Genomic DNA, 144,179 nt, shown 5'->3' with positions numbered 1-144,179 from the left:
ATTGCAATTTTTAATCCATTTTTTCTGTGTTTTTAGTTCAAAAATCATTGTGTAAAATCTAAAAATATATAAAAAAACTAAAATAAACATTGTTTTAGATCTATAAAAAACGGAATATTCAGGGATTTTAATCCAGTTCTTTTATTAATCCATTTATTTAAAAAAATCTAAATATTATATCTAAAATGGTCCAGCCCACGTGAAATCAAGTTGATGTTAAAGCGGCCCGCGAACCAACCCCAGTCTGACACCCTTGCCGTAGGGTCTCGTTCTGGCGTTTCGTCAGATCCACGTGGAGCGGTTTTCCCTGCCAAGCGGACGCCTCAACTGGCGAAAACTCTTGCCAAAAGTGTCGGCGGAACAAAAGCACGACTTGCACTTTTCGCCGCACCCCGCCGTGAGTCCGCATGCCGACCTTCCTCCACCGGCAGCTTCTGGTCTCGTTTTTTTCCCCCCGAAAACAGTGGAAGGATTCTAGCTTAGCGGGTTGCTCGACCTTTCAACGATGAATGTTTCTCGGTCTTGTCGGGGCGTTGAAATGGAAAAGCAAACTTTTAGACTCTTGAAAGTGAGCCGTCGAAAGATGGAACTGTTTATGAGAGCCTTCTAGATCTACAATATAGTAGTAAAGGCATCGTATAAGAGCATAAGGATTGATCGCATTGATCGCTCTAGTCCATTACAAAGGAATATATGACCACAGTGAGGAAAACCTGTAAACTTTAAAGTGGCTGTAAACTTACTAATGGAAACTTCATCTTGTAGTGTGTGTGTTGGCTTGCATCACTGTTTTCTTTCTGTGCTCTTTTCAAACTCTTTCCACATTCTGACTGAAGACCTCTTGACGGGCCTTTTTTGAATTTTTGTAATTTGAAAATTGTGGATCAGCGTGCGGCTTATACGCGACAAATTGTAAAATTCAACAATTTTAAGGCAAATTTAAGGGTACGGCTTATACACAGAGGCGGCTAATATGCGAGAAAATAAGTGTTTAAGAGTTTAATTCCTAATGAAGTGATTTTCGATATGCGGATGATTCTTGTACACATTGCCTGTCATAAACTTGCAATATCCCATCTTGCCGAGTTAATGATTCTGCGAGAACGACACCGTTTTTAGGCCATGTGTGTTGCGTAACTTCATTGGGTATCATTTAAATGTACAGTATTTTCACGACTATAAGGCGCACCGCATTATAAGGCGCACCCTCAATGAATGAATTTTTTTTCCATATATAAAACACACTGGATTATAAGGCGCCCTGTCTATTTTGGAGAAAATTTAAGACTCAAGTGCGCCTTATAGTCGTGAAAATACGGTATTCACTTCTTTTAATGACCTCAGCGTGGTCTGGATTATACTTTCATAATTATGTCCATTTGTCAAAACGCACCCAGAAGCTTTATTTGTATTAACCCGGCATCCTTACCAGGCTTCGCTACCCATCATACCTTGCTTTCCGTTCTGTCTCGCCAGAACAGGCGTCATTTCTGTCCACCAGGGTATTCTTTTCCCACCGCTCCGTCCCGTAGGACAGGATATGGTCCGGTTACGGGGGTCGAGTGGCCGTGTAAACTCTGGCGGGATTGGAAGCGTGACTGTGATATGCTTGAAAAGCTGATTAATTTTTAATCTTGGCCTTGCAGCGCTACGGATAAAACCCGCTCCAACAATACTAATTATGTGCAGGAGCAATCGCCGTGCAGGCACCACGCATAAATCTACTTCCAGATCAACTGTGGAGTGGAGTAAGCTATCTCCCTCGTGCCGTTGCACAAATAAGTCGGCCCTAGCGTGAATACCCAGGCGTACTTTGCTCGCGGAATTCGGGTGACAGGACAAAAACGTAGACTACCACACATGCGGACCATGACCAAATGCTTTTATTGTCATTGTACAAGTATAATCATACCTGTCAACGTGTGTTTTTTACCGTATTTTATACGGTTTTTGATCATTTCAAATTGTGTTTGCTGTTAGACAACTTTTGTATGGGATGAAACTGATCTCCTTTGACCCATTTTGGCTCTAATCCGGGTCGTCTCGGTCACTGGTAGCAGACAAAAACGTCATCATCGACTGCTAATATTGTCATGCTTTAAGCACGATATGCGGACATGCATTCCGCCTTTTCACTATATAAATATAGCGCGTCAGCAAGCAATGTACCCGGACAGTCAAACTGTCAGCGTCTAACAGTGACATCTACAGAATCTTGAATTGAGTGCACCGACTGATTGGGCACCCTGTCCACTTTGGAGAAAATTATACACTTTTAAGTGCGCCCTATGTGAGTAAATATGTGGCGCGTTACATATTTAGGTTTTTTTTTTAATTGCTTAATAATGGGAATTGCAATCATTATGAAGAGGCACAATTGGCCAAGGTTGACAGGAATGAGTATACATGAATTATTCGATTATCGCGGTTAATGTAGACCAGAAATGGCCACGATAAACGGAAAACCGCGAAGTAGGTCTCCCCATTTTAAAAATAATAATAATAATTTTTAAAAAATAGAAATATATATAGTTTTTAGTTTTTTTTTTAATAGCAAGCACGGGACAGGCTTCCGCTTGCGAGTTTGAGCGTAAATTTCCACATTTTTATGAACTTACAAAAAATAATTAACCAAAAAAAATGTCCCTTGGAAAAAAAAACACGATACAGTGAAGCCGCGATAATCGAGGGATTACTGTAATGACATTTAAAGCTTCACAATAAAGTACTCAAATAATAACAACAAACAAACTGACAAATAATCAATAAATAAGAACTCAAGTTGAGTAAAAATCAATAAACAAGAACTCGAGTTGAGTATGGTGACGGCTTTTGGGAAGAAACTGCCCTTAAGTCTGTTTGTCTTGGCTGTTATGGTCCTGTAGCGCCTGCTAGATGCAAGACTGTTGTCTGCATACTCGTTGAAATCGCATCAATATGCAGCTTTGGTTTGCGCAATATGTTCATGAATGCATTTTAGTAGAATCAATCCATCGTAATGTGTCAATTTTTAGATGATTGTCTTGTCAGTGCTAGGAAAGGAAGAGCTTTTAACCCGTGATTTAGGACGCTACGCTCCGCTAAGTCACCATTTAAAAGGTGGAAAGGGAGTTTTTGTGCTTTTCGACATGCCCTCTCGCTGAGAGATAGATGCTAATAAATGAGCTATTCTGTGGGACTGTTAAGGTTGCTTGTTGAAGACACAAATTGAAATGATGTCGTTAAATTTGGCAGGTATTTTCTACGAATGTGAATGCATCGATAATTATTTTTTTAATTATGAAGAAAAAAAAATGATTATCTGTCGTCAGTTTGTCCAATTTTTTTACCGCTAATCTCTTATTTGAGGTCTTAACTTTCCGAGGCTTTACCGAGCAATTTCATCCGATAAAAATAAATAAATATCCTGACGCTTTTCAAGATTGTTGACTTTAGTTCTACAATCAAAGCGCTTCTGATGCAATCACTTTCTGTCTAATAAATAAATAAAGGGGCTCTTCTCATTCACATCCTCCTCCTCCTCATCATCATCATCATCATCATCCTCTCTTCCGACGGCGTAATCAGGACACAGCACGAAACCGCCAATTTCCGTCCCACTTCCCTTTTGTTTATCGACTGCGCGACCCAAACGATGCCTCCTGAAATTTGTAGCATGTTGAATGAACAAGACCGCCATTGCGTTTTTGTTTTTTTTCATGAGGAACCCAACGGGGAGCCCGGAGCTGATTGATTACGCCGGTGATCACTCTCGCAAGATAATGTCCTTCCTTTTAATGGCGCATTGTAGCACTGCTTGTTACCGGGACCAGATTGGGGACAGATGCTTCATCAATGTCTCCTTGCGAAATTTGGATATTTCAAAATGCTTAGCGCTTCGGTTTTTTGTGATCACTCTCACTGAGACATCACAAAGTCGTCATTATTGTAGACCAAGTCTTAAAAACAAAGACTTCAACTCCAATCTGTCAATATCTGAAGCATTCTGAGGTCCATAACTTCAACAATGTCTCCTTGCGAATACTTGACTTCTGTTTTTCATGTATTTTATACATTTTTTGATCATTTCAAATTGTGTACGCCGTATAACAACTTTTGTACAAGATTTTTTAAGTAAGTTTTTTGTGAAACCGATCTCGTTTTACCCATTTCGGCTCTAATCCGGGTCGTCTCGGTCACCGGTAGTAGACGAAAACGTCATCGTCGACTGCTAATATTGTCATGCTTTAAGGATGAAATGCACATATTTCAATTCACAATATATAAATATAGCGCGTCAGCAAGCAATGTACCCAGACAGTGAAATTGTCAGCGTCTAACAGCGACATCTACAGAATCTTGACTTTATTGCACCGACTGATTGGGCACTCCGTCCACTTTGTAGAAAAATTTAGACTTTTAAGAGCGCCCTATGTGAGTAAATATGTGCCATGTTGCATTTTTACGTTTTTTTTAAATCGCTTAATAAGGGGAATTGCAATCATTAATAAAGGGAGCAATTGGTTAAGGTTGACAGAAATAAATATACAGTAATCTTTCGATTATCGTGGTTAATGTAGACCAGATATGGCCACGATATACGAAAAATCGCAAAGTAGGGTCACCCCTATTTAAAAAATAAATAAAATAATAATTTCGTTTTAGTTTTTTTTACTTAAGTGCCTGATGTAGTTTCTGAGAAAAAATGTCCACCTCATAAGTGGACGCCAGGCCCTTATAGTCCAAAATTTAACATTGTAGTCTTGTGACAACCAAAAATGTGATGTCCACACGTGTGGACGCCAAGTCCGAGGAGGTTAAGCATGATATTCGCACGCATATTCCCCTTTCACACATCCGTCTTTTCACGATATAAATATAGCGCGTCAGCAAGCAATGTACCCAGACAGTGAAATTGCAATCATTAATAAGGGGAGAATTTGACAGGTATGAATTCTGCAGATCTTTAAAAAACTTTTTGCATTTGCGGTTTTTGTAATCGCCTTAACTGAGACATCACGAAGCCGTCTATGCACGTTCTCCGCCTTTCCGCCGCTCGAAGGGCGCCGGATTGGGCAAACTTGTCTTTGTTGTGTTTCAACAATGCATGGGCACGTGTGTAAACAGTGCTTATCCGCTTTTAATTGCCTCATCTGCCAGTATGAGCGTAAAGCAATAAAAGGGGATCATCCGCTGATTTCCCCAAGTCTGCGCCCGGGCCACCGCCAGGCGACCGTCCCCGAACGACGACGACGGCGGCGGCGGCGGCGGCGGCGGCGACTCATTCGCCATCTGCCGTCTCTTTCCGCTCGGCTCGCGAACCTCGTGGGAATTTTTAAAGACGATGGGATTAACAAAGAACTTTTGCATATCTTGCGTACTCGCTCTGGGAATTTTAAGAGGTTGTGTGGCACATTTAGTCTTTACAATCCTGATAAGCACATCTGCACCGACACCCCTTTTGCTAATTACCAGTTCAGTCATACCTTGAGATACGAGCTTCATGCATTCTGGTATTGAGCTCGTATGTGAATTTACTCGTATCTCAAATCCTTTTTTTCCCCATAGAAATGAACTAAATACAGCGGTAACTCGAGATACGAGCTTAATTTGTTGCGGGACTGAGCTCGTATGTTGATGTACTCATAACTCAAATGAATGTTTCCCATAAAAATGAACTAAAAACAAATTAATTTGTTCCAAAAACAGCAAAAACAGGATATTGGATTGGGAAAAACATTTTTATTTATTCTAATTCACCATCTCTTATCAAAGTAACAAATAACTAGTGGTTTAATAGTACTAAAATGTGTTTAATAGTACTAAAATTAGACGGATTTCACGGAGGGGAGACTTTTTGCACGACAACGCGCTCGTAACATAACAAACAAATTTAAATGAACTTGGATTACAATGCAGACGCTCAAACATAAGTTTAATCTAACCTTACACTAAACTTAATTTTAATTTTGTTTTACATTATGATACTTTTCTTCTCCCGGGTTGGCTCTATTGGCCCCGCCTCCACCCTGATTTTCAGATGCAACCTATCGAGGGTTGTTTGCTTTCGTCTTCCCTTTAAAATATTCCTGAAATGAAGCACACAAATGTCCTCACAATAGTATAACGCACGACCACTTGCCAACGAGAACTAGTATATACTCCTCTCGTATTAGCGAACAAGCTCCGCCATTCGCACTGACTAACGGGGAAAAAAAACACTGAAAAAATGCAAGGCTCCGCCCAGTGCTCGTAGAGACATTACACGAGGGAGTTGCGACGGGAAAGACAGTGGCCATGATGTTCATATGAGCAGCCTCTCGCGTCCGCTGTTTGCTCGTATATCAAACTTTGTCTCGTATCTCAAATTTCTCGTATGTTGGGACACTCGTATGTCAAGGTTTTACTGTAATTAAGAAAGAAATGGCCACCTCTTTGCCACTTTTTGCCCTAATTACATTTCCTCCTCCGTTCCACATTAAAAAACCCCGATGTAAAATGGCAGCTGAGATCTTTTATAGTTTAAGTGTAGAGATTAAACAAGGATGTGGAAATTTCCCCAACAAATATGTCCCGCTTGTGCCATTAACCTTGAGCAAGCTTATTAACTTGGCACTCCCCCACTAGTTGATATCCGCTATAAGATTTCCCAATCCGCCAATTCTCCTTCATTGAGCAATAAGCTATTCGTGACGAGCGAGTGGAACGTTGGCGAGACAGTCGTGAATAGCTTTGCTTACAAATGTCTCCACTCTGGATGTCGTCCTCGTCATCGAACCTGACGTTCCTGCCAGTTTTTCCCCAATCTTTGTCTGAAAGGAGAACGTTGAATTTGCGTAGGAAAATGCGCAATGTGATTGGATGATTGCTCGCATCTGTTTTTTGGTTAACTACCGTATTTTCTCGCATATTAGCCGCCTCCGCGTATAAGCCGTACCCTTAAAATGGCCTTAAAATGGTTGAATTTGACAATTTCTCTCGTATAAGCCGCCCCCTGATTTACAATTTTCACCTCCATATTCATGGTTTTAATAGGGAGTACAAATGTGTTACTTTGAAAGGAAAATCTTAAGAAAAATCTTTGCACGTAGTATTTCCGAGATACTGTATGAATCTAAAGTATCGTCTGCTGTTGCCTTCACGTAGACAAATTTAAAAAGGAAATCAGGTGAGCAGTACAACCAGGAAGTGTGTCCATTGCGGTCTAGTTTTCACCAAGTGTCTGGGTGCAATAATAGCATGGGATACACATTACGCATATTTTAACGATCGACAGCAAAACCTCTATGACAGAGGTCGGGAACCTTTTTGATGGAAAAAAGCCATAAACAATTCATATTTTTTAAATGTTAATCCTCGAGAGCCATGCTCCGAATTTAAAAGTCAACATGCATGTAAATGTGTGCATTTTTGAGTCACTTCACCACTTTTAAAGTACAAAAAAGTCTTTGAATTCTTTTGACAACATTGTTTCGTTGTTGCTAATCAATGAGAAAATCCATGCAGAAGATTGTAATGAAGAAAAAAAAAGATTATAAGGCGCTGGGGTAGTGTCAATGCCATAATACCAACGTAATGCTCCTATTCCTGCACTTTCTCACCAGCAGTTTCCATAGTTTACCTCACAGGTTAGTGGAGAGCCATATGCACCCATCAAAAGAGCCATATGTGGCTCCCGAGCCATAGGTTCCCTACCCCTGCTCTATGAGGACTACAGTCTTTGTCAGTGATGGAGTCCCTCCCACAGGTCTGGACTCCCTCATCCTTTGTGTGTGTCAAATACAGAAATGGCACTCGTTACTGACACTGCGCCTTTAAATGCGATGCGCCATATAGTCGTGAAAATACGGTAAATCCCTATTGCTAAATTTCGATTATTCGACTTCAACTGGAAAAAGTGGCTAAGCAGTCGCAGTCGAATCATAAGAAACCCGACCAATCTGTACCAGCGTTGCGCAGGAAAATCAGCAAGCCGCTCTGCACATTTCGTACGAAGAATAAACGCTCCATTTTTTTACAACAGCCGTCCTTGCACCGAGCGATTGGATAGTAAAAACAACGCAGCGAAGTGGCGGCTAGCTAAGGTGATCCGCTTTTAAGGGGGCGGCGGTCTCCATACACGAGATTGGTGTTCCGGGAAGAAAATTGGCGGAATTCATCAAATCCGCTGGTGTAAAACGGCAGCGGCAGCCTTGTGCGCGCAGCCCTTAAATGTGAAAATAACCCGGCCGCCCTGTGGGAGCGTGTTTTATGTGGTTGGAGGGGTTCAAGTGGGGCCCATATATTGCTTGGCGTAGAGACGTGGCAGGGTTTGTCAGCTTCCCGTAGCAGCGTGTTCCCTCGCTCTCCCGCTTTCGTGTCGCCGGAGCGTTTCTCCGACAGTAACGCTGACGCTGTAAGAGTGATTTATGCAGTCATAAGAGCGAGCGGCCCGTGCTTCATCCTGACACCTATTATTAAAATGAGACATTTGAGTGTGAAGAGGAAACAAAGCGGGGAGGGCTGATGAGAATGCAGGAACCAACCACGGCGTGGTATCTTTTCTTCAATGGTGACCTCCATTTGGGGTTCTTATTCGAGCTTGCGTTGGTTCCAGGTGGATGGATTGACCGGTAGAAAGGCTAGGTCAGGGGTCGGGAACCTTTTTGACGGAGAGAGCCATAAACAATTCATATTTTCTAATGTTATTTCTTGAGAGCCATTCTCAGAATTGAAAAGTACAATTACATGAAAATTTGTGATCTTTTTGTCCTTTCTCCACTTTTAAGTATAAAAAGTCTCCGAATTCTTTTGACAACATTTTTATGATGCTGCTAATAAATCAGTATCAATGATATCATGCATGCAGAAGTGTATTAAAAAACAAAATTATGATTAAAGTGGTGGTAGAGGTAGTGTCAACGCCACAATGATGCTCCTATTAGTATGTTCGGGACTCAGCTCTCTCACCATTGATTTTCATATTTTACCTGAGAGCCATATGCACGCATGGAAAGAGCCACATATGGCTCCCGAGCCATAGGTTCCCTACCCCTGGGCTAGGTGCTAGCTAGAGATGGCCGTTTGTTTGTTTTAGAATTTTGATGCGATTTTTTGGACTTGATGGAAATTGCTTAATTGTGTTGGGTTTTTTGACGAAGCAGACTTCAGATGCAAGCAGTGGGGCGTTAAGGGTCCTTTTTGGGGCATCCATTGGTTCTTGTCGGGTAAGATGATGGATTGGCTGTGAGGAAGAAAAATGAAGCACGAGCGCCAACCGTTTCGATGCAGTTTGGACTTGTCGGAACCACTGAATTGTTAGTTTCAATGGAATGCCAGTGTCACGATTGATTGATTTTTGTGATAAGGGACAGCACATTTTAAAGAACATATTTATTTATATTCATGTTAATGAACATATGTAAGATTGGAGCCGTTAGTTAATTTCCATCTTTAGTCCTTTGTCTAGGTACAAAATTAACAATGACACATACTACAATTTTAGACAGCGTCGTGATGGCAATTTTTTTCGTCTAAAAGCCAGGCTTTAAGATGATTGGCCAAGAGGTTCAGAGACGGGAGTTGACGTATGTTAATTGCTATTGAGTTCCAGGTATGAAGAGAGAAGGTTCTTTGGCTAATTTAGCACTCTTTTTGAAGGGAACTACACAGTCACCTCTAGAGCCAGCCCTTGTTGATGGGTTGGAATTTTTTGGTACAAAATCTTGCAGTGAAGGAGGGGCTTTGTGTTGGAAGATTTTGTAGACTAAGGCGGCATCTGCATATTTAACAGTATTGTTCCAGTTTGGGCGTTTGTGTGTTTTTTTTTAAATATCTGACAGTGCTGGTGCGTTTCAGGTGTGAACTACAAAACGTCTTGTTTCTTTTGGATTGGATTGGATTGGATAACTTTATTCATCCCGTATTCGGGAAATTTCGTTGTCACAGTAGCAAGAGGGTGAGGATGCAGACACAGAAAAAGACATTTTAGACATAGATAGATAGGTAATAAGTAAGTTAATAAATACATGAATAATATGTAAATAGATAAGCGTGTTGATATATATATATATATACACGCACGCACACACACACACACACACATACATACATACATACATACATACATACATACATACATACATACATACATACATACATACATACATACATACATACATACATACATACATACATACATACATACATACATACATAAACACACACACACATAGATGTACATGCATGTATACGGTAGGTCTTAACACTCAGCCATTTGTTTTGTTAAAGAGCCTGACAGCTGACTTTTGACCAAGTTTGGGGTCATTTTTGGACCATCCATTGGTTCCAGTCAGGTAAGCTGATGGATTGGTTGTCAGGAAGACAAACTAACCACTATCGCCACCCAATTTTTAGATTTTCGATGCTATTTGGACTTAACAGAAACACTTCAATGGAATATCAGTGTCACCTTCAAGTACGGAATAGGAAATGGGTTCGGGGTCCTTTTTGGACCATCCATTGGTTCCAGTCAAGTAAACTGATGGATAGATTGATTGTGAAGAAGACAAACTAACCACTCGTCCTGTTTTTGTTTTGTTTATAAGCCTCAAGTTCCGCTGCAATTTGGACTTGTGGGAAGAACTGAATTCCATTTTAATGAACCGTCAGTGTCCCCTTCAAGTTGGGAATAGGAAATGGGTTTGGATTCTTTTGACGAAATAGGCGGGCTTCTTCAGGTGCAAGCGGGAAGGCGGCGGCGGCGGTGGCGGCGCACAGCTGTTCTTTTCCACTCTTCTGTGCTCCATTGTTGCTCCGCCTCAGCTGGGAAACCCAACGACAGACGATAGAGAAGCCAAATTGGAATGCTTATTTCTTTTTCCGCGCCCGAGTCCCAAAAGTATTAGTCTTGTTTATTCTAGACTGCGCCACGTGAGTGGCAGCGGGCCGACGTCGGAGACGGGCGGATATTCCGAAAGCTTTCCCAGGAGCTTCCAGGCTCTCACCATGTGAATATAAAAGCCCCTCCGCCCCCCCACCACCACCACCGCCTAGCTTTTGTGCTACTTTATCTCCCGCCTCTCATTGGCCCTTATCTATACGCCGCCATTTCCCAACTGAAATGCCACCAAATATTGAAACAAATGAAGCGTAGCTAAACAAAAACATCTGCAACCTCCGGAGGGGGTCGATGCCAGGCTGGTAACGATGCTACATTATCTCGTGTGACGGGATACCACTCAGACTTTGCTCGCTCAGCTATTGCTGATTTTTCTTCCGAACGGCTTTATTGAATTAAACTGTGTCGGAATAGGGCAAATGATGTGGTTTTACAAAAAGGCCAATTCATTATTAAGATCTTTTTACGGTAATTGACTGCACTCGTTAAAACAAAAGTTACATTCCAAGGGTAAAAAAAGTATTAGCGTTTCAAGTGTTTCCCAAGATTTTTTGAGCTGCGGTACACTTTTTGCATTGAAAAAATCTCAAGGAACAACACCGGCTGAAAATCTCAAAACTATATTGCTTATATTGACTATATCAATTTGTTCTCGACAAAGTTTTATCAACAGGAATCAAATAACCCCCCAAAACAGTTCCAAAATCTTCCAAAATTGACCTAATGTCACCAAAAGTCGATGTCTACAGACCCCGAACAACCTCTGGTTCACGTAATGTAAAAATGTAATGTTTGTGATCTCAAAATTTAATGACATATTGCTTATATTAACAATATAAAGTTGTTCTCGACAGTTTCATCAACAGGAATCAAAGAAGCCCCCCAAAACAATTCCAAAATCTTCCAAAATTGACCTAATGTCACCAAAAGTCGATGTCTACGGACCCCGAACAACTTCCTGTTCGCGTAATGTAAAAATGTAACATTTTTAATCTTAAAATTTAATGACATATCGCTTATATTATCAATATAAAGTTGTTCTTGACAAAGTTTTATCAACAGGAATCAAATAAACCCCCCAAAATGATTCCAAAGTTTTTGCACCGACCTAATGTCACCAAAAGTCGATGTCTACAGACCCCAAAACAACTTCTGGTTCGCGTAATGTAAAAATTTAACCTTTTTAATCTCAAAATGTAATGATATTTACTCCCAATATTTCTTAAATCTCCTAATATGGCGTGAAAAGCAATGTTGTACTCGACTTTACTTCATCCAAAGTTGATGCCCTTGAAACCAAACAACTTTCATTTCACCTAACGTTAAAAACAACTTAAATCTTGCAACATTACGACTTTTTGACTCCCAATATTACTTCAATCTAAACAATTAACTTAACATCAACAAAAGTTGAAACCTGCGAAACAACTTCCGTTTCACATAACGTTAAAAACAAGAGAACAACTAAAATCTCGTAACATTACGACTTTTTCACTCCTACTATTACTTCAATCTAAACAATCAACTTAACGTCAACAAAAGTTAAAACCGGCGAAACAACTTCCGTTTCACGTCCCATCAAAATAAGCAACAAAATACCCTTCAATTTCAACATTTTCCGATTTGAATCCCGCAATACTACAATCTATGATGTAATGTTCATCCCATTTCAATTTTAATTTCATAGTCGTTTCATTTTAATCTCGCAACACGAAGACTTTTCTCTGGGAATATTATCATTTACGAATCCTTGTAAATTCTTACGGCACACCAGTTGGTTAGCAAACACTACACTAGCCTGTAGCACCATCGCGTTCCTGGACCATCTGTTGCCACTTCACCGAGTGGTCACGTTGGACTTTTATTTTCCTCCTCTTCCTCTTAAAAAGGAGGAAGAGCTAGCATGTAATGGCCGCTTGTAAGCGCCACACTCCCGAGGCCGAATGACCTTACATGTTAGAATTCCTCCATCTGCCCGCGTTCACTTAGCACGCCGCGGGCCGCCACTCACGCAGCAGGTGCCGGTAGACCGAAGCATGGGGGGGCTTAAGCGTAAACTGAAGATATTGGGAGTAAAGATATCTAAAGTCAACGCCAAGGTCACGCCCGTTGGGCAACAAGAACTTCGGTATGGCGTCTCTTCTACCCTTGTTTGGTTGGGAGTGACGATGACCTTGCTGGATTGGTTCCAGTTGTGGATGAGTCTGATCCACCTTGAAAATAAAAACAATTAATTAGTATTCAAAGCTGTAAAGTAATATAGGCAGTTAATTGGGTAGCGTTAAAAGCTAATGGAGTCGCTGAGGGCTTCTGGGCCAATCAGTCACTTCTATCAGTGATCCTCCACGAGTTGACGGCTGCGGCGTATCCCAAACAGTTTTAGTGTCTAGCCACGCCACGTTAAAAAAGGCTCATGACAATCCGCTCGAAATGTTGAAAAAAGGAATCGTAAAGGCCAAACTGCAGAAATAAGTCTACCAAAAGATAAACACCCTCACGAAGAGCTTGAGGTGGCGCAACATTTGCCAAAATCACACTTTACACGAGCTTTTGTTTGTAGATGAGGGATTTCCTCTCCTAAGATAAAGTTACTTTCCTGCATTTGCCTTGGCGTAGCTTTCGCTAGCTGCTGAATATCCTCGTGCAAACAGCCGGCAGATGCGGCGACTTGGCCCGGCTCTTCTAATTCCCGCGCCTGATCCTCCGCGAGCTCGCCGTGTGGCCAAATGACTTCTCATGAATAATGGCTTGGTTCCGGACCAATTGGATAAGTTGACCCCACATGCGGAATACTTTTTACGCCATTAAGCGTCTGTACTCGATCAACTCAACAGCTGCTCTATTGCCTGAGATTATGACTCCAGGAAGGCAGGAGACACATTGACGAGATAGTAAACTAAAACGGGGATGAGACCTAGCATGACTAGCAAAATCCTGCGTGTCATTGACTTTATTCAAAAGAAAGGCGAGTATACCAAAAAGCCGCCTGAACATACAACAGGAGGGAATTGCAGATGACACCAAGTTACAAACTATGTTCCTATACTGGCGACTTCAGACAAAATTATGCGTCAATCACATTTAGATTAGATTAGACTTTATTCATCCCGTACTTGGGAAATTCATTTCAACATTAGTCGAAATTCCCGTGAAAAAATATTTAAATAAAATGGAGTGCAATGCTGATTTTGGTAACAAAACTGCTTTTGGCCTATTTTTAGACTAGATGCAGTATGCTATATGTATGTATCATAGGAGATTGAACTAATATTATAGCCAAAAAGTGAAAAATTCTGAGATTAATGTTGTTATATTACATATTTTTATGTTGCGTGAAACGGAAGTTGTTTGGTTTGGTGGATTTTGACTGTTGTTAACATAAGGTCTGTGTCAACACAACTGTTTTAGCTCGAGCATGGCATTTTTGCACAACAATTTAACTTTACTCTGAACGTATCGTATATTCACCAATGTCTGTTGGTTTATTTCCTCTCCTTAAATAAATAAATAGGTCATAAATAAGTTAATAAATAAAGGTGTTGCTGAAATATACATATACACACACATGTATGTATGTATATACATATACAAATGTGACCCTATTTTGTTCAACACAAAATGTCATTCAGCAAAATGTGGTTACACGGGTTAATTGTTCCCTCTGCGAACCCACGCAGGGAATACAATAGATGTGCCTGTCACTAAAAATAGTAGCCGGCATAAACAGATAAACAAGGACACATTATGTTTTTGTCAATAATGATATTCGAACCTATTTAATAGTCCGTGTTAAATTTCCCACAGGGCAGTGTTTGGAAATGACTTTCTTAGGGTTATGGTGACAACATGGGCTTATAAAAGACAATCTCCTGCCATGTTATTAGAAAAGCCGTCCAATAAATTAATTGTCGTGCAGGACGACGCGTGAACAAAAATACAACTGAAACTTTTGCTAATGAAATGGAGGAAAATTAATGTATGTTCTCGCATACAAGCCATATTTGTAACTCAACAAATGATGACTTAATCGAGTAACGGTTTATATGCGCACAAATTAGACTTGACATGCACGAAACTGCAAGGTGACAAAGACCAAACGCCATAACGCAAGACAGTGCGGCCGATAGGGTCATTTATTTCAAAATAGAGAAAAGATGAACAGATGAAATGCTAAATAAAATTTATTTTGACGTCTATGAATATAATTATAGGAAAAATATAAACCGTATCTTGCATAAAACGTCAAAAAACTCACTTGTGCTTGCCATTGCCCACTCAGGGCGCCGCCATCTTATCTTTGGATCAAAAACTAGCCCACTACGGACACACTTCCTGGTTGTACTGCTCATATGACTTCCTTATTGAATTCGTCCACGTGAAGGCAACACCCTTTCGGAACACAGATTCATAAAGTATCTCAAAAATAGCACATGAGATGATTTTTCTTAAGATTTTCCCTTCAAAGTAACCCATTTGTACTCCCTATTAAAATGATGAATATGGAGGTGAAATTGTAAATCAGGGGGCGGCTTATATGAGAGAAATTGTAAAATTCAATTTTTTTTATGTTACGGCTTATACGCGGAGGCGGCTTATATGCGAGAAAATACAGTATATGCGGACAAAAAAATTTCACTTCCTGGTTGTACTGGTCACATGACTTCCTTTTTTGAATTTGTGTACGTGCAGACGATCCTTTGGATTCATACAGAATCTCAGAAATAGCACATGCGATGATTTTTCTTAAGATTTACCCTTCAAAGTAACACATTTGTACTCCAACCATGAATATGGTGGTGAAAATTTTGAATCAGGGGGCGTCTTATACGAGAGAAATTGTCAAATTCAACAATTTTAAGGGTGTGGCTTATATGCGAGAATATACGGTAAATGGAGAAAAATAATGATATCATGATCCCAACCCTTGATTGTCAGCCTCATGCAGTACTTAAGGCTGCTTTTGTTCGTGTTTTGATCTGAGATTATTGTCCCGTTTGGCTAGCTGGCCGGACTTAAAAGGAAAATGTAGGGGCTGACATCGGGTTTTTGGATGTCGGCTAGCTAGGAGCTGAAATGGGGCTCTCAAGGGTGGGGAGCCGAGCAACGGGATCATTTTTCTGCACAACTGTCATACGCCATAGGCTGCCTCGTTTGTCTTCTCCTTTGTTGCCCCCAGAAAAATCCCGGATTAGTCTGAAAGCAAAGCCTGAAAGAGGAGGGGGATGTGGACCGTATCGGCTAATTACGATAGAGCCTCGCTTTGCTTAAGAAGGACGACATGTTGCATTCTTAATAAATGCTGAGTGGCACAAAGCTAACGCTAATGAAGGATGCCGCCACGGCGTTGCTCGCTCCACATTGCTGAAGTGGGTGACCCACTTTATCTGCTGCTCAGGTGATTAATGCGGCATGGCTGCAAACAAAGGTCAGGGCCGGAGCACCGGTATGGAGGGAGTTGCATGTGTGTTGTCCCGGGGGGGTTGTTTCGGGGCACCGTTTGCTAAATATGCAGCTAGGTGGTAATTATTCTTGCAGCGAGATTTTGTTTTTGACAGAGCGTTTTTTATCAGATAGTGTATGCATACCTGTCAACCTCTGCCGATAACTGCCCTTATAAATGATTATGATTCCCCTTACAAACCCCCAAAAAACCTTACAAACACCGTACGACTCGTACTCGTACTTGGTGTTGACAAAGTTGATTTTCACAGACGAGCTGTTGGAAGAATGTACTTGTAAAAATAAAGGTCTGACGTACGTGTCTCCGTCCTTCTTCAGGTCGGTGGCAAAGAGCTGTCCAAGTCCAGCCATGAGGAGACGCTGGAGAGCTTCCTCCCCGCCATGGACCCCGTCGTGGTTCAAGTCATCCGGCGGACCCCCAGCGTCCGACCCCGTGGCCCAGCTCAGGAAATGCATTTGGTGGACGTGTGCACTCAAACCGACATCACCTTCGAACACATCGTGGCGCTGGCCAAGCTGCGGCCCACGACGCCCCCCGTGCCCGACGACTGCCCCTTCTTACTCAGCGACAGGTGGGTGGCTCGACGTTAGTGCGTCGTACAAATGACTTAATTGTGCTACAAGGGGAACACCCCCAAAGAATACATTGCCGTACACGTAAACAAAAATACTTTTCAAAAGCGGGACTACATTTTAAATTTTTTACCTTGAATTGACCCAGAGTTATACAGTAATCCCTCGAACATCTCAGTCTGCAGAAGGTCCCCACCTTGTGGACTTCCTGTGTATGGCTCCAGTTTTTTTAACTACCGTATTTTCATGACTATAAGGCGCACCACATTATAAGGCGCACCCTCAATGAATTACACATTTTATGTTTTTCCATATATAAGGCGCACTGGATTATAAGGCGCCCTGTCTATTTTGGAGAAAATTTAAGACTTTTATGTGCGCCTTATAGTCGTGAAAATACGGTAGGTCTACAATGTCTTGTGTGTCTTGTCTGTCTTGCTCCTGCAACCAAGAAATTTCCCGAATATGGGATGAAATAAAATTCTAATCTAATGTAGACTAAACATGGCCATGATCATTAAAACATCACAAGGTACGGTCACCCTTATTATAACTACCTTTTTTTCCTATTAGCAAGAGTGGCTTCTGCTTAAGAGTTTCAGTGTGGATTTTCTCATTTTTATGACGTTTTTAAAAAAATAATAATGATAATTAATAGCAGAAAAAATTGCAAACTGAATTCGTGATAAGTTAAGTCGCTACAAAACGAGGAAAACTATTATAATTTAGCACAACCAAATTATTCTAAATCAGCTCTCTATAGGGTTAGGGTTTGGTTTGAAAATTAAACGAGACCATTGCTATATTTGGATTTACCATATGCAAATTATTCTAAATCAGCTCTCTTTAGGGTTCGGGTCAGGTTTAAATTTTAAACAAGACATCTTATATGACCATTGCAGTCATTCATTTTTTTTTTCCAATGACTTAATGATTCAGATGACATTTTAAAGTTAAAACTGTTGTGTTCGATCTTAAAGGGCAAAATGGTGTATTGATTATTTATTTACTAGTTATTGTTATAATTTATGGATTATTCATTTGTCTGTTTCTTTGTTGTTGTTATTGTACACTTTGTGGTGAGACTTTGAATTTCATCATACTTGTATATTGACAATAAATCAATTCAATACGCGGATAAGAGCCAGCACCCCCGTTCCTCTGAGACCTGGTTGGCAGTTATGGACGCGTGGAAAGTTTACTAGGCGATTAAAGCAAATCAGGCCGTTAACAAACAAAATCGGGCAAAAGTGGGCGATGCATTTAAGGCAAGCAAGTGGCTGGCGGCCCAGATGTAATCAATGCGCCCCATAAAGTTCCCATTTTCCTCCTTGTCATCGCCACGATCAGGTGCACAATTGAATACAGCGCAGATTCGATGGAGATGACAAATGTTGTGTCACGCGTGATTATGTTCCTGGCACTTCCTGCCAGATTTACTCATGTTTGTCACAGGGAGGCATTGGGACAAATCCTCGCCCGGATTTCACATCATCTCGACTCATTTGCTGAAGTAGTCGCTCACTAAAACCCGCACGTAGCCAATGTAGCCCCAAAGTATTTATAATTCCCAAAAGGCGGGTGTTTATCAAATGAGCGGTTTCAATTCAGTTTGAATTACAACATTAAGTTGATAATTATATTGTAGGAGATTTGATTTGCAAGTGAGCATCCACTAACAAAATTGGCTGTATAGATATAGACACACATAAACAGACACAGACAGATATACATAGACTAGATAGACGTAGACATAGATAGATGTAAGCATAGATAAATGTAGACATAGATAGACAGACATAGTCAGACAGATAGACATAGCTAGACATAGATAGACATAGATTGGCATAGATTGGCATAGATAGGCATAGATAGGCATAGACTAGATAGACGTAGACAGATAGATGTAGACATACATGGACAGACACAGATAGACACAGATAGACACAGATAGACATAGACAGATATAGACAGACATAGACAGACATAGACAGACATAGACAGACAGACTAGATAGACGTAGACATAGATAGACAGGCATAGATAGACAGGCATAGATAGACATAGATAGATATAGACTAGATAGACGTAGACAAAGATAGACGTAGACATAGATAGACGTAGACATAGATAGAAGTAGACATAGATAGACAGACATAGATAGACAGACATAGATAGACAGACATAGATAGACAGACATAGATAGACAGACATAGATAGACAGACATAGACATCGATAGACAGACAGATAGACAGACATAGATAGACAGACATAGATAGACATAGATAGACATAGATAGACATAGATAGACATAGATAGACATAGATAGACATTGATAGACATAGACAGATAGACAGACATAGACATAGATAGACTTAGACATAGATAGACACAGACATAGATAGACTTAGACATAGATAGACATTCATTTTCTACATGTAGTATTCATTCATTCATTTTCTGAACCGCTTATCCTCACAAGGGTCACGGGGGTGCTGGAGCCTATCCCAGCTGACTACGGGGACCAGGTGGTTGAGGGACACCCTTAATCGGTGCTAACCAATCACAGGGCACAACGTGACAAAAGACAACCAACCATTGCTAGGGTTAGGCTATTTAGCATACAATTACCCTAGCATGCATATTTTTGGGATGTGGGAGAAAACCAGAGCACCTGGAGAAAACCCAAGCAAGCCTGGGTAGAACATGCAAACTCCACTCAGTGAGGACCCACCCGGGATCAAACCCACGACCACAGAACTGCGAGGTTGACGCACTAGCCACGTGTTACATGTAATTGGGCAATGATTTTTTTTTTGGACAAGTTGGCCATTTCATAAAAACCTTTCAGAGTCTTTCTGTGTCTCGTTTGCCATCACGCGTGTTTAAGTTTTTGATTTCTTGTGCGGTCCTCGACGTTATTGACGGAATGATAATTGGCTGCTGCCGCACACCGAGTGCGTCGGAGTGGGCGGGGCGTTGGCGGCCTGTCAGTCAAGAATGACGGGCAATTGGAGGGAATGAGTGCTTATTAGCCACCGGCGACTTTTCTTTTATGGCGGCTGCAGTCAAAGGCCAAAACGCCGTCTTTATTCGCCGTTTTGCGGGCAGCGTAAAATCCTGTCACTCGGCTTTGATGCGAGACGCAACTTATGTCCCGCCCCCTTTGTGTTTCCATCCCTCCCCCTGACAGCTGTCACTCCCTTCACACGGTGGAGCAGGATTTCTACGAAGGCACAGACTACCTCTCGCCACTTCCGGCAGATGCTGACAGGACGGAAGACTTGGAGTATGAGGTAAAAAATTACACTTTTATTCTATGCTAATTATTATGAGTAAAAATTTGCATTTCAAATGCCGGCCTGGCGGCTGAGTGGTTATTGCGTCAGCCTCACAGTGTGGGGCTCCTGGGTTCAAATTCAGGTCGGTCTATCCATCTGGAGTTGGCATGTTCTCCCTGGGCCTGCGTGGGTTTTCTCCGGGTACTCCGGTTTGCTCCCACATTCCAAAAAAATGCATGCTAGGCTAATTTAGCACTCTAAATTGCCCCTAGGTATGAGTGTGAGCGTGAATGGTTGTGTCTCCTCGTGCCTGACATCAGCTGGGATAGGCTCCGGCACCCCCGAGACCCCAGTAAGGACAAAGAGGTTCAGAAAATCAATTATGATTGACTAGTTTGCCTTTAATTGGCAATGATAGAAATGGAGCACATCATGGGAAAGTTGCATTTTTATTAGATTGGATTAGATTAGATAACTTTATTCATCCGTATTCGGGAAATTTCATTGTCACAGTAGCAAGAGGGTGAGAATACAGACACAGCAAAAGACATTTTAGACATATAGAAATAGGTCATAAATAAATAAATACATATATAAATAAATAAGCGTGTTGCTTAAATAGATATGTTATTTGAGTCGTTTTCTAGTAGAAAATATGAATAATAGAAAATAGTCATAATATGAAGAATATAGATATTGTTCAAATTTGGCTAAGATTCTCTCTAAAAATCTCAATAAATCGTCAAAATTCTGGCCTTCGTTTCATAATTCATTCAATATTACATGAATTTATTTTTATTATTTTTTAAGTACTTGGTAGTTGCATTATAAACAACGGCAATTTTAAATATGCAATTTAGGTGAATTAGATTACTGAAAATATTTTACAGTGTTAAATTAGTTTTTATTTAAACACATTTTAAAAATATGTATATTTATATTCATGCTACATTTTTATTTTTGCATTTCAAATTAAGTGTTTTATTGTCTTATGTTATTTTTTTCATTTCTAATGACTTTGTTCTCACAGCTATGTTTTTTTTAACTATATTAAAACGCGCCCATATTGATTAGATGAAACTTTATTGATACGCAATGTCGGTCTTTGAGTTAAAAAAAACAAAAAACATGAACACAATATTTAAGTTAACTTCTGTGTGTGAATACCCGCAATTTCCACTTAAATAAGTTAGAAATGACAGGACTGCTATTTTCCAAAATGCATATTAAAAAGCGTGCACACTCTTGGAGAACGTGTCTTTGACAAATGAGGCAATCCCGAAGCTTCCTGGCAAAATGGATTGCGTTTCTAATACTGTTACTTGCCAGAATATAATAAATCTAACATTGCCCCAACTATTCATAACTGTTCCCTTCCGTTGGCATTGTAATATACTATATTTGCATTTTATTTGTCCTGTGATGGACACGTTTCGAAATGCGCTGCAATGTTTACAAAGACACCGATTTTCTCAACAGCCTGTCTTTGATGTTGTTTACCGCCTGGTGGAAGTGTCCAAATACTAATTGAGTCCCCAAGCGGATCTTGTAAAAGAGACAGATTGGAGTAGCGATTGGGATTAAAAGACACAGATGATATTCCACTTTAAACGCAGCATCGTTGGGCGTCGTGTTTCCTTCCAAATTCGTCATAAATGGAAAAAAAAACGTTCTAAAAATAGAAATGCATATCATGTATTGCATTGCAAGTTACCCAAAGACTAGTTTTTGGGGTGCAAACTAGCATTAGGCTGATTTTATTTTATTTTTTTAATTATGTATTCATTTATTCATTGTTCTGAACCGCTTATTCTCAAAGGGTGGCATAGGGTGCTGGAGCCCATTCCAGCTAACTATGGGCACCAGGTGGGGAACATCCTGAATTGGTGGGCAGCTGGCGGGATGAGTGGTTAGTGCATCCGCCTCGCAGTTCTGGGATCGTGGGTTTGATCACAGTTGGGTCCTCGTGAATATGTGTGAATATGTGTGTGTACATGTGTGTATATATGTGTATATATATGTGTGTATATATCTATCTATCTATATGTATATGTATAAATGTGTATGTGTGTGTACAAGTGTGTTTATAAATGTATATATGTATATATGTGTGTATATATATATATATATATATATATATATATATATATATATATGTATATGTATGTATATATGTCTTTGCGTGGGTGCGTGGGTATATATGTGTGTATATATATATATATGTATGTATATATATGTTTATATATATGTGTATATATATATATGTATTATATATATGTATTATATATCTATATATGTGTATATATGTGTATATATATATGTATATATGTATATATATGTGTGTATATGTATATATATGTATATATATATACATATATACATATATATGTGTATATATGTGTATATATATGTATGTATATGTATATATGTGTATATATGTGTATATATGTATATATATGTAAATATGTGTGTATATGTATATATGTGTATATATATGTATGTATATGTATGTATATATGTGTATATATATATATGTGTATATATATATATATATGTGTATGTATATGTATATATATACACATATATACATATATATGTGTATATATATGTGTATATATATATATATATATATATATATATATATATATATATGTGTATATATATATATATATATATATATATATATATATATATATATATATATATACATATATATATATACATATATGTATGTATATATATGTTTTATATATTTTTGTAGTCCTTGCGGATCGCGCATTTCCCGCTGGGCCCCTCCATTGCCGCCCTCGACGTTGACAACCGCCCCTCCTTCTCTATTTGTGGTATTTGAATGGAATTGTGAACGTTGCCCCCCACTGAGCACAGCCCATTTGTGCATCCACTTGAAACAGCGTGGCACTTTAGAACAAATATTAAAGTCTCTCTCGGTTATTAACAAATCCTATTACGCTCGTCAAAGCTGGCGACGGCCAGCGACCGACCGCAGCCAAAACACTTCTTTGTCTCCGACGATAACTAAAGTGAGGATTCTGAGAAGACCTTCTTTCAAAGGACTTTAATTGAAGGAGTCAGTGGAGGAGAATTGTCGTTTAGCAACACTTTCTGGAAGAACCGTCGCCATCCAATTGACTTTTCCGACACGTCTTTGCAATTTCCGGGTTAGTGAAGTTTCTGGCTTCCTATCCTGAGGGCCAATCGTTCTTCTTAAAAGAGAACATGGCTTGCATTTTAATGCGACATTTTTCTTACCAGGCCCCGTAGGCCAAACCTACAGAAAGAAGGAGGTCATGTATTCGCGTCTGTGTGTTTATTTTAGAAGAAGGGATTATAATTTTGGAGGTCAAAGGTCACCATGGTAAGAAAAGGAATTTGGTGGCTATTTAAATCCTCACATTCAACATGATTATAATTTTGAGAGCGAGCGAATCCGGCGACGAATTGTCCGTCGACGAAACGTCCGTCGACGAAACGTCCGCTCGACGAAACGTCCGCTCGACGAAACGTCCGCTCGACGAAACGTCCGCTCGACGAAATGTCCGCTCGACGAAATGTCCGCTCGACGAAACGTCCGTCGATGAAATGTCCGTTCGACGAAATGTCCGCTCGACGAAACGTCCGTCGATGAAATGTCCGTTCGACGAAACGTCCGGGTACCCCTTGCCTACACCAGCAAAAATGGCAGTGCTTTGAATTTGGTTGCTTGGGCAGAAGACTGCGATGGGCTCCGGCACCCTCCGATAAAGAGGTTCAGAAAATGAATGAACGCCTCGCCAATTATGATCCACTACTTTGCCTTTAATTGGCGATGCTAGAAATGGAGCACAGCATGGGAAAGTGTCATTTTTATGTGTAAATTGTTATTTGAGTGGTTTTCTAATAGAAAATATGAATAATAGAAAATAGTCATAATCTGAAGAATATAGATATTGTTCAGATTTAGCCAAGAATCTCAATAAATCGTCAAAATTCTGTTCTTCGTTTCATAATTCGTTCAATATTGCATGAATTTATTTTTATTATTTTTTAAGTCTTTCCCACGTCGTCAAACTATGCGGGTTGCTTTTTATTTTAATCATTTGTTTTTCTTAGTTATTTTGAGAATATAGAAAAAGAAATATACAAAATATGCCTTCCTTAAAATACAATTATTTGGATTGACGCAATTATGTCCGATGTTACGGCCTATGTCCGATTATTATTATTATTAATTTTTGGGTGCCGTCCAATGACGCTACCTTATAATATGCTAACTCTTAAATTTACTGTATTTTCACGACTATAAGGCGCACTTAAAAGTTTTAAATTTTCTCCAAAATAGACAGGGCGCCTTATAATCCAGTGTGCTTTATATATGGAAAAAAAACATAAAATGTGTCATTCATTGAGGGTGCGCCTTATAATGCGGTGCGCCTTATAGTCGTGAAAATACGGTAATTTACACTTTCACTGCCATAATCAGCAATAGTTGTCAATCATTTTCATTGATATCGTCAGCAATGATCGTTTAACGGTAAGAATATTATCGATATCTCCCGAGTTTAAGTGGGAATATTCCAAAATCTAGATTTATTGCGCAACGCCCGTCCTTACAAATTCCTTAATAAATGATATTGCGTAAAACAAATAGCTCTCAGTCAGTCACTTATTTACTCGTGTTCAAATTGCAAAGTGATCACAGGCTGCTGTTAGTAATTAATCACTGAGTGGCAATAAACTACAGCAATAATTGATGGTTGTGGCGGTTTATTACGCTTGATGGCTTGCATGCAATCTCCGCGTTAGCAAACAACGCGGGCGCGTTTCGTCGCATTTGATGGCGAGACCTTACAAAAAGGATTTTTGGGTCAAAATGAATGAAAACGACCAAATTTGTTTTTGTTGACAAGCTTGCCACTCCATTTGTGGCTGCTTGTTCTTGCCAGAACTCCATCCAAATGTGCGTATAAGTCAAAAGTTAGTTGTCGTATCGTCAAGGGGGAGCCAGGAATGATTCCATACGCCGTGTATCGTACGTACGAGCTCGCGTTAGCATAATTCCATCTTATTTGGGATTTTGGGGGTCTATATTTGGCCCGACCCGTGGAAACACTTGATCTCCCGTGAGGTTGTGATTCCCCACGCAAGGGAACGTGTCTCATGATCAAAAGGCTGCCGACTTGCCGACGTTCGGTTTGCGGTGGCTTCAAAGTTTCTGGGATTTCTCTGTTTGAACTGGAGGATTGAAATCGAGCTATTTGATTCCATTTCTATTGCAGCAGCAAAAATACAGTCACTGAAGTAGTCCAATTCCCTCAAGACCCCACCCCTGAAGTTCTTGGCCTACCACCCGGGGGAGTCCACTTTTGTCGTTATTTATTATAGTAGTAGTCATTATTTATCACCTATTTATTTAGGTCTAAAAATGTCTTTCTGTGTCTGTATTCTCACCCTCTTGCTACTGTGACAGTGAAATTTCCCAAATACGGGATGAATAAAGTAATCTACTCTACTCTACCCCTACCCCTATCCCCCTTTGATACAGGAAGTGGAATTATGCCGACTCAGCAGCCAAGAAAAACTGGGCTTGACTCTGTGCTACAGAACGGACGAAGAAGACGACGTCGCCATCTACGTCAGCGAGGTGAGTGACTCGCACCGTGTGCGGTTGATTGGTCGCCGGTCTTTTGGTCGTATAGACCGCGACAACGGGCGACCAAAAGACCGACGACCAAAAGACCGGCGACCAAACAAGGTAAAACAAGACGGTCTACGCATGAATAAAAGCCAACAATGGCCATGAGCACTTTCACTGAGCCCACGTGTGAGTGTAGAGTTTGTATGTACATGCGCTGTCCCTTTAAGAAGCTAGAGCAGTGGTTCCCAAACTATCTTACCTGACGCCCCCTTCTTGCTTCCAGTATACCCGCACGAATGCGACGAGCTGCCGTTTTAGTTAACTTTTGTCTCCGCTTCAAACGAAGCCCAGCGGAATAGAAATCGGCGGTCGGCGCTTCCTGGCGGCGTTTGTTGGGGAAACGCGCTGAATTTCGATCAAGTGGCGGAATATCGTGTTGATCTTAAAAGCAGCGTTTTTTAATTTTTATTTTTTTATAGAAAGAAGGTCATCTGGCTGTAATTCCGATTTGGCTAAATTATTCAGTGGTTAACGAGTCATTCATCTCAAAAGTTAACACCCCTAAAAAATAAAACACAGCTCATAGCAACTCAATAATTTAGGCTACTCATATTTTATTTTATTTATTTTTTTCTCATCGGAGATTCCGAGCCATTTAGAAAAGAAATGATCAAAGTGTGTTTCTAAATTCCGCACTTTGCCGAGAGTTTTACAACGTTCACCTTTTATCTTCTTTAATGCTCGATTTTTTCGGATGGTTAAGAGCAAATAAGGTCTGCCTCGGTTATGCGCCTCGTAACTTTTAGTTTCCTTAGTTTTAAAAATGCTTTCAGTCTAAACTTGAGTTATTTGAAACATTAAAAATTATATTGGTGATGCCACCTTTTTTTCAAAACCTTTTTCCGTATTTTTTCAACCTGTAAACAATTGAATGACTTTAATTTGTGACATGACTTTTTTTTTTTAATCTAGAGACATTGTCTTAATTTTTGTGTTTTTTTTTCTTTCAGTTAACCTTAAACAATCGATCAGAATTATGGTTTTCGTGACATTAAAACCTGCCAAATCTTTTTGCATATTGTCACATTTTAATGTGAAATTTGGACCCTCACATTACATCTACTGCAGCTCTTAATCTTTCAATACTTCACTCATTAATGAATATGAATATAATGAGATTAAAATTGAACTATTACAAGGTTAAAATCAAAATACTATAACCTTAAATGATAGATTATACTATTATTGCAAGATTCAAATTGTGAAACAGTCATTTTGTTGTTGTTTTTTCTTTAACATGAACTGGAAGTTGTTTGATTTCTAGGGCATCAACTTTTGCCGACATAAAGTCTTTTTTTTAATAGTAAAAAGAGGAGATTTTTGGTCATATTTGAAGAAAAGTCATAAAATGATGCAATTAAAACATGACATGACTTATTTTTTGCATCACTTCAACCAGAAGTTGTTGAAGGTCCACAGACATCAACTTTTGGTGACATTAGTTTGAACAAATGACATTTTGGAATCATTTTATAGCTTTATGGGATTCCTGCTAATAAAACTTTGATGAGAATGACCATGGTTAATATAGTTTTAAATGAAAAGATTTTCAGATCGAGATTTTTCCAATGCAAAAAAGGTGCCGCAGCTCAAAAAAAGGTTGGGGAAAAACTGCTCTACATTGCCTTAACATTTCCATCATTTTTCTTAGGCAGCACTTTCAATTGGTTTTAAATTGCCTTTTTTTCTTAGACGCCTGATTTTATTCTGCCTATTATCTGCCCATTTAAGCTTCTGACTTTTCTCCTAAAAAATGGAACAAAAACCTGTATATACTTTTTTTTTCCTCCCGTAAAAAGCGCCCCCCTCCCACCCAATCCTTCTTGGAACAATAATCCAATTTTCTTTGTAACGCCTTAATTTGTTTAGTTTTCACCGACTATGTATCCATCTTCTACCTTCAATTGCCTTTGTTCGCTCTTAGGTCCTAGTCCCGCCCCCCAATGCCCCCCCCCCCCCCCCACCGGTCCCGTCTCGAGCCACCTCCCCGTTTAATGAGTGTTCCCCCTTACAGCAGCGTTGATGAAGATAAAGTGCCGCGTTGTCGTCGGAGACAATAAAAAAAAAACGCCATGTACACAAGCCCCGCCCCCTTTGTTGTCTTGCATTATCCTCAGTGTTGGCAAACAAGTGACACACAAAGAGCCAAAATTTTCAACAGTGAGAGTCAATAAGGAGCCTAAAACAATCTAATCTGCCAAATTATTTATGAAATATCATTTATTATTTGTTTTGAAAGGGCCCGGATGAATTGGAGTGTGTTTTATGAAAGCATCAAAATAAGTGAAACTTTAAGCCCCAGTAGATCAAAAATAGGATAAGAAGCAAATTTTGGCCGGGAGCCGCATGTGGCTCAAGAGCCACATGTTCGTCACCCCTGCGTTAGCCTCCGTTGCTACACGATATGCTAACGGTGTGGCGTCTTTTCGCAGATCTGTCCCAACAGCATTGCCGCCAAAGACGGTCGTATTCGAGAGGGGGATCGCATATTGCAGGTAAGAAAAAATAATAATTAAAAAACAACCCGATCGCACACCACCTCTGTCTCCCAGGACACATTGTGGGCGGGACAATCTGAATGGTGGGCCAGCCAATCGCACGGCATGAGGAGAAACACAATTAATCATAGCTAGGTTTAGGCCATTTAGAGTCTTCAACCAGCTAGCCTAGCTTGCATGTTTTGGGGATGTGGGAAGAAACTGGAGTACCCAGAGAAAACCCACGCAAGCCCAGGGAGAACATGCAAACTCCACAAAATGAGGACCCACCTGGGATTGAACTCTGGACCCCAGAACTGTGAGGCCGACATTCGTGGCCAGCCAATCGCAGGGCACAAGGAGACAAAGGCCAACCAATCGCAGCTCGGGTTAGGCAATTTAGAGTCTTCAACCAGCTAGCCTAGCATGCATGTTTTTGGGATGTGGGAGGAAACTGGAGTACCCAGAGAAAACCCACACTAGCCCGGGGCAAACATGCACACTCCACACGGTGAGGACCCACCTGGGATCGAACCCTCGAGCCCAGAACTGCGAGCCCTGCGCGCCAACCACTCGACCGCCCTATACTTTTATAACTTTTTAATGTATTTGCGATTGTAAAATGACTTAATTAGGGAAGCCACCGTAATTAAATGTATAATGTTCTTTACGTATATATGCATAAAACATTATAAGCCCTTTGTCCAAATATTTTGGTGTTTTTAAAACACATTACTTACAACCTTATACAACTTGTACACACTAACAATATTTAATGTTGACAATTTCCTTTAGCGCTTAGCTTCTACGTCAGTGCTAGCATTTAGCGTCTACGTCAGCGCTAGCATTTAGCGTCTACGTCAGCGCTAGCGCTTAGCATTTACATTAGCGTGACGATTCATTTTTGGTCGACGACTACTACCACTACAAACAAAACACTTTTCTGTGAACATGACATCTTTAGCATTACTATTAACAATTCCACATTGTCATTATTTAACCGCTTTTTGTTAAAAAAAACGGACTCCTCCCCAAAATGTCTTCTCGCATTTGTTTACATTGTCCGACCTAAAATGATGTCACGGTGTTGCGCGAGTGATCCGATTCACAACGGCGGCGTTGTTGGGGGTTGTTTACACGTATAGTGGCGGCGCCATTATCGGCCGTTGACGGCGCCATTAGTCTAGCGGGGGAAAAGATGGACGCTAGCTGTCAGCGGCCAGTTAATTGTAGGAACGCGGCGTCGGCCCACCGTACCGCCGTCCCATTCATAATAACCGCTGACGCATTGTTGCGCTGGCGGCTTTTTACGGCGTATGCGCTGATGTCCTTTTGCGTGTCTAACTACACACGCTACACGTGCTAATCCGGTTTGGGTGTCATCTTCAGATTAATGGCCAGGACGTGCAGGACCGCGAGGAAGCCATGGCCGCGCTGTCCAATGAAGAGTGTCGGAGCATCCTGTTGCTGGTCGCCAGGCCCGAGATGCAGGTTGGAATCAAACCTTATTTTATCTACGACGGACCAAAAAGTCACGATTCTAATTTATCGGTCTCGCTAATTGCTGTAAAATGTTAGAGAACCACTGCGTTAGCCAGTGGTTCTCCGACATTTTACTCAAAGAATACAGCGGCGCCTCCAGTGAAAATTGATTGGACGTCCAGCATTTATTGAAAATGCACTAAAACCTGAGTGTTTACTTCCAGTCCTCCCAGTTCAAATGAATTGAATTGTGGTGCGTTTAGGGCACATCATGTAAAAACGATACATAGACTCTGCTTTCAGATGTAATAAATAAAAGTTGAGTTTACACACTTGGAGAAGGTGAAAATATTGAATCAATCTTGTCTATTAGGATCCGACAGCTGTTTCTGGCCGCCATAAAAAAATTCAACTCTCTACGTTGCACGGTTTGGACAAACGTAGCGAGACAATCTTAACATACACACACTAACACACCCATAAATCACGTTTTTTTTAAGGATTTTAGATTATAATGACTTTTATAGATTTCACCATATAGTGCACAAATAACAACATCAACCAGACAAGTACATAATCAGTAAATTAGGAAACAAATAAGTAGTCCAAGTAAAATTAGCTTAGCTGAGCGGCCTTGTTTAGTGTGAAGTCCAGGATGACTTAGTTCCATGGTTTTGGAGACTTTCAGTGCCAAGTTGTTGGAGCGCAACACTTGCTGACTCTATGGACATAAACAAACACATAGATAATCAATAGATAGTCATGATAAATAGTAATAGATAAATAAGTATATAAACATATTTGCGTTAAATGGTACGAATTTGAAAAGAAACAGTGCAAATGTTTTTTTTTGTTTTTACTTTCAGAACTGTACTTGATTCAAGTGCTGTATTGAATTAAAAACTTTAGTTAAGACATTTAATTCAATCTTTCACGTAGCACTGTGAGAAGCTAACATGCTATGGGCGGGGCTCGAATCCCACAGATTGGAAAGCGCTGTTCCAGCGCAAAAAACTTTCATAGAAACACACCAATTTAGTTTTTTTCTCCCTTTTTTGCCTCCTTATCATACCAAGCCACCAGCGAAGAACCTCATGATGTCTTTTTTTAATGTAGTGCCACTATAATTGACTTCCAGCGTGACGCCATAAAAGCTAATCGCATGCTAATGCGTAGCGGTTTCAGGCCGGTGGACGGACGGAAGGACGCGAGTCGCACTGCAGCTAAGCCCACGGCCTTTTGTAAATTAAAAAAAAAACATGGCTGTCATAAATTTGACAAGTCTTTGGACATGGATGATTAAGATCCAGCGGGAAAGCTTCAGAGACGGACGCTAGCTCGTAACGTCGCCGGCTAATCCCGACGGGGCGGGCGACTGTTTGTGTTTCTGACACGGGCGCGTAAATAACAATTTCCTCGGTCCGCAGCTGGAGGAAGCTTGGCTGGATGACGAACACAGCGAGTTCCTGGAGCAGCTCAAGATGGAAATGCTGGAGGAACAGCAGCGCGAGGAGATGGAATTGGCCGCCTTCCAGGAGGAGCAGGAGAGCGAACAGGTCGGTCACGGGCGCCCGGGTGAGCGCATGGCTGCCTTTGCGCTTTTCTTTTACGGTTCGACATCAAATGTGACCTAACGTTCAAACGCCTTGCGGCGAATCATGTGACCTGATGTTAAAACGCTTCGCAGCCAATGTGACCTTGATTGACGTACGTTGGAGTTCGGCAAGTTCAAATGCACACTTGGCGGCCATAATATTAGGAACGCCAATTTAAAATCCTTATTGCGCCCCCGGTGGTTGGGTGGGTGAGTGGTTAGCGCGTCGGCCTGACGGTTTTGAGGTCCTGGGTTTGATCCTGGGTCGCTCCTCACTGTGTGGAGTTTGCATGTTCTCCCCGGGCTTGCGTGGGTTTTTTCCGGGTGCTCCGGTTTCATCCCAAATTCCAAAAACATGCAAGCTAGGCTACCTAGATCAAAGCTCTAAATTGCCCCTAGCCGTGATTGGTTGTCCTTACAAAGCGTTAGAAAAGTATAGGGTGGAAGAGTGGTTGGCGCGCAGTTTTGGGGATGAGGGTTCGATCCCGGGTCGCCCCTCACTGTGTGGAGTTTGCATGTTCTAGCGCACGTGTCAAAGTGGTGGCCTGGGGGCCAAATCTGGCCCGCCGCATCATTTTGTGAGTATAGATGTATATTAAATTTCCTGATTTCCCCCTTTTAAATAAATAATTGTCATTTTTTAATCCATTTTTTCTGTTTTTAGTTCAAAAATTATTTTGTAAAATCTAAAAAATATATATAAAGAGCTAAAATAAACATTGTTTTAGATCTATAAAAAACGGAATATTCAGGGCTTTTAATCCATTTATTAAAAAAAAAAAAAATTTATATCTAAAATGGTCCGGCCCACGTGAAATCGAGTCAACGTTAAAGCGGCCCGCGAACCACCCCGAGTCTGACACCCTTGTTCTAGCGCGTCGGCCTGACAGTTTTGTGGTCCTGGGTTCGATCCTGGGTCGACTAGCGTGGGTTTTATCCGGGTACTCCATGAAACATGAATGGCAATTGGCAGGCCACCGATTTAGGGGGCCCCCCGCCTCGTGCTGGGATAGGCTTCAGCACCCTCCGCCACCCTTGATGATAAGCGCTTCAGAAAAGGAATGAATTTTATTTACAATGTCGTCGAATAAACAAACTGATGTGCCTGCAAAACATTGACATTGAGGTGAACATAACAAAGCGCCAGAGAGTTAACAGTTTGTTTTTGTTCTCAGCGGGAAGACGACAACCAGCCAACCTGCTCCACGCTCCCCCAGCCTCCGGAACGAGGTTTTAACCCGAAGGAAGGAGTGCCAAATCCCGAGCACAACGTCCTGGCGCAGATCCAAAAACGTCTGTCGCAGTGCCTCCGCGACAAGGACGAGGACGACAACAAAGACCACCAGGACGCCGCGGCGATGGCGGCGGGCGACCGCTTCCAGCAGCTCTTGGAACTCAAGTGCCAGATCCGTAACAGCGGCGAGTACGACCTCTTCTACAGCCGCCGCAGCACCATCGAGTGCAGCGTGGGCGAGCCGGGCGGCGTCCAGCGCGAACTGCGCCTGCTCAACGAAGAGCTGCGCAGCATCGAGCTGGAGTGCCAGAACATCATGCAGGCTCACAAACTCCGTAACGGCCAGCCGTCGGCGCCCCCCCGTCGGGGTGGACCGGGCAAGGGCGAGCCCACCGACGTCAACGGGAGGCCCGAAAAGTCGGACAAGGACAGTTCCAGCGCCTACAACACGGCCGAGAGCTCCCGGAGCACGCCATTGGCCATGGATCGCTCGCCCGAACACTCCCTCCAACGGATGGTGAGCCTCACCAACCGGAGGAACCTCCGAGGCGGGCTGGCCGCCGGACCCTCGCTCACCCCCAGTCCGGTCCCGCCACTTGGTAAGAGCAGCAGCCCGGAGCCCAGCGACCGTTCCGAGTCGGACCAGATGCTCCGATCCGAGTCGGGGCGACGGGTGGCGCAGATCCCTTACTTCTCGCCCTCGCACGGGTCCCACCATCGTCCGGGCGAGCTCCCCGCCCACGCCCGCCACTACCAGAGCTACATGCAGCTAATCCAGCAGCGCTCGGCCGTGGAGTTCGCCCAAAGCCAGCTCAGCCTTCTCAGCGTCTGCAACCAAGACCCCCCGGCGCCATCGCCGTCCCCGTCCCTTCTCCTGGACCAGCCCAAGATGGAGTGGAAGGTTAAAATCCGCGGCGACGGGACTCGCTACGTGACCAAACGGCCGGTGCGAGACAAAATCCTGCGGGAGCGAGCGCTGAAGATCAAGGAGGAACGTAGCGGCGGCATGACCACGGACGACGACGCCATGAGCGAGATGAAGATGGGTCGCTACTGGAGCAAAGAGGAGAGGAAACGTCACCTCCTGCGCGCCAAGGAGCAACGCCAGCGTCGCGAGTTCATGCAGCGAAGCCGGCTGGAGAGCCTGAAGGAACATCCGCAGAGTAGCAGCGGCGGCGAAGTTAGCATCATCGAGCTGAGCCACAAGAAGATGATGAAGAAACGCAACAAGAAGATCCTGGACAACTGGATGACCATCCAAGAACTGATGACGCACGGGACCAAGGCCGCCGAGGGGGCGCAGGTACACAACGCCTTCCTGTCGGTCACCACCGTGTAAAGAAACATAAACGACTAACTCTCTACCCGTGGTGGTACGAATCCAATCGCCTCGTTCAAAGTGGCATTTTTATGAGGACAAGAGGACTATTTTTCACGCTTTGTACACCCAGATAGCATTTTGTAAAGAGTTTATCCACGGCGCCGTGGCATCGCATTTGACATTTTTTCTAGCGATCAATGACGCCGTCGCCGCCGCTGACCGCGTTGGGTATGTCGCACGCCAAACCAGATCGTTGCGATTTCAGGGGTCACCAACCGTTTCGTAGCTAAGAGGAAGTAGGAATAATATGAAGGGCTATCAATCAGCTCAATGCGCGCATCTGAAATGCCGAATTGAATGGAATTATGGAAATGTATACTTTTCGGTCATGAGTTCTTCACGGATATATGAATTAAAAAATCTAAGTTAAGAAACATATGCAGCGGTATTGGTATTAATCTGTTCGCTCTCACGACATCCCTTAAAAATTGCGTATTATTTCTCCACCGTGTTGGTGACCCCTGCAGTACACACTATTTGACAGATACCCATTGTATTTTTACAATTTTACGACCATGAAATTCAATATTTGGAGATAGTTCATTCATTTTAGGAGTTGAATTCAAAGTGAAATTTTTGTAACATGCAGATTTACTTACGATTTTTCATTTTCAACACTGCTAATTCCGTCAGGGATATCCAGACCTAGGACAGACACACAATTACACATTGATCATTTTTCACAGTTACACTAATCAAACCCGTGCTACCCGCACCCACCGCATTTTCTCGCCTACAAGCCACATTCTTATAACTGCCTCAAAATCATTGAATTCTATCAATTCTCGCGTATAAGCCGCCCACTGATTCCCAATTTTTACCTCCACATTCATGGCTTCAATAGGGAGTACAAATGTGTTACTTTGAAGGGAAAATCTTAAGAAAAATCATCGCACGTCCTATTTCTGAGATACTCTATGAATCAAAAGCAAATTATTAGGGTCATGAGAAAGCTAGTCATTCATCCAGTCATGGTTAAAAGTTTTCTAACTGAAAAACTGAAAATAACCAACAAACAGTAAATGTTAATTTGCCGACATCTACTGGTGAAAGAGTATAGCAACGTCTTGTGCGCATATAAGCCGTACGAGCCCTTGATTTTTTTGAGTTACAAATACAGCTTATATTCGAGAAAATACGGTAAGTCAGGCGAATAAACCCCTACGCCATCAGTTTCATTTTTCAATTGAACTACTACAAGTAATTGTTTCCTTAGCAAGATATCTAAATTCATGGAGAGATGCATTTGCAGACACTCAATGGACACTCCATTAGGTACAGCCCAAGAAAAAATACAACATATCCAAAAAAAAATGGCATTAATTACTATCCAAATTGAAGACTTGTCACTATATATACATTAATAATATTACAATAGTTTACATGTACTGCTTTAAGGTAAATATACATCTTTTTTGGGGGGGAAGGTTAAAAAAAGTCTAGTTTTGAAGTAAAACTAAGCAATATTATCAAACTAGTCTTGCAGGTGTGCCTAATTTAGTGTCTAATGAGTGTCCACAAACTATTGCAATAATCTTATTTTAACAGGTAAAAATCAACAGAATCCAACACACAAAAGTTGATATTGAATTTAGACATTGGTCTACTTATGTTGCATTCTTTCAATTTTTTTGTTTACTATTAGTTTTTTTCTTTGACATACCTGAAATGTATAGTTGGCCACTGAGCAGGACTCAGCTGATTGGACCTCTTATTCCCAAGTCAAATGGAAGATGTCCTTAATTTCCACATGAATTTCTTGCTGAAAACGAAAAATATTGTAAATTTCCCACACGGAATACGAACGAACGGACGGACGGATCGACTGATCCCTACGTCCGGGTTCGAGTCCGTGTGCCACGGTTTCCCGTGAACGCGTCGTCGACGAATGTGTAGCCCGTCGGGAGGGAGAAAAAAAATGTGATGGTGCTCTTTGCGAAATAAAATGACAATAAATCTTACCCTTTTTGTATTGCTTTCGAGCGGGTGCCACGGTTCGATGCTTTTTTTGATTCCATCTCGCCGAGATGACAAATGAATCCGGGCGACCTATGGCTCGGGAGCCACGTGTGGCTCGCCGCTAACCTGTCAGCTAAAATATGGAACCTGAACGCACCAATTGGAGCATCTGCCACACGGCCAAAGATACAAAAGATTAAAGTTAACATTGATTTCTCGAAGCTACATGTGTGACGAGCGAATTACCGGTGGTGCGACGATGGATCGTGGCCCGGCTCGCCGGCGTTCTCGGCGGCACGGCGGGCCGTTCAGGCGGAGGAGATTTCAATTAAAAGCTTCTTCCGCTCGGGTGGCTTAATGGTCATTTGGAGGGAGCGTCCGCTTCATCATCTCCGTGGCCTTGTCGCCGCGCAGGAACTGGCCCACGTCTTGTCCTCGCTTGAATTTTTAATGCGGGCGGCAAAGGGTCGGCTCGGTCTTTGGTTTCCACCGCCGGTGCTGAAAAGACGATCGAAAAATGTCTGCTATTTGAGTTTGCGCTGATTATTTTAAGGGAATACAGACAGAGGGTGAGTGGTTAGCACGTCGGCCTTACCCTTCTGGGGTTCTGGGTTCCATCCTGGGTCGGTCCTCACTGTGTGGAGTTGGCATGTTCCCCCAGGGTCACGTGGGTTCCCTCTGGGTACTTCAGTTTCCTCCCACAGCCTAAAAGCATGCATGCTAGGCTAGCTGGTTGAACAGTCTGAATTGCCCGTAGCTATGGTTGGTTGTTATTTTGTGGATGGTGCATTGCCCTCGCAGTTCTTGGGTCCTGGGTTCAAGCCTGGGTCGGTCGTCACTGTTTGGAGTTGGCATGTTCTCCCTGGGGTCACGTGGGCTTTCTCTGGGTACTCCAGTTTCCTACCACAATCCAAAAGCATGCATGCTAGGCTAGCTGGTTGAACAGTCTAAATTGTCCGCAGCTATGGTTGGTTGTTATTTTGTGGTTAGTCCGTTGCCCTCGCAGTTCTTGGGTCCTGGGTTCGATCCTGGGTCGGTCCTCACTGTGTGGAGTTGGCGTGTTCCCCCCGGGGTCACGTGGGTTCTCTCTGGGTACTTCAGTTTCTTCCCACAGCCTAAAAGCATGCATGCTAGGCTAGCTGGTTGAACACTCTAAATTGCCTGTAGCTATGGTTGGTTGTTTTTCTACTTGTGGTTAGTGCGTTGCCATCGCAGTTCTGGGGTCCTGGGTTCAAATTCAGGTCGGCCCACCTATGTGGAGTTTTCGTGTTCCCCCCGGGGTCACGTGGGTTTTCTCTGGGTAGTCCAGTTTTCTCCCACAACCTAAAAGCGTGCATGCTAGGCTAGCTGGTTGAACACTCTAAATTGCCTGTAGCTATGGTTGGTTGTTATTTTGTAATTAGTAGGTTGCCCTCGCTGTTCTTGGGTCGGGGGTTCGATCCTAGGTGGGTCCTCACTGTTTGGAGTTGGCATGTTCTCCACAGGGTTGTGTGGGTTTTCTCCAAGTACTCCGCTTCCCTCCCACAGCCCAAAAAACATGCATGCTAGGCTACCTGGTCAAACACTCAAAATTGCTTACCTCTAGCTATGATTGGTTGTCCTCTGTCTCCTCATGCCCTGCCATTGGCTGGCCACCAAATCAAGATGTCCCCGCCTCATGCCTGAAGTCAGCTGGGACAGGCCCCAGCACCCCCTTACGAACCTTGTGAGGATGAGCGGTTCAGAAACTGAATAAACGGAGGGACAGCCCAGAATCCAGACCTCCATCTTCCCGTTTTGGGTCATTGAGACATTTCCTCAACGGCACGGGAACCACTACCCAACCCAACTTGGCAAACATCCCCCCCACCCCCTATTTTCTCAACCCGTCTGACTTTTCCGTCAGAGGACACAAAGGTTTTGTTTACAAGTAGCGCAATCACGGGTCGCTCTGCAAAAGTACGCGTGAGCGACGCCATGTTGAAAAGGTCGATTGCCGCAGTCGTGACTCGAGCCATCGAGAAGTCACTGGAGTGCTCGGTGGCTAATTAAGTTCATCTGCGGGCCCTAACAGACCCGATCAGGTGTAATTAAAAAGCGGAAGGTGACAGCGGTGGCATTTGTCTGCGCCGTGCGCAATTTAAACAGCGGCGCTAGCACAAATGTCGACTGGATATCAGTCCTCAAACGTACAGTACCTTCAGCGTTCTGTTCTGTTTGTTCATGACCTTTCAGAATCCCTGGCTAGTACACCATCAATTTGCTGTCCTTTTATCCCAACTTCTATTTATCGAAAAGTGCGGGAAAGTCTACCCACCCGGTGCCCTTTAAAGTTTGGACAGATGACTAAAAAAAGTTCCAAATACAGTTTCTACTTTTGAGCTTCGGTCCCGAGTCCAGAGAAAGTTCCATAGTACAGCGATACCTTGAGATACAAGCTTAATGCGTTCCGGGACCGAGCACGTATGTCAATTTACTCGTATCTCAAATCAAATTTTCCCATAGATAACTAAATAGAAATGAATCCGTTCCCACCCTCTGAAAAAACCCGAAAAAAAGGATCTTACAAAGAAAAAACATGTTTTTAATCGTTCTAATTCACCACCAATGCTCACAAAGTAACATATATCTATCTAGTGGTTATGATATGCAATAAAATGTGACATTATTGTGTACAGTCTTGTATGGAGTTCTTTCCTTTGAGACAGACGGTAGCGGCTAACAGAGGAGGCGACTTGACACGTTTGGTTCGCTAGACTTTTGTGATGGTACGTAACATAAACTTTAAATTTATTCGCTTATTCTAGACACACTTAAAAATTGATGTAATTTTGTTGTGCTAAAACTGAAGTTGATGTATTCCAACGCAGTTTTCGAGTCAGAACTAGCTAACTAGCTTCACAAACGAGTGTATCCCAGTTTGTTTTTTAAAGTTATCGAAGCATGACTGGTTCTCCTTAATCCATATATTAAAAGAAGCCCCTCCCTCACGTCATGAATATCACTGCGCATCTTGAAAAGGACCATTGCATGCTCTTATGTCAAATTTGTCTCAGATCGCAGGGCACGTGTCAAAGTGGCGGCCCTGGGGCCAAATCTGGCCCACCGCATCATTTTGTGTGGCCTGGGAAAGTATATCATGAGTGCCGACTTTCTGATTTAGGATCAAATTAAAATGAAGAGTAAAGATGTTTATTAAATTTCCTGATTTTCCCCCTTTTAAACCAATTATTGTAAATTTTTAATCCATTTTTTCTGTGTTTTTAGTTCAAAAATCATTTTGTAAAATCTAAAAATATATTTAAAAAAAGCTAAAATAAACATTGTTTTAGATCTATAGGAAAACGGAATATTCAGTGCTTTTAATCCAGTTCTTTTAATCCATTTATAAAAAAAGAAATCTAAATATTATATCTAAAATGGTCCGGCCCACGTGAAATCAAGTTGACGTTAAAGCGGCCCGCGAACCAACCCGAGTCTGACACCCTTGTCTCAGGGCAAAAATTTACTCAGATTTTCCTCGTATCTCAAATTTCTCGTATATTGGGACACTCTTATATCAAGGCATTGCTACATTCTGAAGCAGCTCACTGTTTTGTACTTTTAGGTCCATTATGATGAATGCCTTCCGAGCTATTTTATGGCATCGGAGCACCTCGGGATTTGGACTTTTCTTCCAAGCGCTCTTATTTTGGAAATAATGAACCTTTTTCGGGGTCCGAGCTCCTCCGGCGCCACCCTGGAGAACAACGCTAATTTGCTCCTACGGTCTTACTACGAGCTGCACGATCCATTACATCTACTGTATTAGTCATGTCTTTAAGCAGATCGCTGCTGGAAGCCATTACGGGACGGAGAATTGTAATTATCTTGACGGTGGCGTGCAATTTTGTTTAGGCCAGCATTTAGAAGAAACATCTATTACTTCTGCCTCCTATGAACAGATAAGTCACCGACCGAGATACGCGTGTCATTTGTCAAACTAAGAACCCATTAAATTAATTGTTACTCTGATTCTGTGCCGAGTCATCGTTTTTAATACGGAAGCGGCGGCATTAGTTGGATCCCTTAAGGCTGTTTTAAAAGTTATACAGTGGTACCTCGACATACGAGTGCCCCGACACACGAGCAATTTGAGATACGAGTTAAATTTTGGGCAAATATTTACCTTAAGATACGAGACTAATTTTGATATATGAGCATACAGAGAACGCGATAGGCTGCTCATAAGAACATCATGGCCGCTGTCTTTCCCGTCGCAACTCCCTCGTGTAATGTCTCTACGAGCACTGGGTGGAGGCGGGGCCAATAGAGCCAACCTGGGAGAAGAAAGGTATCAAAATTTAAAACAAAAATAGAATAAAGTTTAGTGTAAGGTTAGATGAAACTTATTTTTGAGTGTGTCTGCATTGTAATCCAAGTTCATTTCAATTTGTTTGTTATGTTACGAGCGCGTTGCCGTGCAAAAACACGCCATCCGCTTCTTCTTCCTTTAACGCTCACTTTACTAGCTGTACTCGCTGTTTAATTGGTCCTATCTTCACTCACCCGCACAAAACACTTAAAAAGTCAAAAGTTCATTCCCAAAGTCTGCACTGTTTCTTTTACGTTCCATATTCTAGAGATGCTAATTTTTTGGTCTAAAGGCTGATTAATTATTTGCAAACTTATTGTTGCCTGCAGTTATGCCGCCATGCATGTACGCTCTGGGGGCGCTTATTATCATTTATTGGGGGGTCTTTGCGATGTCGGATGGCTCTAGGTTATATTTGAGGCATGTTTCTACACGTTACATTATTTACACTAGATAGCGTGTTTCTATTCATCTTGGATTGTCCATGAGAAGAAAAAAGAAAAACCTTGAAACCCTAGCGACGATAAGTCCAATCCCCTTAAAGCAAGCTTGTACAGTAAGTTTACGCAAGAATGCTATCCTCTCAAATTGTCTTTTATTCTACTGCTTATCTCCACTCTCACATACGTACTGTTAAATATCTATTTTTACATATAAAAGGTCCTGTAGCCACTTGCTAAATTGGATTTTGTTTAACAGGCTAAGATGAATAGCCATTTTAATATTTTCTGGAATGATGGGGAACAGAAGGAGCAGATAGTTGTCTGCGTGTGAACTATTCATATCAACGCTGACTGGCTTTTTCTTCCCGACATTTCATTTCATTTCCCGTTTCTGATGAGAATCAAATAAAGTCAATCTAGTGGGATTTTTGAGCATAATGACTTTTGGTTACAAGGTTCAGCCGTGAGGGTCTTCCGCAGATCTGAACCTGGGTTAAAAAAAATCAGGCCTCGTTAGAAGGCGACTCGGGACAGTAGAAATGTGTTTCTAACTCGGGTAGCTAAGACATCAAATGCAATTAAAGCAGCAGGACAGATGGAGACAAACAACCCTAAACAGGCAGTGACGGAGCCTCCTTCATTTTTCACAATAAGGTGTTCTTTGAAAACAATGGATTGCCAGGACAGGATTGTCACGACAGGACAGGATTGTCAAGATTGTCAGGACCGGATTGTCAGGATTGTCAGGATTGTCAGGACCGGATTATCAGGATTGTTAGGGCAGGACAGGACAGGATTGTCAGGACAGGAAAGGAAACGACAGGAAAGGACAGGATTGTCAGTGTATTGTTAGGACAGGATTGTTAAAATAAGGACAGGATTGTCAGGAGAGGATTAGCAAAACAGGATTAGGAGGAAAGGTAGTCTAAGCCTGCCATTGGTACTCTTTTATGGTGCCTAAATATATAATACCTGAATACTCTGGAATGTAACATAGCGACACAATGCTAACAGAAGTGCAATCTAGAAGCTGCGTCTCCCAATAAAATTCCCAGTTGCATACCTGTCAACCTCTGTACGACTCGTACGGTGTTTGTAAGTTTTTTGGGGGGTTTGTAAGGGGAATCATAATCATTTATAAGGGCAGTTATCGGCAGAGGTTGACAGGTATGCAGTTGGCAAAAACTGAAATGTGGGACATCATCTCTCATACCCACTAGCTACCATGAAACAAAAACGATCCAACCTGTTTTCCATGTCTTCTTCCACCAACAAACCTGAATCAAATCATGAGGATCGTTAAAGCTTCTGGACAGCTCGTTGATGACTGGATCATTGGATTCAGGTGTGCTAGAAGAGGGACAGATGGAAACCAGACTAGATGGAAACACATGGAAAAGCAACTTTGAATTAAATACATCAGCATACCTGTCAACCTCTGCCGATAACTGCCCTTATAAATGATTATGATTCCCCTTACAAACCCCCCAAAAACCTTACAAACACCGTACGAGTCGTACGGTGTTTGTAAGGTTTTTTGGGGTTTGTAAGGGGAATCATAATCATTTATAAGGGCAGTTATCGGCAGAGGTTGACAGGTATGCATCAGTCACATTTGATTTTTAAGAGTCATACCCTATACAGCGCTTGATTGACAGGCCAAGTTCTTCTTACTGTGGGTTCAAATGGGTTCACCTGCATGAAAAACACTGTCGAAGGTGATTAAATAAAGTAAATTCCAGTCGCGAGAACCCCCAGGGTTGGTCGTCACCAGCTCTTGTTTTAGAATTCAACACCGCCTACCCGCTTTTAATAGTATTCATAAAGTGGAGAATCATCTGCGCCTCAGACATTATTAAAAGCGGGAGATTGCGCCGTCAGACGGACGACAGTCCGAGTCGCGTGCAATGAAGTCGGGGCGGCCTGGTGAACGCCGCCGTAATCATTCGGAACAATTCCATAAAGCATCTCCGGGGCGCCGTGGTGAAATGGAAGGCGAGTATCAAATGGGTGCCGTGAAATCCCGCCAGGCCTCGTGGCAATAACGCAAACACGGCGAGTTATGGGCGATTATTGCGAAAAGCCGAAATGACCTTCGGTTGCGCAAAGACGGATCGTGACGTGACCGTGGATTATCCGTCTGTTGTCACTGAATATGAACACATTTTTTCCTTATTCTGACAGTTTAGCCGGTCCGGTAGAGGAGTGGTTTGTCCTCGTGGTTTCTGGGTTCGATCCCTGGTGGGTCCACACGGTGTGGTTTGTTTGTTGGTTTTCTTTGTGTACTCCAGTTTCCTCCCACATCCCAAAAACAGGCATGCTATGCTAGCGGGTTGAACACACTAAATTGCCTCACCCTATGATTGGTCGTCCGTTTGTCTTGAAAATAGATTTTTAACTTGAAAAACTGTCTTAATTAAAGTGTTCCTTTATTTTATCTAACTTGGGTGTGATTCCATGAGCAATTTTTCAAATGCAGCATGATTTGTGACTTCCATATTTTTAGGTTTCCTTCAAAATGTGCAATTACATTGACGTTATATTGATGTAGATGGCACGGCTTTTTGCACGGCAACGCGCTATTAACATAACAAACTAATTTAAATGAACTAAGTTCCATCTAACCTTACACTAAACTTAATTCTATTTTTGTAACCTATCGAGGGTTGTTTGCTTTTGTGTTCCCTTCAAAATATTCTGAAAATGATGCACACAAATGTCCAAACAATAACACACAACCACTTCCAACAAGAAGTAGTATATACTCCTCTCCTACAGTATATACAAAATATGATAAAAAGCAAAAGAACGGCATACGGCTGGAATAGCCTGGATAACATTGTTTTCCTTTAAACTATGCATTTGACTGGCTTTAATGCACTTCTTCTATTAGCATTGTCACTACGTAGCAAGCAGAAAATGACAACCTCCGCCAGCCCTTGTCATTATTTACTTGTTTTTCTTTTTTTTACCTCATTTGCCGTACCATGCGAGCGGCGTGCCCACCCTCCCCCCGGTTAACGAAAAGTCATATGATCCTGTCAGGAATCGCGATCTGAAGCCACCTCGCTGCCACACGGCCCTGCTTATCATTGCACTAATGGCTCACCTTGCGTCAACGTGTATTCGTGTGTGTGTGGCAGCTGTTTGTTTGAAGATACCTTCACAAGCTCTCCCCCACGAGGCAATACTATAAGCTGATTTTTTTTTTAACCCCCTCGTCGGGCGTCCTACTTGGCACTCCTTGAGATTCGCTGCCTCGTGCTGCAGCTTTAATGTGCCATCACAGGCTCGTGCCTAGCCGGGCCCCCCCCCGCCGTTTGATTTTTTGGTGTGGTTTTGTGTCTCTTATGTGGGGTTGTTTGTCGGGGGGAGGAGAGGAAACTAGGGCAGGAAGTCATGGGGTCGCCTTGTGTATGTACCAGATTTATTCGAGGATAATGTGCCAAATTTTGGGCTAAAAAACTGAAGCAAAATTTGGGTGCGCGTTATACACGGATTCCGGCCGTTGTGTATAATGGGACACGTAAAAACCTGGCTTTGGCCGCCAGGTGGTGGTGATCTACCTTCTTTTACAAAAGCCAGACCTTTCCAAATAGCCTTCCGCAAGTTTATAGTACAGAGGTCGGAACCTTTTTGACGAAGAGAGCCACAAACAATTCATATTTTCTAATGTTATTCCTCGTGAGCCATACTACGAATTTAAAAGTCAAAATACATACATGTAAACGAGTTCCTTTTAATTTTTTTAGTAATTTCACCACTTTTAAAGTGGAAAAAACTGAATATTTTTTAAAAGATTCTTATGCTTTTGCTAATCAATGAGAGGATGCATTCCAGAAGTCTACTGCAAAAAAATGAAGATTAAAGCAAAAAAATGAAGATTAAAGCAGTTCTAGATGTAATATCTCAGTTCTGTCACTAGCGATTTCCAGATTTTAGCTCACAGGTTAGCAAAGAGCCAGATGCACCCATCAAAACAGCCACATGTGGCTCCCGAGCCATAGGTTCCCTACCCCTGTTATAGTAGGATTAAAAAAAATCAAAAGTTGCTCCAGGGAAAGGAATCCATTTTTTTGGCGAATCAGATGACGATGAATCAGACTTTGAACATGTTTAAATATTATGATTATGAATTAGACTAAGGATTTAAAATAGTAAATTCCATTTGAGAATTGTGTTCATATTGTTAGTAGTTTGTTTTACCAGGTTTTTGTAGCATATGTTGTAAATAAATGTTTTGTCATGGCGACAAGTGTTGAGCATTTGCCAATTATCAGTACCCGTGTGAGCTGAGAAAAACTGAAAAAAATGTTTTTAGTCACAAATTATGGGTGCGCGTTATACACGGGTGCGTGTTATACACGGGTGCACGTTATACTTGAATAAATATGGTATATACGGTAAACATAAGGACGTGTAATATGTGATGAATATATTGTTTAATTTTTTGATCATAGTGTTATGAGTTCAAGGTTTGATAAATGTTCGTATTTCTACATTTTAAGACATTTTGACATTCTCGCTGAGAATGCTGGGAATAAAACTTTAAGGTATGAAGGCATATTCTTGTGCAAAATATATATTTGCATGATGAAATTGCTTTGTTAACATAATGTTGAGACCAAAGGTGCCCTTACAAAAGTATAACGTCGAGATTTTTTAAGAAAAAATAGTATTCAGGCATTTTACAAGAATGTCGCAAAAATCAATGTCAATAACATGACAAGATTTTACAATGTAATGCTATTGGAATAAAGCCATTATGTTTGAATGAGTTTGTAATTTTATGGGAATGACGCTAGCATTTTGTAAAAATATGTCAATAGTAATTGGTAAAACGTTATATTATGGCCAATTGACACTAAGAGTGGCGGCTTAAATTCTGAAAAATACTGTCATAATTAAATTTAATGACAAAATGAAAACAGATCCTTCCATGTTTAATGTCCAAATAGGGTTTACCGGAATAATTTTGATAATCATATGACTAAAATAATCCTAATAGTCCTAATGTATTTGACAAAAAGCAGAAGAGTTTGACATGACTGTTCAAATGTTATTAATATTCATGGCTTCTATTTTTACAAACGTATTTGTTGCATTTGTCAACATCATCCTGCTCCTTCCCCAATTACTATTACAAGTAGGCCAGTTACCTTGACAAGGACATTAGTCAAAGTCTATGATGACCTATTTTTATTTGGAAATGCTGTGCTTACACAATGCTTCGAAGATGAAGTAGTTTATATGTTAGTTTCTAAAAAATATATATTTAAAAAACGCGTATCCTTAACCATTTATCTCTTTGAATGCCGTACATTTTCACAAATAAATTCTGAAAGCACATTTTTAACCACTGCATTTTCAGCTTTTTCAGGTTCAGAATAAAGAAGACTAAAAAAAAAATCAAGCAAGGGTCGCGGGGGTGCTGGAGCTAACCACGGGCACCAGGCGGAAGACACCCTGAATCGGTGGGCCAATCGCAGAGCATGATGAGACGAAGGACAACCCATCATAGCTAGTGACAATTTACCCTCCAATTAGCCTAGCATGTTTTTTGGGACGTGGAATGAAACCGATGTACCCGGAGAAAACCCACGCAAGCCCGGGACAACATGCAAATTCCACATAATGAGGACCCACCTGGGATCAAACCCCGGACTCCAGAACCGTGAGGCCGAGGCGCCAACCACTCGCTCGCCGAGCTGCACTTATGCGGGTAAGTTTGAAATCAATCCCATATGTGAAAGAGTACCTTTGTTGTTTTTCCTGATTGTAGTGCTCATTAGAGGAAATAATTGGCGTCTCCAAACAAAGACGTGCACTGTGTTGTCTTGCGTTTAATTATTGAATCCATGACACGGCGCCCCACGTTCTGTGTCTGATTAAAGCTGGATACGGGAGCATGTGGAAAATGATGGGGTTAAAATGAGGGTATAGTGAGTAACAAAAGTTATTGGAAAATTGTGAAAAATATTATAACAATCTCACAGCCGCATTCCTAAATATGGATCTTAGCCTAAGCCAATCGCAGGGCACAAGGAGACAAAGGACAACCAACCATAGCTGGGGTTAGCAATTTAGCATATAATTAGCCTAGCATGCATGTTTTGGGGATGTGGGAGGAAACCGGACTACCCAAAGAAAGTTCATAATTGTTACGATCACGCTGCGTCGTCGCAGCGCGATCGGGAATATCTTAGGGGGACCCAAGCGCAGGAGACGTGGGTGAATCGAGCCAGATCACTTCAAACTACATTCTTTAATGAATAAACAAAGGTCTACAAATCCACAATGGGCTGGAACAGAACGGCAGCATGCTACGCGCACGCACAAACAAAGAGACGATCCGGCAATGGGTCTCTCACTCATTGCTCCTTAAATAATAAAGCCAGGAAGCAATCAGCAGATTGACTGCAGCTGCTTCCCTGACGGCACGTCAGGAGGGACAAAACAGGCCACCCCTGACAATAATGGATAAAGGACGAGACAATGGATTGTCCTTTCTTGAGGATCGACCTGGGATCGAACCCACGATCCCAGAAATGTGAGGCCAAAGCGCTAACCACTCGTCCGCCGCATATGAATTTATAACAGATTGTCTGATTTCCTCTTTTGTATTTGAACTAACCAACTTTTGCAATTTGGACTTAGTCAAGGGCGGCTAGGTGCCCAAGTGTATAGCGTGTCAGCCTCGCAGCTTTGGGGTCCTGGGTTCAAATCCAGGTCGGTCTACCTGTGTAGAGTTTGCATATTCCCCCTGAGCCTGCATGGGTTTTCTCCGGGTACTCTGGTTTCCATCCACATCCCAAAAACATGCATGCTAGGCTAACGGAATGCTAAATTGTTCAACGTTACGAGCGATTGGTTGTTTGTCTCCAAGTGACTAGCGCGTCAGCCCCGCAGCTTTGGGGTCTTGGGTTCAAATCCAGGTCGGTCTACCTGTGTAGAGTTTGCATATTCTCCCTGGGCCTGCGTGGGTTTTCACCGGGTACTCCGGTTTCTATCCACGTCCCAAAAAACATGCATGCTAGGCTAATGGGATGCTAAATTGTTCATCATTATGAGAGAAGCTAATGGGATACTAAATTGTTCATCGTTATGAGCGATTGGTTGTCTCCTCGTGCCCTGCGATTGGCCGGCCACCAATTCGGGGCGCCCCCAGCAGGGATAGGCTCCAGCACCCCCCTCTGCAACCCTTGTGAGGATAAAATGGTTCAGAAAATGAAAGACTTATTCAAATCTGTGCTAAGCAGGGCTAATTTTAAGAATGGCGCCCCCTATTGTGGATGGCCTCCATAACTTCTTTGAATGGACTTCAGAGGAGGTTCTCCAAATTGTGAGAATGACCCAGGGACGGCGCCGAGTGCGTTATTACGCCGCCATTACCCCATTAGCGCGTCTCCGAAATGGCGGCGAATGAAAGCGAGTTATTAAGAGTCGCGCTGAATATATCTGGCGGTGTTTTGAAAAGATCGCACGCGGCCAGATGAAAAAGCAGAGCAAATAATGAAGGCGCACAAATGGTGGGGAATAATGAACCTCTTTGATGGCTCGCCGTACGTCGGGAATGTCTGGTCTCGCCGTGCTTAGATATCATCATTTCATTCAACCTGTCTATTCATATTCACAAGGCGGCGGTATAAATAGCGACGGGACACGTGTACGAAAAGGCATTGTCGGTGGGATTTTATTATGATTTCACCAAATATGACTCCAATATCGCCACGAAATGAGACGGACGGCTGGCGCAATAACGCTCAGGGTGTGTTTACATCAGACGGAGATCATTTGGAGGACAAGGAATCCCGGGAGAAATATTGCTACTTTAAGGAAAGAATAGGCCAAGTGGAACGAGCACACATCCGTTAATCCAGTTATTTTCTCGAACTTGTTCCAGTATTACTGGAATCTTAACTGTTCTTGTGCTTAAGGGGTGGAAAAACTGGTCTTCGAGGGCCGCTTGGGTGCAAGGAAAGCGACTTTAACCAATGTGATTTTTTTTGCAGAAAACAAGAAGCACCTGACTGCAATATACTGATTGGACACCAGATTGGTGATTGGGAATGAAAACCTGCAAAGAATGCGGCCCAAAGTGGAATAGTTTGCCCACCTCTGCTCCAAAGTATGTTGAAAGTTTTTGTCATTTTGAATTCAGTTGAATTGTATTGAATGCTTCTAAAGTTCATTATACAAGAATATTGAGATTTAAAGCCTCACCACCAAGTCAAGAATGACAACAAAAAACAGACACATAAATAATCAAACAATTAAAACAATAACTAATAAATAATAAGTAGTCAACAACATAAATACATAGGGAAGTGCACAATAACAACAAAGAAATGAACAGATAATCAATAAATAAGTAGTCAACATAATAATTAGTCAACATAATAAATAAGTAGTCAACATAAATAATTAGTCAACATAATAATTAGTCAACATAATAAATAAGTAGTCAACAACATAAATACGTAGGGAAGCGCACAATAACAACAAAAAAATGAACAGATAATCAATAAATAAGTAGTCAACATAATAAATAAGAAGTCAACATAATAAATAAGAAGTCAACATAATAAATAAGAAGTCAACATAATAAATAAGAAGTCAACATAATAAATAAGTAGTCAACATAATAAATAAGTCGTCAACATAATAAATAATTAGTCAACATAAATAAGTGGTCAACATAAATAAGTGGTCAACATAATAAATAAGTAGTCAACATAATAAATTAGTCAACTTTTTTTTTTTAGTTTCTGTGTTCCTGTGTCGCTAAATCCATCATTTTGTCTTCAAATTAAGAGTTTTAACATGTTTAAACGACGTTTCTTGATTGCAATTGGACTAGCCAAAATAGGCTAGTGGAGGACGGCTTAAGTTAGAGCCTAGTGTAGTATTTGTTTTTCTCTTCTAAGGCGGTGAGTGCAATGGTTTTTAATTACTAGCTGCTCTTGTCCACTCTTTGATTTATTGCTTCCTTGTAAATGAATTTCCTTTTGTTGCTTAAGGTACTCGCCGAGGCTAATTTGGCTCTATTGTGTTTCCAATCAATGATGGCGCGGCCTCGGCGACCTCTGAAACTGTTGCATGTCAAATGAAGTGAAACTCTCTGGGGTCACCAAAGGGATCTGAGGAAGACGGCAATTAGTGTTCACAATACGGAGCAAATTGATTGGCCTTTGCACTCAAGCCTCTTGTCAATGTTTATGTTCACCAGCATTGACGATTAGGCAATCGTTTTTTTGAATTTTTTTCCAGTCGGGGGTCAAGATTTAAACCACATTTGTTTGTTATTTGTGAGGTTTTAGTCGGAATTTCGATCTACATCTGAGCTTCAATGTCCTTAACATACCTGTCAACCTCTGCCGATAACTGCCCTTATAAATGATTATGATTCCCCTTACAAACCCCCCAAAAACCTTACAAACACCGTACGAGTCGTACGACTATTAAAGGTTTTTTAATAGGGTGTCAAAATATAGTTACATTTCACTATAGACAAAGTATAAATGTGAATGTATAGCATGAGCACACAATCCAAAAACTCATTCGAGAAAGTTCGCTTTTTTTTTTTACTGGATGCAAAACTTTTGGTGACTTCCGAATCCCGCGAGAATGCAAAACGGCGAAAAGCCGCGGGGCGCCAAGGTAAAGCCATATCCGTTGGTGCGGCAGACCGATAATGAAAGCGCCAAGTCGCTCGCAGCCCGAGGCAACAAACCGCGACTCTCTGTTGTCGCCGCCACTGTAAATGAATTTTCTCCCCTCTTTTAATTGAAATCAAGCTATTCTCTAACCACGGCGAGAAAGTTCCCAGACAAAGGCCATCCGTGTACTCGTGTCGTTAATGTCCTTCTGTTGTGACACGATGACAGCTGCTCCTTGATGAAGTCATCCGGAATTTTCTTCTCATTGATGATTTCTGCTTTATGGACGGGAACCAATTTCGCTTGGAGATTGTACGTCATGTCGTACAAATTTCAATCGTAGAGGACGAGAGCGAGACTGTGACTGGAACGCAGTGGCCCTGGGCTAAGGATTAAGTCGCAAAAGCTCAATGGCAATGGCTCCTTCTGGGGAAGCAGGCTGGCACGAGGTTTTGCTACATTATTGGACTTTGCGCAGTCAAAATCCAGAATGGTGGAGGCCGCCGGCGAGCACTTTACGTGATTTCTTGATCAGTTTGCGGTACGCGGGCGGTACCGTGTAATCATCTAACGAGCCCGCTTTAAGGCGACACAATCTGGACGTAAAGGCGATTTACGATTATCAACTTGATGTGCATCTGCCGAAAATGACCGTCGGGTTCGCCAGTAAACATTCCCAATTTTACGTAGAAATAAAGAGGAAAAGACGGTCTTCTGGATTTTACTCGGAAGTAGAGCTGGGCGATAAAACGATAATTATCGTTAAATAACTTTTATCCACAAAATATTAAAAACATTCGATAAAAATTTGATCATTATAAACTGCAATTACGTGACTCAACCACCACAGAGAACGGGGCGCTGTTGCGAGATTAATGCAAGCTTCAGACCAATGCTCATAGAAGAAGAGGATGATTAGGAAACATGTTTTTAGCATGTTACCAATAGAGGCTAAAACAATGCATTGAGGCAAAAGGACAATAGCGCAGACAAAATAAGCGATTATGAGATGCAGGACAACACCGAGCCGACCCACTAAAATTATGAAATCTTCATGGCGTTTTCTTTCTTCTTTTTTTTTTTTGAAGACAGCCTGAAATATTTTTTCTTTTTACAATTTGAGCAAAAAATGATGCGAGTTATCGTGATAATTATCGATAGACTGATAAAAAATTTTGATCGTGATAAAACCTCGGCCAATCGCTCCCCTTATTGCAATTCCACTTATTAAGTGATTTTAAAAAAACTTACAAATACAACGTGGCACATAATTACTCACTTAGGGCCCACTTAAAAGTCTCAAATGGACGGGGTTCCCAATCAGTCGGTGCACTAAATTCAAGATTCTGTAGAAGTCACTGTATGATGCTGACAACCTTGACTGTCTGGGTACATTGCTTGCTGACGCGCTATATTTATATATCGTGAAAAGGGAATGCGCGTGTGCATATCATGTTTAAAGCATGACAACATTAGCAATCGACAAAGCACTGCAAGGCGTTCTGGGTCCTCTTTGTTTTGACCGCTTGGAAGAAATATTTGATGAAAATCTTCCTACAAATGGTCGCACCACGGGGTAAAAAAGTGACCTTTAATACCCCGGGAACGCATAAATAATGCTAATGACTTTGATGAGGATCCATTTGGGTCAAAGTGCCTTTGGAAGTAATGAAGGGGGCCTGAAAAATGACTTTCTAGGAACCATTTGTAGCATATTCTGCGGCCGATTGTGCATATCTACCCTCACGCTACTCGGTTACTACAAGGCGTCTGATTAATCGACCTCGCCGCCGACGAGTGCCCTCCAAAGGGGAAGCAACGCGACGGGTGAATTAATTCTCCAGATGAGGTTTTTGTAATAAGTTTCACACCAGGGCCACGTGTTTGCACTCGGCCCCAATCATTTCCCACCTTTCAGCCAAAAGTTTACGAAGCCGAGAGAGAGAGAATTGTCGTCAAATTGTCGAGTTAGCCGCATGCTAGGCTAAGCAAAAGCGTTTGCGCGTGGCGTCTCGTAGATTGTCGGGTTTGTCCAAAAGCCCATTTAGCCGCACGCTAGTCTAAGCAAAAGCGTTCTCGTAGAAGTTCTGGTTTGACCGTGAATGTTTTTCAAGGTTTACGAAGATTGCCCTTTTTGTGTGTCACCGATAAACATTAAGGCAAATCCATCATGTGTCGTCGGCTGTCGGGCTTGGGGGAGAAAAACAATTAAAAGCTCCTGGCGCAGGTCGGCCCGCGCCGATAGTCAATGAAGCAAACTGCTTTGGTGTGTGCGCGCGGGGGCGCGTGTCTGCCAGCGATAGATTCATTAGGAAATGCCAGCCGAGGAGGGATGCGTGCGGAAGACGATTAAATGACCTCCGGGTTGAGGACTCGGGGGGGCTTCGGCGGAGACGCCGGAAGAAAACTTAAGAACAACAACTGCCAAAGTTTGGCAACTTGGCGGCAATTATAAAGTCATTATAGCATCTTGGGTCAAAAGATGAAATGGAAGCGGAGAGGATAGTTCAGGTAACAAATTAGGCAAGTTGCCTACGAAAAATAGGACGGGCTTCGGGGTGTTTTGCGGTTAGGGGTGAGCTAATTGGTACTCGGACGTCTTTTCCCGGGAAAATCGCCCCCCTGGCCTGGTTTTAATGTCTGAAAAGCTCCAGTATTTGTGCTGCTAGGAAGTGGATTTTACCCTATTTTCGTGCATTGATTTATTGATTGTTTTCTATGTGTCGCAGCTGTAGCTGTAGTAGAGGTTTTATAGCCATAAAATAGTTTTTGAGGGTTGGATTGATATGTTGAAGGCGCAACCAGAAAATGCACGGACCGCCACTGGTATTTAATCACTAAATGTTGCCCGGAAGGGGATTTTACCCCATTTTAGTGCAATTTTTACCGTTTCGCCTTGACGTCCATCGCTGTCTTTTCCTGGGAAAGTCACCCCCCGGCTCGGTTGTAATGTCTGAAAAGCTCCAGTATTTGTATTTAATCATTAAATGCTGCTAGGAAGTGGATTTTACCCGTTGAAGGCGCTACGAGAAAATGCACGGACCGCCACTGCAAAATACAGTATATGACAAAGCATGTAAAAAGATAGAAAGAGTTCCAACACTAGCAAAAGTACGGCTAACCGCATTCTGTCATCACAAAAGATTAAACGGTGACAATGTGTGACATTGTCAAACGGCGAGATGATATCAACGTCCGCCCACAGGGACTTTCCGCCGGCAGTAGCGTTTTATTTGCATGTGTATATTTCAGCGGTGAGGAATTCCCTTTTATCAGCACGGCGCAGAAGGATCCGGGCCCGCCCGGCCCTGGCGGCGGTAAATTACGCCAATTGCTTTCCAGGCTGACGTTCCGGCGCAATTAAAAAATGCGGGCAAATGTAATGTTGATCAAAATGATCATGGCGCTATAAAAAGTCGGCAGTATAATATGGGCAAGGACAAAGTGGATTTAACACTTGTTTACTATTCGTCACTGTCTCGTTAGCGAGTATTTAAAAAAGCAAATGGCATTAAAAGGTCATTAAAATGCAAACGTGTGAGGGATATTTGTTAGCGGTTATATCGCACACCGCGAGTTAAAACTTACCTGAGACGTGAGTTTTAAAACCTGCGTTTTTTTGGGGATGAAATATTGAGTTAAATATCTGCTGTGTTTGGACGCAGGCGGAATCCCCACAGCTTTGTCAACAACAACAACAAGGCGACATAAACATTAGCACGCTAACGTTACAAGACCCACTGGGCCAGATTTTGCAAGTACCTAATGAACTTGGACTCATAAATATTTTTTATTCCCAAATTACCCCGTGGTGACTTGGACCTTTCTATGAATCATAAAGATAATATGCATATGTGCGAAATGATAGAAGGCAACAACAAAAAGGAAATAAGGCAATTGGCGGGGTTTCTGCACCACCTGGCTATTGTAATGAAAACAGTTTATCAGTTTAAAAATGTGTTTTTGGGGAAAACTTATTATTATTAAAAATATTGGGTATGTAATCATTATGCTGGCTAGTTTTGGACTTTTAGACAGAGGTATATTCAAGATTATTTATATTAAACGTCAGCACCACGAATATTGACGTGTGGTTGGAAAGGTACGGTGTTTACAGCTACATGGAAAAACTACTTTTTACGTACAGTGGTACCTCGACATACGAATGCCCCGACATTCGAGCAATTTGAGATATGAGTAAAATTTTGAGCACATATTTATCTTGAGATACAAGACAGATTTTGATATACGAGCATACAGCGGACGCGAGAGGCTGCTCACAAAAACATCATGGCCACTGTCTTTCCCGTCGCAACTCCCTCGTGTCATGTCTCTACGAGCACTGGGCGGAGCCTTGCATTTTTTTCAGTGTTTTTTTCCCGTTAGTCAGTGCAAATGGCGGAGCTTGTTCGCTAATACGAGAGGAGTATATACTACTTCTCGTTGGCAAGTGGTGGTGCACTATCCTATTGTGAGGACATTTGTGTGCGTCATTTTGGGAATTTTTTTGAAGGGAAGACAAAAGCAAACAACCCTCAATAAGTTGCATCTGAAAGTCAGGGTGGAGGCGGGGCCAATAGAGCCAACCCGGGAGAAGAAAGGTATCAAAATGTAAAACAAAATTTGAATTAAGTTTAGTGTAAGGTTAGATTAAATGTATTTTTGAGTGTGTCTGCATTGTAATCCAAGTTCATTTCAATTTGTTTATGTTACGAGCGCATTGCCGTGCAAAAAGTCTCTCTCTCTCCCCTCCGCAAAATCCATCTAATTTTAGCAATATTAAACACATTCTAGTTACTATTAAACCCCTAGTTATTTGTTACTTTGTTAATAGACAGCGAATTAGAACAAATAAAACATTTTTTCCAATCCAATATCCTGTTTTGGGTGTTTTTTCAGAGGGTTGGAACGAATGAATTTGTTTTTAGTTCATTTCTATGGGAAACGTTCATTTGAGTTACGAGTAAATCGACATACGAGCTCAGTCCCGGAACCAATTAAGTTCGCATCTTGAGGTAACACTGTACTTAAAAAAAAAAAAAAAAAAAATCAAATGTAATGTTCATTTTATTTTCTACAGGTTTCCATCATGTGCTTTGCAAAAATCTGGTAAACTTGGTGGAATAGTAAGTCAATACAAAACAAGGGATATCCCCCACCCATGTACCCAGACTTTGTGGACAACCTGTAGTATAATGTGACACATTCCTATATTTATAATTCATTCAAACAGTACAACTTCCATTTAAGTTCAATTTCCAGAAATTGCGTCGAGTCCAGCGTTATTTGCTTTACGTTTATTTTAAAACTCATGCAGGCATTCTAAAAAACGATTAAAACAAATGAATAGCTCATCCGAGTCAAGAAAAGGGGAGCTTTGCTGTTTATTGTATTCTAAATATGTCGATACTGTATTTTATCCCCCAGCATTTCCCAGTTAATTTTAATTCAAGGTGTGATTTAGCATTTTCATTTAATAGCTTAAGAGGGACTAGACTAAGCCATTGACGACTTTGTCTACCCGGCTCTTATTGGCTATTCCTAACTTTGCGGGCCTTTTTACGTTCACTGTCTGCTTCGGGAATGTTTTAATTTATGCCCTGGCTTTAAAAATCGTTATTGAGCAATAGAGAGGGCAAGTGGTGCAGGCAATAACATGAATAATCCATTGCTTGTTCCTGTAAGACTCAACGGGAATGAGACCTCAATCACCATTATAGTCAGGGGGACTGTAACCAGGCGCTAACGTCATCAAACACACACACACACACACAAGCACACACACACACACTTTAAAAGTCAATCGAATTTACATTGAGACAGTAATCCCTCGAATATCGCGGTTAATGTAGACCACACATGGCCGCCATAAACGAAAAACCGCCAAGTAGGATCACCCCCATTCTATTTTCGCGCCTAGACAGAAATACAAGTACAGTGGTACCTCGAGATACGAGCTTAATTGGTTCCGGGACTGAGCTCGTATGTCAATTTACTAGTAACTCAAATGAACGTTTCCCATAGAAATGAACTAAAAACTAGTTAATTAGTTCCAACCCTCTGAAAAAACAGTACACGGTCGATTGGTCGAAAGACCGTGACCAAAAGACGGCAACCAAAAGACCGGCGACCAAACGACCGCAGACGGAAAAAAACACCCAAAACGGGATATTAGATTGGAAAAACATTTTTATTTGTTCTAATTCGCCATCTATACACAAGTACAATGATTAAAAAGTGTATATTTATTAAATATTACAGCTATAAGCATGTCAAAAGACTTATGTATTAACATGTAAATATAATGTATATATTTAAAAATTTAACTACTTTAAATACGGTACTTGCAGTGAAAATAGTTTTTCTCCGCTTGATATAAATGAAGAAAAAAACAGGTACATCGGAAAAAAAATATTTTAGTCTAAGTCCTTTGTCTTCTTGTGGCCATGGGTCCATTGTCCGCGAAATTCGCGGGATTATTGTACTCACCTGACTATATATGTCGGGTAACAAAACGACTTAAAAAAATACCATTGTCGGTTCTAAACGAATCTGTATATAAATATAAGCAATGATGGCCACCACCCACTGGCCACCATTTTATTCCAGAGTGACTTTGACCTTCTTCTTCTGTCTTCTGCCATTTTCCTAGTGGCGAGTGGAAGACAGGGGGAGTGGCTTCCGCTTGCGAGTTTCAGCGTGGATTTTCACATTTTTACGAATATTTTTCCCCCAGAAATAAATCCGCCATGCAGTGAATCGACGAAAGTTGAAGCCGCAATATTCGAGGGATTACTGCACTCTGTCTACGTCCACCTTGTTAGTGTTTTAGTCACTATCATTTTGAGATTGTGATATAAACACTTCATGTAGGACGGGAATGCGTGTTTGGAATCACTTTTTACGTGTTCGGTCTTTTTAGACTTTGTCTTAGCAAAAGTTCAAGTCATCTTATGAATTTAATATTTTGTTGCTATTCTGTCCGTAAAAGGCTTTTGTGTTGTCTTCAAAAATAGAAAATAAATGCAATTTTCAACTGTGGAGATGTGGTTGTGAAAGAGCAAAACAGCCAACCAAAAAGCAACCAGAAGAAACCAACATTTTATATCAATAAAACAAACATTTTATCCAGTTGACAAAAATATATTTGTGTACAAATAGGCTCCTTTCCTCTTGTGCATTGTTATATTTACACCGTGTTCCAGCAGCCACAAAATTGTTCGAAATGGTGTCGTGGTATCGGAATGGACAAACGTGGCAGACTGTTGAGATCGATTGTGTGCCCGATGTTTAAAGTTAAAAAAAAAAAAGTAAAAATACAAAATAAAAGCCACGGTGTCATAGTCCAGGTAAGAAATCAACTCGTAATGCGATCTGGAAAGACACTTATTTTACGTAAAAATCCTACATTGGCCTACTCCGACTATTTAAGCGAGTTTATTTGTAGCCTAGCTTGTTTAATTTGACTTGCTCTCAACCACAATCTGACGGCATCCATGGAAAACCCACACAAAAACAACAATCCTTCAAGATTGAGCTTTCGCGGCAATGTCCAGAAAACATTGCAAGATTTGTACAAAAAAAATAAATGCCAGACCTCCACAGTCCACTCTACTTGGGTCTGCTGGGAACAGTGTGTAAATGTAGCTTTCAGGAGGAAAACATCATCCTTGAGAAAAATACAGTTTCAAATAAACAGCAAAAGAGTTCAATAGCAACAGACGCCATTTTAAATACCGTTAAACTAAAATACATAGTGGTATTTTATATTTCATGTTTTCCCCGCTACATTAAAGCTATTTCGTACCGCTGGACATTCTTTCATTGAACGATTACGAATCAGACGATATTTGTGCACCTTTTAAAAAATGAATTTGTAGCTTATGGATACAATCTTCCACCGGAGAAGCAGACAGAACAATGCTTATCGTTAGCATTAGTTGCTAAAAGAACTGTTAGAGATTGGTCACCCCTAAAATCTTCATAAAATGCACATTTCAAGATGTTTCATCACAAAAAGGCTGTGTTTAGCACATTCATTGTCTCACATCCAAACAAAGAAGCTTTAAAAAAGTCATTTTAGAAACAGTTGCCTTATATTTGCACTTACCTTATTTACTCGCATATAAGCCGCACCCTTAAAATTGCCTTAAAATGGTTGAATTTTACAATTTCTGTGATTTACAATTTTTACCTCCACATTTATGGTTTTAATAAGAGTACAAATGTGTTACTTTGAAGGGAAAATCTTAAGAAAAATCATTGCACGTGGTATTTCTAAGATAATTTATGAATCTGTGTTCCAAAAGGGTGTTGCCTTCCTGCACATGGACAAATTCAAAAAAGGAAGTCACGTGACCAGTACAACCAGGAAGTGTGTCCGAATATCCGCTAAAAGGTAAGATGGCGGCGCCCTGTGCGAGCAATGGCAGGCACACGTGAGTTTTTTTTCACATTTTATCCAAGATATGTTTTTTTTCTTGAATTTCATTCATAGATTTCAACATAAATCTGTTTTATCTGTTTATCTTTTTTCTATTTTGAAATAAATGACCGTATCGGCCACGTTGTCTTGCGTTGTGGCGTTTTGTGGATGTCAACTCTAATTTGTGCACATATAAGCCGTAACCTGATTCAGTCATCATTCTTTTGAGCGACAAATACGGCTTATATGCGAGAAAATACGGTAAATGCAACATTATTTTCTGTGGCATTAATGGAGTGATATGCCTTTCTTAAAAATAAAAACCTGAATGTCTTAAAAGTGCAAGTTTTGCTGCAAAACTTTCACGGCAGAGGAATAATAAACTCTGCATGGTATGTAAATAGAAGTAAAAAAACGACTTATAGTGGTGTTTTTTATGAAGCAGCAGTTGAAAACACATAAAAAATGAAGCGAGTTGTGCATGACTAGCAGCCCAATTTAGACAGTAGGAGAGTTGTAAACAGATAATAATTCAATAGGACTCAGCTTGTTTGTCATCCAACTTATTGGGCTGTGCATGCTAGATGTTCTTCAAGGAAACATTTTTTAGAAAAAAACCACTGCCATGCCTTTTAAATCGGCTTAAAAAGATGTTGCATTGGAGGAAATCCATCATTAGACTGCTTCACACTATCTTGTTTGTGTTCTTCATTTCCGTGGAGAGCCACTAAATAACTCATTACAGACTACGAGGTGGACTAAATATGGATATTGCCATATAATGATGCGGTTAGCATTTCTAGGAGGTCCGTTTCCAACTTCAGAATTTCATGCGAAAAAGCAGTGACTTGATTTGTGCAAAAAAAAAATGGAAGAAAAGAATAAAGAATCTGTTTCCCGGTCACCAACATAAAATATTTAACGTAACATTGTGTTCTCACTATTATTTTATTATGATAAACAGGGTGTAGTCGTTGTTGACGGGTTCCGCTATTGTGAGTATATTAAAAAATGTGAGTCGTATTGCGTTGTAGTGTTGAAATAGTCGTTAGGTCTTAATTACCGTAAGTATTATCAAAATACGACACCAAAATTGTGTGACTTCAAGTGCCGTATGAAGACGTATTTCAAAATGTCGGATGTCTGTACCATCATAAACGGAGGAATCCCTTATCGTTAAGACTCTTGTTCATTTTTTTTGCATTTTATTATATTTTCCGCTACACGCAATTCCATTTATTTGGTTTTGAATTTTTTTAAAAAGCCATAAAATGTCCTTTATAGTGTAGACATTCTGGAGTTTAAATATTTAGTTGTCTCTACTCCATGGGGGGGACGCCATTTTCCATATACTGTATTATTATAGTGTAGTGTTGGGGTTATTCTGGGATATTATTATATATGTGCGCATGAATCATTATGTGTGTGTGGAATATTGATCATTATATGTATATGTGAAAGATTAATCGCTCAGTATAACGTTACCAAGGCTGGCTCCGAGGACATTTAATTGTTTTTAGGACTATTGACCTGACAGATCACCAAATTCCGGGCCGAGGACTGTTGATCTGAGTTCGCAATGAAGATCTGTGAAGGACTCTTGAATTGCTTTGACTTGGATTCCGGAGCAGATGGCGATAAAATAATCAACCTCCGGGAATACTCACATATTGTTTTAAAATAGTGTCGCTTGGTACATCTGATATGCAATTGTTGATGCAGTTGTTTTTTGACCTTAATTGTGTTATTCGTTTATGCAATTGGATTGAATAGATAACCTTGTAATTGTTTTGATTCGATGTCTTAAATTGGCAGGAGAGGAATTCGGTCCTTTAGAATATTCCAGTGACGAGGACGAGCCAGGACTGATTCTCACTTGCAAGTTGATGCCGGAGATGTCCCCGATGCCTTCCTTGTATTGTTTTATATTATATTAAAGTATACCTATTAATAAACCTATCATGTAGAGTTTTAAAGAATTACCATTATGGAAAATTGTATCCTCATAAGTAAGGTTTTCTCGTGTTTGTTTTGTGTATAAAAATAGGCTTTCTATAAGTTGTATTGCAGTACGATACCATTTTTATACTAGCTAAATATTGTGAGAACAAATTCTGGGTGTGGTTAGCATATCTTTAAATTGCCGCTAGTCCGTTTTAGAACGGAGTTTGAACTTTTTCCTCCCCGTCGTCGTCCTGCGACTTTGCTAACAGACATTTAGCACTTCTGTTTTTATGAAGTCGTCGTGCGAGACCGTTATGGTTAAAAACTGTCTGTCATAAGGGAATCGCACTTCAGTAATTGTAAGACGTGTTTGCGCATCGACGTGTTTGCACGTCGACATGTTTGGGCATCGAACACGCGGACAAAATGCGTATTATTGAGCTTTTCCAAAGTGCCTCAAGTGATTTTGCAATTCCGACAAATTCCGGCATGACATTCAACATGTCATCTTTCCCGTTGAACCGATGCGATACTTTCTTTGAGCCTCTTGGTCAACAGGTGGCTTACCCGTCCACAGTAGGAGTCCGTGGTGGCCTGGAGTGAGCTTACCAGTGGCTGAAGAAGTGACGTCTCCATGTTCTCGCCAAAGCGGTACTGGAATAGAAAAGGTACAAATGACACTCTCACACTGCTTTTTTTTCTGTTGTAGTGCATCACACATGAACTGCCTTCACCCGCTGCTTCTGGTAGCCAGCGGTATTGCGGTCCGATATTCATATATAATATATATGCGTCTAAAAAAAATGGTGCGTCCTTTGTGTGTTTAAAATACAGAAATAACACTCGTTACTGACACTGCGGCTAAAAATACGATGCGCCATATAGTCGTGAAAATACGGTACCTTTTCGGCCAATTCGGACCGCATTCTACATTCCCTTCCTTCGTCCAAACCAAAGCGTCTCTCAGCGCCGACTGTAAATCGAGCGATCCGTGTTTTGTCTGAGGTGCGGCGGCAAAAAGCTACATGGCTGGCTCCCCCGAGCCCCGTTATTGTAAACAAAATAAGCGAGGTGCTAAATGAAGCAACCCTGATGAAACTTCCAGACTGTTATATAGCAAGACAAAGTGTTGCCTTGCTTTCCCTTCCTTTACGGCCCTCCTGTAAATAAGAAGCAATCGCACTTTTACGGCACCTCATTTGACTCCTGTTTGGCCGCGCATTAGCTTACTCAAAGCACACTTTCTTTATTATCTTTCATATAGCGCCACGGGCCGTAAAGCACCATTAACGGCCCGGCATCGATTTTTTATGTGGATGCCGCCGCCGGCTCGTGGTCCGCATCGCCATCAACGTGCCTCTAACTAGCATCAGCACTAAAGGTTTTATAACTCTTTTGCGGGCTGGGCCGGGGGTAATGGCGGTGCCCTTTATTGCAAGCGCCTTGGTGGGAGGGAAATCAAAGTTTCCTGCCCGAATGGCCTCCCGTAGGCTTGGAGGATCCCGTCCCCGCGGGACTGAGTGGGAACAAATTGTGAGTGGGCTCCACCGTGGGGAGCGCTAATAAAAGTGGGACGTAAAAGCAGCTTGTAGCCGGGGATGAAACCTTCGTAAGTCCAAGCAATTTTACATTTACTTTATTGGCTCCTATTGGCTGCTGATTGCATAGCGGGGTTTCGCACCTTTAGCCGCGTTTGCACAAAGTAGTTCAGTTGGAAATGTGATCATTTTCTGAACCGCTTGTTCTCGCGAGGGCCGTGGGTGGTGCTGGAGTCAAGCCCAGTTCACTACGGGCAACGGAATAATTTTTGCATCCTTGTTATTCATTTTAATACGTTAATAAATTATTTTTTTATCCTTTTCTTTCAGTTTTCTCACATCTTCCATACTAAAGTGGGACACTTTGATCATTTTTAAAGGGTTTGTTGGTCGTTTTTTTTAGAACCGTGGAACAAATTACAGAATTTACATGTAAAGTACTGCTCTACTTACGAAAAAAATCCAAGTTACGAAAAAATGATCTGGAACCAATTAATTTCGTATTTAGAGGTACGACTTTACTGCAATACAGATGAACTTCTGTATATTAAAAAAAATCATTCATTTTCTGTACCGCTTATCCTCGCGAGGGCCGTGGGTGGTGTTGGAGTCAAGCCCAGTTAACTACGGGCAACAGAATAATTTTTGCATGCTTGTTATTCATTTTAATACATTAATAAATCATTTTTTATCATTTTCTTTCAGTTTTCTCACATCTTCCATACAACAGTGGGGCACTTTGATCATTTTTAAAGGGTTTAGTTGGTTGTTGTTTTTTCTTTAGGACCGTGGAATGAATTACAGAATTTACATGTAAAGTACGGTATTACTTAATCCAAGTTACGAAAAAACGATTAGGAACCAATTAATTTCATAAGTAGAGGCACGACTGTACTGCATTACAGATTAATTTTCTGTACGGTTTATCCGCACAAGGGCCGTGGGTGGTGCTGGAGTCAAGCCCAGTTAACTACGGACACCAGAATAACATGTTTTTGCATGCTTCTTATTCATTTTAATACATTAATAAATACTTTTCTTATAATTTTCCTTCAATTTGGTCTATTTCTCAATCTTTCATACAAAAGTGGGACACTTTGATCATTTTTAAAAGGGTTAGTTGGTCGTTTTTTTTTTAGGACCGTGGAACAAATTACAGAATTTACACGTAAAGTACTGCTCTACTTACGAAAAAAAATCCAAGTTACGAAAAAACGATCTGGAACCAATTAATTTCGTATTTAGAGGTACGACAGTACTGCAATTCAGATGAACTTCTGTATATTAAAAAAATTATTCATTTTCTGTGGCCGTGGGTGGTGCTGGAGTCAAGCCCAGTTAACTACGGGCATGGGCTATGCTTGTCATTCATTTTAATACATTATTAAATAATTTCCTTTTGCTGCAATTTTGTCTAGTTCTCAATCTTTCATACAAAAGTGGGACACTGATCATTTTAAACGGGGTTAGTTGGTCGTTTTTTTTTAGGACCGTGGAACAAATTACAGAATTTACACGTAAAGTACTGATCTGCTTACAAAAAAAAATCCAAGTTACGAAAAAATGAATTTTGTAAGTAGAGGTACGACTGTACTGCAACACAGACAAACTTGTGTACATTAAAAAAAGTCTCTAACATCATTTCTTCCAAGTGGCTTTGCCCAAACCGCACTGCTCGGTTGAGAATCCATTTCGCAGTTATGACACAAGCAGCAGCAAGCAGTTGACAATCCGCGGGTTGCAGTGTCAGAGAGACGGATGGCGAGTGAAGACTGAGTGCTCCGTAATGAAGCCCGCTAGTTTACTTAATGGCCGAGAAACCGGGACAGCGCCAGTGGCTGCCGGCTTGGAGCCTGTGGCGGTAATGGATGGAGACCGGTCGGCTAATGAAGCCCCCCCTTTTTTACTCGCCTGATTGCCGCCTGCTTGTTGACGGGTGTGCACGAATCAACACGAACAGATCGAAGGGGTGGCGGGGAGGAAGCTAGCTGGCTCGCTAGGGTCTAAATGCGTCCCTCTAATGGTAGCCGACTGGAGAAAACAAAGGAGTGGGACCAAATGGGACTTTTCTGGATAAATATGCCTCAAAATTCTGAGGATAGACGTTTGAATCTTTTGTGTGTCGTTTTATATCTTCTTCCTATGCTCGTTTAGGGTTTTCTTTGGGTACTCCAGCGTTGTCTTACCTTTGGGATGCAGTGATACCTTGACATACGAGTACCCCAACATACTTTTAGCACGGCAACGCGCTCGTAACATAATATAAACCAATTGAAATGAACTTGGATGACGATGCAGACACACTCAAAAATAAGTTTAATCTAACCTTGCACTAAACTTAATTCTAATTTTGTTTTCAATTTTGATACCTTTCTTCTCCCGGGTTGGCTCTATTGGCCCCGCATCCACCCTGACTTTCAGATGCAACCTATAGAGGGTTGTTTGCTTTTGTATTCCCTTCAAAATATTCCCAAAATGATGCACACAAATGTCCTCATAATAGGATAACGCCAACGAGAAGTAGTACATACTCCTCTCGTATTAGCGATCGCTCCGCCATTCGCACTGACTAACGGAAAAAAAAACACGGGAAAAATGCAAGGCTCCGCCCAGTGCTCGTGGAGACGTTACGAGGAAAGACAGTGGACATGATGTTCTTATGAGCAGCCTCTCGCGTTCTCTGTTTGCTCGTATATCAAAATTAGTCTCGTATCTCAAGATAAATATTTGCTCAAAATTTTACTCGTGTCTCAAATTGCTCATATGTCGAGGTACCACTGTATAGTAATTAAGTTCATTTAAGTTAAATTTAAAGTTTGTTATGTTACGAGTGCATCCGTCAAGTCTCTCTCTTTCACAACGTTGTACTGAATAATGTCTCATTTTAGTATTTAAGATCATAACCACTAGATAGGGATTTTTTTTACTGTGACTAAGTGGTGAATTAGAACCAATACAAATATGTCTTTCCATCTTAATACCCTGTTTTGGGTGTTTTTTTCAGAGGGTGGGAACAAATTAATTTGCATTTAGTTCATTTCTATGGGGAAAATTTTAATTTGAGATACGAGTACCGTATTTTCACAACTATAAGGCACACTTAAGTCTTAAATTTTCTCCAAAATAGACAGGGCGCCTTATAATCCAGTGTGCTTTATATATGGAAAAAAAATTAAAATGTGTCATTCATTGAGGGTGCGCCTTATAATGCGGTGCGCCTTATAGCCGTGAAAATACGGTAAATTGACATGCGTTCTGGAACGCATTAAACACGCATTTCAAGGTATAACAGTTTGAACGTGAATGTTTTATTGTCTACGTATTTGTGCCCCGCCATTGACAGACAACCAATTGAAGGCGTACCTCGGCTCCCCAGGGGAACCTGCGACACTAATGAGGACAAATGGTGTTGAAATAGATGGTGTGTCACTTCTGAAATTGCTGTTGACAGCTCGGTTTGGGGACAGTAGATGAATTTATGGCGGAATTAGTATTTTATCCCCGCTGGCAAAAGCACGAGGGGGGCGGCTGATTTGTCAGGAGTGGATTAAGAGCGAGTAATGGAAATGTTTAACATGTTATTGATTGAGCAATAAGAAAACCAGGCACTTGAAGTGCATATTGATGAGCTGATTTCTGTTTTTCTTTGCACAAACAAGTGTGATCATCCACCCACGCAAATGCCCTTGAAAAGAAAAAGGCAAGTCGAGTACAATTACGGCTTTCGTGCTGTTCAATTATTTTGAATTTGCAACACACACTGTGAAAGAATCAAAAAAGATGTTCGCAAATTCAAAGGTTTTTGTAACCACGGGCGTTTTCAAAAGCTTTTCTCTTTTCCAGCTGTGTAATATGAGCTATTTTTTATAAATTATTATAATGTAAGCACGGTGGCCTAGTGTTTTGGAACATCTGCCTCACTGTTCTATGGTTCCAGGTTGGAATATCCACTGGTGTACGCATGGCATGGATGGAGGAGCAGCCAATCAACAGTGAGTATGTGCAAAAAAAATGCAGTAAATGTTATGACAGAAGAGATATTTTAATTCAGGTTTAGATTTTTTTTTTAAAATGCCCTTTGGGAATTACACGCTAAAATAGAGCTGGGCGATAAAATGATAATTATCAGGAAATAATTTTTGTCAATGATATTAAAAACCTTCAATAAAAAAATCATAATTTTAAACTGTAATTACAACACCCGACTGATATATATTTTTTAATCGTGATAACAATTTTTGTCATATCGACTAGCTCTACCCTCAAATATTATCAATACAAGTCCCTTACATGAAAACAGACTAAAAACTAGTATGTCTTGTTTTTTTAATCAGACTAATTAAAGAGATAGAAACACCCAGCTACTTTGTAACTGTTCTGAGTGTATCAGTGTTTTTACACTGTGCGCGCACGGGGTGAATGAAGTCACCTTGGTCACACAATAGTTGCGCTGGTAAGCCATGTATGTCATTTTCCGGGGGTTTAAACATTCAATTCTCAATGTTCAGAGAGCATACCTGTCAACTTATACGTTTTCCCGCCTAATTTCATGTTTTTTGATCATTTCAAATTGTGTACGCCGTAAAACAGCTTTTGTATGGGAAAAAATATTTTTTAAAGTATTTTTTTTGTAAAATTGATCTCGTTTGACTCATTTCGTCTCTAATCCGGTTCGCCTCGGTCACTGGTAGCAGACGAAAACGTCATTGTCGACTGCAAAATATTGTCATGCTTTAAGCATGATATGCGAATGCACTGCATAAATATAGCGTGTCAGCAAGCAATGTACCCAGACAGTCAAGCTGTCAGCATCATACAGAATCTTGAATTAAGTGCATACTGATTGGACAGCCTACTTTGGAGAAAATGTTTGACTTTTAAGTGCGCCCTATGTGAGTAAATATGTGCCACGTTTAATTTGAACGTTTTTTTAATCGCTTAATAAGGGGAATTGCAATCATTAATAAGGGGAGCAATTGGCCAAGGTTGCCAGATATGAGAGAGACATGAAGCTGATTTATACTCGTCTTGTGTTGTCTTTTGCTAGATTTAATGGCAGGTGCTTGGTACCTGCTGGATGGCCTCGTACACGGCTCGAAACGCGGGCTGCTTTTCGTTGTGGTAGACTCCCCTGCTACCGTGGAGAATGAAGACGCCATCCGTCTCCGCTGGCTGACAGTTGAGACCGTAGACGCAGTGGTCCGGACGGTAATTCCACTGACAGGGAAACACGTAGAGGCATTCTGTACGGGGTGCATGAGCCGTTTGTTTGAGTGAGACATGGCATTTTGGATGGTGACATTGATGAACACCAACCTGGGTTGTGGTGGAATATGATGTTGAGAAGGTCTTGGTCACCCCAAGTGATGTTAAGTTTATACTTTTGGAGGAGGGGCATGAGCATTTCACTCCATTCAAGCGCCACTGAAGTCATGTCATTCTAGAAGTGAAAATTCAGGTAAAGATTTTTGAAAAATATTTTTTGGCCCTGACTAACTTTATCAAACAGACAATAAATATTTCATCTGAAGTGAGGGATCAGTTGCTTGACAGCGTAGCCGTTCAGAATGAGGCAAAAGGTGACATTGTCACCAAGTGGACCGTTTTGGAATTGCAGATATTCCCCGAATCAGTTTTTAAATTGATTAAGGATAATGCAGTATGCTGTTAAATATTGAATATTGATGAGACTTACAAGTGCTGTGTACGCCTACTTCCTTTAGAACAACCTTGGAAATGATAGGATTTGTTTCAAAGCAAAAGACTGGTGGTTTAGTCAGTCTTAATACAGTAATCCCTCGAATATCGCGGTTAATGTCGACCAAACATGGCCGCGATAATTGAAAAATCGTGAAGTAGGGTCACCCCGATAAAAAAAAAAAAGAAGTTCATAAAAATGTTAAAATCCACGTTGAAACTCTTAAGCGGAAGCCAGTTTTGCTACTAGGACTCAGCACTGATGTAAAAAAAAATAATAATAATAGCAGAAAAAAAATCGTAAAGTAGTGAATTCGCTATAAGTGAAGTCGTGATAACCGAAGGATTACTGTAATACTTATTTCCCTTATGAAAAAAAGGAAAAGTGATAGAGGTGACATATGCAATCGATTTGGAATCGATTGGCACGCTGAAGTCACGAAAGACCAATCATTTGTCAGAACTTGTAACTCGGATGATTCGCTATAAACTCGTGTTACCAAATTCTTTCGGTTTAGAGTGCAGTTGAATCAAATGCACTCGAATTTCAAGGTATTTAAATTGGAAATTTGGTATTTTTCAGAAATAATTGCTTAAATAAAAATGTAAGTGACAATTTTTGGGGATTTGCGGAGTTTAGGGAGCTTGTCGGAGTCCCAGAGTTTGCGTTGCTTGTCCGAACTCTGAAAATTACGGAGAACTTGGCAGCTCTGCATTTTATAAGGAACATCTTGGCTATCTCCAGCCCATAGCATGTCTATATTTTGCATCTAATTCCTAAAATTGCAACTTTTCTTCCCAGTTGAATCACCTTAAACAAAGTTTTCCTGAGGCGTGTCATGTTCAAAAGCAGGACTCCCGAGTTGACGCCAGTGCTGCCGTAATAAGGATGGCGGGCAAAGCGGTTGTACCAGCCGATACGCGGCTCTTCGTGCTCCGGGGCCATGGCGGCCAGTTGGCTCGCGTTGAATTTCCAGAAGAAGGCCCAGAGGTCCTCAACGGGCCGCAGAAAGAGGATATCCGTGTCCACGTACAGCAACGAGTCCACCTCCTTCAGGATCAGCTAGAAAGACGACATGTGAGAATAATGTTTGGGCAAAGGATTGTTTTTTTTAAAGCAGGATGGATCAACTTACAGGTAAGAAAAGCCTTTGAGATGCGCATGGTTTGAAGAGCTTCTTCCATTCTTGTTCATTCCCACTGGGGAACGTGATTGGGTAGACGGTGAAGTTAAACTTGCTCTGGATAGACCTGGGCCAGGAGTTCAGCTTTGAAAAAAAAAAAAACAAGGGAAAAAAATGCGAAAAATGTTGGCCGCGTATACCGTATTTTCTCGCATATAGGTCGCCTCCGCGTATAAGCCGTAACATATTTTTGGGGGAATTTGACAATTTCTCTCGTACAAGCCGCCCCCCTGATTCACAATTTTCACCTCCATATTCATAATTTTAATAGGGAGTACAAATGGGTTACTTTGAAGGGAAAATCTTAAGAAAAATCATCGCATGTGCTATTTTTGAGATACTTTATGAATCTGTGTTCCGAAAGGGTGTTGCCTTCACGTGGACAAATTCAATAAGGAAGTCATGTGAGCAGTACAACCAGGAAGTGTGTCCGTAGTGGAATCGTTTGTCTTCTCCAGGTAAGATGGGGGCGCCTTGAGCGACCAATGGCAGGCACAAGTGAGTTATTTCATCTTTTATGCATGATACATTCTTGTTTTTAATTCATAGATGTCAAAAGAAATGTAGCTAAGCATTTCATCTGTTCATATTTTCTCTATTTTGAAATATATTACCGTACCGGCCGCATTGTCTTGCGTTATAGCGTTTTGTCTTTGTCACCTTGCACTTTCGTGCACGTCAAGTCTAATTTGTGCGCATATAAGCCGTACCCTCAATTCCGTCATCGTTTTTTTCCGCGACAAATACGGCCTATATGCGAGAAAATACGGTACTCCATCTTAATATAAAACCGGACCTTGTTATCTCTGTAAATATGATCTTTTTTATACAGTGAAGACCCACTGTGGCATTTGTCTGTCCTTTATCACAGGGTCACAAGACACTTACCCTATTTTGGAAGCTGCCCTGAAGCTTGTCATCGGCAAAAATATGAAACTTCAGAGGCTTATTGCTGAAAAGGACGGCAGACTTGAGCATGTTGAGCGTCTCGTCCAGTCTGGGACCGCAGGCCACCACAGCCAGGTGAATGCTTTCGTTTATCCCGTATCTAACATCCAAAAAAACATTTAATTTCAATTTAAAAGATGGTCAGATATAAGTGGACACACAAACCTGTATGGTGAGACTTGCTAGGAGTAATATCATTTTTTGGAGTTTCAACACAATCCAGCTATATCTACTCAAATACTATTGAAGGTTTTAAATTCAAAGCACTAAATGGTATTAAACTGTATTACAATAATTCAGTGTGTGATCACTTATCTCTTGCAATGTTGCTTATTAGTCATAATCTTATTTTAGTGATGCAGTCATTCGTACCTAAAGGGTGATTCCAAATAGCCGTTCAGTCCACAAACATCAGCAGGCACTCTCCAAACCACATTCCAATCAGAGACTGAAAGTGATTTACACCTGACAAAGTGGGAAAAAAAACATCTTTTTGATGCTTTTCGGCTTTTAAACTTTGGCAGATGGTTTGGGGGATTATGGTAGTTTAAATGCTCACTGTCAGTGTTAACAGGTGGCGTTGCTTTTAAAGAAGCTACACATACACGCCATTGGCTAATTATCTCACAATAAGCATGATTTAGACATGTTTATAAACACAGTAAAATTAAATATGACTTAGTGAAAATTCGACAAGCACTGTAAAAATAGTTTAATCGGGTTTTCGAAGCAAGACATTATTGTTGTCGGAGTTGGGTCGTCGTAAATGGAGCTAAATGGCTAATAATTGAATTAAATGCTTTTATTGTCATTATGCAAATATAATACAAGTCTAGTACAAGTATAATAAAGCTATTCGCGGCTAATAATGAGGCTGTAGGTGGCTAATAACAAAGCTACGTGGCTAATGTGGTGTTAGCTACCTGTTCGGTTCGCGAACTCGTCGGCCTGTCAATCCGGGGCTTTTCCTGAGAAGGTTACCCCTATCACGACTCATTCCGTTGGGCGTTTTCAGCTCGCTAAGTCCCCTACCGTGGGTGTCCCCCAGGGTGGATGCGAGATGATTGAACACGTAGATGGACGAAAAAAAGGTGAACGCCGTGCACAGGAGCAATGCACGCAGATAACATCGCATTCTGTGTTCTGTAGGCTCTCCAAAAAATGTCGATTCACCTCTTCCGCCCACATAGATACAGGATTAATCAACAAATGTTGGGATTTTTCGTAAGGCAAAGTTCGAGCAGGTACGACGCGTTAGGGCACTGTGGTTGTTCCCATCCCACGGTTGGCACACAGGCCCCGCCTACTTTTTGGCAAAGCAAATTAGTAGTTATGCTACTATATTACCATGTTAAAGATTGAGTTAACGTTGACATTTATCAACTGATCAAATATGGTCAAATCATTCACTTTGTAACCGATGGGAAAAAATGCATTTTAACAAGGGTGCTTATGTTGAATGATTGTGTTATCAGTACCATTGACAGGGCAGGACGTCCAATGCATTTTGAAAAGGAAATGGATTGGACACTGATCACCATCCCTGGCAACCAAATAGTTAATACATAATAATAATCAAAACGTTGCCTCTCCATTCGCTCTGGAATCAAAATATGACCAGATAAAATCAATACAGGATGTGTTCAATTTCAGTATTTTGCTTGACCTAAATAAATTGAGTAAAAATAATCCAATGTTGTCTCAGTAGTGGTGATGGAAAATATTGCATTAGGCCTCTAGATCAGGGATGCCCATTACATAGATCCAGTGGCGGTCCGTGCATTTTCTCGTAGCACCTTCAATGGGTAAAATCCACTTCCTAGCAGCATTTAGTGATTAAATACAAACACTGGAGCTTTTCAGATATCAGAACCAGGCCCACAATTGAAATATTATTTAGGAATATAGCCATATTTTACTCATCAAAAATCCTTTTTGCAGCAGAGCCTGCAGAACTGATTGTGAAGGCCTTGAAGCAGATTTCTGACCCTGGCAACAAATAATAGCTGAAATGTGATTGGTTAAATGCTGCAATAGAAAACACACATCTTGTCATTTCAGCACAACCCCCGTTGGTTAATATATGTGTGTATCATAGTTGAATGTTGCTTATTTCCATTTAATTTCCAAGCCTTAGATCTCGTCACTGACATAAAATCATATACAATAATCTACAATTATTTTATTTTGAAGTAGTTTCCAATATAAACTATTCCGTAAGTTAAATCATGCTCCGAGTGAAAAAGTACAATTCAATATTTCTTCCTAAAATGTAAAACAAATATTGCATCCAAAGACATGAGAACAGACAAGGCCAGAAACAAACTTATGATTGACCAATAAAAGACAGAAAAAGACATTTTTGGGGGGCACAGAAAATGTTTTCATGAACACAAAATGCCATTCAAGTGCAAATAATCTCTAGCAATAACTACAACATGAAACATACCTCACATTGTCTTCTTAATGCATGTTTTCTGCACCCGCGACAGTGTGACATCACACCGCGGCGATACGCTACTTAAAGTTCACTTGCTCAGTTTATCGTGTTGGATCTGGCTCTCGTTAGGATTCCGGAAGCATCGGCGGAGCGCTCGAACGTGGGAGGAATCCATCGCTAACAAAAAAAATGGTAGTAAACACTAACAAAACATGCATGTCAATATCTGCTGGAGAGTGCCATAGTAGAAGGAAAATGCCACGTTGGGATATCCGCCAATTAGTGGGTGTCTCCGTTGACCGACGAGACGTCCCCCCGCGGCGACGAGCACCGCGACACCCCCCGCTCGGTGTTGTCGGAGCTCGAGCCGCTTTGACTGTGCAGATCGGCGGCCGCGGCGCCGGCGGAGGTCGACGTGGGTTTGGGCTTCTCCTTAAAGTCTGTGATTATTACCGTCAGGTCACCGACTGTTACCTCCAGGTGTTGAGCGCTGCTTCGGTCCACGTTTTTTAACCTTGGTCTGCAGACAGGAAGGAGGCGGACGTCCATTCAGATTATTTTTCAATACAGTGGTACCTCGACCTACGATCTGCTCTACCTACGACATGCTCGAGGTACGATGAACGTTTCGATCGAATAATTCACCCGCGATACGATCAAAATTTCAATATGCGACCAAGCCAGGTGGCCATGACATGAGAGGCTGTTTATCATTGTAGCGCACTGTCTTTTTTTGCCTCATCTCTTTCATGTATAACGGATATCTACGAGCACTGAACGATTTATTCAGACGAGTTTCGACCAGGGAACGCACAACGCGCATGCGCGGGCCAAAAGAGGGCTTTCTGGGTAATGAAGTATACTCGTGCACACAACACCGATAGGCATTGGCACCCTTTCTCAGAATAAAATGTCATTACCCACAATCAATACGTGGGTAGGCTGTTGCATTTCCTGTTTTCCCCCTTAGCCTGTTAGCTCCCGTTGGCAGAGCGATCGCTAATTCAGGACTACTTCTCGTTGGCAAGTGGTCGTGTGTTATCCTATTGTGAGGACATCTGTGTGCATCATTTTCGGAATATTTTGAAGGGAATACAACAGCAAACAGCCCATCGATAGCGAATGTGAGGGTGGAGGCGTGGGAAACAACTAACCCGGCCAGAATGAAGGTAAAAAATAAATAGAATTCAGTTTTGTGTAAAGTTACATTAAACATACGTTTGAGTGTGTCTGTATATATTAATCCAAGTTAATTTAAATTAATTTGTTCCGTTAAGAGTGCGTAGTCGCTCGAGTTACGAAAAGCTCGACATACGATCTCAGTCCCGGAACGGATTAAGATCGTATGTCGAGGTACCACTGTACGATGCATGAATGAATTGTAAAAGTGGAATATAATATTTCCGGAATCATACCTCATCTTTTTTAGGCTTTTCTTTCTCAGCGGGAGTTCCTTGTCACTCTTCTCCGATTTTTCTTTCTTCTCCTTCCTAAGCAGCGTGGGCGGCGGTGCAAATTGTTGATTTACTTGCTGTACAACCAACTGGGAGACTGGCCGTGGTTTTCTATGAATTTTAAGAAGAAAAAAAAAAACATTCTGAACCTCCATTTCTCATGAAACTGCATCCTCAGCAGTATGTAATGTGGCAATTCGGTTACTGTATTGAATTGAAAGCTTTATTGTCACCGTACACATACTTTGTACAATTAGTGTATAGTATATGTAGCTGTGCCAATTTATGTGTTCCATTGATTTTTTTTGTGTGTTGTGTTCATACAATGTTATGAGTTATGTGTATTTTGTTCCTTTTCTTTCTATATTTCTCATAATGTAAACCGCGAACTGCAATTTTGAGTTTAGAGATGACGTCAGGACAAGAAAGGGTGGTCATGTGACCACTTGAAAGATGTGTGGAACTGTTTATTATGGTTTAAGGAGCTCCTAATTGTCCAGTCAGGAGGCACACACGGTAAGAGAAATTGTAGTCGTTGTCTATTATTATATTCCTTTGTTGTATATAGCAATGTTATGCTGGAATATTTGTATCGTTTGAGTTTGTCTCGGTGTTGTCGTTTTTTCATGCTAGGAGGAAATAAAACCAACCCCCGTCATACATTAGTCGATGCGTGGTTTAATTCTGACCCGGAGAAAAGCGTTACGGCAGCTAAAATATACATTTAAAAAAAAAATACATTCGACTTAGACTCCAGCGATCTTAATGTCGTCTTAACACTTGGCAAACGCGTTCGGTTTTTTTATTTGATTTTTTTTGGTGGAAACAAGACTTGAGGGTCTGCTTTCTTACCGAGTTGACGTCCCTTTCCTCACATCACACATGGTGCACTTGAACGCCTCAGCAGTGTTCCTGAAGGTGCAAACGCTACAGTCCCAGTAGCCATCGTCGACTGGCGGCTGCTTCGGCTGCCGTTTCGGCCTTCAAACAGCACAAAACAACAGCGGCGATCTTGTTGTGAAAATAGTGTTCGTGTCAAGTTTAAGGCAAATTGGCTCAGCTACGGTCAATCAACATAGAAGTCGCCCAAACGAGGGCTCTAAACCAGACGGCATTCGCTCATTTAGCAAGCTAGCCGCCATGAAAACACTGCAGTTAAATGAGCTCCAATTTTCCCCAAGATGAATATTCAAGCTTGCAGAGATATCTTCTTTGCGGACTTTGGTTACCTTGTAGGACTCTTCTTGTCGCCCATAGCACACAAGTTGCCGTCAATGTGGTTAAAAAGCTCAAACGTTACCATTTAAATCAAAAAATCAAAAAAAGCTATCGTGTTTTAGCCGCTGCTCAGCTGTGGTTGAAACTCCGGTACAGCACACGTGTCCTGCTTTCAACCAATCACAGTGAATCAGTGACATGGCGTCATCATGCACCGCAATGCCTTTTAAAATTATTATTTTTTGTTTAGGCTAGGAGAAATATGTTTTTCGGTACTAAGAGGAAAACATAACACATGGTAAAATCCGTAAAAAAAAACTTGGTCAAGTATACTCTATCCTCTGACGTATACTCCAGTCCCATAGGTGGCGGTATGCACCACCATTTTGGTTGCCAGCTGCCACTCATGAAGCCATCGACTGTTTAACCACAGGCAAACTTACCGTCATTATTCGCACATGCAGGGATAAAACATTATTTATGTGTAAATACACGCGCTCTCCATATCACGAAATTAGCTATTTTTTTCTCGAGGAGCGAGACAATTCCTGAGGTTATCAGTTTTTTTTCTAGCAGCTATTTGTATGTCGGAATGTATGGATTGTTTGGGCAATGTAATGATGACTGGCTAACCGATGCTAACATCGTTGAATGTTGCTTATTTCCTTTTAATTGCTAACGTTGATTCGCATGTCTTTTTAGCAGTCGAACGCCTACATGGTCATTATAATTGCGAAAAATTGCTAGGCTAGGTGTAGAAAACGGTGTTATTTAATTTTTCTCCCGAGACAAACTATATGTTTTTAAATTTAATTGCACCCAGCTGTAACATTGTGGTCACATCCCCAGCAAAAGTAAGTATTTTTTTCCTGCTATTCCCGTTTTGATAAATTCGTTTAATTCACGTGCAAGCGTTATTTCCCAACATTGGCTGTACACAACCATGACTTACAAACAAATATTAATTACAAAATCGTTTTTTTTTAGTGTCATTTCAACGAAGATGGCATTCGATGCATGCCCGTTATGAGCACTTCGAGCCAATGGATGCAAGAGAGGTAAACTGCTTTGATGATCAAATCTCAAACTTATTTAGTACTTTGTAAACTCGTCTTAGTGCTGAATTATTACATTTATATCATTACAAATGTTTTGGGTGAAATTTAACGATTTGACTTGTGCACATGCATGTTATTCTATGTTTGGGCTGGGCAATATTGCTTTAAAAACCTCCATTTTTTTCATCCAAAAATTAAAATAGCTTTTTTTCCCCACATTATAATTATCTGCTTTTTCCAGTGAACAGTGTGGCCTATATATGAACAAATGTATTTAAAAAAAAAATGGGGATGCTTCTTATAGTCCATGGCTGCCAATAGTCTGAACGTTACGGTAATTTTTTTTTTACATCGTCCACAGGAAAAAATTCAAATGATCACACAGACATCTCCTATTTCAAACCAATCATAGAATTATACGCCACTTTGTTTTTCAGGTGACGGTGCATCAGACAACGCATCGAGTGGTCAACTACGTGGAAAGGGCAGGTCCCATCCACTCTGCCGATAACTATGAACAAGGATACGACAACGACCAATGGTTTCCGGATGAGCCAATCTATCCCGGCAACGAACGTCCCAGGAACAACGATTATCCACGAGATCCGTTTTACGATGGCAATTACCCCAGAAACTCCCACCATCAGGCAAGATAAGACCGGATATCTGAAGCCAGTTAAAGTTCTATTCAATTCACAAGATATTTTCAATATGAAAACAATGCTATGAACACATGCTAACATGACATTTTCAAGATTGTGTCTTTTTTTCCCCCCTTAAGGATCCCCACTATCAACAACCACAGTATGACAGAGACGATTTGAGACACCAGATACGGACAAGGTAATTGTATTTATTTTTTTTTGCTTCTATGGCATATCATTATCAATGTTTTTATTATCTCCACATAAAGCAAACCTGTTTTGGTTCGAGATCCACATTCATGGCAATGTGATGAATGGGTATATTTTTGACGTAATAATTTATCAAAAGCAAGAATGTATTTTTTATCCTCCCATCATCCAAATAATTCAAATTCAAAAAAGTGGCTTCCTCCAATAGATTGAGTAATAAAGAAAGGAGACCGTTAGAGGGCAGCAACTTTCAACTAACTAAAGGATAGTTGTGACTTCAAAACATGGAAGAAAAAAATCATTATACTTTCATATTGTTTTTGCCACCAGACCACGTCCACTAAAATATTGGATAATAATAATATTACATGTTAATTATCTATTTGGCCCATTCTGATCTATTTCAGTGTATTAAAAAAGTCTCCTTTTTACATTGAAACAATTAAAAATACTCCATAACTACTTAGTTACACTCGATATAATTAAAAATACTCCATAACTACTTAGTTACACTCTATATAATTAAAAATAATTATTTAGCTGCCTTTTCACTTATACATATGACATTATTTAATATCAATTGATTTGGCCTACACTTTACCCATAACTGAATGTCCAGTCTGGGTTTAAAAAAGCACTTTTAGAATATAAACTTGAAAGCCTCTGCATGTAAACGCCATTGCTCGTAAATCTCCACCAGGGTCGCTAAGTCCAGCTGTTGTGAACGCAACATCATCACACGTACACTTCTCACCTCAGAGGCAGCTTGAACATGCCAGCAGTTTACGGGCCCCCCACCACCGGCAGTCTGCTTTTCTAGGACTGGTACCAGGCTAGAACGGGGGACAAAGGGCACTACTCACTCTGCTAAAGACCCCCCAGTACACCTCTTTTACGCCACACTAGAAGGAAAATAACCAGACTCCCTCTGTACTCTATATTTTGAGCCAGCATACAGATTTGAAGTGTGATTTAAAGTTGCCGTTTTAGTGTATGATACCAGCTTTATGTCAAGTCAAATGAAATATAATCATATTGCTAATCAGGCTTTCATTGCGGGACATGGGAACTATTACATGGAACATTATGTAGTACCGTATTGGCCCGAATATAAGACGACACCCTCTTTTTCATGACTCAAGTTTGAAAAAAGACTTTTTGAACACCACATTCAATTTTTATAGGCAAAATAATGACAGTACATCTGAAACAAATGATTATGACAATATATCCGAGAGAAAAAGCTGGGTATTTTGCCTCATTCAAATCAAGCAAAAACTGAATATCTGAACGTTTAAATGTGTAAACTAAAGTGCAATCACATTTGGAAATGAAAAGCCTTTGGTTTTTGAAATTTAAATTCATGGACCTAATCTAGACTCATTTCTTATCTGGTACTTGCACTGAAACTCCATTGGCTGCTAACCACTTTAGTCACTTTTTGTACCTAGCTACTTATTTATATGAGCACTTTTAAGATGACTGACACTAATTATACCGGTCGACCTCGTCCAATTACAATGGTTGCAATTCCTCTTAAGCCATAACAAACGTACAAATGCAACGCGGCACATATTTACTCGCATAGGGCGCACTTAAAAGTCTAACATTTTCCGCAAATTGGACCTGGTGTCCAATTAGTTGGTGCACCTTATTCAATATTCTGTGCCCTATATTTATATAGTAAAAATGCGGACATGTTAAGGGGGAATCCGTGCAATACTAGCAGTCGACGATGATGTTTTCTTCTGCTACCAGTGACCGAGACAATCCAGATTAGAGCCGAAATGGCTAAAACCAGATCAGTTTTACAAAAAACGTACTTAATGAAAAAAAATCCCATACAAAAGTTGTCATACGGCGTTCACAATTTGAAATGATCAAATACGGGAAAAACGTTAACAGGTATGACTTATTATTTTCATGCAAAAAACATCGTCTTATATGCGGGCCAAGACGGTAATTGATTGCAATCTATAAATTGGGATTTCAAGGCAAAAACTGCATTTTACTTTCCAATCTTTAACATGCAAGTTCAGAATTGACCTAATCCAACGTGGAAATGTATTTTAGGGTCTGAATCAAGACTCGACAAGCAGCGGCCAATGGGATGATCACACTTAAACATCTGGTCACAGACCTAATGTGGTGAAATGACTTAGTTAACTCTCCGCGGCGGACTAATGCGCGGAAGTCGGTTTACCACAAATCCGGAGGCATGGCTCCGTGCCGTCAACTCCATATTTAGTTCTAATTAAACAGTGCTTTCAATTGAGCACAGACGGCGCTGAGTTGAAAATTGCTCCTTTTACGTTTTTCTTCGGACCAAAAGTGGAAGATTGCCCCCATTCCACAAATTGATCCGTGCGCCTTAGCGACTTTAAATTGACGTCTCGGCGGTTTTGCCTCCCGCTCGTTCTTTTTCGTTGCCATACCATTATCCACTTTCCCTTTTTAAAATCTTTAATGACAAATACAGGGAGTCTGAAATCCTTTGTATGTTCTGTTCTCGCCCTTCTAGCCTTTTATAACCCTTTTTTTTCTGTGCCTCCAGGAAAAATGGTCGACCTGGTCCATATCCCAATAACAGGGGTCGAGGCTACTTTCAAAAGTAAATTTATTCCTTATATTGGCAGTTTCAAAAATGGTTCCGGTCTATTTACCGTGTTATGAACATCCAGTCGTACCTCTACTTACAAAATGAATTGGTTCCAGTATTTTTTGTAGTACTACTTGAACATTTCGTAAGTAGAGGTATGACTGTACTTCTTTGGTAGCAGGATAATGCCGAATTGATTCTTAGCCAAACGTGGTTAGCAGGTCTTAGTTTTTGTAGTGGCTTCCGTAAAAGTTTGACTGCGATGATGCAACTTACAAATGTATTGGTTGCAGTATTTTTTTTGTTGGTACTACTTGAAGGCATTCGTAAGTAGAGGTATGACTTTACTTCTTTTGTAGCAGGATAATGCCGAATTGATTCTTAGCCGAACGTGGTTAGCAGGTCTTAGTTTTTTGTAGTGGCTTTCGTAAAAGTTTGACCGCGATATTGCACGAAAGAAATTGCATTTTGTTGACTCCTTATCTGGGCTGTGGTTTGTTTCAGTCGGGTGGAGCATAACAAATTCAGGCAATTGCAGAATGCAAAAGGCGAATGGGAGCGCCCGTCGGGGAAGAGGAAAAGTGTGCCGCCTGCCAAAAAGAATGCTCCCGCTGAGTCGGACAAAGACCCTTCACGCACTCAGAGTATGTAAGATGTCATTTATATGGATGTTGACGTTCTCAGATGATGGATTGAATGCATAGCTGTGCTGTATTTCTCTTCAAATTGAACTTATTTGCTAGCAAAGATTCAGATAACCAGCACCGCTTCTTGCGATACGTCAGTGGTGAAGGAAATAGCCATTAGAAGGGGGTCTTTGAAAGGACCAAAACTAGCCGAATCATAATGAAGTTGCTCAGCCCTCCCCCAGACCACACGCGTGCAATTAAGTAGAATACACATGGAAGCGTAGCCTACCGAGGAATTTAGTGTCAGTGCTACCATAGTTGGTAAAGTATAAGAAAAAAAAATGTCAACAAACCCTACTGGATTTGTTGTGTTTTGGTACTGGTTTTGCGGGGTTAGGGTCCCAATGTACTATCATTAGAAATTTTAACTCATTTGCTACCAAAGGCGTAGAAGCAATGTTGCTGCTTCTGATCAACTGCTCATGATTATTGAAAAAGGAGCAGAATTAAAAAAAAATGGATGAAAGATAGCAATCTGGGTTCATCAAATCCAGGTCGGTCCACCTGTGTGGAGTTTGAATGTTCTCCCCGGGCCTGAGTGGGTTTTCTCCAGGTACTCCGGTTTTTCTCCTACATTCCAAAGACATGCATGCTAAGCTAATTTAGCACTCTAAATTACCCCTAGGTATGAGTGTGTATCCAAGGCTGATTGGACAGTCTAAATCACAGGTATCAAAGTGCCGGCCCGGGGGCCAAATCTGGCCCGCCGCATCATTTTGTGCGACCCGAGAAAGTGAATCATGAGTTTCTATTTTAGGATCAAATTTAGATAATGATAGATGTACATTACATTTCCTGACTTTCCCCTTTTTAAAATCAATCATTGCAATTTTTCAATCCATTTTTTTTATTTTGTGTTTTTAGTTCAAAAAGCATTTTGTAACATCAAAAAATAAATATACAAATATTTTCCGTTTTCTACTTTAAAAAAATATTTTGTTTCCATTTGAAATAAAAAAACATGATGAAAATACTAAGAAAATACTAAGAATACTAAGAAAAAAGCTCAAATAAACATTGCTTTAGATCTAGAAAAACGGACAATTTAGGGCTTTTGATCCAGTTCTTTTAATCCAATTAAAAATAAAATAAAATATCAAGATATTATATCTAAAATGGTCCGGCCCACATGAAATGGAGTTGACGTTAATGTGCCCCGCGAAGCAACCCGAGTTTGACACTCCTGGTCTAAATTGTCCCTAGCTACGATTGGTTGTTTGTCTCCCTGTGCCCTGTGATTGGCTGGCCACCAATTGAGGGTTTCCCCCGCCTCTGGCCCGAAGTCAGCTGGGATAGACTCCAGCACCCCCCGCGAACCTAGCGAGGAGAAAGCGGTTCAGAAAATGAGATGAGAGATGAGATAGTAGTAATCTATGTATGATTTTTCGCTTTGTATTTTTTTTACCTTTTCCCAATCCATTTTTTTCCCGTCATCGTTCATCGTTTAAACTTCCAATTATAATTTAGGTTTGTATTCACGTCAAAGCATCTGTTTTCAGACGTGTTCCACATTTAAGATGCTAATGACGCTAACTTCAATGCAATTTCTGATGACTGATGAAGCTTTATTAGCTTCACAACTGGACTTCCTCACTGAAAAAGCGGTTTTAACTTTGTGGCTCAACAATGTCACCAAACGGATCTCTGGTGGGGCCCTCATTTCAGGTGCTTTCTTTGGATGCTCGTAAGATTCCGCCAAAAACATACATCACACTTCGGAAAAGATGGTTTCCATTAATTCCAGACGGTAAAGGTCGTTAGACTGGGGCTAAGTAATTTCTCGGCTTTGATTTTCTGAGCCGTGCAAGCATATTTATGTGCTGAAAATGTACTTCTTTGTTGTGCCAACCTTTTGATGATGCAATAAACCAGTGAGAAAACACTTGTACCTCCCACCTCCATCTGGAACACTAATTAGGCCAGTAAAGCATGCTAAAAATGGGGTTCTGCTGATTTGTGTGGGTGGGTGTGTGTGTGGTGGGGGGGTCAACTAGTTTCTTTAAATGCTTACAGGGCCAATGAATAAGTGGCTTAAACTCAATTACAGAGTGATAAGGTGACTAAATACAGTAATACCTTGAGATACGAGCTTAATGCGTTCCGGGACTGAGCTCGTATGTCGATTTACTTGTATCTCAAATCAACGGTTCCCATAGAAATGAACTAAATACAAATTAATTTGTTCCCACACGAGAGAGAGAAAGAAAGCTTGTCTTGACGGATGCGCTCGTAACATAACACATTTTTTTAAATGTAACTTAAATGAACTTAGATTACTATTCACACACTTAAAAATAAGTTGCAATCTTGCGTTATACTAAATTTAAACATGCGTGGCCGACACCAGGCTGTCTCTATTGTATGCTCGTATCTCAAGGCAAATATTTGCTCGGAATTTTCCTCGTATCTCAAATTTCTCGAATGTCGAGGTATTACTGTGATGTAAAAATGTATTTATTTATTAACTTATCTCTTAATGATTTGATTTGGTGATTCTCAATGATCCCATTCACTTTGATTTGCTTTGTACTTTGTGTTTTTACTTTGTTGTTCCGTCTAATCACCCTCTTGCTACTGCCACAATGAAATTTCCCGAATAAAGTAATCCAATCCAATTACCTACTTATTTATGTCTAAAATGTCTTTTTCTGTGTCTGTATTCTCACCCTCTTGCTACTGTGACAGTAAAATTTCCCAAATGCGGTATGCATAAAGTTATCTCATCTAATCTAGTAAAAATTCATATTTTTTTGGCATTTCATTCCACCTGAAGACATGCTTTAATACGATGCTTAGATTTAAAATGATACATACCATGTCATTTTGCCCATTCAGTCTTTTCAGGACCACCAAAAATACATTAGAATGTAGTAGTTAGATAGCGGTTGATTTTACATTGACTTAGCCTAAAGCTAATTCCAGTTAAAACACTGGCGTACATGCGGTTTGTATTTTAACTTTGTCTTTCTTACATACAGGTGAACCTGTTGAAGATTCAACCCCAGCTCCAAATGTCCCCGCCGAGGAACCCCCAAAAACATCGATATTAGCAAAGGTAACTAACATTATTGGCGTCTGTTGCGCTCGTCGCATTGACTTTGTTAACCGTCGACGCGGTGTGAATAATCAAGCTCGTAAGAAAACAAAAACTCGTCGCCACTTAAGAGTTGTCGCTTTATACCTTTGGAAAGGCTTTGAAATCGGAGCCGGTTTTTAAACCCCATGACCTCTTGGCTGACCCTCGACCTTTCCTTTCCAGGAGACCCCCTCTGATTCTGGACCGAGGGAGAAGGGGGTGGGGGAGGCAGAGGGGGAAACGGCCGCAGAGGTACCGGCGGCGGCAGGGGCAGCGGCAGCGGCACCCCCTGCTAGCGGGGAGCCCAAGAGAATCCAAGAGGAAGATTTAAAAGCACGACGGTCAGATGCCATTCAAGCCAAGGCTCTGGAAATTGAGAAGGTATTTCGAGTTTTGTCAGAATTTACTATGGGCCATTACAATAATACTGTAATACTACTTTAAAAAATATATATTAAATGGGTGAATGCTAGCAGTGCCACTATTCAATTTATCTCTGCTTAAAACCATTACGCTTCAATTAAACATTAAGGACTATTTGTTTAGAAGTATAGCAAAGTATAACATGAAGCCAATTATTAATTAGGCACCCAAAAAAAAAAAAATATATATATATATATATATATATAAATATAAATATAAATGTTTAAAGAAAAAAATAAAAATATATATTTTGGGTGCCTATATATATATATATATATATATATATATATATATATATATATATATATATATATATATATATATATATATATATATATATATATATATATATATGTATATGTGTATATATATGTCATGTCATACAGCAAAGTATGACATGAAGCCAATTATAAATTAGGCACCCTAAATATATATTATATATATATATATATATATATATATATATGTGTATATATATATATATATATATATATGTATATATATATATATATATAATGTATATATGTATATATATATATATATATCATGTCATACAGCAAAGTATGACATGTAGCCAATTATAAATTAATATACATACATATATATATATATATATGTATGTATATGTCTCTGTGTTATTATTATTTTTAATTTGATGTACCAAAAATATATATGTATATTCAAAAAAAAAGAAATATGTATATATATATATATATATATATATATATATATATATATATATATATATCTATATATATATATATATCTATATATATATATATATATATATATATATATATATATATATATATATATATATAATTATTATTATTATTATTATTTTTTTGAATTTTACCACTCAAACGGATGCAGGAATTCAACATTCTGTTAAAAATGTGTGCAAAGTGTGTGCTTCTTAAAATCCAGTGGGCTTTCAACACTGTAAAGGCCTTTGGGAACTGTCACTGTGTAGATCAGTTTTTCCCCAAACTTTTTGGAGCTGTGGCACACTTTTTGCATTGAAAAATTCTCAAGGCACAGCACCAGCTGGAAATTTTCTCATTTAAAACTACTTAATAGCAGAAAAAAATGGCAAAGTAGTGAATTCGCAATAAGTGAAGTCCCGATAATAAAGGGATTACTGTACATTGTCATGGTTTTTGCACAGTCAAATTTCATGCAAATCTTGTTGCATACAGCTTTGGGGAAAAATACATGCTTGGATTTGTCTGGTTCCAATGAGTAAGTACCATTCTTGTGGACTACAGTCAAAACCTGTACAGTATACAATAACTTCAACATGTTTTAATTTCAAAATAAAACTCTTCAGTTTGCAAACTCCTGCTATATGGCCATGCACAAACCCCCAGCCCCCCATCCCACCTCCCACCCCTCCGTCCCTCCAAACCACAGTACGTGCCACTTATCTGTTCCTGTTAAAGCAGGGCAGGAATTGGCCCGCGGGTTGTCAGGCGCCCGGCCCACCCACGGTGTGCTATGGTACTCCTTTTTTTATTTTTACCGTTTACCGTTCACATGTTCAACCCGCTATTTTCCCAGCGTTGACATAGAGAAGAGGCGGGAGGGAGGCATCAAGCGCTCATTGTTTTTACGGGAACATCTGCCCCGTGAGTTTTGCGCCGATTAGATCACAGGCACAGGCCAAGGGGGGGTTGGCTAACTTGTAAAAATCAACCTTTATTTTGCAATTATATAACCATACATACGTTGCTCATTTCCATTCCTAGAACAAGAAAGCAGTGAAGTTCATTCAGTTCAGCCATCTTATCCTCACACGGGTCGCGGGGGGTGCCGGAGCCCATCCCAGCTAACTAGTCTGAATCAGTGGCCGATCAATCGTAGGGCATGGGGAGTCTAAGGACAACCAATCATAGCTGGGGTTATGCAATTTTGAGTGTTCGGGTCGCGGGGGGTGCCGGAGCCCAACCCAGCTAACTACCCTGAATCGGTGGCCGGCCAATTGCAGGGCACGGGGAGTGTAAGGACAACCAATCATAGCTGGGGTTATGCAATTTGGAGTTTTTGGGTTGCGGGGGGTGCCAGAGCCCAACCCAGCTAACTACCTTGAATCATTGGCCGGCCAATCGCAGGGCACGAGGAGTGTAAGGACAACCAATCATAGCTGGGGTTATGCAATTTGTAGTGTTTGGGTCGTGGGGGGGTGCCAGAGCCCAACCCAGCTAACTACCCTGAATCGGTGGCCGGCCAATTGCAGGGCACGGGGAGGCTAAGGACAACCAATCATAGCTGAGGTTATGCAATTTTGAGTGTTCAGGTCGCGGGGGGTGCCGGAGCCCAACCCAGCTAACTACCCTGAATCGATGGCCGGCCAATCACAGGGCACGGGGAGTGTAAGGACAACCAATCATAGCTAGGGTTATGCAAACTAGAGTCTTCAACCAGCTAGCCTAGCGTGCATGTTTTGGGGTATGTGGGAGGAAACTGGAGCACCCGGAAGAAAACCCACGCAAGCCCGGGGAGAACATGCAAACATGGGATCAAACCCTCGGCCCCAGAACTGCGAGGCCAAAGCGCTAACCACTTGTCATTAGCCTGCCGTTTTCGGCGATCGTCATTTTTCTATTTGAATTTTCAACCTATTCACCAATCACGTTTTGGCTATTAGGCCCTCTTTGAGATGTCGGCATGGCAGTCGGCTTTTAATTTCAGCTAATGCGTAGCAGCCCCCAATTAGAATGCTTGTTTTGCAGGACCCCCACCTGCATTATTTGAGGCTCACATGTGGGGGCTCTTTGTGAAATCTGGAGAACTCGGGGTCCCAACCTCCTCCCTCTGCTATCCTTACACACACTCTTAAATATGTTCACAATTTGGACCTCCACAAACATCCGATTTGGGTCCAAGCCCTCTTTTTTTCCTCCCAACCCCCCTCCTCTCTACATTTGTCTTCCTTTCAGGGCTCGCAATCAGGTTCAAAATCTCCAAAAAAGTGACTCGCCTCGATCCAAATGTTTTTAAAATGATCTTTCTTCTCAAATTTCTATTGAATTGTACCAATGTTTATAAATAGTCGAAGCAAAACTATTTTTTTGTGCTACACAAGGGAAAAATTGCCCTTTTTTGATGTTCAGGGACCAAATTTTGGACTGAACATAGTGTGTTAACAAATGAAGATTTATTTTGTTTTTTAGATATATTTTTGCAAGCTAGAGCCTTAGAGAACGTCATCAAGCCTAACTTACGGTAACTTCTCCCACAGTGTGGTATTTGCCAAAATACAGTCAATTCCGAGAAGCGATTGAACCGCCACCTGAATTTCTGGCGCGTCACGTTCGAGACTGTTAAAATGATACTAGAAACAAACACGGTGAGTTTTGTATGTACTGGATGGCAGTGAGGACTGTCATTATATGCATCAACACATCCCACAGTCTGGGTATTTCGGTTCTTTGCGGCTGACTCGTCTTTGAGCACAAAGAAGCGTGTTGTACACGGAGAATCACAAGGATTCCACTTGCGCTGATAGCTGTAATAAACGCTGCATCCCACCATAAATGTACATTCTGTAGTTTCCCCACCCGACAAAGCAAAATGTGTTCACTGTAAAATAAGGACTATGCTTTAGTTTCTTAATTCTATCAAATATATAATGTATAAATATATAAACATGTGCATCTCTGTCAAGGGTGTCAGACTCGGGTTGGTTCGCGGGCCGCTTAAACGTCAACTCAATTTCATGTGGGACGGACCATTTTAGATATAATATTTAGATTTTTTTATAATAAATTGATTAAAAGAACTGGATTAAAAGCCCTGAATATTCAGTTTTTTATAGATCTAAAACTGTTTATTTTAGCTTTTTTATATTTTTAGATTTTACAAAATGATTTTTGAACTAAAAACAAAGAAAATATGGATTAAAAAACAGCAATTATCCATTTAAAAGGGGGACATATCAGGAAATTCAATATACATTTGTACTCTGCATTTTAATTTGATCCTAAAACAGAAAGTCGGCACTCATGATTTACTTTCCCGGGCCACACAAAATGATGCAGCGGGCCAGATTTGGCCCCCGGGCTGCCACTTTGACACCTGTGATCTATGTGTATGTCTATGTATATTTATATATGTATGAATATTTATCTATAGGTTAGGTTAGGTTAGAACTTTATTTCATCCCGTATTGGGGAAATTTCTTGGTTGCAGTAGCAAGACAGACACAGAAGACATTGTAGACCTAGTTAAAAAAACTGGAGCCACACACAGGAAGTCTACAAGGTGGGAACCTTCTGCAGACTGAGCCTAAGGTTACCACACAGTCTCTGAGTAGTCTGGAGGTTTTAAAGATCATCTTCCTTGCCTAGATCTGTATGTATATATTTCAGCAACACGCTTATTTATTAACTTATTTTTTACCTATTTATTTATGTCTGAAATGTCTTTTACTGTGTGTATTCTCACCCTCTTGCTACTGTGTCAATGAAATTTCCCGAAAATGGGATGAATAAAGTTATCTAATCTAATCTATCAAAATTGACAAAGGCACCGTTGTAAAATGTCGTTTAAGGATTATCGTATACAGATTATTTTGGGATGGAAACATACTTTAGTTTCTTCAGATGAAAAATTAAATCCGGAGACACAATATAGTTTTAAGGTTAGAGGCATTGGCGCACACTAACGGATGGCCTTAAATTTAGCATTTATAATCTGTCAAAGTTGACAAATGTACCGTTATAAAATGTCGCTTAAAGATTATCTTTACTGGTTATCCTGGTTGGTCAGCTATGTCAGTAATTTTGACCACATCATGACCGTTGAATTATGCCTTGTTGTTTTAGTATAAATCTCTTAATATTTATGCTATTGTGGTCCACGTGACATAAACTTCAATTTATTTAACTCACACGGCCATAGAAGTACTTTTCTGACTGAAATTCAAATTGACGCTTGCACAATTCTAAAGAATCTCTGTAGAAACTAGTACTTGCATTTTGGTATTTTCCTGCAACGGGTACAACTCTGGAATGAAGCCTTTCAACTGGTTAACCTCAGATTCCGATCCAGATTTTCAATGTTGATTTAAGTTGACAAGCCTGCGCTTGCGGTTTTATGACAACCATAATGTCGTTTAGATTGCAAATACTTGACTTTGGTTTGTTTTTGACATGGCTTTGTTGTCAGAGCATCTTTCAGAGGTTGACCACAATCTGGTTTAGCGTAGTTGGAATATCATTTGTCACGATTTTTTAAGATTCCGTAGGGGAAAAAAACAAAGATCTGATTGACATCTACATTAAATGGCTGTTAAATGTGGGAACTAACTGTGATACAAATGTAAAAAAAAATCCATCCCAAAAACATGGAAGCTAGGCTAGCTGGTTGAACACTCTAAATCCTGTGTCAAAGTGACGGCCCGGGGGCCAAATCTGTCCCGCCGCATCATTTTGTGTGGCCCGGGAAAGTAAATGATGAGTGCCGACTTTCTGTTTTAGGATCAAATTCAAATGAAGAGTATAGATGTATATTACATTTCCTGATTTTCCCCCCTTTGAATCAATAATTGTCATTTTTGTAATCATTTTTTTCTGTGTTTTTAGTTCAAAAATCATTTTGTAAAATCTAAAAATACACTTAAAAAAAGCTCAAATAAACATTGTTTTAGATCTATAAAAAAATGAATATTCAGGGCTTTTATTCCATTTATTAAAAAAAAAATCAAAATATTATATCTAAAATGATCCGGCCCACATGAAATCGAGTTGACGTTAAAGCGGCCCGCGAACCAACCCGAGTCTGACACCCCTGCTCTAAATTGCTGATTGGTTGTCGTTTGCCTCTTTGTGCCCTGCGATTGGCTGGCCACCGATTCAGGTTGCCTGAAGTCAGCTGGGATAGGCTCCAGCACCCCACGTGACCCTTGTGAGCATAAGTGCTTCAGAAAATGAATGCATCTTGTTTTTTTTCAGTTAGCTTTACCTTTCCTGCCAATTTTAACTCCATATATTTGATTGTATTCTGAAATTAAAATGTAAATTTAAAGAAATTTATAGTAGTAGAACGTAGAAATAAAAATTAAAAAAAGACACCATTTCCACTTTAGCTCGTCTTAGGCTAACTTTTGCCCTCCTCACTATAATGGAAGAATAATGAAAATTGATGATACAATTATTGCTGTAGTGATTTATTTTTTATTTGTTATTTTTTTGAATGCAGGATTACCAACAGGATTGCGAGACGTTTGTCACGGTGGTGAAAATGCTGGTGTCTAAAGAACCCACGTTGGAGAATCTTCTTCAAAGTGCCCTAAATGCCAACCTATCAGAGATGAAACAGCAATGCTTGGCTTCCTTCAAACAATATGTCAAAGAACTCAATAAGGTATTACTGGTTGATATTTCCACTTAATTTGGAAAAACAACCTTTTTTTTCACCATTGTTCCAGTGAATCAATTTTTTTTTGGGTATTAGTTCTCTTAATCTTTCTTATTCTTATACATTTGTGCTATTTAAGATGCCATTTTGTGTTACAAACTTGGTTCAAACAGTTGAATTAACAGTGTTAATTGTTCAGTGTAGTGAAATGGTTATATATATTTTACGGTAAAATGAGTTTATTGTGACAATCTTTAGGACGCTCAGAAAAAAAGCTAACTTTCTCATTTGACTATACAGATTTTTTAAAGTGCATTTATTAATCATTTGCATTTCTGGACGTTTACGGCAAATTTATATGATTAGACTGCTTTGGTGTGGTCAATTCCACCGTTTTTATGTTGCCGAAAAATTGTTCACTTTTAAAAAATGTAGCAATGAAACTGTTCAATCATTTCTTTAGGACGCATTTTTGGTGATTTCAATATTTAATCAATACTTAATCTGTTTCGTGGGACCAATCTAAAACCGGCGTCGGCCTATTAGCTACAAAAGTCTATTTTAAGTGCATGGTACACATGTTTTATTTTAATTGAACATTAATAAACATTTGGACTTTAACTGGAAGGATTTTTATTTATTTTTTGACACCCCGCTGCAAAAAACACACATTGCGACATGAAATGATTTTTTATTTTATTACAATTATGTTAACCTTATACTCCAGTTTATACAATTATACAGATAATAGTTGGCTTACAATAAAACATGACCACCAATTGAAGAAACAGTTTTTTTTTATGTCAGAGTTCCACAAACCAGTTACATTGCTTTCAATAAAATCAAAATGGGTTGCACTTTAGTTGAGGGGGAAAAAAAACTACCGTTAGTTTAATGTTAATGCTGTTTGGTTAGATAAGCATGTCATTAAGCCAAGGGTATAAAAATAGCCACATCTCTACATTATATACATTTAATATAATATTCCACTGGTGTTTTTTTTCTATTATATAAATATGCATGACTCTGAAATGCTGAATAAATTTACCAGCAGTTTGTAATGCCACGGAAGCGTATGCTAACAAGTAGCTTTTAGTAGCAGTCAGTGTTATTGTCATGAAATTCAAAATGGCCGACAGTTGCAGAGGATGTCAATTCAGTCATTTGTTCATTTTCGGAAATTCAAAATGGCCGACAGTTGCAGAGCATGTCCATTCAGTCATTCGTTCATTTTCAGAAATTCAAAATGGCCGACAGTTGCAGAGGATGTCAATTCAGTCATTCGTTGATTTTTGGAAATTCAAAATGGCCGACCGTTGCAGAGGATGTCAATTCAGTTATTCGTTCATTTTCGGAAATTCAAAATGGCCGACAGTTGCAGAGGACGTCAATTCAGTCATTCGTTCATTTTCAGAAATTCAAAATGGCCGACAGTTGGAAAGGATGTCAATTCAGTCATTCGTTCATTTTTGGAAATTCAAAATGGCTGGCAGTTGCAGAGGATGTCAATTCAGTCATTCGTTCATTTTCGGAAATTCAAAATGGCCGACAGTTGCAGAGGATGTCAATTCAGTCATTCGTTCATTTTCGGAAATTCAAAATGGCCGACGGTTGCAGAGGATGTCAATTCAGTCATTCGTTCATTTTCGGAAATTCAAAATGGCCGACAGTTGCAGAGGATGTCAATTCAGTCATTCGTTCATTTTCGGAAATTCAAAATGGCCGACGGTTGCAGAGGATGTCAATTCAGTCATTCGTTCATTTTCCGAACCCGATGCTAAGAAATGTAGCCTATGAAATGATGCAGTTTTTCCCCTTGTGCCCTTTCTTTTTCTTGGATTTAGTCCGAAGACCGTAGGGAGGGGGGGATATGCCCCCATGTGGGCTAGCCAAGTCTTCGGTGTAGTAGTGTCTAAATGGTCTCGGTTGCGGGATGGGTTGACCCAGGAAAAAGCCATCGTCCTCAGAGTCGGACGAAGAAGACGAACACGTGGAGCACCAGTCGTCGAAATCCCCACAGAGATCCGTGAACCTACCCGTGGCGGACCCCTGGAGCCTGTAATCGGACACGTTGCCTCCCGGTGGGGGTCCACGGAAGCCCTGGCCTCCCCTCAAACCACCTGTGTTCCGTCTTGGGTCCATTTGGTACCCCGCTTGGACCCTGTCTTTTGGCAAAAGGTTGAGAGCGTTGTCAGAGCGAGACTTGCGGCTGTGGCGCCTCTTGTGGTGGTGGTGATGGCTGCGCCCGGGGCGATTTTCTTCAACCTGGTCCTCAAAGTGAAAAACTTTGCGACGTGTCCGTTCGCTCATCGGGGGCTGTCGCACCTGAAGGTCGCCGTAGCGGTCCAGCACGTCGTCCGAGAACTTCACTTGCTGCTGCCTGGCTTGGGAACGGGACCTTCGAAGGGTGGGGACTCGGGATTTGGGTCTGGCCTCTTCTGGAGGACGCGCAGCCTCTTCTTCCGCCACATTTTCCTCCACTTCCTGCTCGGAGACGAGGCTCTTGAGTGAGTTTGTACTCCTGTGTAACATGGAGGAGTTGAGGGTTCCCATGTTACTCGTCTTTTCGCAGTCTTCTGCGTCAAGCTCGTGGAAACCTTGCACCGAGTAGACCAAGGGTCTGTCTTTACCATCGCCGTCCACGGAGGTCCCTGCAAAAGAGAAGAAGGCATTCAGAGTAACGCCGCCGCAAATCTTGGTTGTTAAACCATCACCAGATGACGGTGCGAGCTGGGTTACTTCTCACCAGTGATATTGGAGAGCGCCAGAGAATCCATGGAGTCTCCGACGTTCAGATCCTTCTTCTTGAAGTCGCCTATGCACTCCAGAGAACCACTGTACCACTGCGATTCGTCCCCCATGCTAGCTCCAGCTCCGTGGTCCAGCTCAAGCTCTTGGATCTTCCTGCTGCTCGCCGGACCCGGGTGGCTACCGTATGCCGAGTCTCCTAGCCCGTCTTGGGACTGGGCCCAGTACATATCCGCTTGGTACTTCTTGCTAGCTAGGCTGCCCCGTTCTTCTGCGCCGCCGCCGCCGGCTTTGAAGGACTCCTGCTTGGTCTTGGTGTCTCTCTCCGCCAGCCAAAAATCGGTGGGTCTGGTGTCCCCGGCTTGTCTGAAGACCCCGTTCTCGCCAAATTTCAAAAGCAATTGAGTCATGTAGTCCTCGTGCTCGGCCCACTCTTCCCCTTGGTCCTCGGGGGCCTCGTCGTCTTCCCCACGCTCCCTCCAGAAATGCTCGTCGGATAGGTTCAGGTGGCCCAGCTTGTCGGCCGTCGCGTCTTCGGGGTTCCCGCTAAATCCGGGAAACTTGTAGTTGACCGATGGCGAGAAAAGTAGCGACTGGCGGCACTGGTCGGCCGATCGGCTGCTCTTGCCCACGCGTACGCTGCGCCGCGATTCGCGGGAACGCGCCGACTGGAAGGCCGAGTCGGAAGAATCGGAGGCCTGCACGTCCTCCCCGAGACTGCAGGCCTTGGAGCAGTAGATGCGGCCCTGGTGCGGTAGGAAAGGGCAGCCAATCAGGGAGCTCTTACACTGGGCGCAGCTGAAACAGCTCTCGGTGGCGTGCCAGTGGAGGCCGTCGTAGGTCATCTGGGCGTTGTCGACACCTGGGAAATATTGGATATGTTCGGTCGGGGCTTGATCGCAAATCGTAGGCCGAGTTATTCAGTCTTACCGATATGTTGCCGGCACGCTTCGCAGTACTCCGCGTACAGAGACTCGAAGCAGCCACAGCAATAGGGTCGTCCGTCCTTCATGATGTAGCGCTGCCCGCCCAGAATTGTCTCGCATTCAAAACAGGCAAAGTGCTTCATGTGCCAATGACGGCCTTCGGCCTCCGTGCACTCGTCGGCGAAAATGATCTGGAAAGCCAATACGTGCAGTCCTTGTAAAATGGTCTTGGTTTCTTTAGTTATTATCCCTGCCTCCCAGAATTTCTGGAGGGACTTGCAAAATTGCGGAGTTTGGCTTTTACCTCATCGCAGGCCGAGCAGCGAGGTTTGAGAAGTTCGGCGTGGTGCCGCCCGCAGTGAATCTTCCCGTTGTGGAAGAAGTAGATCAAATCCACCAGCAGTTCGTTGCACGTGGAGCAGGAAAAGCATGCCGGATGCCAGCACATTCCAGGACCCGATCTGGCCGCAAACACTGCCATCTCTCCGCCATTGACGCTCTCGGTACACTGCAAACGTGGAAGCATAGTTAGTTCTTCTGAAGATCTCATCTGCATATTTATAAGCTCTCGATCTGAGTGCTTTTATTTCAGCTAGAAAGACTACAAGTGCAAGGTCGGAGAAGACCACAATGGATCTTACCAGGCAAATGCCATCTTTTTTTTAATGAATAGTCAGTCATTGCTATTGAATTACCGTATTTTCTGGCATATATGCCATATTTGTCGTTTGAAAAATGATGACTGAATTGAAGGTACAGCTTATATGAGCACAAATTAGACATGCAAGAAAGCCCATAACACAATTTTCCCTTTAATGTAACACATTTGTACTTCTATTAAAACTATGAATATGGTGGTGAAAATTGTGAATCAGGGGTAGGGTTATATGAGAGAAATTGTAAAATTTGATCGATTTTTATTTTTTTATTTTTTTTATTATTTTTTTTTTTAAGGAACTTTTATGAGTAAAGCTTATACCCGCAGGCGGCTAATATGGCAGAAAATACGGTAGATGAAGTTTGCAGGATTCTTTGGAGATCTGATGTGGTACGTACATGCTCACAAATACTGTTGACCCGACTACGAGGCAGCAGTTTTGGCAGGCCCCGCCCCAAGGCTTCCCTTTTTCTCTGGACACTGAACATATGGAGCTCCTTCTTCTCTTCCTCGCTGAGCGACTGGCAGTAACGGATCTGGAAATGAATGAAAACATCTTGAATGACCCCAAAAATTCAGTGAATTTTGACTTCGAACAACGGCAATCCGACTCTTGACCCCAGTTCGCCCTTTCTTGTTCCCCCAACATGCCGTATCTCCACCCACCGACCCTTATTGGCAAGCCGATTTTTACAACAAGCCCTCTCGATCGTTCCCAAAGACTTAACAAGGACCAAAGCGGACTTTTACGCAAACGAGGACCACGGTTTATTGGGAAATAGAGAAGCCAGGGAACAAAAGGAGAGAGCCAGTGGAGTGGGTTGCACCGTGCCTCGCCAGTGGCGGCGGCGGCGGCACATAAAGCTCCTTTCAATTGGCATCCCTCTCCCCCACTGAGACGTCCTTGTAAAAAGCTAACGCTATGACAGGAATCCAAATGACGGCGGCGGTCGTGGCCGGGTCCCGCCAAACATCATAAAAGCATCCAGTCAAACGTTGTATTGTGCCCACACTGCAATCTGTCTACAAGATGGCCTGGCGACAATCTCACTGTGGGATGTCGGCCGGGATGCCAACGGGGGAACTGAAAAACTGCTATACTGCTAGATGTTGCCCATTTTTAAAGTATCGCATATTGGAAACTTGTCCAAAACTATGATGAACTGACTCCGCTGAAAGTGGTTTTTGAATCAGAATCAACCCGTAAGAACACTGAGTCATAACTTGAATTCTAGTTAGGCGTGGCCACTAAAAATCTATACGGAAAAAAAGCCATCTTCAAACACTTGTAGATGACGACAATGAGTTTGAGTTTGATTTATTTAATAAGGGACAGCACATATTATTGAACATATTTATATTCATGTTAATGAATATATATATGTAAATATGTAAGATTGTATCCGAGGGCTCCATCTTTAGTGCCTTGTGCAATTTGAGTGTAAGTGATGTCACACAAGTAGCACAGTTTTAGACAGCGTTGTGATCACAATTTTGTTGGTCTAACAGCCAGGCTTCAAGATGATTGGCCAAGAGGGTCAGAGTTGACTTATGCCAATTGTTATTGAGTTCCAGGTATGAAGAGAGAAGGTTCTTTGGCTAATTTAGCATTCTTTTTGAAGGGAACTACACATTCACCTCTAGAGCCAGCCCTTGTTGACGTGTTGGAATTTTTTGGTTCACAATCTTGCAGTGGAGGAGGAGCTATGTGATGTTCATGTTAATGAACATATAGATGTCAATAGGTAAGATTGTAGCTGAGGGCTAATTTCCATCTTTAGTCCCTTGTGTAGGTTGAAGGTAAACGAGAACCCATATTAGACAAACACACAATTTTAGACAGCGTTGTGACATCAATTTTGTTGGTCTAACAGCCAGGCTTTAAGATGAATGGCCAAGAGGTTCAGAGACGGAAGTTGACATATGCTAATTGCTATTGACTTCTAGGTATGAAGGGAACTACACAGTCACCTCTAGAACCAGCCCTTGTTGATGTGTTGGAATTTTGGTACAAAATCTTGCAGTGGAGGAGGAGCTTTGTGATGCAAGATTTTGTAAACTAAACTGGCATCTGCATATTTAACAGTATTGTCCCAGTTCAGGCAATGTCAATGACATCGTCATTCAAAACAAACTATTCTGCCATCCCGTTTGCGCTACAGTTGCAGTTGATGATGACCGCTTACCTCGTTGTCGTGTGGCGGTAGTTGGTAGAGTAGCTGCTTTATTCTCAACTTTTCTCCTGGACTGTTGACATAGGGAATCTTATCCTCTGGCAGGCAGGAGAAGTACTGCTGGACCTAAAAAAAAATACATATATAATAATCCTCCTAAGTATCCTCTTCCTGAAATACAATGCATAAAAGTAACCTTGATGTAGTGTTGTCTTTTCCCCCCCTGTGATACTCGAGTAATATATTCTCCATAAATCCCCACTAAAAACGTCCACAAGGTTCAACAGGTCAAACCAGGTTCTTGTTGTTCCCTTTTTTAAAACCATCATGAGCTTGTCACTATAGGTACAAGAGAAAGCGGCCTGTCACCGTGGCACTTTGACCTTTGCGGCTGACCATTCGGAGAGTAAACTTTATGACGCGGTGGTCATTACAGCCCACCAGATAAAGAGGTGGGACGTGCTGCTCTTGTGTCTTTGAGGACTTCCTGCAGCTCAGACCGTCTAAAGAGGGAATTCGCAATTTACCGTGACAATCAACCCCAACATTGCCTCCCTAACCCACCGTAAATTATGCACATTTCCACGCCGCTATTACCCTCCCCGGGGGCCGGGGAATGGCCAACTATGTGTTTCTTTACCATAACGATGAGCCGTAAGACACAATTCAAGGCGATGAGTGCAGTAAACACATTACAGTTGACCCACGTATGGCCAAACAAAAGCCCCTACATGTTTGGACTTCTCTCTGGTCCGCGAAGGTCTTCTCGTCTGGGTGCCCACCCCCTTTATTTGCGTGTGGTCGAATGGTAAAATTGGGATGACGTTTGATAGAGGAACTCGGAGAAGAGCGAAAAAACTCCAGCCCGATTTAGGAAATGTGCCACATTAAGTCGGCCGCCCTCCGGGCTTTGACTAACCTCCCTGCTTGCGTCTGTTGAGGAAAAGGCTTGTTAAAATGTTAACCCCCCTCTTCAAAAAAACAAAAAAACAAAATCCCAATCCTGCTAGCAGTAAACCAAGTTCTCCAAACGGATCTCTGATAATCACAAGCAGACTTGACCAGCAAAAACTATTTAGCAGTGAAGCTCGCAAAAATGAAATCGGTCTTGAATTCTATCTACTTTTACGCTTTTTGGTGGTTTTTCATGGTTTTAGGACCCTACATCAGTTGAAAAGTTCCCAAGCAAACCAAGTCTTCCAAACGGATCTCTGATCATCACAAGCAGACTTGACCAGCAAAAACTGATTAGCAGTGAAGCTCGCAAAAATGAAATCAGCCTTGAATTCTATCTACTTTTATGCTTTTTGGTGGTTTTTCATGGTTTTAGGACCCTACAACATCAGTTAAAAAGTTCCCGAGCAAACCAAGTTCTCCAAACGGATCTCTGATAATCCCAAGCAGACTTGACCAGCAAAAACTGAGTAGCAGTGAAGCTCGAAAAACTAAATCGGGCTCGAACTCGATCTACTTTTACGCTTTTTGGTGGTTTAAGTATGATCCAGTTAGAAAACGGCAACGAGACAACGACAGATTTTCCCAAGAACTCACTTGCTCAGGGCGAAGGCCAGGCGGCACCCAGGCATACTCCTCCAGCGCGCATCCGGAGTCGTCGTCCGAAGTGGAACTTCTCTGAAACCCCGACGTCATTTTGCTAACTTTCTGCTCCATGATCAAGTCTCTCTGGCGCCCCCTGCCTTGGAATCCCGCCACCGACGTTGCCACCGTTGCACCTGCCAGGCTCATCAGACGATCTTTTTCAGTAGACCTTGGAAGGAGAAAATTACTTTCGTTACGTCACAGATTTATTTTGACAAAACATTCGATGGCATCTCGGAAAGCTTTTTTTGCATTTCATTCTTTGCTTCAGTACTCGATTGACAGTTTCATTGTCGTCCATTGCAGGACAAAGACTGACATTTTTGGATGGATTCTAACTAGGACCACCTCTGGACATCCCACTCGACTTAATCAGTTTTCAGTTTTGTAATGACGAGGATCTTCCCGTGGCCCAGTTCAAGGTTTTGACAGATTTTTGGATTCGTACCCAACTATTTTCTGCAATCTACCCACTATCGTCTTTACCCCCGTACCATACCCTACTGAGAACTAGCCACCGGCCATGTGTCCTTCTACTTCTCAAGAGAGAACGCCACAAGTGACCCACGCTGACTGGATCAGTTGAGCCTGGGGTCTATCCAAACACCGACCTGACAATGGAACAAGGCCACCATATGGGGAATGTCCACAAGACCAGATTCTCCCCCCTTTTTTTGCTTGTAGCTGTTTGTTTTCCAACCTGCTGCAGCCACCGTCTGATCTGTCCTTTCATCTCGCCAACGGACACAGAAATGGCAGACAGGTGAAGCAAAAAAAAAGGAAAAAAGGCTGGATGGATTAGGACAATGTCACAGAAGGAAAATCTGGAGCGTAGATCAAACACTTTACTCTACGGGGTGGCCTTGCACGCTATTTTTGGAACGCCGGCTAGACTGCCGGCTTGGCAGAAATGAGCAAAAGATCAGGTATGAATCAGTCATTGAAGTTTCTTTTCTGTTTTGCTTGTTATTGAAATGTTCCTGGTATCAAATGTGGAGTGACAATCTTTAAACCTGACCGCATCGAGTTTGAGTTTGATTTATTTAATAGGGGACAGCACATATTAATCAATAATATTTATAACTTGAACATAAATATGCAAATATGTAAGATTGTAGCCGAGGGCTAATTTCCATCTTTAGTCACCTGTAAATGGTTGCCCTATTTTATTGCAAACGCTATTCTCTCATAGTGTAATCTACAATACTAAAGGTATTTTTTAATTACAATCGCAATCAGGGCGGCCACGCGGCTTGATTGGTAAGCCCAGCGGCCTCACAGCTCTGGGGTCCTGGGTTCAAATCCAGCTCGGTCCACCTGTGTGGGGTTTGCATGGTCTCCCTGGGCCTACGCGGGTTTTTTTCTGGGTACTCCCGTTTCCTCCCACATTCCAAAAACATGCATTGTAGGCTGATTGGACACTAAATTTCCCAACCCCAGCTATGATTGGTTGTCCTTTGTCTCCTCGTGCACCGCGATTGGCTGGCCACCGATTCAGGGTGTCCCCCAGTCAGTCGGGATAGGCTCCAGTACCCCCCTGCGACCCTAGTGAGGATAAAACGGCTCAGAAAATCAATGAATGACTGAACAATCGCAACCAAAAGTGAGCATTGTCTTCAATGTAAAAGCAGTCTTTGATTGAGTTTTATTTGGTGCTCACACAAGATGAAAAAAAAATGCATGACCAGTTGCGACCATTCTTCAAAGACCAATAAGCTCTAACTGAGATCAAACGAAAGATCGGCCATCATCCAACAGCCTGGACCCTTGACACCCCAACACCCACATACTTGCCACTCCTTACCAGACCTTGGCAAGGCCACCCAAGGCTAGCGAGAGAGAGAACTATCAAAACCAGACAAAAAAGCCTGAAGATTTGGAATAACATCTAGCAATAGCCGTAAATGTCTGTATTATATATCGATATTTTTTCCCCTGCGACTGTTTTTGAGATTGCAACCCTCCAGATTAGGCATTTCAAAATAACCCTACCTGTGGACTGACATTTGTATCAGTCCTGCCAGTCAAAGGCCATCAGCAGTAGGCTAACCCTGACTGATAAGTGTCAGATACATGTTAGCAAAGCGCTACCAAAAAGGTTTTCAGGTCCTAACATTTTTTCTGTCGGTGGATGAAGCCAAGACGGCAGGATCTTGTAATAATATACTCGATTGAGTTGGATTGTATTGTATTGTATTGTATTGGATAACTTTATTCATCCCGTATTCAGGAAATTTCGTTGTGACAGTAGCAAGAGGGTGAGATATAGGAAATGCATTTTAGACATAAATAGGTAATAAGTACGTTAATAAATATAATAAATACATGAATAAATATAAATAAGCATGTCGCTGAAATATGTATATATATACACATACATACATATGCATACAGACATACACACATATATATATATATACATACACATACACACACATACCTGTATATAAACATATATATATATATACATACATACACATAGATGTACATGTATACATACGGTAGGTCTTAACACTCAGCCGTTTGTTTTGTTAAAGAGCCTGACAGTTGATGGGAGGAAGGATCTGCGGAGTTGAGTTCAAATACGTTTTCTTGCTCATTTGGCTTTGATAACCGCATCGCTATCCTACTTGCCGAGCTAAGGGTTCAAATCTATCTCTAGTGGAGGTCCGCTCTCTGCCGAGACCCGTCCCTGTTGTGTTTCTGCCACTTCTTTGTAGCGCAAAATGTCAAGTCAGGCACCTTGGCTTTATGACACCTCCCATTAATCATCCCCGATGTCCCGAACAATGGTGGCTTTGTTGAGGAATCTGCTAGCGGCTTGTTCCGTCAAGCGCTTATCTCACTTTCCCCCCTTTGGGATCTCAATACATGACACTTATAAAGGCAGATAACCTGTCCTCAAAGAATGTAAGCGAGACAATCCCCTGTTCGCCTCACCTCCATTGACTTGCAAATGAGATCCAAATAAGCCACGGAAAGGCAGACGCCAGATCCGAGCCGGCTAACCAACGCCGGACTGTCCGTGCTTTTCTTCCGGACCTCGGATTGTTTCTTAACAGACGCAAACCTGAATGGCAGGAATGTCTGGCCGGGACTTCAAATGGCAAGACAGGATGTTTGGTGTCTGGCGTTAGTCAAGTTTCTCATACCGGCACATCTGCTGGCATGCTAATTTTTTTCCATTAGTTGTCATTTCCTCTCCCTCGAGTTTTCGACGCTTCCTTGAATGACAGAAGCGGTGAGCCAGCTAACTGGGCCGTGCTCAGGTGGACTTGCCAACCCGCTGACTCATCCCTCGCGTTGCCATTTAAAATGTCCCTCCTCCTCGGCGAACAAGGGGTCTATGTTTTGCGTCGTTAGTTTTTCAACTCCCTCAGACCATCCCCAACGGCCGCACCTCCGTCCCAACCCCCCCTTTGGAAGCCCCGCGCTCCGCCCACGCTAGCCAGACCCCTGCAGCCCTGAATGTTAACAGCCCCTCAACTTTGTATAGGTGCTTGTTAACATGGCTTTGGAAGCTCCAAACTCGCATACTAGCCGATTGATTGGCCTAAAGCGGGCATCGGGAAAAAAATGGGTATTTTAAGTTTTTGATCAAAAAGCTAAATGGGTTCAATCTGGGTAAAATCTTGGCCAATCATCTTAATGCTGATAGACTAACAAATTCCCATCACAACCCTATATATATATATATATATATATATATATATATATAGGACTCAGCATTGAAGTAAATAATAATAATAGCAGAAAAGAATCGCAAAATAGTGAATTTTCGATAAGTGAAGTAGCGTTAATTGAGCGATTTGAATCTGTATTTTCAACCTGCGCAAGATTAAAAAAAAAAGATGAAAATTAGTCCTTGGCTACAATCTTACATATTTACATGAATATGAATATGTTTAGGGTGGCTCGGTGGATGAGTGGTTAGCGCGTCGGCCTCACATTGGAGGTTCTGCGTTCAAATCAAGGCCGGTCCACCTGTGTGGAGTTTGCATGTGCTCCCTACGCCTGCGTGGGTTTTCTCCGGGTACTCCGGTTACCTCCCACATTCCGAAGACATGCATGCTAAGCTAATTTAGCACTTTAAATTGCCCCTAGGTATGACTGTGAATGGTTGTTTGTTTACTTGTGCCCTGCGATTGGCTGGTCACCAATTCAGGGAGTCATCCCCGCCTCATGCCGAAGGCAGCTGGGATAGGCTCCAGCACCCCCCCAAAGTGAGGATAAATGAATGAATGTTCAGTAACATGAATATGTTAATTAATATGTGCTGTCTCTTATTCAATCAAAGTCAAACTCAGGCAGAAATCATGACAATAGCGATTGACGCGGAACAAAACATCCATTCAGCGCTTGGCCGCATCATGTGTTATTTTCCCCGTGTGTCATTTATGACTTTGCGGCCCTCAAATCGCTGGGTGACGAAGCAATAACCGAGTGGCTCCTGGCATTTTGCAGCATTTGGCAACACTCTGAATCCACATCCTCCGAGCTCCAGACACCCGAGCGTTGGCTTAACAAGCTTCCGGAGATCTGCGCCGGAAAACTAAGCGCCCTCTGCTCTCAATCGCTGTCTATGCTCAGCGAGGACGCCCGGCGGACAAGCGCATAAGCCAGCACAGTGTTCTCAGTCAGTTTGAATCCAACTCGCCGTGTTTAATTTGGCTCGGCAATGCAAAAAAAGTTCAACATTTCTGTTTGCCACCAGAGCTTGACCGTGGACAAATCTGCGTTTCTGTCTGACCAGTTGAGTTTGTGAAAACCAAATTGAAAGAGAAGTCCAGCCTGGTGTGTAGCTTAACATTCCAGAATAACAATTCAAAACGGCATGACCACGGGACCAGACAGAGTGTTTGGTCTGAGCCTTTTCGTGGTCAGCGCCCTGTTTTTCCAAGACCAAATGGATGGGAGTGTCAGACCCACCAGAGGGACCACCTGCGTATCGTGGACAGGCCCAATGAAGACACATGCCGCCGTCACTTAGAAGCTTTCAGGGGCTTCGACCTGACCTCCAAAGTTGCTCCACCACTTAAAAAAAAAAAAAACTGGATCGGTTCTTCCCCACCCCCTTAATGATGCTTTTCCTGTTCCCGTGGCCACCGCCAGCGAGACTCGAATCTCCCGAGAGGACACGGCCGTCTAATTTCCCCGCCGTTCTTACCTCGGACGAGGCCGGATCTCCAGAGACGAAAGGGATCTTAGCGGCTGTCTGTCCTAGTTTCTTCTACGATTCCTCCGTTCCATACTCGCTACTCGCTACACGTAATCCTGGAGACTCAGGCCAGTCGCCCGGCACCGTCCTCGCACCGTGTCACCAGGACCGGAGGTGTTGGAGAGGCGTGTGTGGAGGAGCGTGAGCAGATGGGCATGCCTTTCCCTCGTCTCTCCTCTCCTACTTCCCCATATCCAACCCCCGTTAACCTCGGCCCGGCCCCCTTGGCCCCAGAGCAGCCACTCACGGAGGGGCAATGCGGGATGACGCCTGGGCTCAACCCTCCTCTTGTGCTTCAAACTCGGGTCCCTAAATGTCAGTCGATAGAAGGAAGTGCGAAAAAGGTCCTGACACAGCACCTCCTTTCCCCCCCCCCCACACGACCCGCAGTGGGTTCCCTTTAATGCTATATCATTTTAAAGATGAGGGTGTCGCCCACGTGGGGCCCGTAGTTGGGTGGGGTCGGCTCCAGCACCCTTGTGAGGATAAGCGGTTCAGAAAATGAATGAAAAGAAATAGGGAGTTGCTATTTGATTTAGCAGTTGAGTAATCCGGGACAAGTTATCTCGCTAGTTTAAAGGTGTACTTATGTGGGTTTTTTTCCCCATTAGTCAGTGCGAATGGCGGAGCTCGATCGCTAATACGAGAGGAGTACATACTACTTCTCGTTGGCAAGTGGTGGTGCGCTATCCTATTGTGAGGACATTTGTGTGCATCATTTTGGGAATGTTTTGAAGGGAAGACAAAAGCAAACAACCCTCGATACGTTGCATCTGAAAGTCAGGGTGGAGGCGGGGCCAATAGATCCAAGGGAGAAGAAAGGTACCAAAATATCAAACAAAATTACAATTAAGTTTAGTGTAAGGTTAGATTAAACTTATTTTTGAGTGTGTCTGCATCGTCATCCAAGTTCATTTAAATGTGTTTGTTATGTTACGAGCGTGTTGCCGTGCAAAAAGTCTCTCTCCCCTCCGCAAAATCCATCTAATTTTAGTATTATTAAACACATTTTAGTAGTATTAAACCACTAGTTATTTGTTACGTTGTTAATAGATGGCGAATTAGAACAAATAAAAATGTTTTTCCAATCCAATAACCTGTTTTTGATGTTTTTTCAGAGGTTTGGAACAAATTAATTTGTTTTTAGTTCATTTCTATGGGAAAGATTTGAGTTACAGGTAAATCAACATACAAGCTCAGTCCCGGAACGAATCAAGCTCGTATCTCGAGGTACCACTGTATAAAAAAAATTACAGTGTACCAATCTCTTGGTGTATTTTACTGCATCCAGAGGCACTAGGGATGCAGACTTAGCAGATTTAGTAAAGCCTGTGACTGTACATACCTGGCCATCCAGTGAAACTCCCCAGGGAGTTTTCAGCTGACCTCTGCCTCTCCTTCAACTCTGTAGGAATGTCACAACATGAGGCTTTTCCTGTTGCCTCAGAAAACAAAAGTGACCACTTCCAGTCCATCTTTGGACACTCGCACCTTTTTTGGCATCGCGCTTTGTCAATTGCGTCGACCAAAAACATACCCGTCAACCTCTGCCGATAACTGCTCTTATAAATGATTACAAACCCCCCAAAAACCTTACAAACACTGTACGAGTCGTACGGTGTTTGTAAGGTTTTTTGGGGGTTTGTAAAGGGAATCATAATCATTTATAAGGGCAGTTATTGGAAGAGGTTGACAGGTATGCAAAAAGTGTTTTCTTTGGGAAACCAATAGATTTGAAGGCTTGAACTGCGTCAGGATTATAAAAGAAAACAATCTTGGGATTTTGACTAAGTTAGCGGGGTTTGTATTTAACGAGTAAAGGAGCTTTGTTTAAGTTTTAGAAGCTGTTTATTTTTGCGGGGAGGACGCCGGGTCTCGACTTGGCGTCAGCCGCAAAACAAGCGGTGAAAAAAGTTGACGGCTTTGCGTTCAATTGTTAGAATTTAAATGGAGATTGTAAAGTCCCATTCTTCCCGGGTTTTATGTCACTTTTATTTCTTTGCGCAGTGGAGCCCCTCCATTTGAAATTGACATGCCGACGGCAACAAAATGGAGGTAAAGTCTTCCCTCGTTGATCGCAAATTCACTTCTTTGCGATTTTTCAATTATCACGGCCATGTTTGGTCTACATTAACCACAATGTTCGAGGGATTACTAATGTATATTGCCCATAGCTAATGGAATAACATGCTAATAGTCAGATCTGATTGGTAAAAATGGCGGCGCACGTCCTCGCGATACAAAGCCATTGTAGCAGCCAAGGCCAGGCAAGACAAGCTAGCCTTTCACGCCAAACCTCCAAGCTTTTGTCCTTTTCTCAAAGACTCAGCACCCTGCTCCATTAGCACGTCTTTAAGGGGCAGGGCAGCACGGCATCCGTCCTCCAATCACATGCTAAACTCGGAGGAAACAACCACCATGCTAGCCGCTAGTACCTTGACATGCGAGTGTCCCAACATACGAGAAATTCTGAGCAAATTTTTGCCCTGATTTACGAGACTGTTTTTTCCAGAGGGTGGGAAAGGATTCATTTGTATTTAGTTCTTTTTATATCGGAAAAAATGTATTTGAGATACGAGTGAATTGGGTCTAGGAACGCATTAAGCTCGTATCTCAAGGTATTTTTAATACGGAGTCTGACAAGGTACCTTTTTAAGTCATTAAAGTTCTGTTAGGACAAAGAAAACATAGGATTGGACAGATTATGACTAGGTTATCGATTTTGACTACTTGGACATCAATATTAAAGGTGAGAACGAGTCAAGATTTATGATATTTGTCTTCTTTAAATCTGCAAGTACGAATGAATCGATGAATTGAAAAATGAGAACTGCAGCAATTAGTGAATGTCTCATTAAAAATGTAATAATATTTTTAATTTAAATCACTTTTTTCAGCATACATTGTGAGGCTCATTATTTTTTGCGTCTTGATCTTCTGGTAGGACCACAAGATGTAAACTATGTACGGTGTACCTAGACTGTAAACGTATACTGGAATTGCAGCTCCACAGTAATGTATCAATCGTTGTGGAGGACAAAGAAGATCCATACAATAGCCGTGAGTATTGTTATATTATTATATACTATATTGTATGTTTGCTTTCCTGCAATGTTTGTGTTTAGCTATAGTTTTTTTGTTGTTGCTTCAATGGTAACCATCAAACTTCATGCTAGCCATTAGCTGCTGTTTCAATGGTGTATTTTGACCCCAAATCTGCTTGTTGTGCATAAATAACTAGAAATTAAAATGGAAGATGAGGCAAAACTGCGTTCCAGGTTATATTTCCTCCCAAGCGCAACATTTCCAACCAAGTTTTACGGTCCGGAATTGCACCCCCAGATCAAATCCTCTTGACGGCCACTTAGTCCGAGCCCCGGTTTCCACATCTAGCGTCCACGGAGCACTCCGATTGTCACGCTAAGCTACGTCGCCATTGTCAGAGGTGCGGACACAGTTCAAGGTTCACCTCAGACCGTTGAATCATATAAAGTCAGGCATCCCTGACCCGTGACCTCTTGAGAGCACCAGATGACCAATAAATACACGGCCTGCGGGCTTTACGGCCTTTTTCCCCGGTCATAGCCACAAAATGACCTGAACGCCACCTCACACCTGGTCTGCACCTTCTCACTAGCGTTAAAAAAACTCCAAAAGCTAGCGGCCAGCTAGCCAACGACCAGCATGCCCCGACAATGACAGGACCAAAGGAAACGATGACCATCGCCCGGCGATAAAACCGCATTCTTATCCGGTCCAAACACATCCCGGACGGCAAAATCCCAGAGACGGAACCGCGACAAGAGTTCAAGCCTAACATTCAGAGGAACCCAATGAAAGTCCCCGACCCGTGTCGTAAATCCGGGCCGGCGGAGGGGCAAAGGGAAGGTCAGTCTTTAACGGGCTTTCATTGAAGAAGCACGCCGAAGAATGCCTTCTGGCTTGTGTGCCAGGCCGCCACCTTCTAGAAAAAGTAGCCATTCTCCGGGTTTAAATGAGGCCGCCACGGGTATTAGCAGGACACAGGCCCCGACAAAAGCCACGGTTATAAAGGCCCGTAAAGGACCATCGCGCTACTGTAACAACAATTCTTTTTACGCCTCGGAAGAGGGAGGAAAAGGTCAACTGCCGTGAGTGGCCGGCCGGCCGGCGTCTTGATATTGACTTAGCTGCTTTGCGGCCGGCAAACTCGGGTCAGACTGGAGGCTCGTTAGCCCCGTAACCCCGGCGTAACCCCGTCTTTTACTGTTTCACTGCGACGCGTCGCACGCGGCTGATTCCTCCATTCCCGCTAACTTTTTTTGAGTGAGGTGGATTCGTTAGAACTCTGGATAAATAACGTTATTGTTTTTCTCGGGAAAGTGTCTCCCAGGGGGAAGACTTAACTTACATAGTGTGGAGAAAAGATTTTAGTTTTGCGCTGCCGCAATAATGAATGGAGAGTCAAAACATGGCCATTTTTTTAGGCCCAGTGGATAGTCAGGATTGGACTGTAAATACGTTTTTTGGGAGAATTGATTGGCGAGAAAATGTAAGATCCTAATTATTACTTGATGCTGTTGAATCAACTGATTTGCTCTCCAACAAACGAAATTAAGAAAGATAACTCCATTCAGCTGTCAGGCTCTTTAACAAAACAAATGGCTGAGTGTTAAGACCTACCGTATACATGCATGTACATCTATGTGTATTTATGTATATATGTTCTTATATATATGTGTGTATGTATGCATATATATATATATATATATATATATATATATATATATATGTATATGTATATATATATATGTGTATATGTATATGTATATATATATATGTGTATATGTATATGTATATATATATATATGTATATGTATATATATATATATGTGTATATATATATAGGTGTGTATGTATGCATGTTTTTAGGTCAAAAATCATCTTGCAAAATCTAAAAATATATAAAAATATTTTCTGTTTTCTACTTTGATATGGAACATAAAGAAAAATTTGGTTTCCTTTTGAAATTGATTAAGAGATTTTCCCTTACTAAGAAAAAAAGCTCAAATAAACATTGTTTTAGATCTATAAAAAAACGGAATATTCAGGGCTTTAAATCCAGTTCTTTTAATCCATTTATAAATTAAAAAAATCTAAATATTATATCTAAAATGGTCCGGCCCACGTGAAATCAAGTTGACGTTAAACCGGCCCGCGAACCAATCCGAGTCTGACACCCCTGCTATAACTCAACAAAAGCCCGTGGCCGTCTGCCGGCTCTGAAACCGCGCACCCGCGTTGACAAAAACGCGGGATGAGCCAAGGGGGGAACCCTGTCATGTGTGGTCTCCCCGGAAAAGTGTGGAGATGTTCACGATCAGCAGCAAGTAGTTTGTACGTAGTTGAAGAAAAGTCAAGTCGTCGCACATCTGGCACACGGCGACCAATCACACCCCGGGCGGAGTCAAGACATCATCGGGACGCATGTTTTTTTTTTTTTAGTGCGGGGAATCCAACGAGGGTCCGTAACAGTTAAGGGTTTCTCAGTCGGGATCCCACTAATGATTAACATTCCTGGAGAAAGCGCTTGCTCGTTTTTTTTTTTTTTGGTTTTTAAGTGTTCTAATTAAGCACATGCTTCAGTGCCGCTGCACACAGGGAAGGAAACGGACTTTGGTTCAAACCCGACTTGCTTGCCCTCATCGTCAATTACGTTGACAGAAACATCGTGTGGAGACGGAAGTAAGGACGGGGAAAACAAAGCTCGATTCGGGTGGTGTTCTGTCCAATTTTTACTGATGGGAAAAGGCTGTAAGGGAGCCGTGGTTAAAACGGAAGGCAAGTGCCAAAATGTACGTATTTGCGGTGCCATCTCAACGTAGCAGGAGTCTGGAGCCCATCCAAGTGGATTTGGGGGGCTAAAGGCAGGCTAGATAGACACCAGGCTGACCATGTTTACAACATTTTCCATCACAAAGCTGCAAAAATGAGTTAAAAATAATTTCCAACAAATCAACAAGAGCTGGCTCTAGAGGCGACTGTGCAATTCTCTTCCATTTAGCCAATTACCTTAGCTGTTGTGCCTGGAAGCACCTACCAATTTGCAGTTTGTTTTGCATGTCGTGTTTTTATGCACATATAAGCCGTACCCCTCGATTCTGTCGTCTTTTTTTTTTTTTCGTCAAAAACGGCTTATATGCCAGTAAATATGGTGTGTATATATTAACATGATGTTTTTTGGCATGTCATGTTTTTATGTGCATATAAGCCATACCCTCAATTCAGTCATCATTTTTTTGTCCGACAAAAGCGGCTTATATGCAAGTAAATACGGTATATATATATGCTAATTAACATGATGGGTTTTGGTATTTTATGTTTTTATGCGCATATAAGCCGTACCATTGATTCACTCATCATTTTTTTTTTGTCTGACAAAAGCGGCTTACATGCGAGTAAATACGGTACATATATATGCTCATTAACATGTTTTTTGGCATGTCATGTTTTTATGCGCATATAAGCCATACCCTCGATTCAGTCTTTTTTGTCCGACAAAAAAAGGCTTATATGCGAGTAAATACGCTATATATATGTTCATTAACATGAATATGAATATGTTCATTAATATGTTCTGTCCCTGATTTAATAAATCAAACTCAAACTCAATTAGGAACTCTTACGCTTCTGTTTATGTCAAATGAATTGTAAGAATAAAACAATTCACGACCCCGAAGAAATATGACCCGAGCCTTTGGATCTTTACCGAGATCTGGTTTCAAGTTCTCACGAGACCTTCTGTAATCTTCCAGCCGTGAGGTCATTAATGTCTTTCTGTGTGTGTGTGTGTGTGTGTGTGTGTGTGTTTGTTAGATGCGGAAATGGAAAAACGGACACAACTGACTGTCTTATCATTCTTCTAGTAGAAAAGATAGCAAGCCCACTGGGCACTCCATCAAAGTCTGTTATTTTGGGGGAGCCCACCATTGGAGGTCAATCGTCGTTCACTTTTGGGGTCACGTCATGGCGACTTTCCAATAGTCGAGCTCCATTTATTGCCGGGAACGAGTTTGAAAAATGGTGGACTGTGACTGTAAATCAAACAAATGCACATGGAAGTGGTGAGCCGTTGTTTGTTTTTCCTGGGGAAGGCCGGCCCATCGCGGGAAGACGTCGCGTGCGGAGCAAACACAAAGAGTGCCGCTTTGAAAGCAAACGGCTGACTTGGTCACACTGACCGCATGTCCGGGCAAACGCAGTCAGATGCCCTGCCCACATTCTACAAAAAGTGCTCCAAAGATTTAAAAAAAAAAAACGGAATTGGAATTAGGCGGTCCGGCAGAGCAATTTAAGGGTCTAATTAGTTAGCCTAAAATGCATGTTTTTGGAATGTGGGAGGAAACTAGAGTCCCCAAAGAAAACCTACAAAATGAATTAAAAAAAATTAAAAATCACCTAATAGTATTATTGTTAATGCTCTTTTAAAAACGTTTTTACTTTTTTGGCTAACCAGAAAATATTAATATTTTGAGTGATTTGCGTGTCCGCCTCGCAGTTCTGAGTCGCGGGTTCGATTCCCCCCCCCAAAAATCACCTAATAGTATTATTGTTAATGCAGTTTTTTAATTACTTTTTTGGCTAACCGGAAAAATATGAATAATTTAAGTGGTTAGCTTGTCCGCCTCAGAGTTCTGGGGCCGCGGGTTCGATCCCCCAAATAAAAAAATCACATAATAGTATTATTGTTAATGATGTTTTTTTTTTTTTACTTCTTTACTTTTTTGGCTAACCGGAAAAATATTAATCATTTCAGTAGTTAGCGTGTCCGCCTCACAGTTCTGGAGTCGTGGGTTCGATCCCAAGTCTGGGCCTTTCTGCGTGGAGTTTGAATGCTCTCCCTGGGTTTGTGTGGGTTTTTTCTGGGTACTCCAGTTTCTTCCCACATTCCAAAAACATGCATGCTAGGCTAGGCTAGCTGGTTGAAGATTAAATTGCCCAAACTTCATGCAATGTTATGAGACAATTGTGTAAATCATTCTCAATGTATATTTTTTTGTCAATCAATGACATTTTACTGTTTTTAATACTTGATGTGATGTGGAAAAGAAGTATACTGAAAATTATGATTAATATTTCATTTGTATATCTTAAGAAAACATTGCTTTGTGTTGCTCTGTGCTATTTTGAGCGCACGTTTATTTTGGCAAAGCGCTCTTTTGTTGCACAAGATAAGAAGTATTACTAAATTATTGTGGGCTTAAAAAAGAGACGTCACTTTGTTGTCGGTCCACGATTAAGCCCCGCCGACCTTTTCCCCTCCCTTATCGCCCCCGGCCCGGTGACTCCACCCCTGCCACGACGCCACCGCCAGCCGCTTAGGGGATCGAGGGGAAAGAAAAGCCCACCGGAAGGGCTCGGGACCACACTGTTTGGCTCCCAGTCTTTTGCATATTTTCAGGACGGGGGTCCGGAAGGCTTTGACCCAATCCCCTGTTGTGCCAAGATTTTTTTTTTTTGGGGTGGTGGGGGATACAGTATTTGTTTAACTCCTCACGTTTGTTGAGAAAAGACTTTCAAAGAAATAATTCAAATTTTTACCTTTCAGCCCCAAAATACAGGTTAAAACAACTTTAAAAAAAAAAATTCTAAGTAAACCGGCGACCTTAAATACAACAAATATATGTATTATTTGTGAAAAGGCGTCTTTAGTAAATGTTTATTTTGCGGGATGGCGGCCAGTCCAGTTTTTAAGCCACAGATCTAAAACAATGTTTATTTGAGCTTTTTTTCTTAGTAAGGGTAAATCTCTTTTAATCATTATGTTCCACATTAAAGTGGAAAACAGAAAATATTCTTATATATTTTGAGATTTTACAAAATGATTTTTGAACTAAAAACACAAAGAAAAAAATGCATTGAAATTTTTCAATTATTGATTTAAAAGGGGGCAAATCAGGAAATGTAATATACATCTATACTCTTCATTTGAATTTGATCCTAAAACAGAAAGTCGGCACACATGATTTACTTTCCCGGGCCACACAAAATGATGCGGCGGACCACATTTGGCCCCCGGGCCGCCACTTTGACACCTGTGCCTTATATACTAACAGTTCATCGTATCGGCCATTATGATGGACAGTAGTTTCAGTTGTGTTAAAGTAGACAAACTCGACGGCGATAAACGTTCCTAACATTATTGCGCGTTAGCCAATTGGCTGCTAGGGCTAAAGCACTAAAAACTTTTACTCGGCAACGACTCAAGTTTGGCACGTGGCGGAAAAAAGCCGGCGTCTGACCGCGGCCGGCCCGCAACGGAGCCGCCAGGCCGGAGTCCTCCAAGCCACTGACCGCGGATTAGACTGCCTTTAAGTTTCAGTTCTTCCAAAAGAACCCCGCTGGTTTGAATTCCACCTGCTCCGAACCCAAAAATGTAAACACTACGTGGCTTATACCTTTAATGTGAATGTTTATGTTCTCTGAAATGTTGATAGGGTGTTAATGAGGATTATTTTCCCCAAAATAGTAGTAAAAAATTCTGTCAGTCTATTAATGTTCTTTTTTTAGGAAGCCGTTCATAACTCAAAACTCAAAAAAACACCCTCAAAACGCTCACGTTCGTATGTAAAAGTTGGATAGAGGACACCCATTCATTCATTTTCTGAATCGCTTATCCTCACAAGGGTCGTAGGGGGTGCTGGAGCCTATCCTAGCTGACTTCAGGCACCTGGCAAGGAACATCCTGAACCATCGGCCATGCCAATCGCAGGGCAAAATGACACAAACAACCAATCATAGCTAGGGTTTGGCAATTTAGAGTTTTCAAGTAGCTAGCTTAGCCTAGCATGCATGTTTTTGGGAAGTGGGTGGAAACCAGAGTACTTGGAGAAAACCCACACAAGTTTGGAAGAACATGCAAACTCCATACCACGAGGGCCCACCTGGGATCGAGCCCAGAACTGTGAGGCCGACAAGCTAACCACTCAAATGATTAATATTTTTGCGGTTAGCCAAAAAGTAAAAAAAAAATCGCATTAACAATAATATTATTGGGTGATTTTTTTTTTTAATTAGCATTAACAATAATGCTATTAGGTGATTTTTTTTTTTCTGGGATCGAACCCGCGACCCCAGAACTGTGAGCCCAACATGCTAACCACTCAAATGATTCATATTTTTCCAGTTAGCCAAAAAAGTAATTAAAAAATAGCATTAGCAATAATACTATTAGCTGATTTTTTTTAAAATTTTATTTTGTAGGTTTTCTCTGGGTACTCCGGTTTCCTTCCACATTCCAAAAAAACATGCATTTTAGGCCGATTGGACACTAAATTGCCCCTAGGTGTGAGTATAAAAGTGAAAGGTTGTTTGTCTCCTCGTGCCCTGCGATTGGCTGGCCACCTGCCTCATGCCCAAAGTCCACTGAGATAGGCTCCAGCACCCCCCGTGACCCTAGTGAGGATAAACAGTTCAGAAAATGAATGAATTGGAATCTCCAGCCCTCCTGACACCACTTTGAGAAGCATCATTTTCTACTTTAGCACTCAGCTTCTGCTCTCTTGCACCCCTCGAACACTTGCTCACAGGCCGGAGGTATAAATGGCTGCCCCAATGTTTGTCTTGAAAGCAATTTATGGGTACACGGGACCGCTCTGCCAGTCCACGGACCCTGGCTCGGCGTCCAATCTCAAGCCAAACACACGCCGGCGTGTTTACATCTGCCGTTGTTTGCGCGAATTTGCCGTCCAAGCGTGGAAGCCGCCTTCCTTACAAGGCGCTGCGACTAAAAGCAGACCTACCAGCTTCGCCCCAGATCCTCAACGCTAACACGTCCTTAGCCACACGTGCTAAACATTTATCCGACAAGCCTTCTAAACATCACCGCACCAAATGTTCTCTCCCCCGATAACCGCGTACAGCGTTACGTCAACTTTGTTGGAGACGCGGGCTTTTTTTTGTCTTAATTCGCGGGCAATAATTTGAAATACGAGCGCCAGATGCTGGCAGGGAACTTCAGAACGCGTCGCGGTTTGGCAGACGAGGGAATAATTCTTCCCAAAAGAGGCTGAGTGCTCAACTCAAGTTGTTTATTGACTTTTCCCGGTTGAAGTTTATCGGAAAATAAAACAAAAGGAGAATGACGTGTTGTCCAGACATGCAAACATCTCTGACAAAAGTCCACAAAACTCCACGGCTAGGCTAATAGGCTAATAATAATTAGCCTTCAGTTACAATCTTACATATATTCATATGCAGTCGTACCTCTACTTACGAATGCCTCTCGGTATTAAATTTTCAGGTCACAAAATCCCTCTGAATGTAAATGCATTTCCTGTATCCGTTAGTCACTAGCGAGCATCGCTACGCTAATTGAAGCAAAAGGAAGCATTAAAAGTGACGACTCCTTGGCATGGCCTTTTTGTACTAAAAAGCAATTTGAAGAGACTTTTTTAAAATCTGTATTTAATGCCGAGTTTCTTTGAATACATTATTTTAAGTTTTTTAGATGTGTCCGTAAGCTAACGTTAGCTTCTTCCTTACTGTACTGTACTACTGCACGAATAGAACAAGTTTTTGCATGCTTGTTATTCATTTAATTACATTAACAAATAATGTTCTTATTTTTTTTTTTCATTTTTTGACTGTTTCTTACATCTTTCTTACAAAATTTAAAGGGTTGAGTTGGTAGTTTTTTGAGGACCAGGGAACGGATTACAGACTTTACATATAAAGTACTGCTCTGCTTACGAAATATTGAAGTAGAGGTATGACTGTATATGTTCATTAATATATGTTCTCTCTTATTAGATAAATGAAACTCAATAAGTCTAACATTAATTGCAGCATTCTATTTCTTCATATTTTCCTTACTAGGCAAAATAACGCTTATTTTTGGAAAATAGGTCGCGGATTTGCAATGCAAACTAGCTTAACTATTACATTCATTTTTCCTATAAAGACTACATATGGCTACAATAGTTAGCATTATTGAGTTTGGTTCATTTATATATTAATGAACAAAAATATATTCATGTTGATGAACATTAATATGTGGATATGTAGCCGATGGCTAATTTCCATCTTTACTTTAACATTCTTTAATTTTTTTATCGTACAATAACATTAAAATCTGAGGAATTTGAAGTGACGTGTTTGTCTTCAGCCTGTCAAGAATATGGTTTATTTTTAAAGTAGTGTGGCAGTTTAGAAATGTTTTTTGCGAACTATAGGTCACTTTGTTTCTATTAATGGACCCTTTAATTCCCTCGGTGCTACTTTGGCTCTATAAATATCTTTTTAAAAGTATCCACAGCCACATTCATTCTAATTTGGGAAAATAGTTTGATGCTAAGTGTACTGCAAATTGGGTGCTAAATACAAGCTCTAGTCTCGTGTGTTTTTTATTAGGGTTGCTGATAGTTCAAGACAACCTCCCACGTGTGACCACTAGGGGACACCATCCCCTCGTTCCTACGTTTTCTTCCTCCTTTGTACGTTTGTTCACATTTTTGTCGGGAACTGGCACGAAGAGAAAAAAAAAAAAATGGAAATGTCTCCAAAAAGCGAAACAATGCGTTCCATAATCACGCTCCGCTTATTAAAGAAAACTTCCACTCCTACCTCGGATAACCCCCAAAACAAACACCTCGTCCCGGGCCCCCGAGAGTCCTGGGGCCCGATGACATCATCAACCCGTGACCATGGCAACCGAGCTTGCTGGACTTTTTGCTATGTGTGCTGCTTTAATGAGGTTTACCGCACTCTTCATTACAAAAAAAGTTTTTTTTTTTTTTGTCAACATTCTTTGTGGGTGACGCGAGAGCAGAATTTTGTTGGATTAGAAACCCGGCAGTTTTTTCGGGGCACCTGCACGGTCCGATGACAGCCAATGAAAACAGGAGATTGCTCACTTTTGATTGACACTGTTGACAATGTGTTTATTATTATGATGAAAATGGCAATTTATTAGTAAGATTTTTTTTTTATATGGCGGTGGGAATTGGACCATTTTTGGACAGGCGAGTCACATGATTTCATAGAACCAATCAGGTCAGGTTATTCATAAAATAAGTCATAATATTTGTATTTAAATACAGTTCTAATGAATGCAGTGTCATATTTAGTCAAGAATCCTATTGGCCACTTGAATATTTATAGAATATGTTGCAATACTCGAACTAAATTGCTTTATTTATTCCTTTATTTCTGTTAACAGAAGAATAAGCGGGGGAAGGTAGGTTGGACAGGGATGTGGTAGGGCAGTTTTAGTATTTCAAATCAATATTTATGTTTATTAATTTCAATTTTCACGCATTATATTTTTTTATTGTTTAACTGTTGGTGGATATCAATTAAATTTTAAATTAGCGAATAAAGACAAATACTTTATATATACACTTAAAATACATGACTTTCTTAATGATGATTCATTAGAAAAAAAACTGAGAATTTGATTCAATTATTTTGATGATTAACTCTTTCAGTTCCATTTTCAACAGTAGACAAAGAATTAAAATGCACTTATCACTATTTGACGTCCAATCCATTTGAACTGGGAAACTGCTAACCCTCCCAGTCCCACTGAATTGGACTTCTAACCCATCAATGGCACCCAAAATGTAAAAAAATCAACCCTTGAGCACATATTTTACATTCCCAAAAAGTCCACCGGCCCATTTTATAAAATCCCAAACTGAACGACACAACTAACTCCCTAACTAACTAACTAACTAACTCACCCACTCAACTAGCCTCTTTTTTAACGCTCACCCACCCAGATCAGCGCTCAAAACCCGTCGGAGCAGTTGTCACCCAAGTGACAGGCGACAGCTGAGTCCATACATCTGGAGCTCCGTCCGTGGGGGCATTCGTGAGCGGGGGTCCGCCAGTTCCAATCCACCCAATTCGCCCCCCTTCCCCTCCCAACTCATTTTCCTTCCCCGAAGCGCACACAAAGTAAAACGCGTCTCCTCCTAACTAACCCGCACTTTTCAAAAAATTGCGCCATTGTCTCTTTCACACAAAAACAGCATTTTTTTCCAAAGTCAACTCACCCGAGTAGCGATCAGCGGCGACAAACACGAGTATCCCAGGTCGATATTCCCGCAAAGCGATCCACGCCGCGTCTCATGAGAGTGCGATGACAAAGTGTCCCATCCAAAAAACAAAACAAAAAAGTGGTTGGTTTAGAGAGGAGAAGCCCCATCCGGACCCTCCAAGACCGATGGCGCTGTCACAACATCTCCCGCACTCGAGCGACACACGCTGCCTTACACACACACTGAGCCAATGCGTTGACATTCGGACCGAGAGAGAGTGTGTGTATGGGCCACTCCCCGCCGATTGGCTTAAAAACTGCTTGAAGACCCCCCCCCCCCTTTTTGGTCCTACCCACCCGACTCCCACACCTATCCCAGAGAGAAGGAGCCAAACATTTGCTGGCAGTTGACTATATTTGAGCAATGGGGGGTTTAAAGGAAAACATGGGTGCCATTTATACACAGCACAAAGTTGATGGGGTGTTTGGGACGGTTTAACATTATTAAATTATTATTTTTCTTATTGGGGAAGAGTCAGTTCATGCTGGAGTTGTGGTGTTGTTGGATGTAGAGTTCAAATTGAGGCATTTTTGCGTCAAAAATGAAGAGTTTTGCATTGATGTTGTTTACATAGCACACGGGTGCGTTAATGAAGTCTACTTATCTACTTATTTTATTTCATTAAAAGTCCACTAATGCTGCAGTTGTGGTGTTGTTGGATGTAGAGTTCAAATTGGGACATTTTTTGTGTCATTTTATGAGGAAAAATGATTTTGCATTGATGTTGTTTACATAACACACGGGTGCGTTAATGATGGCGACTTAATTACTTGTATTATTTCATTAAAAGTCCAATAATGCTGCAGTTGTGGTGTTGTTGGATGTAGAGTGCAAATTGAGACATTTTTGTGTCATTTTATGAGTAAAAATGATTTTGCATTGATGTTGTTTGCATAACACATGGGTGCGTTAATGATTCTACTTAACTACTTGTGTTATTTCATTAAAAGTCAATTCATGCTGGAGTTGTGGTCTTGTTGAATGTAGAGTTGAAATCAAGACTTTTTTTTTTAATTTTAGGAGTAAAAATGGAGACTGTTGCATTCATCTTGTTGGCTCCTGGCATGTCTTGCCCATGTCATACCTGACCCGATGTGACCCGGTGTGACCCGGCCGGGCCAGGCGCTGTGACCCTGTGACAGCGACCCTCCCAAAAACAGCGACAAAATCTTGGATTGCAACCTCCGAAAGAAGGAAATAAATGTGAGTACGCTACCATCAATTACTTTCACCCCTCTCACTCTTATTGGTCAGTAATCAGCAGTCTGTATCACCTTCGACCATTGCAAGCGTGTCTTACGATCGGGTGGGCCGTCCTAGTTAATGAGCTTTCGACCTGGCCAATCAAACGCTGCTTCGATCTCCTTCATATTGCGTGGGTTCAATATTTTCTCACTAAAGGATCACCAGTGGAATGTTCTCAAGTATTGGAAGGAGTGTTTGGAAAAATGAAATCAAATTTGTATAGGATAACAGTTGACTTTTATTGGATTGGATTGGATTGGATAACTTTATTCATCCCGTATTCGGGAAATTTCGTTGTCACAGTAGCAAGAGGGTGAGAATACAGACACAGAAAAAGACATTTTAGACATAAATAGATAGGTAATAAGTAAGTTAATAAATACATGAATAAATATATAAATAAATAAGCGTGTTGCTTAGCACATATATACATACATACACATAAATATATGTGTATATATGGGTACAATTGTAGGGAGAGGCCCAATTTCCCAATGTTGATGCATTTGTGTGCTGATTTTGGAAAATTGTCAAACTGCCCAGCATAATTTTCCGTATTTTCTCACATATACATTTTATTTTTTGTTAAAAACAATGATAACAGAATCGAGGGTACGGCTTATATGCGCATAAAAACGACATGACATGCACAAAACTGCAAAGTGACAAAGACCAAACGCCCTAATGCAAGACAATGCAGCCGATACGGTCATTTATTTCAAAATGGAGAAAGGATAAGCAGATACAACGCTAAACAAAATTTATTTTGACGTCTATGAATAATATTCAAGAAGAAAAATAAACCGTATCTTGCATAAAACAGGAAAAAACTCACTTGTGCACACTTCCTGGTTGTACTGCTCACGTGACTTCCTTTTTGAATTTGTCTACAGTATCTCAGAAATAGCACGTGCGATGATTTCAAAGTAACACATTTGTACTCCCTATTAAAACCACAAACATGGAGGTGAAATCTGTGAATCGGGGGGCGGCTTATACGAGAGAAATTGTCAAATTCAACGATTTCAAGGCAATTTCAAGCCTATACGCGGAGGCGATCAATATCCGAGAAAATACTCGCCTCATAAACTCATGGCTACAATCGACTGTTTTATGGCCGACTCGATTTAACGAGATTCGGGGTCGAAATGTTCCTCTTCCAAAAAGTAACCCGTTGTTCTTTTCCACGTGAGAGATTCAATTCGCCAGCGTCAATAATTGCAGGGGCCGTTGTTTGACTTTTTGACCGACCACCGAGCCTCCACCATCTGGAGATTTGTGTGTTTAACACCTGAAGCCACTCTCTAATTGGAAGCCCAGTGGCCGAGGTGGACGCCATATTTGCCCGAGTGTTCTTAATCAAATAGGCCACTTCGCCCGTTAGTGTTTGGATTGGCTTCGTTCGAGCTGCCCGACGCGGCGACCGTACGAGGTAACAAGGCGGGATTAGTTTAACGATGCGGATTGTCGCTTCCCCTAGTGAGAGGAATATATGCCCCCCCCCGGGGAGATTTTATTCGCCTTCTTATTGGGCTAATCTCCATTTTTGTAACTTGAGCAGGTGTTCGCAAGGGGCCTTTTTTACAATATTATGACCTTACGTTGCCATTCAATGGCTACCAATTTGTTTTAAACATGATTGTGGTATGGGTGGTTCAGGGAATGAGTGGTTAGCGCCTTGGCCTCGCCGTTCTAGGGTCCCGGGTTCGAACCCACTGCGTGGACTTTGCAGGTTCTCCCGGGGCTCGTGTGTTTTTACCCTGAGTACTCCATTTTCCTCCCACATCCCCCAAAAAAATGCATGCTATGCTAACTGTAGGCTAAATTGCCCCTAGCTATGATTGGCTGTCTGTCTACCCGTGTCCTGCGATTGGCTGGCCACCTATTCAGGTTGAACATCAGCGTTTTGCATTATTTTAGTCAGTGTTTTTTTCATTGGTTCATTGGATGAATCCTACCAGTTGCTGGTGCCAATTAAGCACCCCCTCCGTCCCCCCTCAAAGAGATCATGTTTCTTTGAGTTTACTCGGGAAGTCTCCAGTGCAAACAAAGGGAGGAAAACAAACAAACAAAGGGAGCAGGACGCGGGGTTAATGGCTGATGTCTGAGGCGGGGCTTAGCGCTGAAGCAGCTGGACCTCTTGACCAGTCACCCGGCTGCCATCCATACCCAAACAGTGCTCACTAATTACAGCCAGATTCACCAACATTGATTGGTTTTTGCTATTCTTGACACAAATTGACAGAAAGGAATCATGTTTCGAACAACCGCATCCAAGTCATTGAAAAAGAAAGGAAAATTCCTAAAAAAATACTTTTGTCATTTTTGGAAGTCTACATTTGGTTCACGAACAAGTATGATAAAATGAATCTTTTTTTATCAAACATCGGCCTTGCCGTTCTAGGGTCCTGGGTTCAAATCCAGGTTGGTCCACCTGTGTGGAGTATGCATGTTCTCCCCGGCCAGACCTTTCGTGGGTTTTCTCCGGGTACTCCAGTTTCCTCCCACATTCCAAACAATGCTAGGCTAATTGTAAGCTAAATTCCCCTTAGCTGAGTGTCAGCGTGGTTGTCTATTATCTCCTCGTGCCCTGCCATTGGCTGGCCACCAATTCTGGGTGTCCCCGCCCCGTGCCCGAAAGTCAGCTGGGATAGGCTCCAGCACCCCCGGTTTAGAAAATGAATGAATATCAAACAATACTATTGTCAGCTATTCCAACCGTAGGCCAATTTTTTCCCCGCGAGTTCACGGGGCCTTAAATTATCATTCAATCTGGAACAAATCACGCCCTGATGCTAATGCTAATCCTTTAAAACTCCCCGTGGCGAGAAGTCCGCTGAAAAAGCAGCCGGCCAAATACTAGCCGCGCTCTTAGCTCGGCTGGCATGTCAGGCATGGTGTGAATACCAGCCCGTTATATCTGATGCGGCACATGTGGTTAGCTCCCGTAGCCACCGCCCGCGTCGCGGCGTAGCGCTCCCCAAATAACTAAAAACGAGCTTTGAAACAAGTAGAGGCTTTTGTCCGCGTCCGGCCGTGCTAATCGCGGCATTGTTCCCAACTGTTCATTGCCACGGTTATCGTATCCGAGTGGCTTTGGCGCGTGCTAGCATGCGTAATCGTTAGCTGTTAATGGGCCGCGGGCAGGAATTGGATTTCAATTGGTAAAGGGAATGCCTAGGTGGGAGGAATGGCCACCGGGAGCAATAAAGAGCACATATTTTTCCATAAAAGCAAACTCTTGGCTCACAAAGACTATTTGTTCAGACCGTTCACGCCGTTTATTATTAATGCAGCTGAAGCGCGTACGCGCCGTCCATTTTCCGGTTTGGTCGCCACTCTTGTGCACTTTCACCAAAAGGGTCCTCGTTCTGGTAGGACAGAATCCAAATAAATGTCATTTCCGGCTCCAGCTGTCATAACACTTGAGATGTTTTCTCCAAATGACTTTTTGGAAAGAGTTTTACCCTTAGAAGATATTTAAATACAAGTTTCACCCTCAGATTTTGGGGTTTTTAGTGATCTTCAGGGTTGCTTGGGAATGTGGTGGGAGGACCCACTTAAAGAGGCCATACCTGGCAACCTCGGCCAATTGCTCCGCTTATTAATGATTGCAATTCCATACCTGTCAACCTCTGCCGATAACTGCCCTTATAAATGATTATGATTCCCCTTACAAACCCCCAAAAAACCTTACAAACACCGTACGACTCGTAGAAAGTCATCACTCATGATTTACTTTCCCGGGCCGCCCAAAATGATGCGGCGGGCCAGATTTGGCCCCCGGGCTGCCACTTTGACACTTGCGTAAACAAATTAAAATGATGCAAAAACGCATAATTTGGCAGGTCAAAAACTCAAAACTAGCTAACGATAGCACATCTGACACGGATATTAACCCCCCAAAATTTGTCCGAAAACAGGTTTTAATACTAAATTGACACGTTTAGCGGACCGGCAAAAATATTGCAACAACCCAAGCTCAAAAGACAAAGGGGGCATTTTGTTTTGCTTTGAGGCGTCTATTTTTGGCTCACGTCATGCATTTTAAAATGTTCTTCTAACACAAACATTAGATTTTTTTCATTTGCTTCCAAATTTTAAACAAGAAAGATGGATTACTCTCAATTATGAACTTTTCTGACTCACTATGAATCACAAAAAGTTGCCAGCCTGCCAAAAAGTGACTTTAAAACGACTCCGTCCCTCCGTCTTTCGCGGGTTTGGACACCCTTGGCATATTTATAACGTGTCCACCGCAGCGCCGTTAAAAGTTCCCGCTTCTGTACAACCAGACTTTAAAGTTGACGCCAATTTGTGGACTTTGACGTCCAGTCATTTCATTAGGAAATGTCCAAATGCCAGCGGGAAAGTGGAAGGGCTCCACGGCGGCACACAATGCTCTCACAGTTCGGAGTTCGCCGTGACTGGCGGAGGCTTATTGGCTTCCTGGCGGGGGATTCGGGGGTGCCGGGGGAAAGACAAACATTAGGAATGTCACCGAGGACGCCGGAGTCCGGTGGATAACCTCTCCCCATTCAGCAGTTTTTATCTCTCCACACGGATAGGAACGTCAATCCTACTCGTGTTCAAAAGTCGCGCAAAAAAAGTTCATTTTAACTTGTTGTGATCTATGTTTCGACTGGTTGCTTTTTAACAGGCAATGGTATTTTACCAATGACCAAAATACCATTGTCTGTTATAAAGGAACTTGTCAAAACATAATGCATACCTGTCAATCTCAGCCAATTGCTCCCCATATTAATGATTACAATTGCCCTTATTAAGTGATAACAAACTGTACATATTTACTCACATAGGGCGCACCTAAAAGGCTAAAATCTTCTCCAAAGTGGACAGGGTGCCCAATCAGTCGGTGCACTAAATAAAAGATTCTGTAGATGTCGCTGTATGATGCTGACAGAATGACTGTCTGGGTACATTGCTTGCTGACATGCTATATATATCTATATATTTTATATTTGGAGCTTTTCTTTAGCCTAATAATTACTAGGGCGTTAATAAGTATGACTAAATAGTCATTCGTAGTTTGTATTTAGGGAATTTGAGCAACAATTTAAATGGCAATTATCACTTACCTTCCGGGCGACCAAAAGACCGGCGACCAATCGACCGTGTACCACAATATTAGCCGTCGACGATGACATTTTCGTCCGCTACCAGTGACCGAGACGATCCGGATTAGAGCCGAAATGGGTAAAACCAGATCGCTTTTACAAAAAAAATGTACTTAAAAAAATCCCGTGAAAAGTTGCTACACGGCGTACACAATTTGAAATGATCAAAAACCACCCAAAATACGGCAAAAACGTATTGGATTGAATTGGATAACTTTATTAATCCCTTATTCGGGAAATTTCATTGTGACAGTAGCAAAAAAAGGCATAGTTATAAGTTAGACAAGTATAAGTAGTAGTAGTATAAGTTGACGGGTATGATAATGTCACTTTCAAGCGGTGAGTGGGGAAAACATCTTAAAACCCAAATGCTATCCGGCCGGACATGTTGCCAAGTGGCCATTTCTAGAAATTCCCAGGCAGCGGTACAAATAATCCCTTTTCTGGATCATCCTCCTTTTGACGTGGCTGTAAGGAAGCCTTTTCAAAAGGGTGGACCCGACGGATTCCGTCTCCGGCGACTTCAATCCGTGGCCGTTTTGAAAAGGCGCTGAGCTGGAACACTGCCGGAATCAAATGCTATCAAAAGCTAAATTATTAAAAATGAGGTCAGCCGCACTCTTTTTATAGATGTGTAAAAGCTGAAAATAGCCGCCGTAAACACATTTCACATCCTTTTGTTGCCAGCTTTTAGAACTCGCGAGTTCTTTTAGTCGACCGCACTGACCGTGAAATTAGATAAAAGCTGTTTTTCCAAGTCGGGTTCTTCAGGACCATCGACTTGGGTCCGAGCCAGTACCCTTCTTTCCGCACCTCTGATGTAGATTGGTGATTGTGTCTTTGGTGGGAAAAACCTCTCAAACATCTCATTCCCCAAATTCCATGGTCGGTTTGATTGGTTTGGCCTCACAGTTCTGGGGTCGAGGGTTTGATCCCAGGTCGAGCTTCACTGAGTGGAGTTTGCATGTTCTTTCTGGGCTTGTGTGAGTTTTCTCAGGGTACGGTTTCTTCCTACAGGCCAAAAATATGCATGCTAAGATTGCTGGTTGACGAATGTAAATTGCCTAACCCTAGCTATGATTGGTTCTCTTGTGTCTCCTCGTGCCCTGCGATTGGTTGGCCACCCATTCAGGGTATCCCCCGCCTAGTGCCAGCTGGGATAGGCTCCAGCACCCCCAATAAGGGGTTGAGAAAATGAATGAAGGAGTTGTAAACTGTTTCTGAAGCATCTTTAAAAAAGCCGACCTTCCCATTCATTGTGGATTGCACCAATTCCACAAATCCTCCTCATTGTACTAAAAATAATTGAAGACTGTTAGTCCACTTCCTCTTCCTGCTGACTTCAATACGGAACACTCTGTACTGAAAATTCCGCCAAGTCCACCCGTAGTATTAGCCATGTCAATTCTGGATTAGCCATCCATTGACTTCAGACTTTACGCCAACCAGATACATAACTAATTGTCGTATAGTTCATATCAACAATGCTTTTATCCAACGTCTCTTTTGCTATTATGTCTAGCAACAAGGCCAGTCATGGAACCACAAGTCAGATCAAGGCTTACCAAGTCCAATCTGAACCGAAGCATTTTTTTGTAAGCCCCTCCCTTAACTTCCAAGCCCAATGTCCTGTGGAAACGCTGCCACTGGCAGATCTTTATCAGCACGGCCATCCCTGGCTGTTTGCTTTTGTTTAATTTCACCGAGCAAGCACCCACCAAGCCGTCCGGGATGACGCGCCTGTTCATGCCGAACAACCGTCATTGTCACCCAGACGGCCCGTTTTCCACGCTACGAATACCGCTGCGGATGATGCAACAATGAATCAGTGACCAATCCGTTGACTTGGAGTCAAACGTGTTTTTTATACGCCTGCATCGTTAAAACGAGTCTTTGAAAGAGTGACATGTCAAATAAGGACGAGACTGTTAGAGACAAAAGTCACAAAGACCCAGTGCCACTAAATACTTTGTGACGATGACTGGAAAGTATGTCGGGTAAGGACATTAAATGCTCATTTGTGGGTGAATGGCCTCAATAAAGGGGCCTCTTTCACCCAGAAATTGAATTGAAATTCGGGGTTGGGATGACGTTTTAGTGGGTACTGCTGTTTATTTTTTTCATTCATTTATTTTGACAACCGCTTTTCCTCACAAAAGGGGTGCTAGAGCCTATTCCAGCTAACGACGGGAAGCAGGCGGGGGACACCCTGAATGGGTGGTCAGCCAAAAGCAGGACATGAGGAGACAAAGGACAACCCATCATAGTTACATGCCTGTCAACCTCTGCCGATAACTGCCCTTATAAATGATTATGATTCCCCTTACAACCCCCCAAAAAACCTTACAAACACCGTACGACGTACGGTGTTTGTAAGGTTTTTTGGGGGTTTGTAAGGGGAATCATAATCATTTATAAGGGCAGTTATCGGCAGAGGTTGACAGGTATGTAGTTAGGGTTTGGCAATCTAGATTGTTCAATTAGCTTAGCATGTTTTGGGGATGTAGGAGGAAACTGGAGCACCCGGAGAAAATCAATGCAAACTCTGGGAGAACATGCCAACTCCACGCAACGGCATCAAACCAGGAACTGTGAGGCTCACGTACTAATCTCTCATTGGCTGGTTCGTGTTGTTTAAGGTTTGGGAAATACTGGACAGTTTTTTGCTTTGGTAAAACCACAGAAAAGGCGAGTAGTGTACTTGTGTACAGTGGTACCTCGAGATATGAGCTTAATTCGTTCCGGGACTGAGCTCGTATGTCGATTTACTCGTAACTCAAATGAACGTTTCCAATAGAAATGAACTCAAAACTAATTAATTGGTTCCGCCCTCTGAAAAAACACCCAAAACAGGATATTGGATTGGAAAAACATTTTTACTTGTTCTAACTCGCCCTCTATTAACAAAGTAACAAATAACTAGTGGTTTAATAGCACTATATTCTTATGAGCAGTCTGCTCGTATATCAAAATTTTACTCGTATCTCAAATTGTTTGTGTGTCGGGGCACTCGTATGTCGAGGTACTTGTTTTTTTTGTGTATTGTATAGGCGTGAAAACATGTAGTAGGGTATGTAGTCATAATAGGCGTTTTTTGCTGTTATCACAATTTGTAAATGATGTACACAATTTAAAATGATCCAAAAACACAATTTGGCGGTTTTTCGATTATCGGCGATATTCGGGGGATTACTGTACTTGTATTTTTGCATAGGGGCGAAAACGTAATAAAAATAGGGGTGATCCTGAATCGGGGATTTTCTATTTTCACGGCCATGTTTGCTCGGCATTATCCGCAATATTTGAGGGATTACTGTATTCCTCCAAAAGAAAGAAAATAGGCCACTTTAAGAGCATCTTCTAACCTTTAAAAAGAGCAGAGGATGCTGTTCATATTGTTGTCGCTACTTGGCATTCTTGACAGCTTGTCGGTTGAGCACCACAAGAACGTGGTGTCCTACTTTGACAGCTCGAAAAATGTAATGATAAGATGTGTGATTTGAAGCAAAGAGCAAAGAGCGAGCAAGGCCTCGTACGTGAAAACCACGTCCTTGGATGCCTGTTTCCGTTACAAACACGCGTTGGCGTATCGGCGGGATTGCCTGTCAATCACCGCCTACTGCGGTTCAGATAATACAGCTTTTTTTTCTCTTTAAATGAAAAGTATTGGATTAGGCAACGTGCAATTACCTTGACGTTCTCCATTTTTGGGGGGGAAATGTGTGAATATATCAATAACACACACACACATCTTAACCTTGACCCTAAAATCCCTTAACCTCTGACCTGGTACTGAACAAAGTCCAAAAAATGCCATTTCACTCCAGAAGAAGTGGAAAGTACTCACAGAAATACAGGCCCACTCCAAGAAGGCAAAGGTCACCGTGTGGCTCATTAAACGTTAGCCTGATGTGTGACGCTTGCGCACAAACATGGCTATAACATGGCTATAAAATTTATATAAAGGTTTTTTGGGGGTTTGTAAGGGGAATCATAATCATTTATAAGGGCAGTTATCGGCAGAGGTTGACAGGTATGAGTTCCGCAACGGACGGCGAAGCCACTTAAGTCAAAGTCTTAGCGAGCTGACAGGGCAACAAAACGCCGTTATTCGTCCATCAGTTGAACCCAACACTATTTTATCAGCGCGGTGTGGAGTGATCGGCCCGACAGCCGCCGGCGACGACATCGGAGCCTGCCCCTCCCCCCCGACCGCATTTTTTTGGTGGCGCGCGAGGCGACCGGCGGAACGTCCGAGCCTGTCATTGAGGATAGAGGCTGTCACCGTCGGGATGGCGTGAGATTTGAAAAGACGCCCTCGCCGCTTACGTTTAAGTGCTCTCAGTTTGTGTTGTTGCAGTGGGATCAGGACACAACAATGCTTTTTAAGAGTTTTACGAGGGCGCTCTTTAAAAAAGAAAAGCAAAGGAGCTGATTGGACGAGCTTTGGTTATCGTCGGGGCTTTGGGGTCAAGGTCGGGTGAGGTCACGGTTCTTCCAAGACACATTGAGTTGAAGTTTGACGGCACATATTAGTGAACATATTCATATTCACGTTAATGAAAAATTGTAGCCGAGAGCTCATTTCCATTTTTAGTCCCTTGTGAAAGTTGAAGGTAAATGAGGACACACAAGTAGCACAATTTTTGCTACCGCAACCAAGATGGCGCCGTTCAAGTGGCAGCCGGTGGCGGTAGCTCCATCCACTCTTGCTCGTTTTGTGTTTTTGCGGCTTTTCTGTCTTAATGATTTGATTTGGTGATTCTTAATGATCCCATTGACTTTGATTTGCTTTGTACTTTGTGCTTTTGCTTTGTTGTTCTGTCTAGCTACTGCCACAATGAAATTTCCCGAATACGGGATGATTAAAGTTATCCAATCCAATCCAGGAATGAAGAGAAGAAGTTGCTTTGGCTAATTTAGCACTCTTTTTGAAGGGAACTACACAGTCACCTCTAGAGCCAGCCATTGTTGATGTCTTGGAATTTTTTGGTACATAATATTGCAGTGGAGGAGGAGCTAAGTGTTGGAATATTTTGTCAACTGCACATTTAACAGTATTGTCCCAGTTCAGGCGTTTGTGTGCTTTTTTAATACCTGACAGTGTTGGTGTGTTTTTTTGGCTTTCTGTCCAATACCGTCAAAGCTTGCTTATAAATGCTTTCAATTGGTTTTAGCGTTGTTTTGCAGGCCGATGACCAACTTTTTTAGGCGGTAAGTCACGAACGGAGTTAGTAGGGGGAAAAGTCGGTATGATTTTTTTAAAAAGAAATCCAAATAGGAGCGTTTGTATTTTTAGTTCTTGTTCTATTTGAGTTCTTTCGATCTTTGTGAAGCCTTGCTGCTCCAAAGACTTACCGGGGCTTTGTTCTGCCTCTCTTTTAGTTTAGAGCGCAAAATCATGGCTGGCTGGGAGAGACATCTGCTGCCAACAAATAGAGCGTGGGTGCCAGTTTTTTTTTTGTTTTTTTTGCATGAATTTGCGGTAGCGACAAACCCAAACACATTCAGCCGTGCCTTTGGCTGATTGTGCTTTATGGCCTCAAATTATTTTTGTTTTGGCTCCTTAAGGTTTGTCGTCCATTCCCGGCAGCGAATCACGAATGAGCTCTCTGACCGCAAAGGAACGTCCTAATCTAGCACAGAGGGCATTTTTTTGTTTTGGTCTTATTGGAGGTTAGAGACTCATTTGTGAAATTCACACATAAAAATGCATTATGGCCAATTAGTCTTGATTTTTGAGGCCACTTTTTGTAGAATTAAGACCCAGAAAATAACAATTTTGCGGCCCTGGTTGATGTCAAAATGAAGTATTCGCTTTTTCCCGCACGTATTTTGGGATGGATATTTTTTTTCAATTATATTATATTTATTATGATTATATTTTTTAAGTTTAAATATAACAAATCAAGGAAAATACTTCTTTGAATGGTAATAAATAAAAATGACTTTGTTCGTTTTTTCCCGCACATATTTTGGGATGGATATTTTTTTTTTAAATTATATTATTTATTATTCGAATTATTCGATTGAAATTTCCCCCGTAAGACGAGCATTTTGTATGACGAGCGGTCGTATGACGAGGTACCACTGTATTTAGTGAATTTGAGCAACGATTTAAATGGTGATTATCACTTACCTTCTGGGCGACCAAAAGACCGGCGACCAATCGACCGTGAACCGTGTCAGCAAGCAATGTACCCAGACAGTCAAGGTTGTCAACATCATACAGCGACATCTACAGAATCTGGAATTTAGTGCACACTGATTGGCCACTCCGTCCATTTTGGGGACTTTTAAGTGCGCCCTATGTGAGTAAATATGTGCCGTGTTGCATTAGTACGTTTTTTTAATCGCTTAATAAGGGGAGCAATTGGCCAAGGGTATGCAAACTGGGCAAGGAAAACACCTCCTCGTCTTCGACAATAACGGCGACGAGCAGATGTCACGCTGGAAAGAGACGTGCGATGACGAGTGGGATAAAGCGCCATCGTGAGAGACGTGAGTCACTTCCCCGTTTTGTCACATTCGACCGAGTGGGAAAGGAGCGACATTTCGATCTCCTTCGCGGGAGGGGCGGCAGAGGATTGACGCCGAACCAAGAACGCAGCTGCAATAACCCCGAGACGCTCCAAAACCTCAAAGAGTCTGGATTGTTTTCGCGGTGGCTCAAAAGCAACACTGTTATGGAGTCGTAAATTAGAATTGTACAAATGTTCTTGAATGAGGTGAAGGCTCGGCTGTTTTGTTTTCTGGAGGCGGCGTGGAAGGAAAGGAATGGAGGGAGGAGGACTTTGGCGGCGAGCTGGACGGCTGATGGGTTATCCTTCGGTCCTCCAGCTGTGTCCACACCGTCCCTCCGACTTTTGTGTGAAGCGAATGGACGGAAGAACGAGTGGACGCCATCGCGGAGTGGGCGTAACGCCGGCGAAGGCCTTCGTTAGCCTTACACGGACATCAGGGTTGCTCGCTAATGCGTGTGGTGCGCTTTGTTATTTCAAGATGTGTTGCTAACCGTAACGAGTATTGAACATTTTCCAGATTTTTTGTGATGAGATTTTCAAGATGTGATTCGTGGCTTTCATGATTTTTTTTTTTAAATTGTGTGATTGTTTGCTTTTATTTTGGTGGACAAGTGGTTAGCATGTCGGTCTCACAGTTCTGGGGTCGAGGGTTCGGTCTCAGGTGGGGCCTCACTGTGTGGAGTTGCCTGCCATGTTCTCCCCGGGGTTGTGTGGGTTTTCCCTGGGTACTCCGATTTTTTTCGCACATCCCAAAAACATGCAGGGGTTCGATCCCAGGTCGGTCGTCACTGTGCGGAGTTGGCATGTTCTCCCCGGGTTTGCGTGGGTTTTCCCTGGGTACTCCGACTTCCTCCTACATCCCCCAAAAACATGCAGGGGTTCGATCCCAGGTCGGTCGTCACTATGTGGAGTTGGCATGTATTACCCGGGCTTGCGTGGGTTTTCTTCGGGTACTCTGATTACCTCCCACATCCCCCCAAAAAACATGCACGGGATTGATCCCAGGTCGGTCGTCACTATGTGGAGTTGGCATGTATTAACCGGGCTTGCGTGGGTTTTCTCCGGGTACTCTGATTACCTCCCACATCCCCCAAAAACATGCACAGGATTGATCCCAGCTCGGTCGTCACTGTGCGGAGTTGGCATGTTCTCCCCGGGTTTGCGTGGGTTTTCTCTGGGTACTCCAATTTCCTCCCACATCCCAAAAAACATTCATTGGTTCGATCCCAGGTTGGCGCGTCGGCGTCACAGTTCTAGGATCAAGGGTTCGATCCCAGGTCGGCCTACACTGTGTGGGGTTGGAATGTTCTCCCCGGCCTTTCATGGGTTTTCTTCAGGTACTCCAGTGTCCTCCCACATCCCAAAAAACATGCATGGGTTCGATCGCAGGTTAGCGCATTGGCCTCACAGTTCTGGGATGGAGGTTTCGATCCCAGGTCGGCCTACACTGTGTGGCGTTGGCATGTTCTCCCCAGCCTTTCGTGGGTTTTCTTCAGGTACTCCGGTTTCTACCCCATCCCAAAAAACATGCATTTTAGTCTAGTTGAACACTCTTAAAAAAACCCTAGCTAACGTTTGCCTGTCCTTTGTCTCCTCATGCCCTGCGATTGGCTGGCCACCGATTCAGGGGTGTCCATAGTTGGCCGGGATAGGCTCCAGCACCCCCTGCGAGAATAACGCGGTTAAGAAAATGAATGAATGAATGTTTCTGACTCATGTGGTCGTGAAAGTCCATCATGTTAAATGGCAGTGAAATACGTCATGTATATAATAAACGAGTGAAGTACCACGCGTCAATCTGAAAACATATGCAACATATTTCCAACCCGATGTCTGAATTGACATCCCGAATGTTTTTCATAGCCAAGTGGCGTACATTTGTGACACGCGATGGTCTCACATTTCCACCTGGAACGGCTCCCTTCGCTAATCCCGCCATGTTTGCGCGCAAGTCATAGCAAAACGGTGGCTTTGCCCGTCACACTATTTGACAGCAAACTTTCAACATCTTTGTCAAATATGTAAACAACGTCTCTCTCCGACCACGCCGTCTCAATCCGATCTGTCCTCGGGAGGAACGTGGGGCTACCTTTCGTAACTCCTTCAAAAAAAACGTAGGGGACGCAGGACCGACTTGCCCAGAAACGTAAAAAAAATAATAATAAAAAATCTGCGTCGGAAAAGTGCAGCCATATGGTTTCACTTTTAGGAATACACTTTTTTTGTAGGAGCTCGTGTTTCCCGTCTTGTGGGTGTGGTCTTCTATTTGGGTCACAAGGAACAAGTCAGAAGACCGGAATCCCCGAAGGATCCGCCTGGGAAGTTTTTTTTTTGTGTGAAATGAGGTGCTCCTTGATGGAAACGGAGCTGTGTTATTTCTAAACCAAGACAAATATGTCGCCGCTTTACGGGTTCTCCGGGCAGGGCAGCTGGGACACGTTTGCGTCGGAATCGGACGGGGTAACCGAAATGTTCATTCTTCGGGTTATCGGGCGAAACGTGCTGGCGTGGAGGCCAGAGGTGAAGCATGCAGAGTTTTTTTTTTTTAGGGAGAGGAGATTTAGGTTTTTATGGGCCATGGTGGCTTTTTTTGGGCCTTGAGCCGGGCGCGGGAAGATGCGAGCCGCTTGATCTTAGCAGGCTGGTGCCGTCAAAGACACGTCAAAAAGACTTAAGGTGCTTCTTTGATGTCGGGATGTTTCAGAAGTTGCGCCGTTTTTCAGTTTGTCGTCTGCATCGGCTGTCACTGGGCCTGGTGACGTTTCTTTTTGAATGCGCTAGACACATGGCAAGCAGGCTGCTTACCATATTGGTAAAAAATAGTACGTTTTTTTATTTCTCTTATAAAAAAAGACCATATAGTATAGTAAGGTTTTTTTTTTTTTTAACAAAAAAGACTATATATAGTAAGGTTTTTTCCTTATGAAAAGACCATGTATAGTAAGGCTTTTAAATGAAAAAAAAAGACCATGAATAGTACGGCTTTTAGTAAGGCTTTTTTAATGAAAATAAAGACCACGAATAGTACGGCTATTTTTCTTATAAAAAAGACCATATATAGTAAGGCCTTTTTTATCTAATAAAATAGACCACGAATAGTACGGCTATTTTTCTTATAAAAAAAGACCATGTATAGTAAGGCCTTTTTAATCTAATAAAATAGACCATGAATAGTACGGCTTTTTTTCTTTAAAAAAGAGACCACATATATGAAAAAACGACTAAGTATAGTAAGGCTTTTTCGTAAAAAAACGACATAGTATAGTAAGGCATTTTTCGTAAAAAATGACATAGTGTAGTAAGGCTTTTTTTCTTAAAAAAGACATAGTATAGTAAGGCTTTTTTTCTTAAAAAAATGACATAGTATAGTAAGGCTTTTTTTCTTAAAAAAACGACATAGTATAGTAAGGCTTTTTTCTTGAAAAAACGACATAGTATAGTAAGGCTTTTTTCTTGAAAAAACGACATAGTATAGTAAGGCTTTTTTTCTTAAAAAACGACATAGTATAGTAAGGCTTTTTTTCTTAAAAAAATGACATAGTATAGTAAGGCTTTTTTCTTAAAAAAACGACATAGTATAGTAAGGCTTTTTTCTTGAAAAAACGACATAGTATAGGAAGGCTTTTTTCTTAAAAAAACCACATAGTATAGTAAGGCTTTTTTTCTTAAAAAAATGACATAGTATAGTAAGGCTTTTTTCTTAAAAAAACGACATAGTATAGTAAGGCTTTTTTCTTGAAAAAACGACATAGTATAGGAAGGCTTTTTTCTTAAAAAAACCACATAGTATAGTAAGGCTTTTTTCATTAAAAAACGACATAGTATAGTAAGGCTTTTTCGTAAAAAACGACATAGTATAGTAAGGCTTTTTTTCTTTAAAAAATGACATAGTATAGTAAGGCTTTTTTCTTAAAAAACAACATAGTATAGTAAGGCTTTTTTCGTGAAAAACGACATAGTATAGTAAGGCTTTTTTCTTAAAAAAACGACATAGTATAGTAAGGCTTTTTTCTTAAAAAAACTACATAGTATAGTAAGGCTTTTTTCGTGAAAAACGACATAGTATAGTAAGGCTTTTTTCTTGAAAAAAACGACATAGTATAGTAAGGCTTTTTTCTTAAAAAACGACATAGTATAGTAAGGCTTTTTTTCTTAAAAAAATGACATAGAATAGTAAGGCTTTTTTCTTAAAAAAACGACATAGTATAGTAAGGCTTTTTTCTTAAAAAAACGACATAGTATAGTAAGGCTTTTTTCTTGAAAAAACGACATAGTATAGTAAGGCTTTTTTCATAAAAAAACGACATAGTATAGTAAGGCTTTTTCGTAAAAAACGACATAGTATAGTAAGGCTTTTTTCTTAAAAAAGCGACATAGTATAGTAAGGCTTTTTTCATAAAAAAACGACATAGTATAGTAAGGCTTTTTCGTAAAAAACGACATAGTATAGTAAGGCTTTTTTTCTTTAAAAAATGACATAGTATAGTAAGGCTTTTTTCTTGAAAAACGACATAGTATAGTAAGGCTTTTTTCTTGAAAAAACGACATAGTATAGTAAGGCTTTTTTCTTGAAAAACCAACATAGTATAGTAAGGCTTTTTTTCTTAAAAAACGACATAGTATAGTAAGGCTTTTTTCTTAAAAAAAATGACATAGTATAGTAAGGCTTTTTTCTTAAAGAAACGACATAGTATAGTAAGGCTTTTTTCTTGAAAAAACGACATAGTATAGTAAGGCTTTTTTCTTGAAAAAACGACATAGTATAGTAAGGCTTTTTTCTTGAAAAAACGACATGGTATAGTAAGGCTTTTTTTCTTAAAAAACGACATAGTATAGTAAGGCTTTTTTTCTTAAAAAAATGACATAGTATAGTAAGGCTTTTTTCATAAAGAAACGACATAGTATAGTAAGGCTTTTTTCTTGAAAAAACGACATAGTATAGTAAGGCTTTTTTCTTGAAAAAACGACATAGTATAGTAAGGCTTTTTTTCTTAAAAAACAACATAGTATAGTAAGGCTTTTTTTCTTAAAAAAATGACATAGTATAGTAAGGCTTTTTTCTTAAAAAAATGACATAGTATAGTAAGGCTTTTTTCTTAAAAAAACGACATAGTATAGTAAGGCTTTTTTCTTGAAAAAACGACATAGTATAGTAAGGCTTTTTTCTTGAAAAAAACGACATAGTATAGTAAGGCTTTTTTCTTAAAAAAACGACATAGTATAGTAAGGCTTTTTTTCTTAAAAAACGACATAGTATAGTAAGGCTTTTTTTCTTAAAAAAATGACATAGTATAGTAAGGCTTTTTTCTTGAAAAAACGACATAGTATAGTAAGGCTTTTTTCTTGAAAAAACGACATAGTAAAGTAAGGCTTTTTTCATAAAAAAACGACATAGTATAGTAAGGCTTTTTCGTAAAAAACGACATAGTATAGTAAGGCTTTTTTCTTAAAAAAGCGACATAGTATAGTAAGGCTTTTTTCATAAAAAAACGACATAGTATAGTAAGGCTTTTTCGTAAAAAACGACATAGTATAGTAAGGCTTTTTTTCTTTAAAAAATGACATAGTATAGTAAGGCTTTTTTCTTGAAAAACGACATAGTATAGTAAGGCTTTTTTCTTGAAAAAACGACATAGTATAGTAAGGCTTTTTTCTTGAAAAATCAACATAGTATAGTAAGGCTTTTTTTCTTAAAAAACGACATAGTATAGTAAGGCTTTTTTTCTTAAAAAAATGACATAGTATAGTAAGGCTTTTTTCATAAAGAAACGACATAGTATAGTAAGGCTTTTTTCTTGAAAAAACGACATAGTATAGTAAGGCTTTTTTCTTGAAAAAACGACATAGTATAGTAAGGCTTTTTTTCTTAAAAAACAACATAGTATAGTAAGGCTTTTTTTCTTAAAAAAACGACATAGTATAGTAAGGCTTTTTTCTTGAAAAAACGACATAGTATAGAAAGGCTTTTTTCATAAAAAACGACAGTATAGTAAGGCTTTTTCGTAAAAAACGACATAGTATAGTAAGGCTTTTTTCTTTAAAAAGCGACATAGTATAGTAAGGCTTTTTTCATAAAAAAACGACATAGTATAGTAAGGCTTTTTCGTAAAAAAAAAACACATAGTATAGTAAGGCTTTTTTTCTTTAAAAAATGACAAAGTATAGTAAGGCTTTTTTCTTGAAAAACGACATAGTATAGTAAGGCTTTTTTCTTGAAAAACCGACATAGTATAGTAAGGCTTTTTTTCTTAAAAAACGACATAGTATAGTAAGGCTTTTTTTCTTAAAAAAATGACATAGTATAGTAAGGCTTTTTTTCTTAAAAAAACGACATAGTATAGTAAGGCTTTTTTCTTGAAAAAACGACATAGTATAGTAAGGCTTTTTTCTTGAAAAAACGACATAGTATAGTAAGGCTTTTTTTCTTAAAAAATGACATAGTATAGGAAGGCTTTTTTCTTAAAAAAACCACATAGTATAGTAAGGCTTTTTTCATTAAAAAAACGACATAGTATAGTAAGGCTTTTTCGTAAAAAACGACAGTATAGTAAGGCTTTTTTTCTTAAAAAACAACATAGTATAGTAAGGCTTTTTTCGTGAAAAACGACATAGTATAGTAAGGCTTTTTTCTTAAAAAAACGACATAGTATAGTAAGGCTTTTTTCTTAAAAAAACTACATAGTATAGTAAGGCTTTTTTCGTGAAAAACGACATAGTATAGTAAGGCTTTTTTCTTGAAAAAAACGACATAGTATAGTAAGGCTTTTTTCTTAAAAAAACGACATAGTATAGCTTTAAAAAAAACGACATAGTATAGTAAGGCTTTTTTCTTAAAAAAACAACATAGTATAGTAAGGCTTTTTTCGTGAAAAACGACATAGTATAGTAAGGCTTTTTTCTTGAAAAAACGACATAGTATAGTAAGGCTTTTTTCTTAAAAAACAACATAGTGTAGTAAGTCTTTCTTCATGAAAAACGACAGTATAGTAAGGCTTTTTTCTTAAAAAAACGACATAGTATAGTAAGGCTTTTTTCTTAAAAAAACAACATAGTATAGTAAGGCTTTTTTCGTGAAAAACGACATAGTATAGTAAGGCTTTTTTCTTGAAAAAACGACATAGTATAGTAAGGCTTTTTTCTTAAAAAACAACATAGTGTAGTAAGTCTTTCTTCATGAAAAACGACAGTATAGTAAGGCTTTTTTCTTAAAAAAACGACATAGTATAGTAAGGCTTTTTTCTTAAAAAAACAACATAGTATAGTAAGGCTTTTTTCGTGAAAAACGACATAGTATAGTAAGGCTTTTTTCTTGAAAAAACGACATAGTATAGTAAGGCTTTTTTCTTAAAAAACAACATAGTGTAGTAAGTCTTTCTTCATGAAAAACGACAGTATAGTAAGGCTTTTTTCTTAAAAAAACGACATAGTATAGTAAGGCTTTTTTCTTGAAAAAACGACATAGTATAGTAAGGCTTTTTTTCTTAAAAAAATGACATAGTATAGTAAGGCTTTTTTCTTGAAAAACCGACATAGTATAGTAAGGCTTTTTTTCTTAAAAAACGACATAGTATAGTAAGGCTTTTTTTCTTAAAAAAATGACATAGAATAGTAAGGCTTTTTTCTTAAAAAAACGACATAGTATAGTAAGGCTTTTTTCTTGAAAAAACGACATAGTATAGTAAGGCTTTTTTCATAAAAAAACGACATAGTATAGTAAGGCTTTTTCGTAAAAAACGACATAGTATAGTAAGGCTTTTTTCTTAAAAAAGCGACATAGTATAGTAAGGCTTTTTTCATAAAAAAACGACATAGTATAGTAAGGCTTTTTCGTAAAAAACGACATAGTATAGTAAGGCTTTTTTTCTTTAAAAAATGACATAGTATAGTAAGGCTTTTTTCTTGAAAAACGACATAGTATAGTAAGGCTTTTTTCTTGAAAAAACGACATAGTATAGTAAGGCTTTTTTCTTGAAAAACCAACATAGTATAGTAAGGCTTTTTTTCTTAAAAAACGACATAGTATAGTAAGGCTTTTTTCTTAAAAAAAATGACATAGTATAGTAAGGCTTTTTTCTTAAAGAAACGACATAGTATAGTAAGGCTTTTTTCTTGAAAAAACGACATAGTATAGTAAGGCTTTTTTCTTGAAAAAACGACATAGTATAGTAAGGCTTTTTTCTTGAAAAAACGACATGGTATAGTAAGGCTTTTTTTCTTAAAAAACGACATAGTATAGTAAGGCTTTTTTTCTTAAAAAACGACATAGTATAGTAAGGCTTTTTTCTTAAAAAAATGACATAGTATAGTAAGGCTTTTTTCTTAAAGAAACGACATAGTATAGTAAGGCTTTTTTCTTGAAAAAACGACATAGTATAGTAAGGCTTTTTTCTTGAAAAAACGACATAGTATAGTAAGGCTTTTTTTCTTAAAAAACGACATAGTATAGTAAGGCTTTTTTTCTTAAAAAAATGACATAGTATAGTAAGGCTTTTTTCTTAAAAAAACGACATAGTATAGTAAGGCTTTTTTCTTGAAAAAACGACATAGTATGGTAAGGCTTTTTTCTTGAAAAAACGACATAGTATAGTAAGGCTTTTTTCTTAAAAAAACGACATAGTATAGTAAGGCTTTTTTTCTTAAAAAACGACATAGTATAGTAAGGCTTTTTTTCTTAAAAAAATGACATAGTATAGTAAGGCTTTTTTCTTGAAAAAACGACATAGTATAGTAAGGCTTTTTTCTTGAAAAAACGACATAGTATAGTAAGGCTTTTTTCATAAAAAAACGACATAGTATAGTAAGGCTTTTTCGTAAAAAACGACATAGTATAGTAAGGCTTTTTTCTTAAAAAAGCGACATAGTATAGTAAGGCTTTTTTCATAAAAAAACGACATAGTATAGTAAGGCTTTTTCGTAAAAAACGACATAGTATAGTAAGGCTTTTTTCTTGAAAAACGACATAGTATAGTAAGGCTTTTTTCTTGAAAAAACGACATAGTATAGTAAGGCTTTTTTCTTGAAAAACCAACATAGTATAGTAAGGCTTTTTTTCTTAAAAAACGACATAGTATAGTAAGGCTTTTTTTCTTAAAAAAATGACATAGTATAGTAAGGCTTTTTTCATAAAGAAACGACATAGTATAGTAAGGCTTTTTTCTTGAAAAAACGACATAGTATAGTAAGGCTTTTTTCTTGAAAAAACGACATAGTATAGTAAGGCTTTTTTTCTTAAAAAACAACATAGTATAGTAAGGCTTTTTTTCTTAAAAAAATGACATAGTATAGTAAGGCTTTTTTCTTAAAAAAATGACATAGTATAGTAAGGCTTTTTTCTTAAAAAAACGACATAGTATAGTAAGGCTTTTTTCTTGAAAAAACGACATAGTATAGTAAGGCTTTTTTCTTGAAAAAACGACATAGTATAGTAAGGCTTTTTTCTTAAAAAAACGACATAGTATAGTAAGGCTTTTTTTCTTAAAAAACGACATAGTATAGTAAGGCTTTTTTTCTTAAAAAAATGACATAGTATAGTAAGGCTTTTTTCTTGAAAAAACGACATAGTATAGTAAGGCTTTTTTCTTGAAAAAACGACATAGTATAGTAAGGCTTTTTTCATAAAAAAACGACATAGTATAGTAAGGCTTTTTCGTAAAAAACGACATAGTATAGTAAGGCTTTTTTCTTAAAAAAGCGACATAGTATAGTAAGGCTTTTTTCATAAAAAAACGACATAGTATAGTAAGGCTTTTTCGTAAAAAACGACATAGTATAGTAAGGCTTTTTTTCTTTAAAAAATGACATAGTATAGTAAGGCTTTTTTCTTGAAAAACGACATAGTATAGTAAGGCTTTTTTCTTGAAAAAACGACATAGTATAGTAAGGCTTTTTTCTTGAAAAATCAACATAGTATAGTAAGGCTTTTTTTCTTAAAAAACGACATAGTATAGTAAGGCTTTTTTTCTTAAAAAAATGACATAGTATAGTAAGGCTTTTTTCTTGAAAAAACGACATAGTATAGTAAGGCTTTTTTTCTTAAAAAACAACATAGTATAGTAAGGCTTTTTTTCTTAAAAAAACGACATAGTATAGTAAGGCTTTTTTCTTGAAAAAACGACATAGTATAGTAAGGCTTTTTTCTTGAAAAAACGACATAGTATAGTAAGGCTTTTTTCATAAAAAACGACAGTATAGTAAGGCTTTTTCGTAAAAAACGACATAGTATAGTAAGGCTTTTTTCTTTAAAAAGCGACATAGTATAGTAAGGCTTTTTTCATAAAAAAACGACATAGTATAGTAAGGCTTTTTCGTAAAAAAAAAACACATAGTATAGTAAGGCTTTTTTCATAAAAAAACGACATAGTATAGTAAGGCTTTTTCGTAAAAAAAAAACACATAGTATAGTAAGGCTTTTTTTCTTTAAAAAATGACAAAGTATAGTAAGGCTTTTTTCTTGAAAAACGACATAGTATAGTAAGGCTTTTTTCTTGAAAAAACGACATAGTATAGTAAGGCTTTTTTCTTGAAAAACCGACATAGTATAGTAAGGCTTTTTTTCTTAAAAAACGACATAGTATAGTAAGGCTTTTTTTCTTAAAAAAATGACATAGTATAGTAAGGCTTTTTTTCTTAAAAAAACGACATAGTATAGTAAGGCTTTTTTCTTGAAAAAACGACATAGTATAGTAAGGCTTTTTTCTTGAAAAAACGACATAGTATAGTAAGGCTTTTTTTCTTAAAAAATGACATAGTATAGTAAGGCTTTTTTCTTAAAAAAACGACATAGTATAGTAAGGCTTTTTTCTTGAAAAAACGACATAGTATAGGAAGGCTTTTTTCTTAAAAAAACCACATAGTATAGTAAGGCTTTTTTCATTAAAAAAACGACATAGTATAGTAAGGCTTTTTCGTAAAAAACGACAGTATAGTAAGGCTTTTTTTCTTAAAAAACAACATAGTATAGTAAGGCTTTTTTCGTGAAAAACGACATAGTATAGTAAGGCTTTTTTCTTAAAAAAACGACATAGTATAGTAAGGCTTTTTTCTTAAAAAAACTACATAGTATAGTAAGGCTTTTTTCGTGAAAAACGACATAGTATAGTAAGGCTTTTTTCTTGAAAAAAACGACATAGTATAGTAAGGCTTTTTTCTTAAAAAAACGACATAGTATAGCTTTAAAAAAAAACGACATAGTATAGTAAGGCTTTTTTCTTAAAAAAACAACATAGTATAGTAAGGCTTTTTTCGTGAAAAACGACATAGTATAGTAAGGCTTTTTTCTTGAAAAAACGACATAGTATAGTAAGGCTTTTTTCTTAAAAAACAACATAGTGTAGTAAGTCTTTCTTCATGAAAAACGACAGTATAGTAAGGCTTTTTTCTTAAAAAAACGACATAGTATAGTAAGGCTTTTTTCTTAAAAAAACAACATAGTATAGTAAGGCTTTTTTCGTGAAAAACGACATAGTATAGTAAGGCTTTTTTCTTGAAAAAACGACATAGTATAGTAAGGCTTTTTTCTTAAAAAACAACATAGTGTAGTAAGTCTTTCTTCATGAAAAACGACAGTATAGTAAGGCTTTTTTCTTAAAAAAACGACATAGTATAGTAAGGCTTTTTTCTTGAAAAAACGACATAGTATAGTAAGGCTTTTTTTCTTAAAAAAATGACATAGTATAGTAAGGCTTTTTTCTTGAAAAACCGACATAGTATAGTAAGGCTTTTTTTCTTAAAAAATGACATAGTATAGTAAGGCTTTTTTTCTTAAAAAAATGACATAGAATAGTAAGGCTTTTTTCTTAAAAAAACGACATAGTATAGTAAGGCTTTTTTCTTGAAAAAACGACATAGTATAGTAAGGCTTTTTTCTTGAAAAAACGACATAGTATAGTAAGGCTTTTTTCATAAAAAAACGACATAGTATAGTAAGGCTTTTTCGTAAAAAACGACATAGTATAGTAAGGCTTTTTTCTTAAAAAAGCGACATAGTATAGTAAGGCTTTTTTCATAAAAAAACGACATAGTATAGTAAGGCTTTTTCGTAAAAAACGACATAGTATAGTAAGGCTTTTTTTCTTTAAAAAATGACATAGTATAGTAAGGCTTTTTTCTTGAAAAACGACATAGTATAGTAAGGCTTTTTTCTTGAAAAAACGACATAGTATAGTAAGGCTTTTTTCTTGAAAAACCAACATAGTATAGTAAGGCTTTTTTTCTTAAAAAACGACATAGTATAGTAAGGCTTTTTTCTTAAAAAAAATGACATAGTATAGTAAGGCTTTTTTCTTAAAGAAACGACATAGTATAGTAAGGCTTTTTTCTTGAAAAAACGACATAGTATAGTAAGGCTTTTTTCTTGAAAAAACGACATAGTATAGTAAGGCTTTTTTTCTTAAAAAACGACATAGTATAGTAAGGCTTTTTTTCTTAAAAAAATGACATAGTATAGTAAGGCTTTTTTCTTAAAAAAATGACATAGTATAGTAAGGCTTTTTTCTTGAAAAAACGACATAGTATGGTAAGGCTTTTTTCTTGAAAAAACGACATAGTATAGTAAGGCTTTTTTCTTAAAAAAACGACATAGTATAGTAAGGCTTTTTTTCTTAAAAAACGACATAGTATAGTAAGGCTTTTTTTCTTAAAAAAATGACATAGTATAGTAAGGCTTTTTTCTTGAAAAAACGACATAGTATAGTAAGGCTTTTTTCTTGAAAAAACGACATAGTATAGTAAGGCTTTTTTCATAAAAAAACGACATAGTATAGTAAGGCTTTTTCGTAAAAAACGACATAGTATAGTAAGGCTTTTTTCTTAAAAAAGCGACATAGTATAGTAAGGCTTTTTTCATAAAAAAACGACATAGTATAGTAAGGCTTTTTCGTAAAAAACGACAGAGTATAGTAAGGCTTTTTTTCTTTAAAAAATGACATAGTATAGTAAGGCTTTTTTCTTGAAAAACGACATAGTATAGTAAGGCTTTTTTCTTGAAAAAACGACATAGTATAGTAAGGCTTTTTTCGTGAAAAACGACATAGTATAGTAAGGCTTTTTTCTTGAAAAAAACGACATAGTATAGTAAGGCTTTTTTCTTAAAAAAACGACATAGTATAGCTTTAAAAAAAAACGACATAGTATAGTAAGGCTTTTTTCTTAAAAAAACAACATAGTATAGTAAGGCTTTTTTCGTGAAAAACGACATAGTATAGTAAGGCTTTTTTCTTGAAAAAACGACATAGTATAGTAAGGCTTTTTTCTTAAAAAACAACATAGTGTAGTAAGTCTTTCTTCATGAAAAACGACAGTATAGTAAGGCTTTTTTCTTAAAAAAACGACATAGTATAGTAAGGCTTTTTTCTTAAAAAAACAACATAGTATAGTAAGGCTTTTTTCGTGAAAAACGACATAGTATAGTAAGGCTTTTTTCTTGAAAAAACGACATAGTATAGTAAGGCTTTTTTCTTAAAAAACAACATAGTGTAGTAAGTCTTTCTTCATGAAAAACGACAGTATAGTAAGGCTTTTTTCTTAAAAAAAC

The 144,179-nt window shown here is 40.6% G+C and overlaps 5 protein-coding genes and 1 long non-coding RNA gene across 13 annotated transcripts in view; 2 read left to right on the top strand and 4 right to left on the bottom strand.

Moving 5' to 3' along the window:
- The window catches only part of LOC144071235 (PDZ domain-containing RING finger protein 4), a 115,453-nt gene extending 79,486 nt beyond the window's left edge, over positions 1–35,967 (top strand). For both annotated transcript variants that reach the window (XM_077596155.1, XM_077596156.1), the window contains exons 2-8: positions 16,637–16,890; positions 20,086–20,188; positions 25,716–25,814; positions 28,301–28,363; positions 29,735–29,836; positions 31,255–31,383; positions 32,597–35,967. In XM_077596155.1, coding sequence (XP_077452281.1) covers positions 16,637–16,890; positions 20,086–20,188; positions 25,716–25,814; positions 28,301–28,363; positions 29,735–29,836; positions 31,255–31,383; positions 32,597–33,994 — 2,148 coding nt within the window. In that variant the 3' untranslated portion in view covers positions 33,995–35,967. The remainder of the gene's footprint in view (positions 1–16,636; positions 16,891–20,085; positions 20,189–25,715; positions 25,815–28,300; positions 28,364–29,734; positions 29,837–31,254; positions 31,384–32,596) is intronic.
- On the bottom strand, positions 29,994–36,823 carry LOC144071236 (uncharacterized). Of its 2 annotated transcripts, none has more exons than XR_013299589.1 (5): positions 36,242–36,823; positions 35,999–36,164; positions 35,700–35,798; positions 34,636–34,681; positions 29,994–30,548 (listed from the first exon to the last, which is right to left on the bottom strand). It is a non-coding gene; the product is annotated as an uncharacterized LOC144071236 (long non-coding RNA). The 2 variants fall into 2 exon arrangements; XR_013299588.1 differs by having other exon boundaries at positions 35,999–36,128.
- Positions 36,824–59,274: 22,451 nt separating this feature from the next.
- On the bottom strand, positions 59,275–71,452 carry gxylt1a (glucoside xylosyltransferase 1a). The gene is made up of 8 exons (XM_077597005.1): positions 71,090–71,452; positions 70,539–70,631; positions 70,107–70,266; positions 69,171–69,302; positions 68,846–69,097; positions 67,654–67,777; positions 67,408–67,580; positions 59,275–61,453 (listed from the first exon to the last, which is right to left on the bottom strand). The coding sequence occupies exons 1-8, from the start codon at positions 71,299–71,301 to the stop codon at positions 61,304–61,306; spliced, it is 1,296 nt and encodes a 431-aa protein (XP_077453131.1). The 5' UTR covers positions 71,302–71,452; the 3' UTR covers positions 59,275–61,303.
- An 876-nt stretch (positions 71,453–72,328) lies between these two features.
- On the bottom strand, positions 72,329–75,472 carry LOC144071101 (YY1-associated factor 2-like). Its single transcript, XM_077595921.1, has 4 exons — positions 75,290–75,472; positions 74,913–75,041; positions 74,022–74,171; positions 72,329–73,126 (listed from the first exon to the last, which is right to left on the bottom strand). The coding sequence occupies exons 1-4, from the start codon at positions 75,361–75,363 to the stop codon at positions 72,886–72,888; spliced, it is 594 nt and encodes a 197-aa protein (XP_077452047.1). The 5' UTR covers positions 75,364–75,472; the 3' UTR covers positions 72,329–72,885.
- A 188-nt stretch (positions 75,473–75,660) lies between these two features.
- On the top strand, positions 75,661–118,844 carry LOC144071100 (uncharacterized). Of its 5 annotated transcripts, none has more exons than XR_013299549.1 (11): positions 75,662–76,132; positions 76,266–76,336; positions 76,774–76,983; positions 77,118–77,179; positions 79,745–79,801; positions 80,294–80,433; positions 83,457–83,533; positions 83,738–83,935; positions 90,179–90,343; positions 106,605–106,720; positions 118,762–118,844. XR_013299549.1 is itself a non-coding variant. In XM_077595918.1 (10 exons), coding segments are annotated over exons 1-10 (996 nt in total). In that variant the 5' UTR covers positions 75,662–76,131; the 3' UTR covers positions 106,620–106,870. The 5 variants fall into 5 exon arrangements, 3 of the variants coding, with proteins under 3 accessions (XP_077452046.1, XP_077452044.1, XP_077452043.1); XR_013299550.1 differs by lacking the exon at positions 118,762–118,844 and adding an exon at positions 98,749–99,368; XM_077595918.1 differs by lacking the exon at positions 118,762–118,844 and having other exon boundaries at positions 106,605–106,870.
- Positions 91,021–117,958, bottom strand: prickle1a (prickle homolog 1a). 2 transcript variants are annotated; one of them, XM_077595915.1, is made up of 8 exons: positions 117,697–117,958; positions 98,395–98,611; positions 96,856–96,969; positions 95,068–95,205; positions 94,316–94,519; positions 94,016–94,202; positions 93,084–93,947; positions 91,021–92,988 (listed from the first exon to the last, which is right to left on the bottom strand). In XM_077595915.1, exons 2-8 carry the CDS (start codon positions 98,587–98,589, stop codon positions 92,129–92,131), a joined length of 2,562 nt encoding a protein of 853 aa, XP_077452041.1. In that variant the 5' UTR covers positions 98,590–98,611; positions 117,697–117,958; the 3' UTR covers positions 91,021–92,128. The 2 variants fall into 2 exon arrangements, with proteins under 2 accessions (XP_077452041.1, XP_077452042.1); XM_077595916.1 differs by lacking the exon at positions 117,697–117,958 and adding an exon at positions 103,610–103,833.
- Positions 118,845–144,179: the final 25,335 nt, after the last annotated feature.

The sequence above is a fragment of the Stigmatopora argus genome, chromosome 3, assembly GCF_051989625.1.
Source record: "Stigmatopora argus isolate UIUO_Sarg chromosome 3, RoL_Sarg_1.0, whole genome shotgun sequence".
Taxonomy (NCBI): Eukaryota; Metazoa; Chordata; class Actinopteri; order Syngnathiformes; family Syngnathidae; genus Stigmatopora; species Stigmatopora argus.
Note: the sequence above shows the minus strand (reverse complement) of the source record. Positions and strands in the feature narration are given on the sequence as shown.

Excerpts from the sequence above, each read along its gene's own strand:
- gxylt1a (XM_077597005.1), bottom strand. The coding sequence starts at position 71,301 with ATGCGATGTTATCTGCGTGCATTGCTCCTGTGCACGGCGTTCACCTTT. Across the intron at positions 70,632-71,089 it reads CGAGTTCGCGAACCGAACAG|GTGTAAATCACTTTCAGTCT; the intron begins GTAGCTAACACC and ends CCACTTTGTCAG. Across the intron at positions 69,098-69,170 it reads CTCAAAGGCTTTTCTTACCT|CTGATCCTGAAGGAGGTGGA; the intron begins GTAAGTTGATCC and ends TCGTCTTTCTAG.
- prickle1a (XM_077595915.1), bottom strand. The coding sequence starts at position 98,589 with ATGAGCCTGGCAGGTGCAACGGTGGCAACGTCGGTGGCGGGATTCCAA. Across the intron at positions 94,203-94,315 it reads GCTGCTCGGCCTGCGATGAG|ATCATTTTCGCCGACGAGTG; the intron begins GTAAAAGCCAAA and ends TTGGCTTTCCAG. Across the intron at positions 93,948-94,015 it reads AGCGTGCCGGCAACATATCG|GTGTCGACAACGCCCAGATG; the intron begins GTAAGACTGAAT and ends AATATTTCCCAG.
- LOC144071101 (XM_077595921.1), bottom strand. The coding sequence starts at position 75,363 with ATGGTAACGTTTGAGCTTTTTAACCACATTGACGGCAACTTGTGTGCT. Across the intron at positions 75,042-75,289 it reads GACAAGAAGAGTCCTACAAG|GCCGAAACGGCAGCCGAAGC; the intron begins GTAACCAAAGTC and ends TGCTGTTTGAAG. Across the intron at positions 74,172-74,912 it reads AGGAAAGGGACGTCAACTCG|AAAACCACGGCCAGTCTCCC; the intron begins GTAAGAAAGCAG and ends TAAAATTCATAG.
- LOC144071100 (XM_077595917.1), top strand. Across the intron at positions 79,802-80,293 it reads GGTCGAGGCTACTTTCAAAA|TCGGGTGGAGCATAACAAAT; the intron begins GTAAATTTATTC and ends GGTTTGTTTCAG. Across the intron at positions 80,434-83,456 it reads AGACCCTTCACGCACTCAGA|GTGAACCTGTTGAAGATTCA; the intron begins GTATGTAAGATG and ends TCTTACATACAG.